Genomic DNA, 144,179 nt, shown 5'->3' with positions numbered 1-144,179 from the left:
ACCTATGCAAACGGTCTCTAATTACTTTCGCTCATGACAGCGGCGGCAGCGATGTGGAGGTTCAGGCAGGCTCTGAAGCATTGCCAATGTTGTGCTGTTTGTTGACACAGAGCTTCCCCCACTGCAGCAGTGGGTCGCAGGGAGAGTTATGTGATGGCTAACCGTAGCTTGGGACACAGCCTTGCAAGGCTGAAATCACTCTGTAAACATCCAAAGGAATAAATAATCTGGGTAAGAATCAGCTTTCAAGACACTTGCCCCAACCATGAGAGTCACTTTAGAGGCATCATTGATCTATTATAGTGCTTGGGTTTGTAGTGGTCCATTCCAGCCATGCACATGCACCTCCATGGAGTCAGAGTTGCTTTGAAAATAACTTGGCTTGGATGCAGTCTGGATGTGATGAGACATCTCCCTCCCCTTCAAGGCCAGAGCTCAGGAGAATTAAAAAGCAATACTCTTTAAATCACTATACCACTTTAAGTTATAGAATTTACATTATATCCTCCCTAAACATGCGACTGGGAAGGATCTATATGGGCTTTGTGCCCCAGACCTCTTTGGCTTTAAAAAGCAATGAATACAGTTGCTCTGACGAGCAGGCACAAAGTCTGTAGATTGAGTATTATTTCTGGTTTACTGAAGAATAAATTTTGCTTCAGATCAAACAGTTTAATTAGTACCTTGGAAAGCTATGTAAATTTGATAAAAATTATGAGGATGTTGCCCTCTCTGATTTACTTTGTTTGAAAACCTTGAGGGCCTCCAGCCTGCCTGGACTTAAAAATACTTGCATTTGTTTCCATTAAAGCCATATTTTTAAAGCCTGGACAGGGTGTAGGAGTGCTGATTTCCCTTGATTAGCCACAGATACCCCAGAAGGAAAATAAAGTTCCTGAAACTGTTTTTTTCACAGGTTTTATTGAAAAAAAAACCAACACTTCATTCCTTTCTTCCTGCTCCATCCCTGATGCCCTCAATAACAAGACCACATTGTGCATTGTGGATCTGAAAGTTTGTGAAGGGATGCATGTCTCAAAGGCTGGCCAAAGGACCAAGGGTTTGGATAGCTGGTAGCTAACTTTTAGACACTGAGATCTAGAAGCTAGGTACCCAGCTCCCCACGTGAAATCCTTTCCTTACAAACAGTATTTGACACATTGGTCTATGAGACTGATTGCACCAGACATTGGATTTGTATTTACTTGCTAACATGCTTGAGACTGGAAAAGCAAACTAGGGATGGTTCACAGAAGTGTTTCCAAAATATGAAAATAAAACCAACATTTAATAACAACAAACAAAAAATATAGCCAGAAAGTTGGTAATTCCAGCAAAGCCTAAGCATTTTCATGCTATTTCTATAAGCCCTGCGAGAAACACCGTACATGGCCTGCTTTCTGTGCCAGATGCTGATACACATGTATCAGGGAAATAACAAGTCTATTAGTCTGGGATAGCCGGCAGTATAGCCCATGCTTGGGGAGGAGGGTCAGGAGATCAGCCCAGACTACTTACTATCCCAGACCCTGAGCCAAGTTGTCTATCCCTTCACACGTTGTTCTTAGCATTAGATAATGTGTGCAGTGTGTTTTAAAGAAAGTACTGTACGTAAGCTCTTTATTAAGCAAATCTTACACAGAGCCTGGCCAGTAAGCTCACTGCTACTGAAGTACAGACATGCACAGATGCTGCAGGTCTGGTAGCATCCCTGCCATTGTGGCAGTGCAAGTGAAGAAGGATGGTGCGCTTAACTAGCATACTGGAGATGCCAGCTCAGGTGCTGCCTTAGCAGTGGCAAGGACACTTGCAGAAAGGAGAATGTGCTTGGTCTTCGGACCCCACACAGGACCAGCACGTCTGACAGCTAGAAAAGTGGGATTTTATGGTCTGGATTTGTTCTTCTGCTTCTGAGCTCATCTCTGGAGAGGAACTGAGACGCAGGCGCGAGCACCCCACACTGATGTGCTCACAGCCGGCCCATGGTGAAGCTCCGTGCTGCGCCAAGAGGATGCCTCTCACCTCCCGGGAGCGTGCGCCGGCACACCTCGGCCTGCCGAACAGCTGCCTTTGGCCAGCTCAAATCCCTCATCCTGTCATTTCTTCTCCCTGGTTCTGACCCACCTCCCCTCCCCAGAGCACAGGCTGCCCGCAGCAGCCAGCTGACCTCTCCCACCATGGGAAGGCGTTATCAACCCATGAGGAGTGGGCTCGCCAGGATATGGGGCTCATCCCACTGATCCAAGGAGGCAGATCTATCTTAACACTTATCTCCCTGTTACAGCCTCCTCCCTCTCTGACAGTTATTTCTAGGCCTGTATTTCATACTCATCACCAGCGCCAGGAGTGAACCGTTCCACAGACAGATAAGTGGCACCAAATTAAAGAGCATTAAACGAATGTCTTTCCATATTTAAAGAGCCAGTAGCAATTTGTACGTCCCAGGAATGCCAGAGATGGTAAAATCTAATCGCTTTCCATGCTTTAAATGCTGTGTAAACATGAGGTAATTGTTCTTATATGTGAAAAATGGTGTGCCTCATGTCAAGAATGTATCAAGACTGAATTTTTAGCTTTGTGAAATATTATTTAGCCCAGCCCCTGCTCAGCAAATCTTTCCAGACTCGAATAAGTCACTAAAGCAAATAAGGCTGTTCTTATTTACGAGACTGAGAGTTTATCTTGATTAGATATAAAGGATGTAAATAATGGCTCTCTTTTAGACAACTTCCAACATAAAAGAAATAAACTATATATCTATCTGTTTTCAGTATATCTAAAATACTCTCATCAGCCACTGCAAAACACTTAATGTTCTTGATAAATGAAATGCATGCAGTTAATCTCAGCAATTTTACCCCTAAAAAGTAAAAATCTGTCTTTGCTGCTTTTTTTTGAAAGGAAATAACAGCAAAATACACCATCAGTCACGAAGTATAATCTGTTAACATCAAAGCTAATGGTTTACTGACTGGTTTTTCAAACCACTGTTTCAAGGTTTTACATGTCTGCAAGCATTTCTTCAGCAATTATTAAGATAAAGTAATAGGGAAACAGAGTTTTAGTATTTCATCAGTGCTAAGGGAATGATTAATAACACCAGCCCCGGACCCCAGACATGATGTGAGCAAGGCTGGTGGGTTTCCCCACCTTAACACTCAGCTTTCAGGGACCAACTGTCTAGCAAAGGACCTCGAATAAAACAACAGTAAGGACAAGGGAGAAGGGCTTGGGAACACGGTTCTTTTAGGGGGGTAACTTTATATCTGACTTATTTCATTATGCAGCTTTCTTGATGAAAATTTCCAGCCATGGATATTGAGATGACATCAATTCTGTGTCACATGGACAAAAATTAGCCCTCAAGATGAACTGTCTTATAATCAGAAACAGGTGAAACCAAACCAACAATCTTCAGTTTACCATCAGCCGTGTGGTTTTTACACCACTTCACCGGTGAAGCGAAAGCTCATGTGCAGCCCAAGCGAATGCAACAAGTCTCTCTTTCCTCTGAACTGCAATCTTGCTTGTTCTTTCTAAGCATTTTTGTCTCCCCACAGCATCAGTGGAGGATTCTCTGACTGATTTACTGCCAGGTATCATCATCTGTGAAAGATTTCATTGTCCTCAGTTTAAGGGACAGATATAAAAAATAAATAAAATATTGCTGGAAATATTCTTGGTAAGGTCACCAGCTTCTATCTGCAGTGCAACAGATCCTTAACTTCAATACCAGACGATCTGCAGCTTCTGGTATGTAATACTCCATTACCTACAATATTATAATCAATTACTATCTTGCACAATGTAGGGCACGGAATTTAATTTGGCAGTTCCTTTGGCAAGGCTTCCTTCAGCAAGTCCGTAACTTCTGGCTGACCAAGGGACAAGAATCTTCCAGGCAGCCATCCAGTGTTTACATCAGGGATACAGCAGACCCCTAAATAAATAGTTCCAGTGGTTAATGAACATCATTGTGAAGCATCATGACATATTACCACAGACCAAGACATCTCTTGTCAGGACTGCCAGCTACTAGAACCTGGTAAGCTATTACCCAGCTAAAAGTCTCCCATGCAGAGGAATAAAACTTGAGCCTTTTCATAGCTTTCTCTCTGTTAAAGCAAAGGCCATGAGTTTGTCTGGACTCTCTCAGGAAGTCTAGTTTTCCAGACTCTCTCCCTTCTCTTCTTTGAACCCTTCGAATTTGTCAAAAACCCCTTAAAAAACTGGAAATTTTGATCTGAGGTCACATATGCCAGTTTACTAACAGCCCAGGTGTCACTTTGAGAACATGAATGCAGGGGAGCACAGCATAGCCTATCTCACATATAAACATGGGAAACATGAGCAAAATTCAGAAAATCAGCCTTGCAGCATAGCCAGGTGTTACAGCCAGTGAATGTAAAGAATTAATTTCCTCTGGTGGCATTTCCAAGCTATCATTTGGCCAGAAGGAATTTTACTCCTCCCATTCCCTCTTTTTCCTTCCTTTTCTGCCCCTGTGCTGAAAGGCTTCAGCCCTCCAACTTCACAGATCTTCGGCGAACAGAGGGAAAATATATTGGGTCTTAAAACATGATCTCAGAGACACAGGCTCCCTGCAGGCATCTCAGAGAGATCTCACAGCCTCTCTGTGGGACTGCGCTAGAGCTTCAGCCTCCCACCGTATGCCACCATCCCATACTGTGCTCTGCGCTGCCAGTGACCCGTCCTGCAACAGGAGCCAGGGGGAACAAGTCACTGGCAGTTCTGAGATGTTAGCACTGGTCCCTCGAGTTGTTTCCCAAACATCCTGCTGGGTAGGAGTGCTTGAAGGTGAGTTCCCTTCTGTTCCAGGTGTTTTCTGCCCAGCACCACTGGGCAAAGCCAAGGAAACCCAGAGCTTACAGGGAGAGCACCGTTCTACTTTGGATCCCTGAACCTATTTACTGCTGAGCAGAGTTTTGCTCTCACTGTCAATTCTAGGAAATAATAACAATCAGAAGCTTTCAGAGTGGCAGGCATTAATTTCAAATTTCATGTGAGCAGCCTGAAATCTTGTTTCCACAGTGTTCTTGGAATCACAGGGTTCTCTCTCTCAGGAGGAAATGCTCCTGAGTTCCATGGAAGTCCTTCTCCTGATTAGGGGTGCAAATTGTAACCGTGTATGAGTACTTGGTTCATTCGGTTAGCTGTTGGTCAGATTTCAGGAAGCATTTAAGTCAAGCAGACATTGATCCTGTGACTTGGAAAATCAAGCTAGCTAGTTACCTGTACCATTATCTATATAAAGTCTGCAATTCTAATATCACGTGCCTAAGCACAGATATTTTGGTTCCCAGCTTTATGAATACAAAATACCCTCAAGTACAGGTTCTGGTCTGCTTTGAGCTTTAGGACTCTCAGATCCATTGTATGTTTACTTTTCATGTTAATAGTAGATATAGAATCAACTGTTTAATGCTGTCTGAATTGTACTTGGCATATAGGAAACAACATGTTACCTTTGGCTTGAACCATTTTTAAGAAGCGTGGAGGGTGAGTAGAGGAGCCACAGGAATTATTTTTGCATGTAGCGTTTAAGATATATAAATGGGGTGGAGCTTAAATCCCTGAGCTTTTAGAGATTATGCTCAGGAAACCATATTTTATGTGGTCATAAATAAAGCAAGAAAAATATCAACTTAACTGTGACATGTACCTTTATGTGGGTATATTATGGAATTCTAATTAAAATGAATGCGGTAATAAACCAATCCACCCTTAACAGCAAAGCAAAGCAAAGCAACACCCCCTGCTCTTTCTACCGCTTTAATGGCATTCTGAATCCCACAAATAAAACTGGTGAGAATACACATCCTGTTCTTATGCTATTAAAAACTCTAGTTGTGGATTATTGCAGTTTCTTATTGTTTCAGGACTCCTTCCAAGTTACACTTTATCACACTAAATACCAGGCAGTACAGGACTGTTAGGATACCAAAGAGCATTGCAACAAATGATCAGCATAGGTGAAGAAAAGGCATCAACTGGCAGTGCGCAGCAATGCCAGGCCAGCTCTGGCTCTTCCCTGCACTCCTACACTGCGAGATCAAGCACACAGGCAACTTGTACCATGAGTTCTCACTTCACAGCTTGCAGTCACAGGGGAAGTCACAGCTGTATGCAGGTACCATGCGTGCCATCTAGCTCTGTACCCAAACGCAGAATCAGTGCTCTATGCCAGCAGCCACGCAGAAAATTAGGATGTTTGTCGTCTGGTAGAGATGGTAGGACACACTAGTGAAACTGCTGAATCCTTTCTTTACAAAAGTGGAAAAAATAACCAAGCAGGTAACAGCACAATCAAAATACACAATAATTAGAGTAGAAACATGACTAGAATTGCCTGTCCGGCAAGCGCTAAGGTGGGATCATTTCTGTTGGTGGATACACCAGTGGTAACTTTAAAAACCTGAAAGCTCAAAGCTCTTTATGCAAGTGTCTTGCCAGAACTCATTTTCTTCAGACTGCATGCAAACTGCTTCAAACTCGTGTCCTCAGGGAATGTCTAACATGTGAGCATTTATTGAGGCTCTGCTCTTTGGGAGGAGCAGTAAGAGCCCAGGGCTTACCACCAGCAAAAGAACGGTGTCTTCCACCACTTGCCCTTTGCCCAGCAGTGGGTTATAGAATAGCTATCTATACATCCAGTTCAATAATCATCTACAATATTTAAAGCAAAGCTTTTTCTCACACTTCTTAAGTATTCATGAGGTGTATTTCTTCTTAAATACCATACTATTGAGCACTAATTTATTTTCCAGCTGGATGTAAGCTTTCTAAAACTTGAAAGATTAATTAAATTCAAAGGAGAATCATAAAACTATAAAAGGCATGCTCAATGGTACTGATACCACTTCTGATGGATCTTTGTCTAATAGGTTCTTAAAGGCACGAAGAATGCAGCCTTCTCAGGGAACCTATTTCAGTGCTTTTTGGCATCACCTTTGAAGAAGTTTTTTTAATGTCTAGTCTGATTCTTTCTTCCTGCAATGCAAGCCCATTACTTCTTATTTCTTGCAAGCATGGACATGGAGAACAGATTGTTCCCTTCTTGATTGTAACAGCCCTTTCTATACTTGACAGATAATTTGGTGTGATTTTATGGGACTGTATGTTCACCAGGGACTTACAGTTAAAATGGTACTCATTCGAAGTCACAAGTCAAAAACAAATGAAGAACAAATGCAGGTTTGTTTGCAAACAAAGATAATGAAGATAAAACTGAGCATCTACCATATGCTTTCACCAGCTGGAATTCATTCAACATCTTGTTAGTTCTGCTCTTAAATGTGTTGTGAAGCTTACTTTTGAGATCCTGCTCACAGGCTATGTCACTGGCAAGAAGTCCCCGATCTATGGATGGCATGCTGCAAAAAGTTCTCCAACAACTCTTTTAGAGGGGAAAGTCACTAATGTGTTTCCCATTCCTGATGGGGAAACCTCCAACACAGTGTTTTTCTTCCACACTTAAAAATATTCTCCTGTGATGGACTGAGAGAGTCACAGTGAGAGAACAGGATTCTTGCAGCAGTTTTTGGAAGTGCTTCTTTCCAAGCGTCAGGCTTCTTCAAGCATTGTGGAAAATCCAGAATTGTCTGGTAGGGGACTAATTAAGAGTAGTCAAACAGGATGTGGAGAATAGCATGAAAGGGCTTGAGAGGCTCTGGTCTAAGACTGTGCCTGCACTGTGTTATTCTGTGCAGTACAGATTTATTCCTGTAATTCTTTTCATCACTGGAAAAGACACAGGACAAAGAAAGAAGCAGCCAAAATGGAGCCAGAGCTTTTCTTTGAGCAACTTGAGCAAAAATTGTCTTTGTATGCATAGAATTAATATCAAACCCAAATTGTTTACATGAAATTCATGCTTTGGTGTCTAAACTAGGGTTCTGTGAAAGAGTGAGTTCCTGCTGTGAATCAGTCTAAATTCAGTGGGGATTTTGGCTTAGGACTGCAAAGGTTAAATTATAGCATATAACACAATACGACTGCCAGGTTACTGCTGCTCAGAAACAGCAGTGTAACATGTACAGACACTGTATATGTGAGAGAAAGAGAATCCCTGCCTTGCTCAGGACAGATTAAAATATTCAGTGATGTTATAGAAAAGTAACTCAATATTCAATATTAAATGGTGGTGTTTTGAGTTTGCTGCCAAGTAGTTTGTGCAGAGGGACAGTTTTTGTTGCCTGTGCGCTGCTCTGAATTAGATGTGTCACATAACACTTATCTTAGATAGTGTGGGGGCAGTCAGTGAATGGTAACTGTGTTCTCCTGAAACAACAAGGATGTCATGTAGCACTTTTGGAGAGATAAGTGAACGTTTGGACTGGGAAGGGTATGCAAAGGATACCAAAGTTCAGCAGCTAATTAGAGTGTTATCACTTGAAATGTAACATAACTGAATGAATGAAGTCATGGCATCTAGGGAAAAAGCTTGTCATTTCTTAAATTATATTGCAGTGTACATGAACCATACAACGATGACATTCTCAGGACTGCAATGTAGCAGAATTGGGAGAAATAGAAGTTTTGTTTAGCTCCTGAATTTAGGGCAACTGTAAATGTGCACAACCTTATTAACTGGCCACATGCACATCATCATGCTATCAGTAGGAAATCAAAGATCCAACTAAATTTCCAGTAGATGGAGCTTATAATTTGGCAACATGAAGTCATCCTGGCACACTATTCATCCAACAATTATTTGAACCCTTACTAAGTAATTTATTTAGTGAAATTACCATTTCTTCTTTAGAAGGAAACAAAAGATGGATTTACAGTTTGACACAGAATTTTCCATTCAAAGCTAGGTCGTATCTTAGCCCATCCCAGGCTGGACCTTGTGAGCTACCAGTCTGGGAGCTCACAAGATATGCAGGTGAGCTTGGTGGGCAGAAGATTTATTTTTCAGTGTGGTGAGTCCGCTTGAGTTAGCTTGTTGCAACTGAAAAGCCCCGCACAGAGGAAGGCAAGCTCATCTGAAGTCATGCTGGCTGTGCGTGGGAGGGAGGCCCATTGCAGCAGGATCTGGCAACTCTCTGTAAAAGGCTAGGAGAGCAGAGACACTTAATTTCTCAAAAAATGTAGGATTACCCAGTAAATCACATAACCTTGAACTGTCCAAAGATGTAACATGAACGTGGTGATAGAATAATCGCTGCAGCTCATTGACGTAAACAGGACGACGTGCAGGGACATACCAATGCGCTGGAGCACAAGATGCAGAAAAACGACTCCACGCAAGGGGAAAATGAATGGCTGGAGCCTTATCTAGTATGATAAGAAGCATTTACTTCTGAAGAAACTATTAAAGGACCAATTCTCTAGCATGCACTTAGTTTAGGGAGTACTAATTTGGCAATTATTTGCAGTGAAGGATGTGGCCATTAACGGGCCAGTCTTGGTGCCACTGGAGAAATCAAACAATGGTTGGAAGGGAGACATGAAGGAAGACATGGAAAGATGCAGCAGGTCATGTGAGCTTAGGGGAGAGATTTGCAAATCACACAGGAAGAATATGTAACACTCCAGCGATCCTCCTGCTGCTGTTATGAAAGAGGTATTTTTCAAATATGCCTGAGAAACCCTAAACAACTTCCCTCAGCCCTAAGTGTTTCCCTCACCCTCCATGCATATGGACACATATTCTTTAGGACAGCTTTCTATTCAAGTGCAGAGTCTTTCTCTGGGATACTTGTCCAATGCAATGGTCATTCCCTTTCTTGCTGCTTTACAGTTTCAGTCTCCAGGCGGAAAAATGCTATGTTGCATCCACAGAGAGTTGTGAAGCAGGTATTACACCAGCTCACAGAAAACGCAAACAAGAAGCGCACTTTTCAATCTAATAGGCAAAAACACCCTCACCTGCTGCCCATTGAAGTTAAAGGAAGATGTCTGCTGCTGTCAGTGGTGGCTGCCTCAGATGATGACAAATTGCTTGTGCAAATCACAGAGACTGATCAGACAGGGTACGGGACAGACGGTATTCTTCTAATAAGTTGTTTGTGACAAATGGCTGGGCCACCGTTAAGTCATGCCATGGTGAGGTCGATATTTGCTGGGAGCAGTGGAGAAACAACAGTAAAGACAAACGGTGAAATTCTTTAGAAAAAGAAATAAAAAGAAGGGGTGTGATCTGTACCCACTTTTCTGGACTTAGTTATCTATTCCTACTCACTTATATGAAAAAATAGGAAATGACCAACACAAGAGCTGCAGATTTCTGTGGGCAGACTTTTATATATAATATGCAATTGTTGGATCTCAACTGTAGTCCAAAAACTATTCTGATAATAAGAACATGGAATGCAAACTAAGGCAATAAACACATAAAGACACAGTTTGTGGCTAAAATCTTTCCACATTATTAAAAATCCAACTCATCCAACGGTACATTTTCAAACTCTTTTGCTCTGTGATTTATTACAGAGGCCATCATAATCAATTACTTTTAATTATTAGAAGATGGAAGCATTAATTGGTCCTATTTAACTTTGATTGTATTAAATGATTCTACCAGCGATCAGAAATGTATTTCAAAAGGGAGTTTAAGCTAATATATCAGCAAATGAGGCGCTATAAACATGATTAATATGCACATTAGACTTTCCTTATCACTTTTTGTTGGCAGTTTTTATCCGGTCACAGCTGAAATTCCATTGAGTTTTTTCTCCTTTTGTATAAAATACAGATTATGTGGAGACAGCCGTCTGAGCAACTGGAGTTTCATCTTGTATGGCCATTAATTATTATTGCTCCTTTAGTATTTCTTATCTATCACAGAGATGTAGGACTGTATTTTTATAGACATTTGCCGGTAGGAAAAAACAGGCTTTTGTGTGATGGCGCCTCAGCATTGTTTTATTGGAGAAAGGATCAACACCACATTTTGCACATCTATGAAAGGGTGGAATAAGATGTTTACAGCTGTCATCATTGTGGAGGTATGTATATTTGGTAATATAGCAGGGAAGTTGTTGGAAGGTATAGCCAGCCTTTGTTGCAATGTCTTGTTTGTTGGGGTATTTTTTTAATATATTCACAATTATTTTGTGTTTATTTCAAAGGAATCATATGCAATATGGAATTTTTCACTGTATTGTTCTTGCAGTTGAGAAAACTTAAGAACGAATACATTGCTTTCCAGGCAGATAGCTAATGTGCAAGTGTTGCTCTGCACTGTGCTCAGCTTTATTTTCTTATTTAGGTTACTCCTCTTTATTCACAGGGGGAAAACTTGCATTCACTTCTGATTCAAGAACAGAAGCGTTGGGCCAGCCAGGCCAGAGATCTGTTGCTGTTGCAACCATCTCAAACACTCCACCACCATCACTGCCATGAAAGAATGAGCTGCAGAACAGAGAAGGTGACTTCAGACGCTGAATTTTTGCTGCACTGCTCCCAGTGAGAATCCATCTGCAGACTTCATTGCTCTGACAGACCCAAACTTTCTTGCTTCCACCCCAAAGTCAACCACCATCAGTGTACAGTCTACTTGTCCTAGGGCCAACATTTAACAAAAAAGGGCAAAACCCTGCTTGATCTCTTTTGCTGAGGGGTGTTCAGTGCAGTGCAGGCATCTTTAACCCATCCTGGGCTGCAAGCAATGTACAACACAAAGAAGTAGACCTGAACTCCTGTGTGTGCTTGTTTCTGCCTGAACTCACAGTTGTCATGTGTTGGTAGCTATCTGAACTGTTTACGCAGCTCAAATTTTTGGCAGAACCATCTCATGCTGGTGACTCATACTCATCTGGTATCCTTCTAACACCCAGGCATCTCCCCTCCTCAGTTGTCCCTTGCTGAGGAATTCCCTGTTTATATTATTATTAGTCTGCACATAGCTTCTTTACTATTTCATTTCTCCCTGCTCTAAAGGCCACCCCATTTGCCTGGTGTGATATTTTGATTCCTCTCTGTACTAGTGGTTCCTCCTGTGTGCTTTACTGATTTCATTGGCATACATTGATTTTTGTGCCACGTTCACTATTGAACACTTCAAGCAAGAATAGCTCCAAAAGTGACACAAGCTTACCAGCAGCCTCCCCAGGCTTGCTACACCTCCCTCCCCTGCCAGCTCCTCACACACCCCACAGTTTTTACTCAGTTCTGCCTTCGCAGGGTTAACTGAGTATTTCTGGTGTTGCTCTGAAACAAATGTGAAACGAAGTCTGGATAGTTATGGAGGGATCGCTCCAGATTTAAATCAGCATAGATGGCTAGTCTTTGCTCTATAGAGACAGCAGGTTCATTCATTTTTGTTAACTATTGCTCCTTTGGAAAAGGACAGCCTTTTTTCTGGAATCTGGCAAAAAGAATGCATTTTTCCAATCTTTTCTGTAGTGCAGATTTACAGTGAATATCAGTTCTTTTCTGCAGTGAAGCAGTAACTGGGATGTCATTTCCAGCTGTTCTGAGGACAACTTTGGGTGAGACTGGAGAGGGTGCAAAAGCTGGGAGACTGGTAGCATCATTCACAAGGGATGGTCTGTATGCACCTGATGGACTTAAGGGTCCATGACCAAACATGCAGGGGCCTCCAGGACCCACAGCTGGATGCTGTGTGGAGAAGGGGACCACACACCCAAAAAGAGACCTGGCAGTCTCTCTGGGATCACTGGGGGGCTCTGTCCCAGCCCCGGCACGTGGACCTCCACCCCAATGCTCAGCAGTCTGCTTAAATCCACCTATTCCTGCATGGACACCAATGGTTACTTAGTCATAAAACTATTTTGGAATAGTTATTCTGCCATAAATCTATCCTCTGTCTTTCTCAGGGAAAAAAAGCATTTGTAGACAAGCTGTAATGAGATATAGTTGGTTTGCTGTGTGTCCAGGGACCTGATTTTCAGCAATGTAAAACAGACACCCCAAATTAGTAGATCCTTTTTATTTCTGTCTTGGTGTGCCTCTATTTCTTATCTGTGGCATAGAAGTGGGGATTTTTTCTGGTGTGTATTTATTGCTCTCTTTTGGGGCCAGGGTGAAAATCAGATTATATTTGTAACGGGTTCAAGTTTTCTAGAAAAATGTTTGAATTTGAACATTGAGGAGGAAAAAATGGCCTAAGACTTCACACAGAAAAAAATGAAAAATCCCCAAAGTGTTGATTAATGAAGTGAGCAGTGTACAGTCATGTGGGCGTTTAGGGGGAATAAATGTCTCTTGATCTTGATGTCTTTTTAACATCATCTGTTGGATGCCTTTCAATGCGCATTGCCTCACTCTGTTCTAGGAGACCTGCAGTGAACTGCCGAGGGAATTTCAGTCAGAAGTTTAGGCCAAATATTTAATATTCTAATTTTTGCCTCAAAAGTTACAGGTGATAATAATTGGAGGATGTAATATTTGCCAACATCTTTTTTATGGTTTTGGTTGAGCACTGTGCCAAGGGACACTACATGTATAAATAAAGTCCAAGCAAATTTGGTCCAAAATGCTTTAAAAAATCTCTGAGCAGTCCAAACTCAGCTTTAAACATATTCATTACAACATGCATTACAACAGAGTTACCCTTAATTACTGAGTTACTAATATTAATTCCTAGCTTATTTTTTTCCTGAAGTAAACTGCAGCAAGAATTCAGGCACAGGCTCAGAAACTCACGTGCAGGCTACATCCACACTAGTAAATTAAATCATGTCAGGGCATGAGCCCAAGCTTTAGCACATAGTCACTATGACATGTGTAACGTTTCTCCTCAGATGGTTTTTGACTTGGACCAGCCACTGCTCTCCCAAATAGTCCCTGGGCTTTGCTCAGGAATAAGCATGATCCAGACATTATTCCCAACAAGCAGTTTCCAAACAGCTGCCCTGTTTTGAAGGCAAAAGGTGAATAGTACGGACATGACCAAATTATGCCAGTTGGCCTCAGGACAGCCCTGGCACTGGTTAGTTTACTAGGACAGGTGAGTTATGGTGTACTTTGTTTGCAGACTTCACGCAATATAAATAGTGCGCTTTTGCCAGCGGTGCAAGCCTCAGAGTGGTTCTGTTAATGAAATCACCTAACATCCAACTGCCAACAGTCTTCTGGAGCAATTAATAACTGCAACAAATGTTCTGGAAAAAGTTTTCCTTTCCTTAATTGTGTTGGACCAGAGTCTGTCTCCATACTCCATGTGCAAAGGTATGAGAGCAGTCGCTGAAGTTTGTGACTGAAGGTTTTGCTGTTCTCTAAACGGTTGTCACAGAGATTTGGCTCAGGAAAAGCACAGGGCAGGAAACAAAAAAATAGCTCTAGACAAAGATTGCTGAAAGAATTACACTAATACTAAATGATGAGGAAGAATGTAAACAGATTATAGATACAGAGAGCCTGAGATCAGCTAATGGCTGAAAAAATAGATGACAGAGATAAAAAATGATAAGACTTGTCAGAAAGAACAAAGCCTGTGTGTGCATCATTCAGATTAAGGAATTAGAGTCAAAAGGTTAAGTGTGAGCAACAATGAATATGAAAAATGGGGGAAAAAAGAAGTAAAAGGCAAGTTTGTTTCATAAATCAGTTCTAGTCTAACATTGCTGTAGGAAAAAAGTGTGTTGAAGACTGTTAAACCAGCAGATAGCTCAAGCTGGACATCAGCATAATGTTGGGAAAGGTATTGATATTTTCAGCAGCAGATAAAAGTGTCCTGTCCTAAGTGCTGTAAACACTGGCCTCAGGTTACCTATCATCACATGTTTTGTCTCATGGTGGGAGCCAAATTGATCTTCTGTCTTACATCCCCTGAGTCTGGAGGATTTTTTAACATGATCTCATACACACCCAGGTTTGTGAATCTAAAGAGTTTGGTTACTTTATAGAGCAGAGACGAAGAAAAGAGGTTCTACTGAGCCTGTAGTAGGTGGACGCTGGCCATGAGATACACGTTCACAACACATAATTATGCAGGGTGCGCCTGTAACATCTGTTCTCTTTACTGCAGGAAATTCTTCTGAGAGAAGCTCAAAGTGGGTAGCAGATATCTGAAAGCACTTCCAGTTTATTGGATAAATATGGAATGTTTCTAAATCTGCCATTTTTAGAATGAGCGAAAATATATTCTGGACAATTACCAGCAACAATAGCTAAATTTACAGTGCTTTCCTGTTCTAAGTTTAGAGATATTGTTGAAATCTGCTCCTGCTAGTGAAGACAAATCCAATTGGTTACAGTATACATTATGGAGCAGGAGCTCTACATCTGCAATGTCTCCACTTCAGGAGCAAGAGTAGGGCAGTCTGTGCAGCAAGCGGTTGGGTCCTGTCTTTTCAAATGAAACAGTTTCCATCCCATCTGAAAGGACTAGCTATTCACATCCCCTTCATCATGTCAGTAGGGCATAATGTAAAAAAGGCCTATTTATTCTAAAATGGGACTGAGCTCTGCTCATAAAATTCCCCTCAAGAACTACATGATGACTTGTGCACAGAGGCCATAAAGATGCCTTTTCTGTGACTAATGCAGAAAAGAAAATGCTATTCCCTTTCCAAACATCCATAACCCACTGAGATGCACTTGTAACACTATAAATAGCACCTAAGAACTTCTGGGTCACCACAACCCCACGCAGCTCTACAGGCATGGGCAAGAGTGGCTGGAAAGCTGCCTGGTGAAAAAGGACCTGGGGGTGCTGGTTGACAGATGGATAAATGTGAGCCATCAGTGTGCCCAGGTGGCCAAGGAGGCCAACATCATCCTGGCTTGTATCAGAAATAGTGTGACCAACAGGACAAGGGAGGTAGTTGTCCCTGTTTAGTCATCACTGATGAGGCCGCCCCTCGAACCCTGGGTTCAGGTTTGGGCCCCTCACTGCCAGACAGACACTGAGGTGCTGGAGCGTGTCCAGAGAAGGGCAACGGGGCTGGGGAAGGGTCTGGAGCACAAGTCTGATGAGCAGCAGCTGAGGGAACTGGGGGTGTTTAGCCTGGAGGGAAGGAGGCTGAGGGGAGACCTTATCGCTCTCTACAACTACCTGAAAGGAGGCTGTAGGCAGGCGGGGGTCGGTCTCTTCTCCCCGGTAACAAGTCATAGAGGAAATGGCCTCAAGTTGCACCAGGGGAGGTTTAGATCGGATATTAGGAAAAATTTCTTCAATGAAAAGGGTTGTCAAGCATTGGAGCAGGCTGCCCAGGGAAGTGATGCAGTGACCATTCCTAGAGGTACTTAGAAGATGTGTAGATGTGGTGCTTAGGGACGTGGTTTAGTGGTAGATCTGGAAGTGCTAAATTAACAATTGGACTTGATGATCTTAAAGGTCTTTTCCAACCTAAATGATGCTATGATTCCATGATTCTAAGAATGGTCATAGCAACATTTAGACAGACCTCCTCCTGTCTCAGCTTCTTGTCTTTGGTGGTGGTCACGGGTCACCCAAAGCAGGATGTACCAACAGGATGACTGTACACTGATGCTTTCACCGATATACCCTCCCAGCTTCCAACTCTGTGACTTTGATGTTCCGTGGGGATCCTTTTATCATTAATAGATCTAATTTCGAACCCAGGAAAACTTTGGTATCTTCAGTATGCTGTGATAATGAGTTGTTTAGGGTAATGACGCTATATAAAGGGCCACTTCGCCTGGTTGGGTGTGTGGCATTTAACTCCAGCTCCTCTGTGGTGGAAGCTCAGGAAGGACAGAGGTACTACTGCATGTTCTTCCGTGTCCCGAGTCCCTTTTTCCTCTCTGCTTCAGTCTTGTCCTCTCTCTCTCTGCACTATGGTGGGTGCCACACAGTCCCTTTCCACTCTAGCAGTTAAAATAATTATATTAATTATGTCTGTATTATGCATGTAGCTACACAATATGATGTGCAGTTTACTGAAAATTAATATTCTATGCTCGGCTTGGGATGCATCATTATTCATTTCTTCGTGGGCATTTTTGTGGCATTGCCTTCCTTCACATCCTCATTAACACAAAATAGTTTGTCTTTACAGTGCATCTCTGAAATTAATATTCATGGGCTATAATTAGCTGCCTTTTACAGCAGAGAAGCTGAGGCACAGAGCATAACACTCACATTTGCAAAATGCCTAGCTTGGGGTGGCCAGTTCAAGTCATGCAACGCTTGATTTTTCCAAAATGCTGTCTTGGCTTGACTAAAGACCGTGCTTGAGTAGAAACAACAGTGCTACACAGCATGGCTGCACAACTGCTACTGGCAGCTACCAATGAATTACAACTGGGTTTAGACACCAACACATAATGGATGTGCTTTCACTCCTGGGGACAGGAATCAAAGGTGAAGCAGGAGCACTAACCAAGTAAGTACGGCGCTTAGCTTTTTAGTGCCTGCTCGAGGTAACTCACTTAAGCACTTGGTACTTTTGTAAACCAGGCTTGTTGCCCCAAATGCAGCCAATGTGCAGTGCGCGGCTGGTTCTCATCTGTGAGCGGGGAGACTCAGGTGAACCTCAGCCTTTCCACAGGAACACTACAGGAAGGACTGGTGTGGACTCCAATGAACTGCCTTTCCCTGAAGCTCCCCTTTCTCTTCTTGCCTGCTCACATTTTCTGAGCTCGATGACCCTGAAAACCTGTGATTCTAATGAGAATGGAGCAAAGTAATGTTTTGAGAAAAGAAAACACATTGTATGCCTAAGCATTTTACCATGCAAAGGGGAGGGATCGTGGGGTTGCTTGGGCAACATTAATTCTGGCATTGCCTAGCTTCTGAAACTTGATTTTGCAGTTCTTTGTGGTCTTTAAATATCTGTTCTTGCTCTCTCTCCTCACTACTGAACAGGTTAGTTACACAGCCGAATGGGTGTGGATGAGGTGAAGCACACCCACTAGAGGCCAGGTGTCTGTAAAGATCCCACAACAGATCTAAAAATAGGTGCTTTCAGAAATGTGCTGTCCGGCGATGTGTGGATGGACCTTCATAGGAATAATGCAGGACATGTCTTTAGCAACATGAGAAAGTCCCAGTCAAATTATGTATCCCATCTTGAGGTATGGCAGAGTGAAGTTTTCTAAACCAACTTGTTATAAAACTTTCTTTTTTGAGACCTATGTTTCTTCCTATCTTTGTTTATAAAAATAATGGAACTCTGCTGAATTTCTCCCATAGAGATCAGCCCAAGTCAACAACATCCAGCACAGAAAGTTTCAGCCCAGAAAATAAAAGTTCAGAAGCATATAAGCAAATTAAAATAGTGTCTTGTGAAGGAGAGGTTTGGGCAACCAGACACCAGTTCTATCTATAAAGGGAAACAGCTGAAACTGAAGTATCAGCTACAAGTCATAACAAACAAAACAAAACAAACAAACAAAAAAAAGTTATTTCTGGCTTAGAAAAAAAGAAGAAAACCATCCAGCCTGCATTCGAGAAAAACAGGTTAGTTTCGAATGCTAAATGATAGAAACTGATGGTATTTCTGCAATACATGCACATTTGGATACAATATTTCAAACAAGAAAGGAAGTGGGTGGAGTTGTTTATCTAATTCTAGAAGAAGGGGGAAGAAGCACCATGGGTATGCACACCACAGGGGTCTTTGCTAGTTTTGGAAGCTGGTTTTGAATGTTCCCAAAGCACAGGGAAGCCTTGCAGGACTGGAGGTTGGCAGGGGATTGGAAGGGGACTGAACCAGTGGCTATTCACATATTGTCAGTATCAAGCTGTATGAATTGTCAACAAGTTACTGGGCTGCAAACCAGAATTGAGATTCATCAAGGGACTAATCAGTCGTTATAATTAAAAAATATTGTAAGAGTTGGCATCAATTTGACAGAGGCCTCAGTCATAAAAGGAGGCAGAATCCCGCTCTTTGCTGCAGCACCATTGAAATCTGGCCAGGTTTTGGAGGAGTGGCCCACCCTTTGCCAGCTGCTATGGACAGGACAAACATGCTCAAAAAATGGCAGAGGAAGTGGCTTTCCTTTGCTCTGCTTTGGGCAGTTTTATTGTGACTGGTGGGTGTAAGTTTAAGTGATCCTTACAGAGCCCAGAACTGATGTACAATGCAAGTAATGCACATTCAGAGACATCCCCTATGGTGCACATCACTCACCTGGGGATCAAGGGGGAACACTGTCAGGGATAGCATTAATACTTGTGATCAACTAATAAGAAACTATAAGTTATATTTTCATGTAGGTTTTAATACTGTTTTACTATCTACCAATTCAGGTACTTGAAATTAACTGCTTCTCTATTTTGTTTTCCTCCAGTCTGCAGGTATTAGGTTACTCTTATTATGTGGAATGGAACTGAAAGTCTATGCAACTGATTCTTTCCGCTGTACATGCTTTGGATGTTTCATCACTTTCTTCCCACATAAATTGGGGAGAATTTGTGGTAAGCGAACTACCACAGCAGAACTAACAGAAAGAAAAAAACCTGGTCCATGTGACTGAAACAGGCAGATTAGAGTTCGTTTTTAAGCACTGCAGCTGTACTGTACACACAGAAGCATATGTGCATGCACACATACAGGTATGCATTTATATCACATTCTTAATTATCTGACATTTTTCATCAAAGACTGATTTTACTAACAAATTATTACTAGGTAGTGTCCAATTCTTGCTTTCAGCTGGAAGTATGAGCAGTAAAAGCTGAATAGATTAATATTAAAAAAAAATAAAAAGTTCTTCCATAAGCATCTTGAAGAGGATTTGTTGACAGAATCCTCACTAAGTGACTTTTTTGGCTCACTATTTGATACTAGCTGGGCAACTGTTGGGTCAAACCCTCAGTATCTTTGGGTGGGGTGGGATCTCCAGTCTTTGACACTGCTGGCAGGCTGAAAGATCATAGTTGCATGTCATGGGAGTTGGGAAGAAAGCAAAGGGAGTGACCAGAGGTCTAGAAAAAACATGACCCCTAAAGAAAGATGAATGAATGGAGCTGTTCAGTCTTGAGAAGAAAGGACATGCTAATGGTTTTTAAATATGTAAAGCACTGCTGCAAAGAAGAAAGGATCTGATTTTCATGTCCATGATAGATAGGGCATAGAATAAAAGAATTAACCACTTGCAGGGAAGGTTGAGATTAAATATTTAAAAAATCCTTGCTACCTGTAAGGACAGTGAAGAACAATTACGTGCTGATGACCTAGATATGGACTGGAGAATGATTTAGATGATCTCTTAAATTCCTTTCCTTATTTACTGGCCTATGAAACTTCCATTCCTATTATTTTTGCCTTAGGTGACACACACATGAACTGGTTATCCCAGCCAAATGTTTCAGAAAACAGGGGGGGAAATGGACAGCTACCCCTTCTAACAGCAATGAATCTGGCCAAACCCAGGACCTCTCCTCCCTCCTGTGCCAATCTGCAGTCATTAGGGAAAGCCATTTTCTCTGAGCAGGTTTTGCTTGTGTAGGTACAGGCTGCATCTCTCCTGCCCCAGCCTCCCGGGCTCTGCTGGTGGGGCCAAGGCTGCCTACAGCTTCCTTGCGGGAGCTGGATTGCATCTTGTCCACTGCAACAGGTACTGACATACTGGCACTGCTTTCATCTTCGTTAACACAGCAACTGAGTTTATGTGAAAGGATGAAATGTGCCCTTAAAACTCTGTGTGTGTGTGTGGGGGGGGGGGGGGTGGGGGGTGGAGAAGTAGGGGGAGGGACCCCCAAACAAGGGAAAAGGCAGAGCACTAAGGAAATGTGGTGAAATACATGTAGTGTTTCAGAGCAAGACAGCTACTGCACCCATCTGAAACTCCCACCTTTTTGCACAACATTTCTTGCATTTTTTCTGGAAGCCTTGATTTTTCTGGAGCAGCTTTCCCGTCAGCAGCAATCCACAATTTAGCGCTCAAGAAATGCTAAACAAAGACCTCAGCAAACTCAGCAGCGCTACCCCCTCTTTTATTTATGTGACACATAAGGAAATAAATTTCCTTCAAACCAGTACAGCGTACGAGTACTATGACCAGAAGAGGTTGTGCAGGCCACGAGAGCTGTTTCAGGCCTCCAAGCAAACAAGACATGCACCAGCCTCATGCAGCTCCCTCCCCACAAAATCCTCTGCTCCAGGCTTGTGTTTCCCCGGGTATTTGGGCTCAGTAGAGCCAGGCAGCTCAGGTGGCCAGGGAGGGCACGCTACAGAGGGTGCACTGGGGAGAAAGTAGGGCAGAAGGTTCCAGATGCATCCACCCAACTACTCTCCAGCACATGGGGCAGAGACCTCATGCCCTTGCAGGATGGGCATTATGTGTGTGGACTGCTTTCATCCCCGTGCCAGGCACCACAGGACGATGTCCAGGACTGTGGTGGTTGTGGTTGGAGGCTACAGAGATGTTGCATTACAGGAGAGGAGGCATCTTTCAGAGTTACCGGAAAGTATAGAGGTGAGCAGCCTGTGGCGTTGGTAAAAAAGATGCCTATAATCTTGGAATGCTGGATTTGTCAGAACCTGTTTGTAAAACCTCTGATGATCCTATCTAAAATTTGGGCTGTTGGTAGGTGTGGATGAAACCATCTAAACCTACTTCCTAAATCCCACTGCTTATTTTCAAGCTGATAAATCCATTTGTAGGAAACAATTCAATCCTTCAGCAGCCAGCCTTGGGCCTCCTGAAGCAATGTACACAGTCAGGTGCCCTCAGCACCACCGCCCCATTGCAGTGGGAAAGAGAGTTTAGCACAGTGCTCTTCATTTCTTGAAGGCCTCCAGACCTGCCAAGGAAAGAAGAAAGGTTAGAAGGAAGGAGGAAAAGAAGGAAGGAAGGAATGAGAAAAGGAGAGAGGGAAGGGAAGAGAAACACAGGAAGAAGATGGGAGAAAGAGGGAGAAAAAGAGCCAAAGGAGGAGGAGAGAGAAAGAAAGCAAGAAAGAGAAAGAAACAAGAAACAGGAAACAGGAAAGAAGAAAGAGAGAAAGAAAGAAAAAAAGAGAAAGAAAGAAAGAGAGAATGAAAGAAAAGAAAAGAAAAGAAAGAAATAAAGAAAAGAAAATAAAGAATGAAAGACAAAGAAAGAGAAAGAAAGAAGAAAAAAGAAAGAAGGAAAGAAGAAAAGAGAAAGAAAGAAAGAAAGCAAGAAAGCAAGAAAGCAAGAAAGAAAGAAAGAAAGAAAAAGAAGGAAAGAAAGAAAGAAAAGGGGAAGAAAAGAAGGGAATAAAAAGAAGGAAGGCAGGCATGGAAAGAAATAAGGAAGAGAGGGAAGAAAAGAAAGCATGCTGTTGCATGCAAAAAACAGATCCAGCAGTGGCAAGAGCTGGGCAGAGTGGAGCCTTTCCTGATAATATCAGTTTACTTTCTAATTAGATGCTGAGCTTTTAAAGACAATGGAGTAGACATGATAAAGAGCAGGCTATTAAGTGTCCCAATTACAGAGCACCAAGAATCCAATAATTTATGTGCTGATAATCTCCTGGTAATCCTCTGGGTGCTGCCGGAGCGTAAGTGTCCTGATTACTCCTCTGCTCTTACATGGATTTGTTCTCCTACCATTGCCGAGTTTTCCCGTTATGTTTGGCACAGCTCATTTAAAACAACCACAGTTACCTCACAGCCAAACCGCTGGCCTAAGTTTAGCTAAGATGAATAGGCAGCCGTTCATCTGCGACAGAGCCTTTGGTGTAAGTGTGGCCAATTAGTCACACGTTTGGTGTTCTAATTAGGCAACGCTGGGCCTTTCAGAAAATGTGCTGTTGATTTAGGTACTTCCTCAAACAATGCTAAATTGTGTTATGTGAAATTCAATTAGTTCTTTTCTAAATGTTTCCACATCTGTTATTCTTTAAGCATAAAGTGATGAGGAGAGAAGGAGAAGTGAAAAGCCAGAGTCTCCACTGGTGAAATATGTTAGGCCTCTGGGACCAGCCCTTTTTCCAGCTTTTGACCCTGAACAGTGATATACAGGAAGGAACAAAGTTGGAGAGCTATCATGGTGAAGCCCTTTAAAATAAATCATTATAGAAGAAATACTGCAACTGTAAGGGAATGTAATCTCTTATGATAGCCATAAACTAAGCTTTGTTTGGAAACGGATGGCATGGGGAAAGCACCATTAAGCAAAAGATTATAAATTCCATTTGAAGAACTGCAATTTTTTTTACAATAATAGTGATACACTTAAATCCCAAGATTAACCAAAAATACATATAGAGCCAGTGTACTCTTTTGTGGAACAGCTTCGGGTAGTTTTATTTTTGTTTCAGATTTTCCCTCTGAGGACTCGAAAGATGGCAAGATCTCCTCTAGGAGGCTTTGAGGGGGAAGGGATGGGGTGCATTTATTACTTCTGCTGCGGCATTTTTCAATTTTTCTCCAGGTTTGGAACTACAAAGCACCACAGTCCTTTTGATCCCTCGAACAAAGCATCAGGCTTTCACTGGAGCTTTTTGGCACTCCTAGTGACCTACGAGGTTTACGTTTGCACAAGGCTTCTCCCAAAACATGGGTTACCTATATCCCTTGCTGTAGCCATGCTTTAGCTCCAACCTGTTGCACACGGTGTGTCGGTGTATCGGCGAAGGCAGAGCAACGATTTCTCCAACGTCGCGGCTCAGCTGAAAACCACAGCTGTCTAAAGGTGAAGTTGTACATGCATTTGATCCTTGTTACTGTTATCACCTTTTCACTGACCAACTTTTCAAGCCTTATCTGTGGCTGGCAAGCCATGTTTCAGGTTTGTCAGAGTCCGGATATAGCCCATGCGGTTTTCTGATGATATATCTTGATAGGATTTGTGGAATGCGAGAGATGAAGTTGTCAGCACCGCTTTATGGCACCTCCGTACATGTCAGAAAATGAAAATATTTTCAGAAGCAATGGAGTTATTTTGACTGGTGACACAAACTTTTAAGACAATGCATGTCCTTGAAAAGTAAAAAAGAATGCCCAATTTTTATAATAAAAGACAAAAAAGGGTCTGTCCTGGAAAGACATCAGGCTTGACAGGGGAACCAAATGAGAAAGAGAGTAAAAGGATTATGAAATGAAGCCTTTCTGGAGCTAAACTGATAAATTATGTTTTCCAGCTGTAATTCCTGCCATTGCATAGACATGTCAGCCTTGTAAATCAGAATCTTTAGGTCTTCCTTTTTATAAAAAAGCTTAATATAAAACAAAACCAAACAAATGCACAGAACCTTCTTTTCAGTGTCTAAGTTTGCCTGCAGATTCAATCACCATGTTATCTATAAGCCAACCTGATCACATGCCACAGGTTTCTAAAAAGAACATTTTTTCCCCCCCAGATGATGGTGTAATTAAAGAAGTGTAAACAGAAGCAGAAATCAAGAAAACCTCAGTTACATGAAGTTACGCTTCACATGCCCATCGGCCGGGCGGGTTGAGGTGCTCGGTTTGAGTTAGAGCATGCTGCCAATTTTAGCGATGGCACTAATCCGTACCTGCTGTAATTTGAGCATTATGATCTTACAAATAACACAATATTCACATATTATTGCTTAAAAACAAACAGCAGGAGGAGGGCAGCTGTGAACTCATTCTGCATTCAGTAAATTTTGAAAGCTTTTTGTTCAAGAGATGAAGGAGAATTGGAAGCAAATAAATATTCTTAATAGTTGTTGGAATATTTCAGATATTTTTATTGAAAAATGCTGTTGCACCAAAGCCAAACTATTAGTAGCAATGCATATGTTTTTGGAAAAAATATCTGGCCTCTTCCAGAGAAATAATAAAAAAGCTATCGAAGTCAAACCTTGAGCCTGTTGATGCGAAAAAATGGAAGTTTTGGCAGGATCCTTTTCCTTTAAAATAGAAAAATTTAGCTTCTCTTTCGAACTGCAGAAGTTCTTAGAAAACAGGATTGTTCTCCTGAGAGATGAACGGAAGTTTTCTTTTCAAATTCAAGCTAAAGGTATTAGACCTGAAGAACATTTTCAAAGTTTGATAGAAAGCATTAAAATAACAGTTTTTCTAAAAAGAAAAACAGTATTGAACACCTCTAAAAGTTATGAATTGTTACCAGAGAAATGGTCCACCTACCTCTCATGAAGTCTTTAAATTTTGTTTCTAAATCAGATTGAGTGCATTAAAAGTCTCTCAATCTATCTTCTTCCAGAAATATTATGCAACCAAAAATAACAAATCAACTATTTCCCTAAACAATAGGGCTTTTAAAGTCCACCCGGACAAAGATTAGGTTTAAATGGCTCTCTAAAACAAACAAGTGACCTAGGTTTGAAAGAGATCTTCTGTTATCTGAAGTCTATGAGACTGTTTATAACAACAGTGGTTTTGTTGCATGAAGCCTTGCTCCAGCTTCCCACAGTTGACAACCATCTTCAGAGGTCCCCCGTGGCATGCAAATCCCAAACATCTTAAAGCCATACAATGCTAGGTCAGGTCCTCTATTTCATTTATTAGGTGATGGCCATAGCAGAGGCGGATGCAATCCAGGGAGATCACTTGAGTGAAGAGTAGGGGGAGCTGCTAAAATGACTAGTTGTTCAATGACCATAGATCTTGCCTACAAATGTATCTGTGTTTCTATTCATCATGCATGAAATTATTACCCCAGCATTATTTGCAGACCAGCATCCCAGCATCCTGTACCTGTACCTTCACTGGCTCAATTTAAGAAACTGAAGCCCTGTATCATCATTCAAACACTTAACAGTTTTCCAGGCCAGGAAAATACATGTTTTCAAGCACGCATTTGCATGCATCAAGCACGTAGAAGGAAACAACTAACAGAAATAGAAATTATTAGCTAAGAAAGACTGCATGAAGCCAGCAAATTGGCAGGGACCACTGTGAAGGAGAAACTCCATTTGCAATGCTCCCGCGGTGTAAAAGCACAGTAAAGCCAGAGCTGTTCCTGGGATTCCTTCTCACCCAGTGTTGACCAAGTGTCTGTCTTGGCCACAGAAAATGCCCTCATATTAAACCCTGCATCTAGGACCAGAAGGACATCAATCTTCATCTCTTGAGCTGATAGCCACGTTCCTAATCCAGGCATGTTGAGCCTGAGCCCTCCCAGCGTGGGGGAGTACTTGGGTTTCCTGGAACTGGCTTTTAATAGGGAATAGGTTGGCCAGAGGAGATTCTGGTTTTCATCTCTTATGTTAATACAGGCCTCCACATCCGAAAAAGCTTGGGTTTGGCTTTGAGCTGCTTTTATCACACTTTGTGGCTGTATTTTAAGCCACGTTCTTGCCTATGGTGTATTTTTCAGGCAGAGGAAAGGAGCTCCTTTCTTCTTTTACCCCCTACAGTTGTGTGGGTGCAAGTTGCTTTCACTTCCAAGAACCACAGGCTTTAGGCTGCAAGGCTGCTCAGGCATGCTCCTTTGTTAAATCCTTTTAACTGGAAACACTGGAGCACAGCAGCTCACTCCTGCATCAGGCCACTCCTGCCTCTTCTTGCAGGGCACCTTTCCATGCTTGGGCTCCCTGCTCTTCCTTCTGCTGCCCCACCATGTCCGTACACCTACCACTTTCTCTTTCAGGCAGTCCTGGGGTGAGCGGTGGCATCTCTCTGCTCTCCTCAGACTCTCAGTTCTCACCAGCATAATCAAAAACACTACTCACCCCACTCCGGGTGGCCAAAGCACCTTCTGCCTCACTTCATTTTCTTGTCTCCTCTCAGGGCCCTGTGTCATATCTCTAACTTCAGCCTAGGGTCTGCAGCTGCAGGTATGGCAGGCAAGGTCTGAGGAACAACTGTCGTTAGAGATATTCCTTGGCTGCTGCGCCAGTGGCCATCCCAAGATGGGTGGGCATGGCAGTGACATGAGGCCATCTCTGCCCCATTGAGCCAGTGCCTTGGAACGGGGCACTGGGCACCTGCTCTCCAGGTGAGTTGCCCATCTGTAACTGTGCAGTTTAAAAAATCACATGCTTTTTCTTGATAGCCCCTGTGAACTGTTCTCACACATATGGGTTGTACCATGTATGAAGAAAAGCTGCTATAGTTTCTTCTTGGGTTTGTTTTTGGCTTTTTTTTTTTTTTTTTTTTTTTTGAAGTTGAAGCTATATGAAAAATGAAAGGTTATCCAAGCAATGAGGAGCATTGCAGGAATTCTTTGAAACAGGTGCTTAGTTATCCTGCTCTGTTAAATTAATGAAGGTGTAGTCTGAACCCACAGACTGACAAATCCTTTCGTGCAAGCCTTCTACCAACTGAAACAGGGACTTCCCCTTACATTATGCGGTTTTGTAAGACTTTTGCCAGGTGCTGTCAGCAGCAATAAACCTGGCGTCCTTTTAAAGAGGAATAAACCTCTTCGCCCGGCATTTCTAGGCTCACTAAATATCTGTCCTTAGATTTTTTTGCCTAAATACCTTTACCACTAAATACCTTAATAAGTGATATTCCCTGCTCGCACTCGCAGTAGTAGAAAAAAAACCAAAATCTCTCCATCGTCTTGCTGGCAGGCAGGAGCTTGCCCTCCCTGTGCTCTGCCTGAAAGCCGTGTCACCTGGTTAGCCTGGACCAGAGCCCAAGCTAACAGGAGCAGCTCCTAGCTGGGCTTGGGAACCAGAGTATACTGCTGTGCTCACTGTGTCTACGCCATGGCTGAGTAGAAGCACGTTTCTTCTACAAAAAAGGTGCATTTGCCCCTGCCTGCAGCAGACCATGCAGACCAGCCTCCTGTCTGCGAGGGGAGTGACAAAGATTCTACTCAAGGTAAAAGGGAACCCAGTGTCAACTTCAGAAAACAGACCAAGAAACTTATCTACAGGCTATTAACCAGATACTGCAGCACTGTATAGTCTTCTGAGGATCACGTTATAAAAAAGGATATTGAAAAACTGGAGAAGGTGCAGAAGAGAGCTGTAAAAATGATTCAGAGACTGGAGAAAGCACCCTACACTGAAGCACTCAAAGAATTCAATCTGTTTAAGTTATCAAGATGACTGAGAAGCCACTTGATTACACCAGGTAATACCTTCACCAGGAGGAACTGGTGGGTTACTCAGGCTCCATTTACTAACAGCAAAGAAAGACGTGGACAGAAAAAAACTGGAAGCTTGAAAGACAGGCAAATTCAGACTGAACAAAGCAATTGTTTTTTTCTGATTATTCTTCAGAAAGGACTCTACTGAGTAAGGTGGGTGACGGCCCAACTATTGATATTTTTAAATCAAGATTGAATGCGCTCCTGGAAATTGTACCAGTTACTGGGCTCAGGAGAGAAGTAACTCAAGAAATGGTAAAATGTGCCTCCAAATCACTGCCCCCTCCTTACCCAGCAAGATGCACCGTGGCTGCTCTCAGTGGCTAGTGAAGGCCAAAATCCCGATGTGGGCTCTGACAGACATAATCCCCATGCCCAAGGAACGCTTCCTAGGTTTGCCTGAGAATAACCCAGGCATACTGATTTTACTTCTGTTTGGTGGCTAAATAGGAGAAAGATATCGAGCAGATGCATATTTTGGAAGCACAATATTTATTGGGAAATAGTGGAAATACAGGGACGTTATGGACACTAGAATATCCAAAGACTATTGAATTGACTATCCCACTGTAATGAATAGCCCTGTGGCTAGCTAGAGCTTGAGTTCCCATCCAAAAGTCAAGTTCCCCACAGAATTTAAAGTTCCTGGAGTGAGAGGAGGATGGGAGAGGGAAAGAAGAAGGCAAATCCTGTGTCCGCCATCCCTTCAAGAAGGAAGTGAGAACAACACTCACACCTCTGGGCAGCTGTGGGCTACAAGAATGCAGATGAAAACCTGAGCCAAAACAGGCAATTCCCAAGCTCTGGTTTTAGGAGAACCATGAGAAAGGCAGGGAGGCATGTTGAATAGGAGGAACATCATGGCAGGAGGAGACTGTGTTCGTATCGGGACACTGGGAAGTCGTGCTGGGTGCATGGTGTCCCTTGGGGTGGCAAGGCAGAAGCACGGCAACTCTCTGGAGCTTTTCCTTAAATTATTTTCTTTAAAATAAGGCTCTTTTCACACTCCTTTCACCAACAGGCTGAGACACTGTTTGTACGGGGGTGTGACAAACCTCCTAAATGCATAGGAGGGGTTCTGGATAGGTATGCATGCGGTTGCAGGTCTCTGAGTTGCCACATCATCCTTGTGATACTACAGCTGGAAGGAGAAAACTTTTTACTCTGGGAACATGTGTGCAGCTGGGGTCTGGGCAGCTCTCTGCAGATGAGGGCTTCCAATGTACTTTCTTTCCCCCATTCGCCAACAGATGGTGGCAGAGAGAGCCCCTTTCCTGTCCAAAGCCTTCAGGCCACAGCGGTTGGATTTCCCTTTAATTACCTCTATATGAAAGACTACTGTATTCTGCAGCTTTTGTCCTTCCTGAGGCAGTTTGCAAAAGCGGCACTGCAGAGCTCTGGGAAACCATTGTGTGCAGCTACGGCACGACAGCACGACTTGGGGTAAAGATTTCACTGTACTCATTTTCCACATTGCGCAGGAGTTATGTTCAGTGAAAATTATATAAATGTAGTATACCAGCTCGTATGTCATTTCCACAGAATGTTACAACCATTCTGTTATGTAATAGTGAGCTAATAAAGTCAACCCAAAACTCACTATATCGCCTTCTACATGAAGTCACCTCATTCATTCTTTTTCCCTTTAATTTAAATCTCATCTCTATTTCTACATTTGCCTTCCGAAGTATTTCTAGCACAGCATATTCCTAACACCCTTCTTATTTTACTGTGTGATCTAAACAATACAGAATAACAGGGCCTGAAAATTTGGACTAGAAGTATCATGAGAACAGACTCTGTCAAGAGCTTTCCAGTATTTCCTGCTTCTGGTTGAGCTGGAAATACTCAAAGGGTGAAATCCTGGCCCAGCTGAAGTCAATGGGAATTTTGCCATTAACTTCAATGGGGCTAGAATTTCACTCTTGGTATTTACTCCGTGTATCCAGTCTCAACTAGATCTGGTGTGGTGCGAAAAGGAGAACTTTTCTTCTTTCCTTTCCTTCCTCTTGTAAGATTTAATGCTTAAAAAACCTTCACATATTCAGGTTAGATGTAATTGTTGAGTAATGCCAAATAAGTTCCTGTGTTACCCAAATGATCCATTGCTTCTCTCTAAGCAGTTGCACATCAGAAATGTGGTATTACAAATATAAAATGATACAAAGATTAAGAAATGAAAGCTGCCTGCATAACATAATTAAAAAGATATACTGTCTCTCTTTTGACAAAACTTATGTGGTAGATATGTGCCTCTGTTTCAGGACCTTGATGCCAAAAACTTTTGCAGCCAGTGCAATGGTGGTTGTCCGTGCACAATGTTTGAATTTTTGCTTTCATACAGAATTTTCCTGGCAGAGGTCTTCATCATCAGTGAAGCAGGATTTTCCTTGCTGTAAATCTGATTCGTTGTGATCTCTGCTTAAGGTGGCCTAAAACTTTAAATCGGACTTTGGGGAGCAGGTGGACTTTACCCTGTTTTACTTACGTCTGCCACTGTCTTCCAGGAGCTGCTTTGTAATTCCTTGCTCATCAGAGACAATCCATTACATCAAATCTTTCCCCTTCAAAAGATGAAGTCAATTCTACTTCTGCTAAAAAAATCCAGCTCATTGCTGTGTCCATGTTTTACGTTAAAGAAACGTTTTTAATTGTGTGCTATTCAATAACAACAGTCCCCAAAAGCAAACTGACCAGTGTGAGATTTGGTGTTGTACTGGTGAGGATTCATTGGTGAAGGACATTTCTGGAAATCTCCATACCTTTTTTTACAGACCTGGATGACCTAGTGAATGTCTGACCAATAAAAATGTGTGCTTGAGCAAAGAGAACATCCCTGGTTCTTTCCTAGAAACAAAAAGTTTTCTTCTAGAAAAACAATAGTAGAATCACTCAATTAATCCACAGTTATTATTTTGTCTTCACTGACAATTAACAGGCCTCCTAACGCACTGCTGCCTCACTTCTGCAGTCGAAGCAGCCCTGCCAAGTGGACTTGGGCTGACACACTCATTCTTCAGCCTGTATTTCCTGGTGCAAATAGTTTCTAGCTCCTTTCCAACAGCCAAATCCAAAGAAAAAAAAAAAAAAAAGAAATAAAAAGGGCTTTGTTCTCCATGAAAAAAGCCACGGCTGCGGTCAGGAGCCCTGCGCACAAAGCCAGGCCATGAGGAAGGAAGGGAAATGCAGTCCGCCGCGTCCTGCCAGGCAGGCTCACAGCCCCAGTGCTCCCAGTGCTGCTGGAACGCCCCGACTCAGACCTTCGACCACCCACCTCCTCCATCCTCGCCAGCCCGCTGCAAAAACCTGTCCCTTCTCCAGGCCATGCAGAAGTCAAATCCTATTTTCTTCAAGGCAAACCACGAGGAAGTCTGCAACAAGAGAAAGAGAGGGGGAGCAGATCTGAAGCACAGCTTTGGTCTCCCTCACGCCCCACCAGCTGAGCTCCGCAGGGCTGACACACCATGTGGTCAGACCCTCTGAGCTTTGGCAAGGCTCTTCCACGGTTGCTCTGTCTGAAATATAGTTGCAGTGGCTTTTCAAGCTGCAGGACGGTAAAATGGCTTTCATCATCTCTTCTGTCCCTGCTTTCCTGTATTACCAAAAGAGAACTGCTGGAGATAAGCAGGCCAGTGCCACAATCCCTGGTGGGTTTTTTTTGTTTGACCTGTTGCCCTCCCAAGTATTGCTCGGTTCCTTAGGCAAAGTATCTCCTAAGGCAAGTGGCAATACCACCCTCAGAGCAACGCCTTTCCTGGCAGTCTCCTGTATTACTACTTGATGGTTGCTTTGATGATTTGAGCTGTAAATATCTCCCTGCATTTGCTCTTTTCAGCTTGTTATATTTGAAGCCAAAAGCCCGTGTCACCTGCCCCTCCGCACTGTCTTCCTAGGAGTCTGCTCGCCGACCCTGTTCGGTGTGTGGCGGTATCAGGTTAGGTCTCTGGGGTCTGCTGACTGGTATAAATTAAATTTTACCCAGCAGACTGCAACAGGGCCTTTGTTACCCCCTACAGTTTAAAATACAGGTTTCTGCACAACTGCTAGCAGGCTATTGACACACCTAATTTTTTAATTGGCCTTCAAGAAACTTCCCACATGTGCTGCAACAAGTGGTTTTCCGTGTGGTAGAGTCAGAAAGGATTTTTTCCCCCTCCCTCCCTGCAATAGTTCAAGTCCTGAGCTCCTGATTCCCTTCCCACCCGGCTGCCCCTGAATTATCCCCTTCACTGATGGACATGTGGACCCCTCACCGCTGTTGATGTGCCTTGCCCGCAAGCCCGTGGATGGATGTTCAGCTTTGGGATGAGGAAGGGTTTCCCCTTCTAGGCCAGACTTACTGGGTCTTGGGGGTTTTCTACCTACCCCTGTGGCCTGGAGCATGATTTTTGTCTGGAGGGACTGCCTGAGCTTGTTAAACCTGCCTCGTGTCCCACCAGTATGTGGGACTCTCATCCAGCAGGGACCAGACCCGAGATATCTTATGCTGCTGACACTGAGCTCAGCTTTTTCAGGTTGAAATGTTTGCCTTAACTGACAGCTTTGGACACGGTATAAGGTATTTGCATGAATCCTAGCAGCCTGCAGTATTTAGGAGGACAGGGTATATGATCCGCTAGCCCCTTCTGTCTTTAATTTCTAGGAAGCTATTATAGCGCCTTCCAAAAAGGCTCACGTCTGCCTGCCAGCACCACATTAGCATGACTACTGCTTTGAAACACAATAGCTGTGGCAGCTCAGTATCTGTAATGCATCCCCCGCTGTACTGTGTAGCTTTGCACACGCCTATGTGCCATTAATGAATCATCACGTGGGAAGTGTTTTCATTATTCCTTGCTTTTCCAGCCCTGGTGTTTCTTGGCGAACATGCAGCCCAGGCCACTGCAGCTGTCTGTCTCGCTCTCCTTCCTTTAGATTAAAACCATTTCTTGTTGTTGTTTTTTTGAAGTGCCCATTGAAGTGACAGGACAGAGAAGGATGGCTAAACCCAAGTCCCAATATCTTTATTTCAAGACTACACTAATAGCCTCTAAGAATTTTCCTCTGCTGTACTTCAGATAAGAGCGGTGAGCCTATAAATTCATTATCGAGTAATGGAGCAACCTCACTTTATCTATGTCTTTTCACAGGACTAGGGTTTCATTCTGTGCCAGGAGTCATACATCACACTCAACATGTATGTCTCCAGAGCCAACTGAGAGAAAGTGCAGAAAAACTACTGTTAACAAGGGAGTAATTACGTTCAGCATAAATTAATTATTGGTCACTCAGGACTGGTGGGAAAGGACCACACAGACTGTATCCAACTGAGTTCCCACCTCTGAGGGAAGAAATATTTAAATATGAATCATAAGACAATACAAGGTAGGCCCTTTCTGGTCTACTGGTCTTTAACTGCACATATTTGCTAATATGACATGTGGCTTATTTGCTTTAACACTATAGGTACATTGTATTTTTTTAGGGCAAACATGAGTGATAGTCATTCGGGACAAGGGTCATTTCATAGCAGCCAGCATCAGACCTGACCGAGGGAAGCCAGGAGGGACTTTAAAATGTAATTCAGCCAAAAGAACAGGACACGGATCAGCAAGCGAGTGATGGAAGGTGTTCATGAGGAATTTAGATTACCGCACACTGCAAATAAACCCTGAGAAGCTGGAGCAGCCAGAGGCCAGGGAAGCCCGGCCGGCAGGCAGAGAGGAGCCCTCCCACCGGGAGAAGAAGATGCACGGTGCTCCCCAATCTCGTTGCCAAAAGTGTTAGCGCTAGCTCAGGAAAGTCTAATTGTGCTTGAACCCTGAAATGACTAATGTGGAAAGGTGTAGGGGTATGTAAAATACTGTTGGGCTACTCTCCAACAACCAACCAAGAGATTAAAATGGCTCATTACATGTATAACATTAAAACTGTTCCACGTCCTAACAAAAATCAGGAAATTCAAAGTTAAAACAAATCCTCATAAATGGAAATTCTTGCCATCATGGGAAATAAAAAGCATATCAAGATACAAGTGACGAATGTACTGTCAACTGGGAACCTTGGCTTGGAATTTCCTGGCTTTTTCTTCTCCTTCAATTCACTGCTCCTAAAACAATGTATGGTTAGGCCAGGATTCATTCCTCCTCTTCTCTCCCGTATTAACAGATATTCATACACATAAATAAGCAGTTGCACACACACCATATGCAAATTAGGCTTTTTTCCTTTTTTAAATGAATGCTTTTCAAGCTGTTCATTAAATAACCGACTAGGAAAGTTTTCCCATTTGTGAAGCCCCAGGTTTATTGAATCGTAATGAGTGCAACACTCAGACCCACCAGCTATGTTTTCCCATAAAAAAGAAGCCAACATCTGTCTTACAACAGCCTGGTGCTTGGAAATTCACCTGTAATATGAAGAATACAGTTTCCAGGCTCTGTTCCATCCAGTTCAGGTTGGAGTGCCCTGCGCAGCAAGTTATTTTGGGATGTGCTCTCTTGGATTGCCCAGAATTTTCATGTCAGACCTCAGAAACCTTTCTTTTTTTAAAAGTACTGGGGCCAATGAATTGACATTCTATAATGAAGGTGTGCTTTGTTGAAAAATGCCTAACCAGTGCTAATCACCCACACTGGAGAAGGCAGTGGAAAGCTTCAGGCAGGCTGTGGAGGCAGTCCGTGGGACCCTGCCAGCTACACTTGATAGGGAATTTCAAAAAGCATGGTTCTGATCTCTGAGGCTTGTTTTTGTTTACAAGCATACCTGGAAAAAAGTCCAGTTCCTCCAGTGACCGCACTATACTGCACTCTCAACTTTTTACTCCTCACACTTCTGACACTCCCTGCAAATCCCTTCACTGCCAGTGCAAAAACCCAAAGTGGGATTTCGCAGGTCCAGTCAGAAACAAACCCCAGCAGAGGAGCAATCCTGCCAAACCCTGGCAAGCGACAAGGGATGAGTGGCCATCGTGCCCCTCTCCTCCCCTGGCACTGGCAGGCTGTGCCAGCAGCCTTGCACCTCGCGTGGGGCTGGGGACGCTGCTGTGCTCTGGACATGCGGCAGCAGATTGAAATCAGATGGCGGGAGCTGCAGGGCACAGCCCTCCATCCCGCTCCTCGTCGGGCCGCTGCCACCTCTGGGTGCAGCACCAGGGCATGTGCCCTGCCCCGCCATCAGGGCTGAAATCCATGTCTTCTGCCTCGAAGGGGGGGGGAGGGTCTGCCAGGGTGAGGGGGGGGGGGGGGGGGGCGTGAAAGGCAGTGGACAGTAACAGCTTCAGCAATCTGATTTCAATCCACAGCTTGCATGTCTCCCTGACTTTCAGATGCCGAATTTCTTTTTCCAGGTATTCCTCCCACAGCAGCCATCGTTATTTCCAGCAGAACACCAGCACAGTGACTGACCCACAGCTCCTCTGGGAGAGCGAGCGCGGCTGCCCAAAGCTCAGCCCTCTTTACTCACGAAGAAGCTTGGCTGTATCACAAAATCATCGTGCGACATTAACCGTGGCAGAGTCACTCACACCTTTTTGTGAGGCAAAGCCAAGCCTTTTGCTTCTCAGAAGAGGCCTTTTCTGTGTGAAATGAGGCTCCTTTAGCATGAAGTTAGATTTAAAACAAGTTTAAAATGAGCATCATGCAGCTCAAATAAAGCAAGCCTGCTGGCTTTCCCCAATGACTGGCACTAGAGCAGATTATTCTGGAAGAAAGACATTCTCACAACCTCATGGCTTCAATTTCTCGAGCCAAAAAGCGGAGAGAGATCCCACAGTTATTAAAGCCAATAAATCAAGGCTTGAGAGATCTTGTGCTCGGAATTGGACAGCGTTTGCATTTTTCTGCCCTCAGAGCTTTAAAGAAGTGTGGTTTTTTTTCTCCTTTACCTCATCCACCTTGGGTATCTTAAAAGCAGAAAAGGTGCCCCTGGGACCCAGAGGGTTCTATGAGATGTAATTACGGTACCTTACTTTTAAAGGTTTAAAAGTGCATCTTTATGGGCTTATGCGATCCCAGTAACAGTAACAGTGGTTTATGTGTTTGATTGACATAAAACATGCCTCGACATTAAACATTTCCTTGACATCCAGGAACACTGGACCCTGTTCGTGGTCTCTGCCTTGCCTTTGCAGCCCCGGCTGATGGCCGCCCCGCAGCCCTTCCATGCCCCCGGCGCTGGTGCAGAGGCTGGGACAGACCCCTCTGCAGGCAGGCGCTGCCTCCCACTCCCAGCAAAGTGGAAAACAGCCGTTCCCAGACCCTCTGCTCTCACCTTCAGCATCTCGGTGAAGTATGTGAACGTCCAGCGAAGCCACAGTGGTTCACAGGCCATCTTTGTAGGAGATGCTGAGACTCTGATAAAGCAAACTGAATCTTTCTGCAGCTTCTCTGCTGACTTCTGTCCCAACAAGCTGCAATTTAATCACAGCAAATGTCAGCATCTATTTTTTTTAGCAGACCTTGGGTCCACTCACTCTTTTAAAGGAAGGAGGAGTGCTTTGCTCTCATGAGCCGTTAAAGATAAGAAAACAGGAGATAATTTTTCATTGGGCAATTTGTGACAATTTAGAAAAAATCTGTATCTGTAGCAAAGCACAAACTCCTTTTTTAACCTGAGCGCAGGTTTTGATTAGGCCTGTGTGGCACTTTTTGTCTTTTCTTAGATGAAAGCACACTTTATGGAATATAGAAAGATGATTCCTAACTTATATTGAGGGTATGCCCACCAGAAATACAAAACTTGAGAATTTCAGTCATCTGATCAGGTCACAAAAAACTAACAAAACATCCAGCTGAAAGGTCACATTTCAACTTTTTTTTAATCAGAATTTCATAACAAAAAGATGGGGAGGCAGTGCAGATCAAAAATTATCAGTGGAAATTGGAAACAAACTACGAATAATAAATCAAATTAGGAAAAAAAAAGAAGTCAGTCTGTCTGCGGATAATTCACAAGTGAAAAAAGTTCATTACAAATGACTTGCCCTGCTGCAAATTTTTAGTAGCACGTGTGTACAGTACATCATAAAACTTCTACCCTTGACATATTTTAAGAGACTGCCATTACTGACTGGAACTTCAGTTGGCAGCTGGAAAATTGCCAGAGAACAGACTCCAAGTCTATATCAGATGGGTGCATTTTAGAAATTTCAGGAGGCGGGGAGGATTTGGAACTCCTCTTGCCCAGAACAAAGGATTTTTAGCAAAAAAAGACCCCAAAAGTTCACAAAAGGACCCAAAGTTAGTGTCTAGATTGGACAAAACTAATTTTTTTTTAAAAAACCCAAACCATGACTCCAAAGCACACAGATTTACAAACCTTAGTAATTAGAAATGGGAAAAATATGAAAACTTTTATTTCAGTAATAACTGTTTTCCTCCATACTGCAAAATAAACATTTTCAGGAAAACATCCATGCTGGCTATTATTTCCCATGTTTTTTTATTTGAAAGAACTTACATTATTTTTTTCAGCTTTGCCTCAATACCTTTCTTCAGAAAGATGTACTTCTTTATTTCATGGGTGGAGGGGGGATACTGGGAAATTTCAGACCAAAGTGTTAAAATTGCACATAATCTTCAAAAATCAAAGCAGGGAATTGCAACAAAAATGGAGTCCTCATATCAGCAAACTGTCTGATGCTTCAGCTATCTAAGAAAAAGCAGGGGAGAAATTAGTCTGGTCTTGTAGTACTTTGATTTCCCTTATTTCTTTTCTGTTTGTGTTCATTCTGGATTTTTTGGGGGTGGGGTGGGGTTTTTTTTTACAGTATCGTCTAAATATATGGGTCTATGTATTAGCATAAAGCAATGTCTTCCTGAAAGATTTATCAGCAGTCTCTTCCCGTGTTTCTTTGCATATAGCACAAAAAAATTACATTGTTACACATCCAAAAAAATTTCTCTATTCCTCCTTCTGCCTCATTTCATTTTTTCCTTCCAGGTAGCTAGATTAACTAACACTTATTCCAGGACTGGTTTTGCACTCTCCTCCCTATGCCAATATGAAGGCCTCTGGGCAAACTTTTCCTCTCCGGACTTTCTTGGCCTCTTGCTTGTGCTTTTCCCCGCCACTGAGGCAGGCCTACAAGAAGGGATGAAAGCTGTCTGGGTAGTATCTTTTAAGCAGCCGAGAAACGTCTATCACAACTGCTCTCCATTTACCGCAACCATGTGTGCATGTGCACAGTTTACAGTTGTGGTTTTTCCGAGGGGATTGTGGTATGGTTTTATAGGCTGCTCAAGATGTCCGTTTGCGTGTAAGTGTATCTATCTATACAAAAGTGTATATACATGCATCCTAGAAAATGCTTGTGTATTTTTATTTACTGTAACATCCTGGAATTAAGCTTCCTTAAAAAAAAAAAAAAAAAAAAAAAAAGAACACATGAATTTACAGCTCACTCATTCCATTTTTTTTCTCTTTTCTGCTTTTTTTCTCTCAAATGATTCTGTTATTCTGCTCTTCCTTTTGCCTTCCAGCTTTGAACCTCAGGCTTTTTCCTTCTTCCCTTTCCACTCTCACCTTACATTCTCTTTTATTCCTTTCCCATACCATTACTTCCTCTCCTTTCCCTTTGCCTATTCTCCTCTTTCATCTCTGCCTTTCTTCCTACATTATAATTTTTCCTTTGCCCCCTTTAATGCTCAGCTTTCTTACTTTCAGTTCGCTATGCATCCATCTCTCCCCTGCTGTTCCTGCACCTACTCCTTTCCATCTAATAGCTGGCTGCTGAGGTATATCCTCTTCTCGTGGAGACACTATTTCCTCCTTCCTTGAGATTTTATGTTTACCCTGTATTAAGGTGCTTAGTGAAAACACACGTTTTTGTAATGTTTTAGGAGAACAGTAACAATGTGGTTTGGGATTTGGGTGTCTATTTTGCTGTTTTGCAGTCTGTGTGATGCAAAATGCTTAGGTTCAAACCATTCACTACCTCTGTGAAAATGCTTTTGTCTGGGATACTGTAATAGTATTAGCTACAAAAGACATCATCAAATTATTAGGACAAAATGATTATCGTATGTTTCTGTAATGGTGATTTGCTTGTTGTTTTCTTCTTTAGCAGCTGATGCCTTGTGGGCTTCACTATTTGGAAATGATCATACAAGGAAAGTCATGGAACTATTTCTTTTTTGAAATGTTGCTTTTCACTGATGTGAAGACATTCCACAGATGCATACTGGTTTTGATAAAGCTATTGTTTTTCCATTATCCAGGGATGGACCTTATGGTCATGCCCAGGCAAGGACACTTAAACAATTGTTTCCAAAATCTGAGTTTTTCAAGCTGAAAACTAGCATTTTGACACATTTCATTATTATAAAAGCGAAAGAAGGTTTCATTTATATTCCAGAATAGGTGTGGATTTTTTTGTAAATATTAACTGCAAAAAAAATGTCTCAGTCCAGTAACAACTGAGCATGCATGCTGATTATATGGCTCCTTGGCTATACCAAGCCATAGGCACTAGCTCTTCAGGAAACATTCAGGGCACCATTCCTGGGAACATGCATTAAGGTCCAAGTAAATCATCTACATTCTCCATTGAAAAGTTTGTCAAGAACTTGCAAACACATGATCAGACGGTTTCTTAATGTAGTTTCTGGGTACTAGGTTATCTTTGATTTCAGTACATTTACGGTAATATCAGCTCAATGAATCCCTTGGAAACAGTTACTCACCAGGAAAGCCAGTCTAGTGCAGGCAGATTTGTTCTGATCCTCGTGGCAGGGCAGAGCAGCAAGCAGCACAGAATCCACTTACTGCAGAACAAGCAGCCACAGCTCTTCTGCCCCAGAGGAAACCTGAATGTCCCCAAGGGGCTAGTGGCTGCGGGAAGAGCAGTGCAACTATTCAAAACGAGATTTAGCTCCAAGGAGCTGATTCTGCAAACACTTTAGCACATGTACAGCTTTCCTTTACGAGAAACCTCAAAGAGCCGGCAAGTGTTGCTTCATGCAAGTCAAGTCAGTCATATGGCAAAGTGTTTACAGGATTTGGATCTAGATTTTGAAATAATTTCAGGACCCTTAAAAGCAGGCACTAGATAATCGTAAATCTCCTTTGTTTTCCAGCAGGAAAAAAATGTACATAATGATGTTGCACTGCAGTTGAATCCACTGCCCAGACACCCAGAGGACTCTGGTTTCTCCTCCCACGTTTGAGGCCAGGGCATGCCCCATGGTCCTGGGGTACAGGGGCTCACACATGGCACAGAAGTCCCTGTCCCCTCCCCTGGGCAGCCTATGTTCATCCCCAGAAGTTCACAAAGATGAAGTCAAGCTGGATCAGGCTTTTCTAAGACACGCTGGGAAATGGGAGAGCTTGGCTCACGAAGAGGGATGGGAAGAGCTTGAGCTGTTTGGGCCAGCAAAAAAAAAAAAACGGAGGCTGTGGGAGGATCTGTTGATCGGCAAAGGGAAGGGGTTACAATCATCAGGATTGTAAGGACAGTTACGCTGAGCTGGGCTGCTACACCGGCCAGGCAAAATGGCACAGAGGGAGCAGGAAGGCTGCCAGCAACTGGTTTATTTCATTTACAGTAATTGCAAAGGGACTAATAAGGCTGCTTACATGCATATAGCCCGTGTAAGGCGGCTCTCCCTAGATAATTGTAAAGGTGAAAGCAAACTTCAGGGCAATTAGCTTTACTCTATTTTGTTTTGTTTTGTATCTAACTTAGCAAGCATTTTGATGCTTTTGTTGTTTTGGGTGCTTGATGGCATTCAGCTGGGAGAGGCAGGTGAGCTTTCAGGTGGCTCACCCCAGAAGGTGTACTTTGCTCTCCTTGCTTTAGGACACAGAGACTTTTTAAAGCTCTCCTGGGACAATTTACTTCTCCCTTGACTTTATGTGCATGTCGTTTCATCATCTGAGGCCTCGTTTCATACATACGTTTATAATATGGGTTTCATTTCAATAAGCTGGGAAAGTAATAAATTTAAAGCTGACTAACAGTTGTTTTATGTGGCTGCCAACCTGCCAAGTAGCATTCTTAATTATTGCCAGGAAACTAAGTGTTTTGCAGCCATGTGTTTTACATTTGAGTGTAGTATGTCTTGTCAGCCCTCTCCGCTGGACTGACGGATAGGCCAGTAATTTTTGTATGCGGAGAGGTCTGCGATGGTGGGTGGTTTCTTTGTCATCAGGTAGGGATATCAACAACAGTATGATGGACAGGAATATCCCAAGCAGTCCTTCTCTCCCAAAACAGACTGTCACAGAAAAGCTGGAGGGAAGGGGTTAAACTGAGCCCAGACCTGTAGTATTTTTTGTATTTAAGACTGTAGGGCAACTACTTATTAAAGTTGTCAGCAAAGAGAAAGCATAAACATATTATAAATTATATATGTTAGAAGGAGATGGATGACTGTTTTGTTCCTTCTGTGCAGGATAGAATGAGATACTGCTACAAGCAGACTCTCCTCTTTTCCCCAGACAAAATTCATTATTATTGCACCAAAATCAAGCAAGGGCTGCATGGCTTGTTTTCTGCAGTCTGTGTTTAGGCTCCAAGATGTTGTCCCACACTTTGGAAAATAGCCAGTAAAAGGAGGACAGAAAACGAATACTAAAAAAAGAAGCACTGACCCAAACAGTTTTGTTGCATGTATTCTGCTCTCCAGAATGCTTTGAAGTCTGAAAAGAAACTTGACTAAGTTAAGAATGCCTCCAGGCCCTTAATTTGCACAACCGACACTCATTTTGCTGATCGTCATCATTGACCCTAGAAGAATTATAAAGGTCATTATTTTCTTGCTGATAATGTAAGTCTTGGGCAATTTTTTAAAAAATGGGAAAAACATAAACACATTATTAAAAAGCAGATTTTTGTGTTCAGTTCATTTTTTTCTTTAATACATTACATGCGTGAGACAAATCCCAATTAAAGAAAGTCTCATCTCATGAGTATCTCAGGCAATGCTGCAGGATGTTGTTCCCCCTACACACGCGTACCTAATTTTAGAATGGTTCCCATTTTTCTCTACTGTTGCAGAAAAGTCTAATAGTGTTTACTGTTGTTTTTTTCTTCAAGTAATTTTGTTGTTTTGTTAAGGAGGGATTAATTAGTGAATCATTATTCCCACTTTGGCATGTGAAAATCTGGAGTGTGCTTTTATCCATCTCCCAAGAGTGTGCATTGGCACCGCAGCAGAGGATGTGGAAGAAGTGTTTTTCAAAGAAGCAGATGTAGCAGTTTCGGGAGCATCTGTACTGGTGCGTTTTGCTGAGGGATTCTTACTAACCATTTCCCGTTTAACCAGACAGTCCCTGTGTGCTTCTCACAGGTGAGGTCTGCCTTTTTGAAACAAAACTCTCTAAGGAAAATTATCGTTAAAGGTCATGTGGATTTCCATTAATTATTGCAGCTTCTAACTCCTTCTCTGTTTCTTCCCAAATAAAACAATTCCTCCTGTTTCACGTGCTACTTCCTATCTCAGGGCAACATTTTTCCAAGGAAGTTGTGGGTATGGGCAGACGCTGAACATTAATGGCATAAAATTCTTCTCCCACTAAAGTCAATAGCAAATTCCCACTAACTTCAGTGAGGTCAAATCCGTTCACAGGACTTTAAAGTTTACCTTGGCATTCCTTAAAAAATCTGAGATCCAAATTTTTGAGGATCATCATCTCTCCAGGCATGGAACTTAGCCTACTCATCCCAGATTTCTTTGGGGGACTTTGCAGAAAGTTTCTCTGCAGAAGTGCAGGCCCCAGAGGACACAGGAAGGCAATGAAGGGGGACTAGAGGCTGGAAGTCACTAATGAGACTATCAGTGGCCAGAGGCAGCTGCACACAGGACTCAGCATCACATGTGGAAAGGGAAAAATCCCCTCTCTTTTCTGATCAGGATGGTGAAGTCTGAGTTTGGTTTTCACCCTGTGCTGGCCTAACTCTGATGCTATTTATATCACTTTTCAAACTGGCACCCAGGTTTATTGCCCTCTACTTACAAGGAAGCGCTGGCTGTGACCACTACAGAGCTGGCCACCACAGGTGAGCTGCTGCCAGGGTGTGAGGTTGCTTCACTCACAAAGGGGCAAAAAAAAAGCAGGTACAGTTTGTCATTAAACAAGAGGATGCTGATCATGCTCTGAAGGCATGGCCTAATGCTGAGTCTGGAAACTGCAACGAGTCAGCTCTGTGTTACCCAGAGCCATTCAAATGTGCTCTGAATGACCAGGCTGCTGGAGACTCTGCTGGCACGGGGGTTCTCCCCTCTTCTGTTGGGGGAGAATATTCGATGATCTCGTGGTGCATCAAGGCATCTCAAGGAGGAAGACTGAAGATGGACCCTATGCTGCTGTCTGCTGTCTAAAGGACAAACCAGTTGCCCCAGTGGCCACCATGGAGCACAGACTCCCTGCTTGCAGGGAGCAGAGGGATCCACTTCTTCCTTGAGCACCAGTTATCTCAGTATCTCAGAGTTAAACCAGCTTACAACAAAGCAAACAGAAAACCCATATCCACTTGTATAAAAAAAGCATATCTAAAATTATTCCCATGTGTGAAGTGCTGCTGCATGACACTAAGTGCAGCAGCCAAACCAGTAACAGTTAAATCCTCCGGATCCCCATAAAAATGCACAGTACACAGATACACAGTAAATGAAATGACTGAATTAGAAGCAGAGATAAGTGAAGGACAACACTGTGCTGCTCTGTGTTCAATATCATTGCCAAAGTGCTGAGGCTTTTTGCCACTTTCAGATAAAGGGGATTTTTACACATTTTCCCCAGTAAAAATTTTGGCAACTGCTGACTACCTTCTTATGTCTTGCTGCGTCACAGCCCAGGCCCTTCACTTCAGTTGCATGTCCCCTGGCTAACTTCCCAATGAAATGTAGACATTCATTTGTTTTTAAAGTTTAATATTTACTACTACTGCTCATAGAGAAATCCCACTGGCCTCGGCAGTGCGTAGGTGAAATTCACTGGCAGTGAAATCTCTTGACGACATGCTCGTTGACCGAGGCTTTATAACCGCAGAGGGCAGAACGGTCTGTCAGGAGCCCACCCAAGCACCCTGAGCTCAGCTCCACTGCTCTGTCCCACCAAGGACTGCAGAAAAGGTAGAACAGAATGTAATAAAATGTCTGATTATTCCAGACTGGGTTGTCAAAAATGTCATCAAAAAGTCATCAAAAATGCTAACTGATTTATTGTCACTTTTATTTTTTTACCCTGGGCAAATATAATGTTAATGTTTAAAACAAAGTTTCAATTATTTTTCTGCCCAAAACTCTTATTTCCGTATCTAAGCCTATGTTCTTCTCTGAGATGGATAACTATCTGACAGAGGCATCCAGAGTAGATGACACTGCCAGAGAGAGCACAAGCCAGTGACGATACTGACACTGCAAACCGGGGCTGGCCCTGAGCATCACTGGGCCACTTCCCCCTATGGAGGACATAATGTAGTAATATTATATTTTATACACACACACACACACACTCCACAGTAAAAGCAAGTGTAACTGTACCTCACAAGTGCACCTGTGAGGAGGAATCAGGGTGCCCCTTTGAGACAGTTACTTCTTTCTCATGCTTCTCCCCAAACATTTCTTTAACAATCGTTGTTTGATTCAGTTATGGGTGTGAATTCTCACCAGTGCAAGTAGATTAATTCCAAAACCATGTCTCCACCTGGCCCTGGCTTCTCCTTTCCCTTTCCTTGCCTTGCTTTTCCATGTCCCATTGCACATTCACCAGGGACGGACCATAACCATGCCCACTCTGCCTTGTAACCTTATCTTCCCTCCCACCCTTTGAAAATAGCAACAGAAGAGGTGAAAGCCTTCAAAAAACACAGAAAGAAGCAGGAGAGGATATTTGAAGGAAGAACCCGCTCCCCTGTGGAGAGGGGGAACTGACGTGCCTGTGATGTGGCTTTCAACATGTCAGTGCCACAAGAGCACTAGACAGATCTCTGCCGTGTTGCAGTCCTCATGTAGCGAAGGCAAGATTGTTTTTAATAGACAACATATTGGGAATATATCCCTGATTAAATCTCTCTGTTCTCTTTCTTTTTCCCTTCCCCTGTGGCTACCTTGCAATCAGTTTGGCAAATCTTAAGGATTACAGATGTAGCACTAGCATAAACAAAAATATGGCACGTTAGCTGTGCAGGCGGCTTTGAAGATAAAGACCGACTTTAAATTCCACAATCCTGAGGGCTCTTGTCACCTTGAAATCTGATTTAAAAGCTCAACACCACTGAAATGTCTTGTTGAGAGTGATGACAGCAGGCAGTGAAGTGTACACTGTATTGTCACCACCTGTGATTGGTGGCAAAGTGCATACTTCGGCTACCACATACTGACTCCCTAGCTGTGGGCTGCCTGTAATAACGCAAACAATAACTGCTGGCTAATTTCAGTCCTGTAAATGTGGTGATGAAGTACTACATAAACTCAGAAACCATGAGAGTTAAGTGGATGGAGTCCGTTTGCACCGTTTTTAAGGGGCACAGGGAATCTTTACTGTGTCAAAGTCTGTGGGAGAGAGAAAGAGGTGAACACTCCCTCCAAAAATGAAAAGCCACCAATTAAGGAAAGACTAAGAGGCCAAAAGGCTGGAAGCAGTTTGCTTAAGGAGGAGCCGTAGCTGTGAGACCGTCTCCAGGATGCTTCTCCTGGGCTGCACAGTACCCTGCAGGACGCTGAACGTGGATAGAAGCCACAGAGTAAAAGAGCACTCGTGGCACCCCAGCCCTGTTGCCTGGCCACCCACGTGGGAGGTATGTCCCTCACCTTGCAAAGCACCTTCGCTGCTTTAGATGGAAACAGGTGATGGGGAGGCAGGTGGACCCAGAGATGCTCAAGGCCTGTTTTGATCCTGCACCTCCACTGCTCAGTTCCCAGGGAGCAGTAGAGGTGGCCATCAGGAGGCAGGGACTGCTCGGCAGTGCTGGCTTTGTGAGGAGGCCCCTGAGTTTAGGCTGGCACTGCCTCTGCACCGTGATCCCCACCATGGCCTGGGGACCAGGGCTGTCCGGGGAGCTGGGGCGTTCACAGTTAGTAACGGTGAATTGACTGCCTCCTCTCTGGCAGGTGATGTGAAACTGTGGACTGTTTCCACTGATTTCAATAGAAACAGGATTTTGCCCATTCATTTACCTCTCTGTAAATTAATATTAATTACACAGAAGTTTCAGTGCTCTTTAGCAGACTAATTCCTTGGAGGTTTCCTGAAGGAATACTCCCAGGAAGACAGGACAAGTATCCTCTGACTCTTTTAGGAGAAAATCTGAGGGCAATGCAGAAAAGCGAAAATCTGCAGTTGGAAAAGCAGGCAGATAACCAGTCCAGACATATCACTATGGACAAGGCTGGGACAGCAAGGAGTTGAGAGTGACACAAGCAGGATGACGGATATCAGCCCATGGGATAGCGATCGCTGACCTCTTGCTGATGAAATGAACTTGAACTCATACCTGTCATCAAGAGGATGCAAGATATCTGGACATAAATGAGACAACACCCACACGATTAACATTATAACTAAATATTTTTCTTCCAAGACTAAGAGAGTTACTGCTTCCAAGGACTTGATAGCTCTGACATAAGGTGCCACTGGAAATGCCATGCCTATTTCATGCTTATCCTTCCCCTACATAAGAAAGCCACAAAACCAAAACACCTATTCCATAACTTCAGTGAAGCCCATAGGGTGTTGGAAAGCATGTATTTCTGCTTTATCGAAATCTCCAGAAAGTTATTAAGTAGTCCTTTTGATTAGAAATGCAATGGTTTTCTTTATTCCCTACTAATATGATGAATGCGTTAGGTGATTTACAGTAGACAAAATTAGAGAGCCGCAGTCTGCAATCTGAACGGGTAAGGAGAAGGTAAAGGAAGAAATGCTAAATATTACAAAGGGGATTGATTGTTTTTCAAGAAGGGGCTGATGGAGTCCTCGTGTGACTGGAGGCCCTATGACCTGAGGAAGAGGAGGGCTGTGGGCAAGGAGGAGCATACACCTGGTATACCACCATCTCTAGTATTAAACTACTGCCTAGGGTCAAGGAATTGGGGCAAACAGAGCAGGAGCAGGCAGTTTGGGGGACAGAGTTAAAATCCTCTAAATCTGCTCTCCAGTATAAATCCATTACTGGCAGCCAAAAGCCTTATGAGATGTATATAGTGAGGTAAAATAATCCTGAAGGTTAAAGCATGAGAGAACTGATCAAACAAACAATTCAAGCTGGGAGCCGTGTGGAAGAAAAGATATTTCAAGTCAGTTAAAAGGTCAGCAGAAAGATCTTGCCATTTTGGGAATGGCTATCCAAGCAAACACTAACCAATCCTTAGAGCATGACTCAGGGGAGCGTGTCTCATCCAATGTGAGTGAAAGCAGCCAGGTGCTCCGTTTTCTGGTGGTGTGTTATTCAGTGGCCAACAGTAAATACTGATGATACTAGATACTTTCCTTTTTAATGAGCAAAGCCAAACAGCAACAGGTTCTGTTTATTACCAGCTTCAAGGAAAAAACACTTGACACTGAAAGTGCAATGCTGTTTTCGTAATTTGTGAGGCATGTTGTGAAGGTCTGCCGACAGGAATCTTGCACTTCTGCAGTACTTTCACTCTGCTACAAGGAATTTTGACAAATGGTGCTGCTAGAGCATCGGTCTTTGCAAACACACATGCTTGTTTAACTTGTCTCACACAAAAGGACTCCTATTGACTTCGGTGGTACTTGTACATGCACGTGTCTCCCTTGCCTTACAGCCTGAATCTGTGTTAATTAAGATAATGGAAAAAATAAGCAGCAAGCAGAAGTCATTATCCTTTCTCAAAGGTAATAATTGAAAAGGTAAAATTGTTAATTTTTAATATATTTTTATTTGTGAATTTTATATATTTAATAATAATAATGAAAGTGGCTTGAAACTCAACAAGCTAAAAGCAGTTGAGAGCAGTTTTGCAGTTAATGAACTACTTTATTGTTTAAAATAATTTATTACATCCTCCAATAATCAGCTAAACTGAAAAACTTTGGTTTTTAATAAAATGCCAAAGGTTGTGACAGCGGCCAACTGCATGCACCGAACTTCTCCAGGGTCAATCATAAAGTCTCTGCCAGAACAGGAAATGTTACACCAGTTTCCCTAGTGCTCAGGTTGTATTTTATATCCCAAACTATTTTTCCTGTGAGAAAAAGCTGACATCTTCTCTAAAGAATCTGTTCATTTTTATTCTTCCTTGCAACCTGAGATTTCGTTATGTTTACTTTGCTTTATATTTTCTTATCTTCCTCTAATAACTAGTACAAATCTAGGAGGGAAAACAATTTTCTAGTCTCAGGGGTTGGGAACTGCAGGGTAGTTTTCTTAAATCCTAATCTATGACTGGTAATTATGGCCATTTCAAGGTTCCCTAGGAGAATTATTGTCTTCTGAAATATTTTAAATAGCTGGCTGTCCACAGCATTTCCTTGCCTCAAAAAATGGATATATTATCATTTCAATGTCTACTGTTGCTGCTACTGGGAGCAATAAACCTCAGTCATGTTCTCCCACGCATATGAATCAATAAGAAATAAATAATACTAAAATGTGCCCTGGAATTCTTTTACATGACAATCTGAGAATAAAGGTGATGAACCAATATTGAAAACCCCAGACTAACTCAGCAGCAAAGGTGGGGTTTATCTCACCTCACCTTAGTCATTTCAGTCAGGCAAATGGTCTGGGGCAGTCACCCAGACATGCTGTGGAGAGAGTGGGGGAGAGGGAAATACATCTCAGGAGGGCACATTATCTCTTTATCTTAAGGTAGGGTCAAAACAGCTTCAGAAATACTCATATCTCTGTAGAGGGACTTCTACACAAGCATCTCCTCTTTACTATGTTAGCTTGCTTCACACAGCATTGCTTTGGCATTAATTTCTTTTTAAGGAGAGAGAGGTCTCAGAAGCACACGGGTGCTGTCACTTTGCCACATCACGGCTCAGTTACATATCTTGGTACCTTGCCTGCCGCGAGTCAGAACACCTCCGTCCTCCTTCACCACTGCAGCCAGGTAGCTACAGGGTGGGTGAGGACAGGCCTGTCCCCCCACACTTCCTTTTGCTGCCTGGTATTCCTCTGACTGGAGATGTGCAAAGCAGCATTTGAAGCTGGGCGTGTGGTTCACTTCACACAGAACAGGGTCAAGCCACAGTTTGCTCTTCCAAAGCAGAGATTGTTTTCACTGAGTCACTGCTTGAGACTTAATAAGAGCACTAGAGAGGCTGGCAGATGTGCCTGGCTCTTTCCAGCAATGCTCTTACCTTTCTAGCAATACTTTCCTGCCCATTGTGTTTGACATGTTCTAACTCTTTGAATAGCTGGAGAATCTAACATTCAGTAGCTTTACCTTAGGAATATTCTGAATCAAAAATGCACAGCCAAAGCACTTGTTGACTTCAGGGCTGTCACAGCAAAGGCAGTGGAGTTGTCCTACTGCTGTGAGCATTTGCAGCATCAGACTTGTGCATGCAAAAGTAATGACAGCCTGGACAGTGGCCTTTCTGTAAGGAGTAACCTGGGAGAAATTTAGTCCTCCTGCTTGACTCGTGTATTGAACTGCTTTTAGTGCTGGAGAGGTCTGAAAGGGAGAGAAGTTATGTCAGTTGTACTTAACAGAAGGACTAAGCTGTGAGCGTTTCAAAAAATGTTGTTCTTCAGACGGCCTTTGGCTTCGCTGGTGTTGGAAGTCATGACTCGGAAAGGCATTTGTGTCTGCTCAGTTAACAGATCTTAATGCTGTATCCCTAAATAAAGGTCTCTGAATTGAAAGGAAAGCATTCTGGAATTCCCTCAAAGTAATAGAAGTTACCTTCCACACCACACGTACCCTTTTACCAGGTAACAGACTAACACTAAGCTAATTTTGACTATATGACCACTGTGGAAAGGGTATGAAGAAAAGTGCCCCACTTAGGTCAACTCACATCATCAACAATTCAGCTGTCTAATTTATCATTGCATCACTTTAAAAATACAGTATGCACGGCTACTTGCATCCTTGATGAGCCTTCTGGGCTGCAAGAGAGAAACTGTGGGAGAGAGGGACCGCAATCAGCGGTGTTAAAAGTAACAGGCAGTTTTGGTACTATCTTTTCAAAGGTGGCAGGTGGAAAAAAGCAAGGGGAATTAACAATGATTTGGGATATGGCTGTGGTGCAAAAGTGATTCATTTTTGTCCTTTTGAAATGCTCTTTGGCCTGGGAAATGTTTAAAATTGCTGTGGTATATTCAGTCACTATCAAACAATGGAGATTAAATATTTCTTTTTATGTAGAGGAGAGTCATTTCAGAAGAATCATGGCACTTTATGTTTTAGAAGTAGGATTTACTACAGCGACCTGATTTGATCACCTCTTTACTTACAAATTTAAAGTAATACAACTGTTTGACTGGCGTGGATAGGAAATGTTACGTTTAGAAGGGGAAAAGATCAATCTCTCACAGGTTTGTCCTCAGATGTGTTAAATACCGGATATATTCCACCAGGAAGAAAAGCCTAATTTTGGTCAAAGGCTCTGAGATTCAAATACTTGTATTTTGGTTCTACTATAAATATTGTTTCCTGAAAGAATAGTTACTTTCATACAGATTTTTCTTTTAAGTCAACACTTTTATTATCTGTAGCTCTGTTTGTAGTTTAATAAATAATAAAGCGCTTGTCATATAGCCAAATTGCAAAGTGAACATGTTAGTAAATTTGCTTATGAATATAAACATATCGATGGTTTTTTTTAGAAATACAACCTCTGCGATCTTACTTTAGAAATGCAGCTTCAAATAGAAAAAGTCAAAGAGACCTCAGCGTATTAAATTTATCACAGCCCATATTGTCATAGATTGCAGTTATTTCCACCTACAGATCAGTTAAGAGGAGGAGGCTCAGACAAAATTGCAAGTGCTTTAAGGTTGTGCTTTTTGTCAGAAAACATGGTTGAGTCTGCCAGCGGATAAGCTTTGCATTACCCAGAAAGTGATAAATGTTCGCCAATGAATGCACAGATATTTTTTGAAGGTGCTCTTCTGTCATTAAGGTTTTTATAACTTTGATAAACTCATATTTTTTAGGCATTTGAAGAAAGTTTCATAATCTGAAGAAATATTATCTCTGGCTGCTAAAAATTCCATTGGTCATACATTTGTCTGGCTTTGTGAACCTTTCCAGCTGTAACAACAAAAAATAAGTGTCTGCATAGATGTATATATGGGTGTATGTATATATTTTATATATGTACACATACACTACTATATGTATAACTCTATCTAGATGTACGTATGTGTGTTTGTTTGCATACCACAATAATATTTCTTCTTTTTCAAAATCATTTTCACACTCAAATAATTCCACTTAAGCTAAAGACATACTGTAGTATGAAGTTAGCATGGAAAAGGATTTTTACATTAGATAAAATTGACTTGATTCTGGATATATTCAGCCAAAAGAAATATTTTTTCCTTCATGATGGTGCAACTGTCATTGCCCAGAATAGTATTTAGTAAAAAAGATTAGTTTATACAGGTTTCATTTTTGTTTTGTTCAAAAAACGATTGTTTTATTACTAGAGGGATCATTAAGTAAAAAGTTAGGGGGGAACTGCATCCTTTGCTTGCTAAAGCTGAAGTGAATGAATGTGCTTCATTTTATCATTTTGATTTTAAAATTAAAAATTATTTGATTAGTCACATCCCCCAGAAAGGCTACAACTACCAATCTTAAATATAGATGAATGGGAAGGCTTTCTGGAGGCTTTCAAAGATATCTAGTTAATTCCATTGCTCATTTGCTGTAGGAAGTGTTAAAACACATAAAATTAAGCCACAAATTGGAAGAGTTAGAATGGATCCCATCCCAGGGAAGGATATTTAAAAGACTGACAAAATACAGTATCTTCTAGTCACTGCTCAATAAAGTCAGATACTAGCCTGTTCTGCAATAAAATAATATGCTGTATATGTGATTTTACAGTTAACTAAACAAATACAGTTAACTAAACAAAATAAAAATATTTCTTTTATGGTAATTCTACTTCTACTGTGGAAGTGCTTTCATTTGATTTGCCAAGGTATGGGCAGGGACAGCATTAGATGATTAAAAGCTGAAACACCTACCAACATCAAACATTTCAAGCAAACATACACTTACTACATGTTTTGGTATGACACGTATTGCTATAAAAGCAACCTGGACCATTTCAGAATAAATAAATGGTGTCAAAAGTGAGCATGCAACTTCTTATGTACCCAACCCAAGCATTTTCAGATGATCTATACTATATTTGCCATTACCATCATCCTCTACATTTATTTCCATTAAAACATCAAGACACAGAACCGCTGGGTCTAGCGTTATATGTATCCTTGATACAGATATATTTTACAATGCCTACAGATATTTTGTGTTGTCAGTGATGACAGTTTTTCCAGCTAGAACAAGGTGCATTTATAAGAACTCAGTTTGGCAAAGTGGGCTAGATGGCCTGTTTGTACCCACATGCATGAAAAAGGTGCTGTAAGCACTAGACCACAGAATATGCCTCCTCAGCTAGAAGGTGGGTGGTCAAGACTGATCGTCTGAGATAGAGCAAATGGTTTTCAATATGCCTGAGAGGTAGAGACACAAGCTGAGTACCCAGGGAAATGGGGGGTAGTAGGCTGGGAGGGAGATGATGGCAGCTTCCCAGAGTCCTTTTGTTTCACTGTGCACGTGAGGAGTTGAATTTGCAGCTCAAAGCCAGATCAGTCCAATGACTTTAGCTTCAGCAGACCTTCAGGGCTTGGGATCCCACAGCCTTAAAGCTGGCCTGGCAACAAAGCATCCTTATTAGATCTTCTCTCCAGCTGTTCATGGTCTGCACCTAACACCAAAGGTTAGGTGTAGGTTAACATGCCTAGGGTAAAACATGTATAAACTTGTTTACTGGTGGAACAAACTGCATTTTGTCAGACGAGAAAATGGAAAAAAGCTAAAGATTACTTACCTACTTGCACGTGATAGGATAGGAGGTATGAATAATTTTGAATAGTTATTTGTGTTTAATTTTCATAATTTAAAGTAACTACTGGCTTTTGTATATTTCTCCTAAGATAATATGGGCATGGGGCGTGGAGACAGGATAACACACTGAATGGCTAATAATCACTGAATAGAAACTTCAGTTCCCACCAGTAAAATCCTCTTATTTATATGCAGTATGTATGCAAGAGAAGGAGCAGTAAAGATACTTAAAAATGCATCTACATATAGCAAAGAAAACTATTTATTTTGCTACTTGGGGTCTGTTTCTAACTATGACAAGGGCTTAAGTATGATTGTCATAAACATTCCATAAACACAACTGTGCAAAATTATATATGCAATAACTCATTTTATGGCTTCAGTAAGTTTGTAGCAAGTTTTTACAATACATTTCCTCCCATCCTTTGCCTTGCTAACCTCTAGCTTCACACATATCAAAGTAAATTAAATTTGCTCATCCTGCAATGGATGTTTAGATCTGCACAGGATTCATTGTCCTGCTTCATAAACTGACGTATTATTTGGCTCCCATATAGGTTGCTACTTATGGGGCAGTGGGGAAGAAACTGAGTTGTTCTGCTGTTTATTTTTGTGGAATGTCTTTTCTAACTTGGCACCACCAGAAAGATTGCTGTTATCAGTGTTCAAATACCAGTCACTCCCTTATGAAGCAAGAAAAGATACACCGAGCAGTCCCAGGGACTAAGGAAACTTTGGCATTTCATCAGTTTCAGGGCTAGAATTTCACTGTCAAGCTTACTATCTGCCGGGCCCTCATAGATAAACAGTAGATAGGAGCTCACAACACATTCCTTTCATGTTCACTAATTTCAGAAAGAGACTCTGCAGTCTAACACCAGCACATCCCTTGAAGTCCTATCTCTCTGCTTGTATCTTTGGCAGCCATGTAGTAATTAGTAAAACAGAGCAAAGATATTTTACACCACTCTGTCCACTCAGCTCTGCCGTTATGAACAAATGCTGCAAGTTTTGGCTAAGAATGGCATCTCACACTCTGTGCTTGGATTATAAATCCCTATTTACATCTGAAATTCTTTTAAATTAGTTAAGAAGTAAACTATAACTTCAAACGATAAAGGGCTCTTGCTATGGTAATTTATAGCTTTAGGAACTAAGCAAGTTTATCTCCTCTGGATTTAATGGAAGTTTAAGACAACGTATTAAAGATGAAATTAAGATAAATAGAATCATGTTATCACTGCCTCCTCTTACTGCAATTAAATAAGATACTATGAGAAAGCAGTTTCTTTATAGCTAACATAGGAGGTTTTGTCTTTACATAATATTTAGCCCTTTTTTCTTGGTAATCTTTGTAAAGCACTCTACCCTTCTGGACTACATTCTGCCATTCTCACACAAAATAATAGACATCACAAATGGTCTCGCTGTTTGCAGTTGGCCCGTGTCTAAAATAAAGTGCCGCTCAATAAGAGCAGAATGGCAGTGAAGGACCCACATCTTCATTGTCAGTAAAGCATTGTGGGTATTATATATACATGTATTACATAGGTATGGTACTACAGCTCTTATATTGTACGTAAGAGATGCTTAGACCTAGGCCTTTAAAGATATTGCTTGGCTTCGTTGGCTGAGCACTTGCATATTATGAAGCTGAAAAACTTCCTGCTTTGTGAATCTGTCAGACAAATACTGTTGCAACTTTGTCTTTCCTGAGCATCTTCCACAAGATCTAAGATACTAAGGATCCAACCTAGGCTTTAAATAAGGAGTTTCCATTTTCCCTGATGATTTTGACCTGAATTATGAATGAGTCAATGGTAGTGCTTGAGATATATTAAAGTCATAAAAAGGTTATAGTTGGAAAAACAGGGTAACTTCCACCAAATCGTTAATTTGCAAATGTGCTGAATGTATCATCCTGAAATGTCACAGCAAATCTACCCATTCTGCAGAGATGGGAAGAAGGAACTAGAAAAGGAATGAAAAAATCTCAAAAATTATTATTTCGGGAATATAAGGGAGCATAAAGTAATATAAGGGAACCTGGAGAAGGGCACTAAAGGAGGCCTAACGCTGCTTAAAACTTACTTTTATGCAACCGGTGGGTCCAAATTCAGTACAGGTAGAAGCAGATTTCTTCTGCTGGAGGAAAGCTGAATTTTGCCTAGACTACATTGACTTCCATTAGTATAAAATATTAGAAAAGGTAAGTATCCCATAGCCACTGAAAACCAAGCCAGTACGCGCTACTTGCTACTGCCACTTACACCACCCTACAAGTTGCGGGGCTACTTTGTCACCCTTTAATTTGGCCCTTTTATTTTTGAAGTGAGAGAGATAAGGGTACTGTGGAGCCATTCCTTCTAGGTCATCGGGAAGAGCATTCCCCTGGCGAGACGCCAGTTCCAAGGTCTTGTCACACCTCTGACTGCTCTGTGTAAATAGCACTGGAATCTGCATGCTTCCCTTTTATTCTGTGAGACAGGAGGGCAGCAGTATTTGCTGGTGTAAATGAGGAGATGGATGAAGAACAGTGGCAGCCTGAGTCACTCAGATTCCACTGTCCAGTGCTCATCTAAAAATGCTTAACAATCTTGTACTAAACACTCTGCATTAAAAAAGAAAAAAAAAAAAAAAAGAAAAGAAAAAAAGGAAACCCTCAACCAGCAGATAATTCTTTCAGCTCCTTCTGATGACTCTAGTCTATAATGGATTGCTCTTTTTAAAGTATTACAAATCAAGTCACAAGTCTGGCAGTGGCAATTAGTTTTTCTTTTCTGATCTAGTCAGTCTGAGCAGGGGACTAGATTCAGATCTGCAGGAAAACCTTCTAAATTGAAAACAGAAAATAAGAGTCAGTGACTACTTCATATATCACCTTGCCCCTCACTACCATTAAGTAGAATGTAGGGATACATCATCTACAGTGAAGGAGCCTGCCATGATCTTGCTGACTTTTATTTATTGTCCATTTTAAAGTATGGATCAAGTCTAGATTATAAAATCCCAAAAAGTTGAAATTTAGAAACACTGTTCCCAATATGATTTGAGTCATTAGAAGTCTTTAACTGTCCTGCTTCCACAGGGAAGAAGGAGATGTTGCTCGGGAAGGCATCATGCATTTTCTTCTGTCTGTTCTAAACATAACACTGCTGGTGGTCTGGTAGAATGAATGCAGAACATTTTTCATATTAAGTCACAGACTGTGAGGGTCTGATCAAGCTGCTCATGACATGTAAAGGAACCCCTCTTGAGTCAGATGATGAATTACAGCCTCTCCAAAAACTTGCTCATCTGAGGAAAAATAATCAAAGCCTTTTACAGTAGATAGTAAATAAATGTTCTTTTCATGCTGTTACTACAAGCAGGTCAACTTCATTATCCAGATCAGGAGATGAATGAGGAGTGGTTTCCAAAAGAAAACCTCTCAGCTAAACCAATTATATATTTCACAGCTGGCAAAAATAGAATTATGTCTGATGGGTCCCACGAGAACTTAATTAAACCATCACACTCTACTATCCATCAGTCAGTATCCTTCACCACCAAAAATGTTACTTAACCCTTCCAGTTAAAGGAATGTACCTGCCCGTGGAGCCTCTTGCTTATGGCTTTACAGATTTTGGTCTCTCAGCTTTCCTTCATACCACCTACCACGAGGAAAGGCACGTGGTAGGCATGCAAACTAAAAGTAAGTGTGTTGTAGACAGTGTTAGTCACTTAAAACAAACAAAAAGAATTAGTTACCAGGGAAGTGGTCATTTATTTACCAGTAATATATATTGTGGGCAAACTATTGATACACATTGTATATTTATAAAATACCTGTGAATATATGATGTATACTCATCTAATATTTGCTGTTCTTTTATTCTGAGAGGTTTCTCTTTCAAACCAGGATGTAGATTGTGTTGGATTCACAGTTTTTCACACCACCGTTCTTCACCACCTAAGGTGGTAGGTCTGCCTGAAAACCTTACACAAAAATGGTAGGTAAATGAATATTTCTAGTATACCGTCATCTGTGAAGCAAGTTACCTCACTGCTTGAAGGCTTTTTCTGTGGGAATTTGGAGAATGGAGTGCATCCAGGTAATGCAGTTGCTCTAAATCAGTTGCAGCACTAACACATGATATGAGTGTGTGATGAGGTACATTTAAAATTGTGAGTGGGAATAAATTACGGGCAGACATAGACTCTATCCTTTAAGTGGAGAGCCATATATGTTTCATAAAGACATAGACGAATTACTTTTGTTCTCAAATTCACTTGTTCGGTGGACAACCAAAATGTAGATCTATAAAGACAAGCCATTATAGTCAGCTACAACCTCCCTCTTTAACACTATAAAGCAAAGAGAATCAAGGTGAGCCTTTAATGTGAAGGGAGGGACATTTCTGTTACATTTGACTTCATATTAATCAACCCATTTAAGACTAAGCCCCAACAGGCAGAAGGGGAAGTCGTTTACAGCATCAAGCGTGATATGTGAGGTGGCATAAGAGAAGGAACCTTTTCTTTCCTGTTTGTAAGGAGAAAATAATCTGATGGCAACTGCTTTAAGAGGGAAGCAGGACATATGGACACTGCACTATGCTCTTTTATTTCCAGTGCATTGAGTAAGAATCATTCCACTTTGGAAAGTTTATCACTTAAAATGCATTAGCACTATTCAAGTAAATCTTTGTGAATTCACAACTTCCATTCTGCTTCAGTAATGAGGGGACAAGCCTGGGAAGCCCGGGGCTGAGTTCTGCACTCTGTCAGTATCTGGCACTCGTCTTTTAATGAGGAACCTCACAGACTCTGCTATTACGGCAGAAGGAAGGAAGTGCTAAAATTGCCAGCAATAATAAGGCATCTCAAACTCTCTGGCTTATGGAAAAGGTCTAAACAGCTACAGCTTGGTAAGATTAAAATATTTTTATTAGGAAGAGAAATTTATGGGAGATGGGTTGAGCTGAGCTGTAGCCTACTAGTAGAGCTTTTTCTGTTTCACTAGCTGAAAAATCCTCCATCTTGCAATATTTAACTATCATGCACATTTCTTTCTGGCCTTCAGGGAAATATAACTGGCTTTAAAGCAACACAGAAGTATAATTTTGCCTGCAAAGGTGACTTTATAAAAGTGGCACCTTCTTGTTCATTTTTCCCCCCCAGAGGGCACATATTTACTGCTTTTTCTTTCTTTCAGTGCTGTACTGCTGGCAAAATGAAGAGAGCAATATCATGCATCAAACTGATGCAATTCAAGTAAAATGGTTCTGCAAATATCACTGACAACATCATTTGGTCAACAGAGTGTTTGCTACTGGAAGAAACAACCTTTCTGTCTTACAGAGGAGAATTTTCAGTGTTTGGCTGCTTGTGTGTTTGTGTTAAGGGAGGGGAGAAAATAGTACAAGGAGTGCGAAAGACAAGTGTTTTTCTATCCTATGGCCCAGCTTTAAGAAAGCACAGCCATCAAACTGCTGCTCTGCCACCTTTAATGGAGTGTATTTTCATCTCCCTTTTGGCTAGAGAAATCAAGTTCTCAGACATTAAGAACTACCAAAAATTAAAGCTTAACATTCAATCCATGAAAACATGAATGGTATTTATTTGAGACATTGTCCAAAACATCCAAGGAAAAGCTTCCAGCCCTTACTTTTTCCTGCTTTGGTGTCAGATGTCTGCCTTAAATGCTTATACTACTGTTTCTCCTGAGAGAGAAAAACATGGAGTCTGAAGCTACCCAAATCCAGATGAACATTTCTTGTAAGGAGGGATGCTAGCTAAAGCATTGCTACATCTAGCTACCCCCCACTCAGCAACACCACCTCTCCTATCATTCCTGTGCAGGACAACAATTTGATGTCTGAGCAAATCTTAGTTTGAATCTGAGTACCCTGTAATTTTCCTAAGCCTACGAACTACCAAGCACATTGGAGAACAGACAATTTTATCCTGAGAGGGGCAGAGAGAAACCACAGGTTCATTCACTATGGGATCTGGTACAAGGTGTAGAAGTCACAGGGAGGACCTGGGCACTTACACACAATTTTTACTGAATGCAGGAGAGTTAGGTCCCTGAATGAAACACATTACCTTTGGAAACCAAAGAGCCAGGACATTTAAAACTTTGTTTTTCCTGTAAGCAGGTTGGGCGGGGGGGGGCTGAAGTGTTTTTGCTTGAACTGAAATGCCTTCCCTAAGTTCCTGTCCAGTTGGCACTTAAATCTTTCCATGAATCTGGCCTGAAGTGCTTATTAAAAATGTTACAATACAGCCTGGCATAAATCTACTGTAAGACAATGAAAGGCTCTGAGAAGGCAGATTGGTTTTGCTGACGGCTGTCGTCAGCTGCGTTGGGTGGGTTTTCCCAGCACCAGCCAGGTTACAGAAAGCTTTGGTCCCGATAGGAAGGGCAGGTTGGTCCTAAAAGTCTCTCCGCTCATGAGAAAGTTCACAGTTTGTGGCCCCTAACTGAGAAAGCCCTTTCACCAGTTGTAGAGTGTTTAACCTCAAGAACTGACAGTGAGCGCTACGTAGCTGATCTTGGCTAATGTGACAGGGTAGAGGTTGAGAGGCAGCCTTTGAGATAACACCTCGCTATCATTAGCGCATTAAAGTACAGAGAGCATTCCCCTTCTAGCACTGTTTCTAGTGGTCAGCAAATAGGGCACAAGATAAAAGAGTAGCATCTGCTTTTTTACTTCATTGCATGGCAAAGACATTTATTAATTTTCTCAAGCAGAAATGGGGGAGAACCAATTTTTTTATTAGTCTCAGAGCAGTCTTTAAGTAGTCTCAGAATAGGCTTTAAGCAATATCTGAAAAGGTACAGAATATTTTTTAATACTTTGGCTAATGCTTTAGTTTAAATATATGAACACTGGTTTAGCTGTACAATAAGAGCTGCATGATATATAATATTTTGCATCTTTTTTTAATGGGACATTAATGGCAATGGAATATTCATCTAGAATTGGGTTTATGAAATATCAGAATACTCTGGAGTTCAGATATCTTTATATTTTAAGCCCTTACTTTTGCTCTTTTTTACTGCTGATAAATGTAAGAAAAGTTAAAACTATTTTTAGGGAAAAAAATACTCCCTGTATTTAAAAAGAAACAAACTTCTTTTCCCCTCTTCTGTTGGATGCCTTTCCCAAACACATTTATATTAAAATAAATTTTAAAAAGGAAACTAAAATACTAAATGTAAATAAAAATGTAAATTAACAAAAGTGAGATGCAAAAGAAAGGAAGAATTTCCTCTAAAAATTAAACCCCATCATAAATGTGGAAAAAGAGGAAAATTAAGTAGAAACAAAGACAAGACTTTCAGACAATTAAGCATGTTTCAAAACCAAAATTAAAGATTCATTTAAAAGCAAGCATTCTTAAATTTTTTTTGTTTCCAAAGCCAAGGAAAGACATTTTTAATGAAACAGATGGGATTAGTTTTCTTACAAAAAATTTACATAGGAAAAACATTAGACCGACTTGACATGCTTCACGAACCTAAGAATCTCTATTTTCTGTGTGCTACACCTTACTCTTCTCAGGACTTCTGCCCATTTGCAGAAACAACTTGGCTTTGCTTCAAAATGACCATAGATTGCTGCAGAGATACACAAGTTGCTCTGTGTAACTCTCAGACTGCCAGAGCTCCAAGGTGTAGCTGAAACAGGTTCTGCCCCATAAACAAGTGCTGCTTCAGTTGTCTTACTTGCTGTGGCAAGAAGATTACTTGTGCCTTGGTTTATCCACAAGAAGTTCCCTTCTGTTGTAGTTTTGTTTTGGTTGAAGGCAGAAATACATATTGCTTGGGGGAACCAAGATGCTGAGAGAAAAAGCCTTTGTTACTTTTTAGGTTCGATTTTCCACAGCACCAAGAAAATCTACCTTTGAACTCTACAGAAGCGGATAAAGTTTTGGCAATATGAGTGGAACTGTAAAACAAACAACATACTCAGCATAAGTTAGTATGTGTCCTAGTTAAAGAAAATGGAAAATGGGAATGATAAATGGACAGTTAGACAAATAATCTCTACTGCAATTGTGTAAGAGAGGACAAAACAATTCAAAATGTAATGCTCAGAGACATGATTAATATCCATGGTAGTAACATTTTTTTCATGATAATGAACAGAAAAGTATTTTTGGCTGTCACTACTGAGAAAGTGAACGCAATGTGCAATACCTGCACCATACAAACTAAAATGGAGCACAATTATTCAGTGCAGGTGTTTTTAAAATGAAACTCTGCAAGAGAATATCAGGATGGATTTTGTTTTGCTTTTCATGGTCCAGACTGCTGCTCTATGGGAACTTAATGGGATGGTGAGTTTGGGATACAGTTTCACCCATGTTCACAAGGAGTATACTTAGAAAGGGCGTTGTGTCTTACTCTGTACTGTTCTTGTAAGCTAAATGAAGAAACATTTTTTTATCTTCTTACTGCTTATTTTGTACAAATTGCTCTTATGCTTGTGTTTTCTGCATAGTGCTGAGTTTTGCCAAGAAAACTTAAGAAATAATTTGCCTGTTCTAATGTTATTTCTCAGCCTTATCTACTAAACATGCCACAACCTGTTTGGGTGGGAACAGCTGTTCTGCCAGTACCCATGTTCAGATGCATTTTATAACTGGCCTATACTGAGCTGAAACAATGGAACCTAGGACTCACATATAAGTAATTAATGGAAAGATGATACAGGCCAAATTAAATAGCCCTTAAAAAATATCTGGAAATGTTTGCCAAAGAAATGCCATTTCTAGTAACAGGGACAAGAGAATGACTGGAGATCCCAGGTCTCTATGATACACGCAGAAGCTACCTGAATAAAACAAACGTACAAGACATAACAATCAACCCCTTGAAAGCAAGAAGTAAATTCTTCACTGTTGTCTTTCCTGGTAGCAACGCTGCCCTGTTACAATATGAAAGCCGGAATAGTTTGCGAGTTGGAGATGCCAGTCCTGCGGGAATAAATGCCTGAGAATGGATCTGATAATTTCATTCGGTGTGAAGCAAACTAGCTGACTGGTAAGACCAGATGACCTCGTAATTACAAAAGAAAACAAAAAACAAACAAACAAAAAAAAACCCAAAAAGTGGGAAAGTATTAGTTCATTGTTTTCCATTCTGTGCTGTCAGAGACACCAGTGCCTAAGCCAGCCTCCTTACAAATAGAGGTAGCATATTAAAAACACTGAAAACTGACAGAGAAAGCAAACCCTGCCATTTGCCAGCTTTGGATCTGGATTCTACCCAATGATTTTGTTCTGAATCGGAAGCAAACTCCCACATCTGGTGCACTAGCAAGCTTATAACATCTTCTGCCTCATAAAAATGTGTGACCCCAAGAAACCCAGGAAAAAAAAATCTCCCTATATTTCAGTCCAGGATATTTTTTTCTTTAATTTGAAGATGCAGGAGTTTTATTTCACTGTGTATTCCTGAAAGTGAGAAAGGAGAAGGGAAATGTATTGCAGAAACATTATCACTTCTAAGCCATGTACTATGTCTGCTATTAACAGAATTTTTCAAAGGTTACCTGGCACGAAGCAATACACATTACTAAAGTTTTCACAAAGCTTTTGAAACAGTCCAGAAATCTCCTTGTCCTTGCTTACAGTCACTAATACACGTATATGCATGCACTGCATTCAGAAAGAAATTTTTTTGACCATGGTTGTCATGTAGTCACCTAACAGCAGTCCTCCAAGAAGCTGTGACAGTCATTGCATGTGTCATACAAATACTTGACCTTGCCTCCTTCATTTGCTTGCACCAGATCTGACTGATAGAGAACTTTGCCTTTACTGAATCTTCTCTTCATTATTACAGCCTTCATAAGTTGTCATGAAGGACTAGCAAACTGTATTAGAGCAATGGATTATTATTTTTTTAAAGCCTCTGAATCATTTTCACTCTCATTAAATAAGCTTTTGAAAGGCACTGGTCTTTTTACTCTGGACACCTCTTGTAGTTCAGAAAATCCCAGTCCCTTTCACTGAGTTTGGGTTGCAGACCGTCTCCAGGTCCTGTGAGGATACCAGCCTTCTTTCATGAAAGGCTTTGCAAAGCTCCAAAAGCCTATGATAAGTTTATTTGTGTACTTGACTACTTCTCCAGTAGTTGCCTTGGGTCCAGATCTCGAGCTTTCTGTCCGGCTGACAACTGGTGTTTGCCCTTGCAAGCCTCATCCATACAGAATGGTGGACTCCAACCCAGCTGATTCATATGCTCAGAAGATTTTCTCTTCCATTTCTTCCTTTCCTTATCTCCAACCATGCTTCCCATATAGGTTATATTTGCTTTTTCCTTTCCCTTCCAAGTTTTAGTTATAATTTCCATTGATCCTTGGGTTCCTGTTTTTTCCTTTTTCAGGAAAGTTCTGTAGTGTCCAAAAAGTACAATGCTCTTTGGAACACTTCCAGGTATCGTGAGCTTGGAAGAGGGGCTTTATTTGACTCTTTGGTTTGCTTGCTTTTTTATTAATTTCTGCTTTATTCAGGAGCTCAAGGATTGGAGTTGGATTTCAGGTTTCTGACAGCATGTTTTGAAATGTCAAAAAGCCACTTTCTTAAATATACTAGATTGACTGCCACAACATTGTTTATTGTGTCTTCCAAATATCATAAATTTTGACTCTAGTCAAACTGGTACCTTGCTGTCTACCTGAAATTAGCCCACAGATGGGAGTAAGTTATCACCACAAAAAATTATTGCACTGCACTGAAAAAACCCCACCTGTTCACAATCCAGCATCTAGTTTGCTGCAGTTTTCATCCAGATAGTATGAATAAGAACAGTGAAGAAATGGGTTTCAACATTTTGTATTGAGAATGTCTTGTAAACTTGTATTAGCACTGCTGGCACAATCTGAAGAGTCTCTCTGGCATATTTTAATGGGTGTTAATTAATTGAAAGGAAACTTGATGCAATCAGCAGCAGTTAGAAGGCAAGACCTCCCCTAAGAAATGAGATTGAAAACAAGGAACCTGGAGGAGGGAAGTGGCTTACTAGACAAGTTTGTGCTTTCTAAATTATGGTTTCCTCTGAAACCTCAGCATCCTATAGACAGCTATGGAAAGCTAAGACAAAGCAGAGCACTGAAGCTGTCTTGTGAGCTAGGGGCTACTCCAAATAGCACACAGTATCTCCATCCCAACTCCACTTCACCCATAATTATCATCTTCTAATACCATTCTTTGTGAAGGGATCTTTAGACAGTTGGCTTCTGGTGATGTTTAGGGCTTCTCCCTCTCACTTCTTGGAAAGAGAGCTTTTAAGGCATGTAATGTATATAAGGGACCAGAAGAGTGGCAACTGTCTTACCTCTTGCTTTTAAGCTGCTGACAAGGGGACCCAAGACTCAATGACTCTGAATGACTTATATATGTACTCTTCAAAATTCATGCTGCTGAATTTGCAAATTGACTTATGAACAAATAGGTAGCCCATCCCATTTATCAATGTAAATGCGAAGTGATAATGCTGTAGTAATAAACATATATACCCAGACCATATATTTATATTCAGTTCTATAGATAAATAGCTTAGACTCACATAGCCAGATTTTGTGATATTTAGTAGCTCTCTCAGCTGAAGAACGTGGTCCCTCCACACAGCTCAAATAAACAGCTGAAATCAGGGATGCTCCACGGGATTGGCTGGTGAGTGAATTGGCAAAACTTCTGGCCTGTCCCAGATCAACCCACCCCTTATATATTGCTTCATTTTGTTGTAAATAAAACCCATGATGCCAACTACTCCAAACAGATTTTGTGTATTCTGATCAGTCTGGGTAGCAGATCTGCTTCAGTTCTCACTCAGCAAGAGATGCTAGAAACCTGCGTTCCCTCTGCATCAAATAGTTCACTTCACGTGGAAAATAGACACTGCCCCATGCCCCGCAACAACCTAAAGCCTCAAACAAACCACTGATGGTGAGAAGCGAAGCCTTAGCTAAGGTACACTGCCAGTGTATTTTGTTTGCTGCACAGACTGTAGGCACTCAAAACATGAACAAAAACCCAGCTGTGGAAAACTTGCCAGGTTCATTTCTCATCGCAAATTTCCAGTCCAGACCAAGTCTGTCAGAAGATCTAGTTATGTTTGAAACTTTGCAGGCAAAGTCATTCAGTATAGTTACAGATAACTGAAGAAACAAGTGGGTTTGAGTAATTTTAACATAAGGCAATATCAAACTCTGTTACCCCAAAGAAACCTTACTTTTCAGCTAAAAGAAAAGCCTGGAGCAAACTGGTTTTAATTAAACCAAATTAAATGCTTAAACACATCTACATACTAAAAACACTAAGTTCTACACATACCTAGACTGTATCAACATGCATGTTCACTTTGGTAAGGACAACACAAACTGTCTTGATTAAAACAAGTTGATTTCACTGGCTTAGATTTGTTTGCTGTTAAAACTATGTTTGTCTGATTTTCTGATTTATTACCACAAAATAAGGTGATTCTGTATTTGGGAGAGGTCCTTACATAGTTCAGAGTTTTTTGGAAGTGTCATATAAGTGACGTAAACTTGTACATCAGGGTTTATCAAAAGTCACAAAACAAATGTATTGAAACAAAGCAATACAAAATAAAACCCTACAAAAGGGGGACTTGAAGCACACTTCACTGAAACTTTGCAAGTGCGGGGAAATAGTTTAAAGTAGTTAAGAAAAAAAGAAAACAGTGAAGTTATCTTTTAGGACTGCAACGAACTCTGGTCATTTTCCTTTGGCATTTTTAAGATCATGAATCTATCTATAGCATGGAGGACATCTGGGTTTGAAATATGTCTTGTTTTTCTGTGTCTAGTCCATGCTTTTTGCATGAAAAGTATGCATGGTCTTTGTAAGTGTGGGGTACCAATGGAAAGACAAATCAGAGGGAGGTAAAATGGCAAATGAGAGTTATGGGAGGTTTTGTTGGTGGGTTTTTTTTTAAACTTACTGCTTGTTTTTCTACCAAGTCTCACTGACTTGTTAACTGCTTAGGTTGCCTCAAGGGTGTCATCAATTAATTGAACTCTGGCCTTCAGGAATTTGATTGATAGGCAGGTGATTGAAACTCAGACTGTCTCACCATTAATGACCCTTCCTAGAATGCTGGCTATTACTCAGCACCCCAGAAAAACTGCAGTGGTGATAGAAGGGTGGGTTTGATGTCTGGAGGTGTTGGTGTCAAGCTTGCACTATGTTCTGAAAGCTTTATATTTGAGAACATAGGAAAGAGCAGTAAGGCACACAGAAGGTTCTCAGAAGAAAGCCTGTCTCTCCCTTCACAGACATCAGCTGCATAGCTTATAAGACCCTGGACTGCTTATGGTTCCTATCAGGACTTTAATATCACCAGCTAATTTTTGCCAAGACTTAAGGCTCCCTTAAAAGGCTTGGCTCAGTAATAATAAATCAGGCACTGAACAATCCCAGTAGGTGGGATTATCATCTTCTCCTTGTCACCACTTCACAGCAAAGATGTTTATCTTGACCAACTGTTAGGAAGAAAGTCTGTGGTCAGACAGGTATATTATTGTTCATATTGCAACAACCCTAATGAGGCCACAGTGTTACTGAATGAAACTGAAAAGTATGGATTCTTCAGAACCTACTTTTATATTCTGTAGCCAAACTACCTGAAATTATATAGTCAATTATTGTGCCACCTCTGGAGACAGACCAATATATCTTAAGTCATATAGAAAAGTTTTATGAGTAACAGTTGCACACAAAATTATTTCTTTATCATCTCAGATATGTCTTAACAGCTTTACGAGTCATAAATAAAAAGGCTGACGAGCCAAGCAGAAAGAGTGGAAGGATGTTCTTTCTTTGGTTAGTCATGTTTTCTTTGGAAATTTAATATCCACAGCTTTAAGAAAACTGTCTCCAGTAAATATTTGTAAGTTTAATTACTTCACATTACCTACAAATGCCAAGTGGCCATCAGTGGAAGGTCATACTATACACAGCTCTGTAAGCCCTGTGGGTTCTAAGCAAGAAAACTCTGTTCCACCCACTTTCAGCTGTGACTGTTCCAGTTACTCTCCATTAACCACTCACTTGACTTACCTGTCCTACACCTCTAAAAGATTATGGAGATGCGTACAAAAGAGATGTCATTTTTCTTCTGTGTGCTCAACACAATCTCTGTATCGACATTCATAAATTAAATATCAGTTTATCAACTGTTAAACTAAATGCAATAGATTCAATAGTCTGTATTTCAAATGCTTAGAATGGCCCCAGGCATGGTGACAGACTGTGCTCTGTAGCAGTGGGGGTCAGCATAAGCCAGAGATCATTTGCAGCAAGATGTTAGTAATTTGGTTGTGGGTGCTCTGTGCCAGCTGGCCTCACAGCCAGGGAATGGTCCCAGGTGTATTTAAGTAGCTAGTGTAGATAGATAGTCAGTGAGGGCAGTCTTGACACAAGGCCCACCATGACCAGAGATGGGTGGGGCAGCATATATTACTCTAAAAAACAAGTATTTTTCTAACCAAGAAACTCAGGAAGATGCCTATGTATAACCCCATCTACATAAAACCTTTACTTCCCTATATGCTGCTGTGTGTTAGCGAGTTCTGCCACTCCTGTGCTTCCAGTTCTAATCCCAGACAACCAGCAAGTATGCAAAATTCTTTGAAATTGGGAATATCATGACACAGCATATTTCTTTTAAAAGCAAATACTTTCATTGCTTCATATACAATTTCAAGCATTTGTGTGGTTTACTAAGAAGACTGTAAGGTAGCAGTGCTTCTTAACCCCCCTCCACCTTATTAATATTATTCTTCAAATCCAGTCAAGAATCTGCCATCCTGATTCGTGCTGACACAGTGGGACTATTATCATGTTGCTGTTCTTAAACCAGGACTGGATAATGGTGAAGAAACTGCAAAAGTGCTTTTCTATTTTTGTGTTCTGTGCTTAAGGAAGTAAAGCATCATCTACTCTAAAAGAGCAACAGCAAAAAAATGTTACTTGTAATCATTAGAGCAGTGGTTTTAATGATTTAAGTAACTAGTCATGAGCCACAAGCAACAGAAGGAATGTTTTTTCCCCTACAAGAAAGCATTTTTATAACAGATAAACACTGCCTTGAGCTCAAATTTTCACACACTGAGTAGTAAATTGAATTATATAGTGCTGGAGAGCTGACTGGATTTCTTAATTATTTCCAGACTTGTTAACTTTGGGAAAAATGGGAGAAAGAGAAGAGTGTATGGGGAAGGAGTGGGGCAGGTCATTCCTGCGGAGTAGTAGAAGGGGGCCCACACATACACATAACCTTTTTGAATTTACCAGAGAAAGATAACATACTTTTTTTTGCCACTGCTACTGAAACGATGGAGTAAATGTGTAAGGAGCAAAGGACTTTGACTTCTCTCTATTCCTGGGCTACAGCAAGTCCCACGACCTGCGTCTTTGAAAGGCAGGGAAGAAATTGCCTACTTCTTACCTGTATGGGACAATTTGGGAAGAAACTCTATTTTCTTCTTCCCTTTCTCCTTCCCTAGTCTTCACAGAAAAAAGTATTTATAATAGCATCAAATCCTAAATACCCACATTTGACATGGATTTTAACAGTCAAACTCCTTATCTCCAAGACAGGAACAATGCATTTCTCATCAGAGATTCACCACACAGGGAAACTTTTGACTTACAAAAATTAGTGACACCAACCTTTGATTTTATGGTTGAGTGTTCTTGATGTGAATAAGAGGTCAGCAGTCTTCTCCCCCTCATTGTTTTTTCTGTATACAAGAACTTTCTGAAGGTTTATGATGTCACCTTTAACCCAAGTTATAAATACACAACACTGAGATCATAGGACACATTAATTTCCTGCTCTGACACTACACATTTTTAAAAATCTGGGTGAAACATAAACATATAAACCAAAATTCATCCCCAGTTTAAATCCATTTGCTTCTGAGTTTGTCCTAATATGTTGACAAACACATAACATTTATTATCAATTAACACAGTAAAACCAGAAGGCAATGTTCATGTAAAATTCTCTTAATATTCATATGATTGCTCACAACAAAATGGACTCTAAAATCTCAATATAGGTTGTAACATGTACGTAAAGGCTGCATACTGCAAATAGTTGACATTTTTTTAGGTAGGAATAGCCCTACTGCATTCAAGTAAACTGTATATGCAAAGTTAGGCACAAGAACTGGGGGAAAAAAACCTTCAGGGAACCCCAGAACATGTGGTTTTGGTCATCCCAAGTCTATTTGCAAATTTGGGTGGGGATTGTTGAATAGTTTTGTCTCTGAAAATATTTTTCCTGGCTTGATTTTATAGAAAAGAAAGAGATAGTAATTATTCTGACTTTTACCCAATTTGTTTCCTATAGTTTGCTTGCTTCCTATAGCTTAATTGTATGTACCTGAGATTTTGTTTGGTTTAGACTAAATGTTTTATTCAGCATGCATTTTTTCAGCTTCCTTTTGAGGAAAAAATATTAAATAATATCAAAGCTATAATTTTCCATTTGTTTACACAGCCCTAATCATTACATCCTAAGTGCTTGCCACACTGGAGCCCACCTAAGTGAATGAAATGATCCAAGTGTCATTAGGTCTTGAGTTCTCACTTCCCACTGAGGGTGCCCAGCAGGTCTGAGAGTCTCTTGATTGTTCATATGCTCTGAAACTGAGGGAGAGTAGTGTTGGTCCAAATTTTACACTAATGATGGTTTCCTGAGTACAGTTAAGAAGCTTTGTACTTTCTGAAAACCAGCACTAGAAATTATTTGCTGTAAGGATACCCATATCTGCTCCAGATGCAAAGTTTAAGACATTCTGTTTTCTTTTCCCGCTCTCAGATTCTTTCGTGTTACAAGATAACTCTGCAAAATATGAAAGATATAGAGTCACTGCTAAATTCTCGGTTTGTTTTTTAACTTCCAATTTTTTTACAGTTTCCCTGTCTCTGTTGTGAGGTATTCATTCACTCCTTGCCTGCTTTGCTAGTCTGTGCACGTTTTTCTCATCTTGGGAGATTTTTGAAGCTGATTTAAAGCACAAAATAGAAATGGACTTTGATTTTTGTTAAGTGTTTGCTCCTTAGCCTGTCAGCAGACTCCTCTGACAAAATAGCTTTACTTTGCATCAGTAACCATTTCATGCTGGTGATGAACACCTTGTAGTGGCCACAGAGAACTTGTAAGATACCGGGGGAGCAGATTGTCAAATATATTTAAAGGTAAGAAGTCATGTTAAGCAGTCCTAAGTTTAGTCTTCTGTTTTGGAGATAATGTCTTACGTTAGATTGATTACATACAGCCTGAAAAGTGTGGCTTATGCATCCACTCTTGCTGTGTGCTGAAAGATAAAAATCCCATTTGCTGTATTTTATATTGGTGGTCTTTGACACTGGTAATGCAGATCTGTATGTTCCTTGTAAATCACAGATATAATGACTGCCAGATAACAACTCACTTAACTGCCGAATGAAGTGTTTCCTAGCTGGAAACTGAGCTATGCCGTGTTCATGATCTGGGGACTTAAAATATAGAACACTGGGTGAATTGCTCATTTGTATCCCCACTAAAGCACACACATGCAGAATTCTGCGGTATGATGCTGTAGTCATGATCCAACATGACTTGTTATACAAGCCTCTGTCCTGTACTTTAGCTGAATTTGCTTGTTCATGTTCCTTTATCGCCATCCTTGGATACCAGAATGGTATCCAAGTACTGCATGTACATCCAAGACAAGTTATAGCACCTGCCTGTAATCATAGAATCATAGAATGGTTTGGGTTGGAAGGGACCTCAAAGATCATCCAGTTCCAACCCCCCTGCCATAGGCAGGGACACCTTCCACCAGACCAGGTTGCCCAAAGCCCCATCCAGCCTGGCCCTGAACACTTCCAGGGATGGGGCATCCACAACTCAGAGAACAGCTCTAGATCACCTTCCCTCTCGGAGTTTCTGATTCAGTAGGGAGCTCTGCCATCAAACCAAGAGTGTAGTCATTTCTGAGACCACAGCTGTTACTTCTGAGGAGTAGTCATCCTACTGCAGTAACAGGGCTGCCAGGGCTTCTCTGAAAAGTCTTCTCCTGCCAGCTTCACTCTGCCCTCCTTCCATAAACTATTCTGCTATCTAAAGACTGTAAGACCTAGGTGTTACTGTTGCGTATGCTGCAGCACTAACATACACCTACACATATAGTCTAAACTAAAATTTTTCTTTCTGAGATCTGACTTATTAATTATTTTAATCAAGAGATATTCAGCCCTGCCACATCTGCAGCACTTATGCCAAGGCTGCTGTCTTTGCTGAAGCCCTCACACAACTCCTGCTGGTCAGGGAGCTGGTAGTCCCCTGCAGATAGATAGCTCCCATTATGCAAGCTGCTGTGATGGGTTTTCCAGGTAAACAAGGGATCAGGCAACATCTGGAGCCATACTCATGTTCTGTCCTTTCCTAGAAAGCTGCGTGTCCCCTTCTGAGCAGACAAGGAGTGTCCCTCATACAAATCCCCACCCCTGCACTGCCACCCTCTCCTCCCTCCGCTTGCCCCGAGGGGCCATTCCCTCACCAAGAGGTCTCTCAGCCATGCGTGGCTTCTCCTCCACTTCTCCACAAACCAGCCAGTTCTGGGAAAAGGCTTAAACACAGCCACCTCCTCAATGAGCCCACCCGTGGGCATTTCCTCAGAGAGGCTTGCGTGCAGCCGTATCTCTGGAGAGGCCCAGACACGCCTGTCTCCCCAGCAAGGCCCACATGCGGCCATCTCCCCAGGAGGCCGGACACGGCCATGCCCGCTGCGAGGCCCAGCGTGCCTCGGCAGCCATGCTGGGCACAGCTCGGTGCCGTGGGCAGCGGCACTGCTCAGGGTAGGACACAGCCATCATCTGGCAAAATTTACAGCCAGACCCAAATCTGCAAGCGTGCACATTTCATGGGCTTATTTGAAACTTCGCTTGAAGCGTCACACATGGAACTGCGCAGGACTTGGCAGCGGCGGGTTATGTAATATATAGTCATCCATCTGCCGCCTCCGCGAAAAGCGCTTACTCAGATGTCTGCCGGGTGGCAGGCGGAGGCTGCGCTACCCAGAGGCTGGCTATTAAAAACAGAGCTATTACTTATTGACAGTGACAACAAACCAGTAAAATCTCTCTGAACCTCCTTTTTTTCTGGCTGCCAAGCCTATGGCAATCATGGGGAGGAGGGTACGCCAGACAACCAGAGTAACAAAGCCTGTCTAAATGCATTTCTTTGTATGTATTCATCTGCCAACAGTATTGATTGAAATTAAAGCAGTGGCCTGAGCACACCAGGCCTGTCCGTGAGCTCTCACAAAGCGGATCCCAGGCAGGGGCTGTCACCTGAGGTGCTGGGGAGCTGCTCTCCCGAACCTCATAGCCACATCGAGAGAGGCCGCAGCAGGCCAGGGCGCCTGGCCCTACCTTCCACCCCCCCACCCCCCTCTGCTCCACACCTCCCCCAGCCCCCAACACACAATGGACAAACATTTATTTGCTCAGATCCTATGGCGGGAGTGTTTAGGCCCAGAAGGTGACAGACGTGCAAGTTTGTTTTTTAAAACACCGAGACATTTACAGAACAAACACAGCTCCTCATCTTAAGCTGAATATTTTTAAACAAGGTTGTCATAATGTCACATTTGCTAGCGCTTTACTGCAGAAGTAGCACTGGGGAAAAATGCCTATAATGCTGTCCCAGTGATGGGAACAGCTTAAAATAAACAGAGTTTTTCATCAGTGCTACACCAAGAACTGGAACAATAAATAGAGATAGGAGGTAGCCCCACACTTCAAATAATTTGTGGAAACCTACTTCCACAAGCTCAGCCCATTTCATATTTGTGCAGTTGCTGACCATAAGGACGGCCATAACCCTTGCTGTGTCTTGGACAAGTGCCGTGCTAATCACTCCTCACATCATCTCCAGACTCAGGAACTGAGATCACTTGACACTGCACAAGTATCCAAATTGTAATGAATTTCCTCAGCTTTCAGAGCAGCCCATTGAGTCTGACTGGCAGGTCAGTACAGCAACTGTCTGCCTGGGTGGCAGAGAGCAGCTTATTTCCATACCTTCTGGAAGTACCAGCACCCAGAGAAAACAAGGTGGTTTAAGATTTTTGTGTAAAGATAAAATGCAAGAACATACATGAAACTTCAATTCTGTTCAGCAGCACTTTAAAGCTTTATAGTTGAACATACAGAGCTTAAAACCAGAAATTCAACAGTCCTTCAAAAATCAGGCTCTTGCTGCTAAAATTACTAATACTTACTGTGAAGATGTCCGATTATTCATTTATTTTTTGATCTTGAGAATAGTAGTCATCATTCACTCTGAAATCATTAGTATGACCATGATATTTGAAAACAAAAACTCCACAAGTAATAGTGCTTACTGTAGAAAGACTCAGCATTTTCTCTAACTTTATTTCTTTATGATTTCCACCCTGGGTATTGTTTCACAAGGATGTATGTTAGTTCCCTCTCCACATAACTGCCATTCCCCAAAATACCATAAACCAAATTAATTCCTGGTGAAATTTGGATTGTTTTGATGGCAGCCAGGAAAAGCTGCTTCAGTACCTTTGGAATCAGTCACTAGTAATGAGAAGTTGTGTTGCGAAATCCACAGGAAGGATTTTTCCAAGTCTTCACTCCACAAGGATTTCCTTGTTAGATTTCTCATCTTTGACAGGGGTAATGCATTTATTTCCTTCTTTTGCTACCCAGAAAAAGTATTCACAAGCAAGGCAGATTTCAAGGATTTCTTGTAAGGTCATGTGCATACATGTGGAGGTCACGCATGGCTTTTCAAGAACCCACATACCCGTATTCACTCCTGGTTCCTGGCAGTGAACATCCATGTTCCCAAAAATACCAACTCTCAGAGTTTCCTGTTTCACAGCGAATCTGGGCAGCAAAGCCCAGACATGCTTACAATGAAACTATATAACTTTTAGTTGTATTTACAAGACAAAAAAAAACCAACATGATGGATGTTCTCCAAGGTGTGTATTTATTCCTGACCCCACATCTAGCCCGCCTTTTCCTCCTACTGTACTTCTGTTATGTGCTAATGACCTAGTTGAGCAGTGGCAATAAGCAGCAATATCTAATAGAAACAGTAGCAAATAACAAACTTCTGGCCCATCCCAGAGACAGCTCTCAAAGGTCTAGAGAATGCAGACCCGTTTGAGCCCCAGCCCAGGCACAGAAAATTTTGGAAGGTAATATTATCTTGCCATGTGTCACTTAGGAACTAAAAATGAATATCCCAAAGAGTTTGATTCCTGGCACTTAGGGGATGGTAAATATTATTATTATTTTTAAACCAATGTTATTATTGGAAAGACATTAATAATTTGAAAATAAGATTAGTGTTGAAAAGACTTCTTTGGTTTTGGCTTTTTGTAACCTTTAAATCTGGGTAGACTATTCCTGGACAAGTATTTCAGCTGGAATTTTATTTTCATTTTTCTTCTATTTACACTGTGATCTATTCCAGTATACACAGTGCAACACTGACTTTGCCTTGGGATATCATCTACTTTTTTTTTTATTTTATTTAAAAGGTTTCAAAGAAAGAAAGTTAAAAATCTCCTACCACAGAAATAGACTAGGTTCATACAGCATTCCTTGAGAAGCTTTTACATATTCTAGTAGCTGTGGCCATCATACCCAACAGAAGTGTGGAGCAGGTGTAATAAATACGTGCATAATTCTATGGACTACTCTGTATTTCTCGGAAGTAAATGTTTTTAAAATCTCATTCCCCTTTTTTTCAAAAGTGAATTTAAGGTACTGTTTCAACACTTTATAGCAATATACTTATGCAGCTTTATAATCAGTTCCTTGTCTTTTACTTAAGAAGTGGCAATTATTGATGGACTACACAAATAACAACAGAGAAATTAAAACTAATTTGAGTGCCTTTCACTGGTTTTTCTCTTCACACAATAGTCTTAAAGATGTAATGTATTCCAGATCTACATGGTAAAACTGGATCGGACACCTGCAATTGCCAGAGAAAACTTAATAGAACAAAACCAAGCAGAACAGAATGTGATATATACATACAGGCTTACATATTTTAGAATACTAGTGTAAAGGATATTAAATGAGATAGAAATAAAAATGAACACAGTCCTGAGACCAATGCATTTAAATCACCAACCCTAGTTACTCATTCAAATGAAGCTTTGCATATCTTCTTCTGAAGTATGAAAAGAAACACAGCAAATAAAGACATAGGGGTAAATATCACAAATGAAATTTCAGAAAAGAAGTGCCTATGTCAGAGGTTTATAGATATAAATGATTATTACTTGCTGGATTTTTTTTCTCCTTTGATTTCTAAATGGGACTTGGAATAGGAAGGAAAATTGGAAGTACATTATTGTATCTTACAGACTTCAGAGTCTGATGTCCTTGAGAGGTGTAAATGGTAATTCTGATTTTTTTCTCCTCTTTTAGATAGATAGTCCCTGCTGGCTGGAAAGCCTCCAGCTCTGTATATCTCTTCTGGCATAAACATGTAGACCAGAAATTAAGTGTTCTTGTTAGAAGTTCTTGCTTCTTTTCCAAAGTGTCACAGGTATGCTTTCTGCAATTTATCTAAGCACATAATAGAAAACATTGTATGGTAAGATTGCAAGGGAGACCTGGAAAACATCATTAATAGTCTTCTGTATCACAAACACTCAGAGCTGTGTCTCAGCAGCTTTTTGATACGTAGAAAATCAATACATATTGATAGACAGAATTGATAGAATCTTAGTGAAAAGGTCTTGTTTAAATAAATAAATAAATAAATTGATTTACCTAGTTGAGAGAAGGTTTGCATTAGTCTAAAATAAGTTTGTTGGAGAAAGGAAAGCTTTTGGGTCATTGTTAAGGAAATTCAGAAGGAACTGAATTCATGAAGCAATTTTCAAAGCAACTTCCCTCAACAAGCATCATTAACCAGAGGCTGGGACTGCATAAAGGGCACACCGAAAATTAATCTCTAGTTGCCGGGATGGTGAGAAGGAAGAAATACCAAGAAGCCGGTGATTCCTTTTATTCCAGCCTTAAGGAGATGGGAATAGGTAAACACTCCGATGAAGTTTCTCAAGCATGAAGTCATGCAGCAAGTATCTTCACTGGAGTGGCCACTTTCCTGGCTTCTGAAACATGGAAGGAGGCATTTGGACAGGAGGAGGTATATCCACTGTGTGCCACCCGGCAGTCCACACAGCCTGCTTGGCAGGCTCAGAACTGCGTTGCTCTTAACAACAACCTTTTTCCAATACTGGCTTACAGTAATATATTTGGCTTGTATCAGGCCCATAGTGTGCTGGGTACATTCTAAAAATAAGACCATATGGGCCCTGCCCCAAGCGGCTCAGTATCTAAGATGTCAGCTGCTAGATTAAGGGAGGGAAGAGGGATAAAACCCTTCAAAAAATAGTATCAGCTACTTCGGTGTGTTATCTAACCACTATTATCTGGGAATTTCTTGCTCAGAGGCATGTTCAACGTGAGAGAGCGCCAAGCTCCAAGCACCCAGAGGGCAGCACAATCATAGTTCGAACAGCTGCACAATCTACTGCGAGCGGCAATTCAGTCTGACATCTCACAGGGACAGAAGTAATTTTGTGGAATGACCCTGAAGAGCTGCATTGTGTCTCCTTCCTGCTCCAGTCTGTCCCCAGATACTCAAGCAGCACTCAGACACAGCCAGCGATGTGCATATGTCCTTGCTGGATGGTGGACTTTGGGTTGATTTCTCCCCTTCTCCTTCAACAATCTATGAATTGTGTCTGGAGTCAAGCAGATTAAGGTCCAAAATCTCCACTCCTCTCACCCAGAAGCTGTTCACGTTTATACAGCACCTCCCTATTTTTGATTAGGATGCTTTTCCTGGGAGAGGGAAATTTGTACTCATGTAGACTGAGCAGGGCACTGAACCTCCCATTCAATTTTGTACTTCGTGGACAAGGGCTGTAACACTCGAATACTACCAAAATACAGGCAGAGCTGGCAGATGCTGCCTGTTTTTTCAGATACTGGCTTTGGGGAACTGTCTGTGTGAGAGCATGCCAGGTATGCGGGTAGCCATAGGTGACTCCTTGCAGGCCCCAGCCAGGCACCTACTTTCTGAAGGGATGGACTTCTAACCACTGAGCATTGCACACCTCTCTCTCCCACTGAACTAAGCTGGAAATGACTACAGGGACTGGATTATTCTCTAGTCTGGCATTTAATTTATAAGCACCTAGATATTTTACCGTATCTAGCTCTTAAATAGAAGCCTTTCAGGTCTGACTGAAGTAATTGGAAATTGCATGCACATGTAAGAAAAAATTTCTTTCTGTTTATCCCTCAAATATACTGAGAACTTCCTTTCCTTCTCCTGTCCTACTTTCTGTCTTCTTTTAACAAACTATACCTTCTAGACTACGTCTCTCAGATGTTGTTCCTAACAATGCTTTGGAGTTGAAGACAATAGTGTGCCTGTAAGAAATGCCCAGTGCTGACTCTCGCTGTGTAACACTCACACAGATTGGGTACCTGGAAGTGCGAAATAAAGCACCCTCCTGGCAGTGCGCCTAAGTATCAACCATATGATCACAAGCTTCATAGGCATGGGCGATGTTCAAAAGCAGAAAAGTTCTGAGGCACTTGCAAGAAGTACCCGATTTCATACCTTAATTCTGAATATATCTACCTAACTATTCTTCAGATCTGTCTTGAAGGCCAGATCTTCTTCTGTACAAAGTAAATGTTGCTCTATCATTTTCAAGGCTAGCCATTTCCAGCATTTCAGTCTGAAGAACATGGGAAACAATCTGAGGGTTTTAAATGCTACTTTTTTAAGGAGCACAATCAAAAAATCTCTTTTGGCCAAGACTAAATGGAAATGACCTGTGATGAGCTAGGAGTGTTTTTGTTGTTCCTATTATTATTACTGAAAATCTGAGCAAAGAAGAAAGAAAATTGAAATCTTGCAGTGGACTCTGGAGAAAGCTATAATATAGATCTAAACCTTGGGTTTTCAAATTTCTGGAATCCTCTTCTCTTCAGAAACAGCAAATGAACTCCAAGTATAAAACTCCAGAGTTTTAAGGAGAAGGATTAATAAAACTAAAAAATGATGCCTCATAAACATGCCATTAGGTGAATTCTGTTAGTCTCTGAGTATGTTTTGTCTTTTGCTTGGCCAGTAGCATGAATGACAATGAAATGTATTGTGAATTCATATCTATAGATCTAGTTGATTGACATGCCCGAGTCATTTTCTCTTACCCTTTCCTAGTTTCTATTCTCATGGGCATGCGTGTTAAATGTTTCAGATGTTAAGAAATTTTACACAGGCTGATGGTTAATGAGTTTTAGAAGTTGTGAAGCTCAACAGTGTTGTATTCCTAGGTTCTCTTAAAAGCCTCATCTACCTCCTATAGTCAGTGGTATTGTGGTAGGGACTCAAAGGAAAACAATATGAGTTCTGATGTGTGCTACTTAAAAAGAGCGTATCCACACTAGCATATTAACATGCAAATTGTATATGTGGGCCTGCCAAAAAATATAAGTGTTCCATCCAAGATATATAAATACAGTCTACTGCTCTGAAGAGGCATCATTTTAATCAAATGTACATTTGGAGCACTGCTCACTAAGAACTTATACTCTTCTTCCCAGTGTTTATACTAATATGAAACAGATTGCCAAATTTTAATAAAAAAGACAGTTATCTTCTTCTGCTAATAGATTAAACACAGGACATTTGAATTTCAGTACTGCATCCAAGAGCATAGGTGGCCCAAGTACTTTCATCCTTTTTCAATGTCTAGTTATTACATCTTATAGACAGAATAGTATATTTCTATCTGTACATAAAACAGCTGGTGCTCACAGAGGCGATCAGGGGACATAAGGAGTTTGTCAGCTTCTGTCTACATTGCAATGTGGCACCTCTTCAGAGTATCTCTGAAGGAATAGATCTACATCTCAGAGAGGATAGAGCTCATGACTTCAAGTTCTCAGGGTTTCAAAGGAAGGCAAAATATAACTTGATGCTTGTGTTTATCAAATTCATATTTTGGTTCATACAAAACCAAAAAAATTTGTATTTGAATGTCCCTATTTTGCCAACTGTAATTCACGGAAGAGGTAATGTGATTAAATTATTTTGTGCTTTTAGCACCCATGCAGTTTTCTTTGCTGACTAAAGCAACCACATGGCCCTGTGTGAGGTGGAAGACTGACATGTGGAAAAAACCTGGGATGAATACGATGAGTGGGGCTTACTATTGTCTTCACGTTAGGATTTGTGTAAATTTAAGAGTCTTCCCAAAATCTGCTGTAAGAGTTTCAAGAGAGGGTTTCTTTTGTGCTGTTGGTACTCACATCTTTTTATTTAGCATTGGAAAACTGGTGAAACTTCCTTAGATGCAGAAAAGTTAAAAAGCCTAGGACTCAGAGAACAATCTGGGCTTCTGGCTGCTCTGTGGACTTGCTAATTGCACATAAGCCCCTGCATCTCTTACCTTGTCTTTTGTTGGTGCTCTTCCTGAGTTTAGGTGATGGTGCACTGCCCTGCTATATCAGGATCTGCCCAATTAAAGGACAAAAACCAAAGTCTTCCTTCATATGATCTGAAAAGCTTGTTTTCTCCCTCCCAACTTCTCCAAGCCTAGTATGAGCTGTTACATACTGGCAAAGATGCATGACCCCCACTTAAAGGTGCTGGACCTGCCAGCTGAGCTGACATGGATGCACCACCATCCATCACAAAGCATTGCTGGGCAGAGCTTAGCTCCCTGCTGATGCAAAAGAAAGCTCATACTGTTTAATGGTTTAAATAGCTGTTTAATACATTCAAGCTTGGTTTTGCTGTTGTTGTTGTGATTTGTTTCTTCTTTCCAAGAAAGCTAGGGCTAAATTCAGACCTGGTGTAAATGGATACAACTTTATTTACTTGTGAAGAGCTGCAGTCAAGCCCAGCAGGACTGTGTTCAGTCCGTGTTTGGAAGCATGTTCAGGCACTTTTCTTTGTCTGTGGGACCATGCTGTACTCTGAAAACAGTTCACATGCATGTGGAAGCATATTTATGTGTATCAAAGGGTTTTATGACATAGGGCAAACTGAATCACTAGAAATGGGAACCTGATGGCAATTCCTGTCTATATTTCTTCTTGAAAAGCTGAAAAATTGGCAAATGAACTAAAACCACGCTTAGACAGTAATGAGGGAGCTACAGCAAATAACTACATGTGAAAATGATCCCCTGGTCATGCACTGTGTACACACAATGAAAGCTGGGATTTATGTATATACATAGCCATTATATGACAACACTAAGTGCTGTGAAATCACAATGCTGGTTGTTAAATTATTTGAATTTCTGATAGAAAAAGGCAAAGTAGTGCTACTGTATTGTATAACATTCTGGGATGAGAGTTGATGACCTAAAGAGAATAAAAACTGAATGGTGCACAGGACAAAACGTTATATTCGCCTGCCTAGCTGTAAATAGGAGATTTTTATGGTCTGACCTTTGAGTTTAATTCTTATGAAGTGAAACTGATTTTCAGATTAGATCCCTATCCAGAAGCACTTTTAGCAACTGAGGCCACAAAAAAAACATGAAAACAAGTTTGGGCTGGTTTAGTTGTTTCCCATTGTTCACAAGCAGATGCTCACAAAGGGCTTCCTGCCCTATCCTTCCTCTGATACGTGGTGCTCTCAGGCCAGTCTGAGCTGCTTTTCTCCCTCTTCATCAATAGATGTCAATAGCAAGCTTCCTACTCCCAGAGACTTCAGCCATTTCAGGGCTCGCACCAGAAGAGTAAGGAGGAAACGGTGACTCCCTTCCCAGCAAGGGTTCAGCTTGTTGTGTACTTTCAGTTTGTCCTTAGAAGTTTGTTCCTACTATGACTAGGCATACTTCTATATTTCATGCTCTGAGACTCTGAAACTGAGCCAATTCAGTCATCTCATGACACGTAGAATCCCAAAATTTGACCCAGATTCAGTGAATTCAACAGCATGTTGCAGATTTGCAGGAACATGACTCAAAGTCTCTTCATCTTGATGAGTGCTGAAGAAAACACAAGCGATGAAGCTGGGCAGGGCACATGTTCACACCTTTTTCTGTTTCTCCTGCCTTTCTTTGGGTTTTCTTTTTAATTTCCACGCATGGGAAGTTCTGGCCAAGGATGGCAACCACATGCAAAATAACCTGGTTGAAAACAAATGACTACATTCTCCAGTTTCATACACCGACTGTGAATGAATTGTAAATGCATTTTGCGCGTACATTAGTGTAACAGTGCAGAGAATCAGAACCTGAATCTGAAAAGTTGTATGTGGTGGTGTTACTTCTAATACCCTTTGCCTTTCCTTCATTCCTCCCTTCCTTTTGTATGTTGCAAGATAGCAATCGCAGGTGATAATGAGCATGACAAACTCCAAGAAGCAATCTGGTAGCAAACTATATGTGAATCTGCTGGGTAACTTGCTTTGCCACTTCCTTCTTAGTCCCAGCTAAAAATAAATAACTAAGAAGGTGGTGGTAGCAGCAGCCAAGAGAGCAGAAATGGCAATACACTGGCTCTCTCATATCAGCCAGGGGTTTGGATTGTGAGGACAGTCACCCACCAGCTAAGTGCACTGCCCGCATTTGCCTGCCATTCACCTGGCCAAAAAGCAGATCATAAATCATGCCAGTTGTTCACAGAGGCATCAGCAAATGTCAGCATGCTTTAAGTGCCACAGGCAGCAGCCCTGCTGAAGCTAGCACATAGCTGTGATGGTAGGAAGCCTGTGTCATAATCTTCGTCTGAACAGTTTCTCTTTTTTTAATTATTTTTTGGATGGGAAGTGGAAAAGTGAACTCCTAAGAGTTATGGAGGATTCAATTACTGATAAATGCTGAAGTAAAAAGAGCTAATATCTGGGGATCCAAAGAACTCACATGAGAAGAGCTCTGCCGCATCTCCCAGTGCCCTTTTCAGATAAATTTGCTTTAAATGTTTTGTTTTTCAAGGCAAGAATTTTGCAATATATTCTCATTTTCCTTGTCTTCAAGATTTCTTTACAGAGAGGAAAGGAGAAGAGATACCTAAAACCAGTTGTGGCAGTTTATTCTAATCAGGTATTCTTCCAGTAGCAGAACAGACCATACCTCAGCAAGTTCACCTTGCATAGATCACCAAACCAAAGAGACACAATTTAGGACCATATATAAGTCACTATTGTCCCCCATTTGGTCTTGCAATGCAAAATTCAGAATTATTGTTGCAAACCTATTACATATTATTCCCTGATGTTGCTATGTGGCAAAACAGAGCTCTTCCAGAAGCCGAAGTACGTTCTTGGAAGTAGTAAACCAGAGGCTGTTGGGGGTGAGGGGGGGATAAAATAAAATAAAAATACCTGCTATCTAGCCAGATCCATCCTTTCAGACAAGACATTGTCATTTCTCTGCTAAGTGAGGAACTGGCTAAAAACTCCAATAGTTGGGATGTAAGAATGCACTTCAGGACATGCTATTGGTAGAATAAGAAGCCCCCAGGGAGGACAAGCTCAGACTTGGTACAAATCCCATCTCACCTTGTTGATTGTCCATAAGGAGACCCTGTCTTCTGCAAGAAGGAGGATCAGAGCTCCAATTTCCTATGACTTCAGGAAGTTCGTTTTAGTTTGATCGAGCTGATGTCTGGGTGTGCACAGAAGGTGCCCTTCTGGTGTCTGAAAAAGGGGAGATCAGGTACTGTCAGAGTGAGCTGTTCCCTGAAACAGAAGTGAATTGGCACCAAGCTGGAGCTCCTTATTTGGAACCAGACCTCTGGCCTGAGGAGTACTCAAACTACCACCATGGGCTTTTGAAAGTGTGGGTTTCATATGGCTGTTTGCACTGCCTGAGACCTATGAGCACTGGCTCAAAGTGGCCCTTTCCCAAAAAGCCCATTTAACAGCTGATTCTGCCAGGCTGGGTGCCAATTCTCAATCATAAGTGTGACTCACATTCGGGGTCCTACGTTTCTCTACCTACAAAAGGAACACATTGCTTTTCAGTCCTTCAAGGATACAGGACTTTCATGACTGAATTCTTGCCTGAAGCTCAAGAGCTTGCATTGAATCAAATGCATGCTCTAGCTAAGCGCCCCAGCCTTGGCTTAAAATTTCCTGGAAGAAAACTTTTAGCACATCAGTTATTTCAATGGTCAGTTAGATTTACCTTTAGCACATCAGTTATTTCAATGGTCTGTTAGGTTTCTGTCTTTCAGATCATTTTTCTTGAGCTTCCAGTCATTGAAGGATGCTGTATATTTGTATCTTTCTCTTAACAGAATTATTTCCCACAAATTGCGATTAAGTGACCCTGTACTTACTTTCTGATAAACTAAAGAGACAGAGCTCTAGGAAAATCTCACAGTCAACACATTTTCTAGATCTTAAATGATTGTTGTTAGAACTGAGAAGGAAGTAGTTCCTGGTGGTAGTCCTGGTAGTAGTCTTTCTTTTCGTTCTCTCTTTCTTTCTTATATTGAAAGATATTAAGATCTTCAAATTACTTTATCATTTTAAGACAGAAAGAAAAAGCAAAACATCCTATTTTTTTCTCCAAGCAACAACCCAAGTAAAATGATATTGGGTTTTGTTTAGCTTCAATAAAGGGCATTTGCAGATGAAAAAATAGTAAGTGCAAATGTCTCCCATTGATGACAGTGAAATTAGAACTGGTGGAATGGACCTTCAGAACCCAGAATTTCCTAACAATTTTTGAGATTTTCTGTGATTGACAGCACAGTTAGCATAAACACAGAACATCAGAAATGTTGGGAACAGATTCTGCTGCAGCAGACAATTTCGGCTAAGAAAAGTTCAAGTACAGACTTCACAGTGGCACAAGGCTGTGTTACTTTTTAAAATTTCCATCCATGATGATGTTTTCTGCCACACGAGTTCTATCTTTTGCTCTTGTTTTGCATCACACTATTCCTTTGCATACACTTTAACTAACAGGCATCCCCTGACTCAAAGATGTTCTGCAGGGATGCGTTCTGTCTGCCTGCCAGCTGAGAACTCCTTATCATCACAGCCTGTCAAAAATCCCCTTGTGTTTAGCAACAGTTGCTCTTGCTGCTCTTCTTTCTGGTTGGTAGCGTTGTTATCTCTTCTGCAAGAACAGTGTTCATGTCTGTCATTTCAACAACCCTGAATTTCTTATTTTTTGTCAGGATTGATGGCAGTGCTGCTATTCCTGTTTGTTGTACACTCTCCAGGACTGAGTCATTCCTGTGTGCTCTGTGATTGCCAGGTCAAGTTCTTTTCATACAGGGGAGAGGTTTTTAGAAAAATTGGATAAGGGATATTGCCCAACTAATGCCTTCGTGTAGCTTTCTATGATGTGACTAAACAGTGTGTCTCAAATCAGTTTGACATATGATTTTATTTTAGTAAAAAACAGAAAACATAAAGAAACAAAAGTTATTACAGTGACCCACAGAAGTATCCCTGTGTTGTTTACAAGAGCAGGATTAAAAACACTGGACTGATTTGATTCAGAAGAGAAATGCTAAGGTGGGATTATTAAGCATGGCGGGAAGGATTCACACTAGTTGTCTTTGTTTTTTCATGTGAAATTCAAATGCTTAAGGAAACATTTGTGACCATCAAACTATTTTCTGACCGTAAATCATTACTCAGCTAAACTTACACAAGAATGATACCAGAAACACTTGCTGAGTTTTTGTTGGTTTGGGGTAGGGATGCATTTTTACCTTTCGTTGTTAAAGGTTCGCTTGTCCACTGAGATGTAACCAAGCTAACATAGCTCATGAGTTGCAAATACAAGACTGTAAGTGTGGTTTGACAGAGCCAGAGCTAGTCAAGTCTAGCTGAGTGTCCTGTCTCCAAGAGTGTCAGTAGCAGATGTCTAGGGAAGGCAGCAAGAACAGGGCACGTCTGCGGTAATATTACCCCAAAATACAACCTTGTCCCTGGTTATTTGTAGTTTAGGGAGTATTCTAGTCGCAACTGTTGGTTTTGTGTTTACATACATTCAACAGGGTTTTATTTCAATTCTTTTTCCACTAAGTTTTTCAACCTAGGTAACTGTTAGCATCCAAATCATCCAGTCGCAAGGTATTCCACAGTTTACCATTGATTTATGTAGGAAATATCTCCTTTGTTTCTTTCACACTTGCCACCATTAGCTTCATATAAGGTCTCATTGTTCTGCTTTGACTGGCTTTGCGTTGGAAGAGACAGTGGCTGCCTATTTATTTGCCTTCTGTAGGAGAAGCATGACTTTAGAGAACAGTACTATATCTCATGGGGTGTCTCCTGCTTTCCTCAATCACTGCTCACAGAAGCTGTGCCCTACTTTGATAGCTCTTCTTTGCCAGACATTTTTCCTGCCCTGTTACATCCTTGCAGAGGCAGAGTGGCCAGAGCTGCACACACGTTTCCAGACACCACCACAGGCTGTATGGTGGCATAATCATATGTATGTTTTGTCCCCTGTTTCCTACCAGTGCATAACATCTGGTTTATTTTCTTCACTGCTTCTGCACATTGAGATGGTGTCTCCATGGGGGAGTGTATTGTAATGCAAAGATCTCATTCATGAAAGACAGCGGCAACAGAGCTTGGGGCCCACCACTGAATAGATAAAGCTATATATATAAAACTATAAAATTCTATGCATTATTTTACATTTACCTACATCAAATATCTTCCGTTTACTCAGTTACTTAATCTTGTCAGGTCCTTCTTCGACCATGAAGAGGCCCTTGTCCTTACTGCCCTAAATAACTTACTATCATCGCTGTACCTTGTCACCTCATTATTCACTCCTTTTTCCATATCACTTATGAACATGTTGAACAGCACAGGCCAGAACACAGATCCTGCAGGATTTCACTCATGACTTCTCTCCACCTTTCATTCCTAACCTTTTCTTTCCTATCCTTTAATCAGTTGCTTAGTCGTGTCAGAGTTTTGGTTCTCATCCCGTGGCAGCTTAGTTTCTCTAGCAGGCATTGGTGAGGAAACCTTGCTGAAAGCTTTCTGGATTTTCAAGGACGACAAAACAGCTGAACCTTTCAAATCTGTGTGCTTCGAAGAACTACTGTGAGGGCTTGTGTCTGCAGTCACTGAATATATTGAACAAAATACAGAGATACTTTTTAAAAATTGAGATAACTTCACACGTAATTCTTCCAGCAATCAGCTCTGCTGTGTCTGCTGTGTCTGCTTAGCTGACAGAAGACATTGATACTTAAGTCAGCCTCAGCAATATCCTTTCTGCTAATCCAAATGGTATCACAAGCTTGACTGTTGTTTTAAGCTGTGACTTTTTTTTGCTCCAGAGTTTGATTTTGTATAAGGCAATTGATAGCATGATTGACCCAAGGCCAAGAAGTGTGTGGTTTGGTTGTTTGAATGATACCTCCTGGCAAATAATCATCTTTTCTGCTTGCTATTTTGGCCATAAAACACACCCTGCATAAAAATCCTCATTGAAATCGGCTTTGAAAATACACATACCACATTATAAACATGTACTAGGCTAAAATATTTTTGACATGTATACCCACTCGGTTTTTAAGAAATATTCAGCTTGATATTATTTGAAATGAGGGAAACACTGAAGTATGAATATCAGGAGTTTTAATCAAAATTCCATTGGGACTTCAATTTGGGATTGAAGCTATACAAAATATTTGCATCTGAAGCAAAATCCACAAATATTTGGATTTTCATCAGTTCTGCTTGGATGCAAAACTGTCAGACACTGCAGTTTTGGCAGTCAAAAATTGCTTTTCCTAAATGTTAACTGCGTTTCCCACCCATTGGAAAAATTGCAGAAGACCCAGGGGGGCTTCTAACTCATATAAAGCCAAGTGCCAAAGAAAAGAACTTCTCCAGGGGTTCCTTGTTTCTCCTCAGGGGTAGTCTGTCACCTCCAAACCTATGCTTCATTTTCGCAGAGGAATAATTCCTTATGGCAACTTTCCATGATTCTGCCTTGGAACAGGGCAATTCCCAACAGCCGCAGATGCTGCAGTCTTACAACTTTGTTTAAACATCTGCTTAGATCAAGAAAATATTAGCACAATACTGGGCACAATGGTCTTTCCATAAAAGGACTTTAAAATGTCTCTGCTCATGAAGTATTGTTTTCCCCAGCACGCAAGGGAGGGAACCAATGGCAGGTGTAAAATTTCAATGTGTGTATATATTTTTCCAAAATCCTTATGAGGAAAATATCACAGACTTGTGTAATAGCTTCAGAGGTACAAAGACCTTATTCCTGATGATGAATGTTTTGAAACCTTATTGCATGACAGAGATACTGACTCATTCTCCCCTCTCAAGTGTTCTCACATATAAGATCTATCAGCAAAGTCATCAAAGTTTATGGAGTTTTAGCTTGAGATATCTTTTTCTAAAATAAATTATTTAGTGAAGAGCGTTAAGCAATTAACAGGGGAAAAACCCACCTGCATTTCCTCTTTCTGTTTTTTGTCTTTCTAATATCTGTCTTGTTTATACCCACTCTATGTTTGTAGATATCTAGAAAGTACATCACACTTACAAATAAAGTTTAGAAATTAATTTGCTTCTCGGAGTTGATCCCTTCAGCAAATGATGGTGTAAGACTACACTGGTTGTGAGATTTGCTGCACATTGTGAATGCTATTGCAAGAACTTTTTTCTCCACATTCACACCTCAGGTTCTGCAGCTGACTGAAATAGGAAGCATTCCTGCATCCTGACTGAGGAGATGACTCCTGATACTTCAAGGTTGTTTCCAAGATGATTACTCAGGAACTGTGTGTGCATTAACATCCCTTCTCTGAAAACCCCATTGGCAGGAATGCACTCACATGAGAAAGGAGAGAAGATGCAGAATCTAAAGAAATAGTTCTGGACAGTGCATGGATATCTCACACCCACCTCTCCCTTGTGATGTCAATAGAAGAATAAAGCAGCGACATGCAGTGGAAGAAACAACATGAGAAAGCAAACATATAGATCCTTCCCTTATACACAGCAGATCAAGGCAAATCCAAAGCTGTTGCACTGAATTTAGCAAGGTTTCGCTCTTGCCAATAAACAAACCTTATTCCCTTTTTTTTTTTTTTTTTTTTTTTTGAGGAGCTACTCAACAATGTTAAGTTTTTGTGTTGAAAATCAAACCTTACTCTCATTTGTATTTTAACTACAAGAGCATCCCTCCTGCTAAAAATAAGTTGACCCTGGCCTCAGCAAAGTATTGGACTGAGTTTTGTGTTAGCAATGAAATCTTATAGCCAGTAAAGTTTTAAGTTTCATTGTGAACCTTTCACTCTGTTCTAACTTCATAATTCTTTGAAAGCCAAATGCTGAAATACGTTTCCTTATCAGTTTATGTGTTTGTGTATGTATGTGTAAATATGTGTATGTACTCATATAAAATAAGAACAAGTTATATATGTAAACATTATATATAATATGAAGGAAAGATTGTGTGGATATTGGTATGAAATAGAAATGACTACATAACTCATGACTGATAAAACCATGAATGCATTTCTTAAATGAGTGCAAATACAATGTTTCAGCCAAAGTTGGTACAAGATTAAGTACATTATAATTAGATATAGAAGTGGAGCTGTAATGGAAGTCTCACTTCAGTCTTAACTGTAAACAGTCACAACAACTGTACAACTATCTACTTCATAGCTAAGTAAATATACAGGCCTGTTTTACTGGTAATGAGTTACACCAAATGAAAGAACAACTATCCACTCCGTTAACTACCATGACACTGATAACAACACAACTTTGTGTCAGTATGGAAGGGGGCATAGCTTAATTTTAAAAAAAAAGAAATAGAAAGAGAAGGAGAGACTGGCTCACACCTAATTCTTTGTTATATTAAGGTCCATTGAGGTCTTTGACAAAGGAAAGGGATTTTAACTTTGCTGAAATTATGGATCTCCTTTGCTCTCAGATCTGTAAAAAGTCATGGAGTCAAGGACTGTTTTAAGAAGAAAGGCAGTTAAGTTGTGTTCCCAGCATTATTTTACAGTGCTGGAAGAATTAGCCCTCAGCTGATGTTCAGAATGCTAAGGGTTTAGATTTCTGAACAGACAGTTGTGTACCTCCAGCACAGAGAGAAAAACATTCCCAAGTTTCACTTCAGGAAGAGAAACAGAAAGGGCTCATGTTCAGTCCAGCCAAGTTTAGAGGGTGTTGCTCCAGACACAGGTATAAATGTCACTCTGCCTAATGGATAGCACCTTCCAAAGCATTGATAGAAAAGCATTTCCTTTCCCAAAGAAACCACAGGGCTGGAAGGACCAAATCTTGGACAAATGACAAGCAGTTACAGAGCGCAAGGGCTGCCATGCCCAACACCATGCTGGCGCATATGCAAGGAGATACAGGGGAAGTCAGAATCATTAGCACAGTGATTTTAGATAAGATTCATCCCACCTAATTACATACATCTTGCTAAGTCTGAGCTCAGCTACCTAGGTGACCTTTGTAATTCTGGGATAGCTACCAGTGCTTGTAGAAAGTAATTTATCTGACCTGATTTACATGTCTTCTTTGGGGAAAAAAGAGGAATGGAAACCTACAAGTTCCAATTTTCTGCCATGGGTTATAAAGTAGTAACTAGACAACCAGTTCATGTGTTGTAGATATCTATGAAGAATACGTGTAAAGCCTGTGTATGGGCACAGACTCCAGCCTTTGATAAATGGTGGCTGCTCAGTTCATGGTTCCCAGGCTGCCTTCTTGGTAGATTTTCCATCATATAAAATTACATGACCCAGGCATTATATACTCATGCATGCATGATATATTCACCTTTCACTCTATTTCTACAATCTTCCATCCTCATTCCTGCCCTACCCCCCTACCCCGCCCCCCCACCCCTGAATTTTGCCCCTGGAGGTATCCTAGAAAGTGCAGGAAAGATAATGACAGTGGTGCAGCTGAGCCTTAACCTTGGCTGTTCACAGAACCACTTTTGTATGTCACTTTGATCTCCAGATTAGGCGTCTGGTTAACTAAAAAGGGCAGGAGCAGGAGCAAAGGTGGGTTTTGCTCAAGAATTTTACATGAGAAAAATGTTCCCTTCTACCTCAAACTACTTTTCCATTCATGCTTGCCTCTTATATTGGTTCATAGTTAAACATGGGATCCTGGATAAATGCTTTTGAATTTTAAATCCGAACTTTTGCTGGCATCATGATAGACAATCACATCCTTATGAAAAATGCAGCATGGTTCTAATTAATTTTTCCAACATTAATATCTCAGGGCTCCAAAATATTTTTCTTTAACAATGTTAATCACCAAAATAAAAAAAATCTCTGTGTTCACTGAAGCTTAATTGTTTGCAAAGATTGTAAATCACCAGCAGTTAGAAATCTGTCTTTTAGTATTTTTTTTTTAAAAGTCCTTTGTTTCCTTTTTTTTGCAACTTTTATTTGTGGGAGAAGGTATATGGAAGTAATGAACAGCATGTTGAAGAAAAAAAAGCAACAAGGCTGACAGTTTTTTGGGCAAGTTTCAGCTCAATAGGATTTCAAGTGGCAAAGATTTAGAAACCCTTCCAAATCATGGCTGACAGGGGAAAGACAAAGCAGTATCTGCTGAAATGCATTCACTTTCCCAAGACCTAGATGCTTCACATTGCAAAAGATCGCAAAGTGCAGTGCTATGCAAAAATTTTCCGTTTTACCTTGCTAGGATAAGACAGCACCACTGCCAGCTAATAATATACCACATCAAATACAGTTTTTTAATATGAAACCCCTTTAACATAACTTGGTCTTAACACCTGGTGCATAGAAACAGCAAACCCGAGAACAACAAGATCTTAAGAACATGTGGACAAAATCTGCTCATGTGCTGGCATTTTAATTATGTTTGCCCTGACCCTTTTCCCATGTTCTATAAAACAGACCAACAGTATAGAGGGGGTGGGGGGAACCCACCTTAGTAGCACCACCTCAGCTAAACCAGATGAGTGCCGTGCTCAGGATATTATTACCAAATAAAAACAAAACAAAACAAAAATATACTGGAAATGAATAAGGAAGCTGAAGCTGATACTTAAAATAATAGTGTAAAGAGCTGTCACATAGTTCCTCTTAATAGCTTCAAGGACACCTTCCTCTGGCTTTTAAGCAGGGTCACAGGCAGTGTTACGTGCTTTTATGGAGTCAGACCATTTCTCTTCCCATACTCCATGCAAAAGGCGAGCGGGGTGAAATGGATTACAGGGATTACAGATGCTTCTGATCGAACACACCACTGAATCGGGGGAAGCAGCCTCTGAGGTGATGAATTCCAGTCCCCAGATTCAAACCTGAAAACAACCCGGGTGGAATTATTCCATATGGAGCCTGAATGAAAGAGCCAACGTTCAGCATAGCCAAGGCTCTGCAGACAGCCGGGGCACCTCCCTGGGCATGAGCACTATGCGAGGAACCCTGCTAGTAACATGCCAAGGAGGGGTGGCGTCACTTTTTTAATGGGGAAATTGTACTGCACACAAAATGATACTGCATAGCAAATCCTCCGGGGAGCCGGCTGACGTTGCCAAAGCGAAGGTGCTTTTTCTTAGTGTTCAAGTACTTTAACAGTCAAAGCTTAATCTTATCACTGATGGCACCGCTTTCTCTTGCTGGCAATATTTATTTTCAAAAACTAAATTAAAACAAGCTGGTAGCAAGTCCACCTGGGACACACTTTTCTCTCTGAGTTCTGTCATTTAACAGCTGAATGGAGTTATGCAGATTGCATCTAGGAATATGAAAATCAATAACCACAGGAACAGCACAGGGAAGGCTTATTTCCTCCGATGGTAACACTTGAACTAGTCACGATGGGGGAAAGAGCAGAGCATGGATTCAGTGCCCTGAGCCTCCCAACAGCAAGAAAAGGAGATTAGCTGCACCCCGGTGACCCAAGCCACAGCTGTCCATGACACCCCGTTCAGAGCAGTAGAGAAGAAGGAGTAAATGCCTGAGTGGTGCTGGGAGGCGGTTTGGGGTACCTATAGGCTTCTCAGGGATGGTCTGAGCCTCTTCCGCAAAGACAGGCTATTGCAGACCATTGTAATGACGATTTGTTCCCAGGCAGGTATTACTGCAATATCCATTCTCACTCTGCTCCCTACCCTATGTGAGCAGGAGCAAGGCAACACCTCCTGGCCTGATCCTCAGAGAAAGTGGTTACCTGCCCTTACCACTCTGCTGCACCTCACTCGGAGCGTGAATCCACAGCTGCTCCAGTATTAACATAAAACACATAAGCCTGAGCAAAGGAAGGAAGCTGAAGTGGCAGGGACTATGACAGATGTTGCGAAATGTCGACTTATTCATAACAGAAAGTCAGGCAAATCTTTTGAAAGCTTTTTTTTTTTCTCTTCCCCCCTGCCCCCCGCCTTTTTTTAATGTGCAGACTTCAAAGCAATGAATTGTGGCATCTGTAACAGCTACCAAACCGTGCCAGTTGAAGCCAGTGGAGCACAGTCTACAGTGATAGAATGCAAGTCATGCAATTATTCGAGTTTGCAGTCCTGGTTTTTGAAACAACATATGGTCTGCAGCAAGGAAGCCAGGATATTTTAAAAGAGCTCCTACAGGGTTTCAAACTTTGATTTTACAGAGGTGTGGGGAAAGAAGCAGACTCCATTCAGGCTCTGATATTTAAATACATGTGTTGTCGTTTTGCTTATTGAAGAGAGCTGTGCTACGCTTTTACATATGCAGAGTATATTTCGGGTTTCTAAAGAGCAGGCAATAAGATAAAGGTATTTCACACAGTTCCTCCTTTTTGTTGACATTTAGGGAAACAGGGTGCAGTACTGGACTCCTAGGAACAGCAAGTGGTCTGAACAGCTTTAAACAAAAGTCTAACATATCAATGTGAGAAAATTCTCATCAACTGTTGCAACGAAACTGTCCATCAAAGTATTCGCAGTCACTGATTATTTTACACTGAAACGCTGTTGTCAACACAAAGTGAGGATCTATGAGGTCCTACCGGGAAGTACGGGCATAAAACCCTATGACAAAATGTCATGAAATGCTCTGGTTGAAACATCTGCCTATCAGGTCAAAATGGGTGACAAGGATCTACGCTATGTCCTTGCCTGTTCACTCCGCACTGAGGGCTGCCAGAATTGACAGTTGTGATACCGTGAGCTCCAATTTGAGCATATCAATGACTTATACGTACACACATCCCTTCAGTCTACTCATTCCCTCCCAGGCATGAAGGCTTCTTAATCCAAACTCCACCTTTTAAAAGATGTAGATTTCCAAATCAGGTTACTGTGCCAGTGCCTGTGTCCAGGACATTCTTTCTCGAGTTTGGTAGCTATGTTTGCTTTAATGAGAAGAACTCCAGTAGCTGCTCCGTACCTTTATCTTATGACTAGCTACCTACATCCCTTCAAAAGCCCTTATCACTCCTGGATGTTGAAAAGCTAATCCTGGACATAAAGCAAGCCTTACAAAAAGCATAAAAAAATCAACACTAGGAATGACCACAACCATGGTATAGGATGTTTCTGTTTATTAGATGAATTATAACTCAGTTTCCAATGTCACTTTTTTATTGTCTGCTTTTAAAATCTGTTTTCTTTGGTATGTATTGCCCAAGGCTAAGCTCCCAGGAAGTGTGGGACACCTTCCCTAGCTTTCAGCACCAGAAAGTATCCCTGTCACATCTGGTTTGAACCTACACCTGACACAAATCAGAGCTCTGACTAGTAACTCCTGCAACAAATCCAGATTATTTTGCTGAGCTGCAGCTGCAGCAAAGCCCTTTGACCTCAAATACAACGAAATATATTAAACCTGTTCTGAAAAGCTGACTGGGTTAGCTTCAGAGTGTGAGATCTGAAGTACATATTTTTCATGAAGAGGAAAGAAACATCAGTCAGCTCAGAAAAAATGGATTTGTTCTCATCAGCAACCAGGTGCTGATGCTTTATGGGACTACCCAAATTCTTTACCCCGAAGTTGTGTGGGCTTTCACCAAGCTTTGCTGCTCTCCATCTCCACACAGTCAGTCTCCTCCTACACACATCACATTGGTCCCTGAACTGTCTCTAATTTAGCAGGAATCATCTTCTGTGAAGCTTCGGCAATCTTCTGCTCCATGCTGGTGGTTTGACTAATCCAGAAAAAGTCATGCAGGAGGGGAGGAGCAAGCAGAGCCGTTTTCTTTTGAGAGGCCGAGAGGGCCCAGCCACTCTGCTTTCTGTTACATCCTTACTTAGAGATGCAGATACTGTCTCAACCTTTCTTCTGGTCTTCCTGGGATCTTCTCAGAAGGGAAGGTTTAAGGAATTAAATACATATGGCTTGACTACAGGATCACTGAGGAGGAAGGCTATGATAATGCTTTCTAATGTCTGAAGGATATAAAAATCTATGAAATAGTAGCATTATTTAGACTCAAAGAGAATGTATAGCTATCAAGAATGGGATGGTAATTATTGAAGCACACAATGCAGGAGTGCTTCCTAACATTAATATCCACAGCTTATGAAATCATCCCTAAAAGAAAGCTATCAGCAACAAGGTCTCCATCAACTGTAAAGCAGAGTATGTTATTACTGACATAGAAATTAGTTCAATCTGATGTTGCTTAAGCCCCCAGAAACCTCTAGTGCACACAAGGTTGGTACAGAACTACTGGGCATTTCCAAGGTCACTCCCCTATTCATACTGAATTGCTGCTTTGTAAATTTTCCCCCTATTCTAACAACTTCATGCATGTTTCTGAACCGTTGAAGTTTTAACTCATACTCCTATGTAAGAAGCCCTCTTGTCTAACGTGGTGTAGTTGCATGTAGTTGACATATCTCATCCTCTGCAAATCACTGCAGGGGAGGAATGGAAGTATATGCACTCAGAAGGGGTTTAAGTTAAAATAAGTTACAAACCATTTTGACAACTGTTTGGATTCTTGAATCTGGTCTTAAGGCTGCTCTATGCCTGTTTATAGAATAGAAGTTGAAGCTTTCCATTTGCAGCCTGGGAAAAAAACTGCAAAGGATTCATTTATATGTGATTTGGTTTTATGCAGTTGACAGTTATAAGTGCAGAACCTGCTTCACCAGTCATTATGTGCTTAGGGGAGATTTTGATCTCCCAGGAGAATGATGCCACTCGGATGAGGTAGTTGAGTGCATCCTTTTTTCATTGCAGTATGCAATGTGTAGTGTATGGATAGTTTTGCACAACAGAAATAGGCTATTCACTCATGTGTATAGTCAATCTGCATGTAGCAGATCTTGATCTTATACAAACTCTCGAGTAGCAAAACCCCCAAATACAGCAACAAAAACCAACTAAAACACAGCTCTTCCAGATGCAAATTTGGTGTGCAGAAGCACACATGTAGTAGTAGAAATCAACCCCTCATGGCTCCTTTCAACTTCCTTTGAAGTCAGTAGCAAAATTCCCATTGAGTTCAATAAGAACAAGAGGCAGCCCTTGATCTAGTAAAAAGTCCTTATGAGGTTTTATAAGCTCTTTATACAAAACTTTATTCCAGTTGTATACGACATACATTTTGACCCTGTATCCACACACAAGACTTTGTGGCTGGTTGAGAATATGTGACATCTCCACTCTGCCCAGCCAGCCACTGTCACTCAAAGGCCTGGTCGTGCAGATGTAGGAGTGATTCCAGGTTACCCAAACAAGTTTTGCTTTTCAGAGAAGAGCCACTAAGGAGAGGATGACAGCTCAAGTAACTTGCGTCCAGCTATTCAGGAGCAGGATAGGTCAAGGCTGTTTCTGGCCACTGATCCAGCCCCCCTCATGACAACAGACACATGACAAATGTTGCTGCTAATTCTGCTCAGTCTTGCGGTAGCCTTGGACACAGCTCATCACAGGGGATTAATACCAAGACTGGAGAACCTGGCATGAGGAGATGGAATTGCATTAGAGCAGTTCTGTTTCACCCCTTTCTGATCAGGTCCAGAGAGTGGTGATGGGCAGCTATTCCCTCTGCTTGAGGTTGCTCAGTGAATTCCCTAAGGGATCACTCATGTTGCTTCAGCTGTTCTACATTTATATGAATTCTCTGGAAACTTGTGAGACAATTTGGGAAAATTATTATACTTGGTACTTTGTCTGCTTTCCAACTGACTCAGAAACCATGGTCACTGGGCTTAACAATTATTGACTGGAGTCATGTTTTAGGCAAAAACCAGCTGGGTGAAAGTCTACCCAGAAATATGGAAAAGATGGTGACTAGCAAATACAAACGCCAGTGGACCTGACAGCAGCAGGAACCTCAAGATGGTGACTTACATCTCTGTTATCTCTCAGTTTTGTGGCACCCAGACCAAACTTTGGGCCAATTAGGAGAAACTCCAGAGATTCCAGGTAGATCCATAAAACTGCTGCCCACAACCTGGGTAGTCGGGTCTAGAGGAAGGAACCCTCTTCTGCCCAAATGCTGGGGTCATGAGGGTGCAATACACAAGCGAGTCAATTCAGTCAAGACTATGCAACCCTGCACCCCAGCCCTGGAAAAAATGCTGTTCAGATTCTGACCCATGGTTCATATTCTAGTCTTGAAGCATGAGCTTTATCTACCTGATGGGCATTTCACTACACAGTGTACAACAGGATAGTGACCAGCAAGAAATGCCTGGTTGATTCAGCTACAAAAAGATAGATGCTTCATGCTTTAAAATATTTATACAAAAATAAATTTTCTTGGATCTTGGAAAACTTCCCCATTAAACTGTACCCAAATACTGAAGAGCCCTCTACGGGAAGACAGATACTATCATGTTAGACATTTAAATCCTTTGACCATCTGGAACAAAGGCAAACTTTTTGTGGAAAAGTACACATTGGTAGGCTGGATTCATTAAATGCTAGTAATTTTAGCTCAGGTTAAAACATCTGAGCCCTTAACAGGTTCAAGGGCAAGTATTAACCAACAAAGTAAGTTTCTAATCGAACTTGGCCTTGAGAAATTTTCTTATATATTCTTTCTGGGTGATGTTATTGTTTTGGGGGAGCTTATCTACTATCTTGCTGGGAACAGCTATCCACTTTAATAAAGTGCCTAAAATACTGTAATAAACACACAGCTTATATCAATAGCATCATATTTCCCCACATAGTATTTGTGTGTGGTTTAATTAGATGGAAGGATTACAGGAAAAGTTTGTGTCATAATGATTCTTTAAAGCAAAACCATAGATCAAAGTTCATAGCTGCCAAATATACAACTTTCAAAACAAGCTCAAGTGCTGCTATTAATCATGGCTGCTGGGGGATTTGATGACAAAGATTAAACTGCTGTAAAGGATACTGCTGTGCATCAGATTCTTGCAACTGTCATCAAATAGTCTGCCAACTATTAACAGGTCAGAAGAGTTGTCCAGCACTTACCATGGGTGGCTCTGTCGCTGCAGTTGGTGAGGCCGTCTATGCCATGGTGACAACCAGTGACACCCTCCCAGACAGAAATTTGTGGGTTGTTATATTTTACAGTGTGGCTGAAGGCTTAAGGTCTGCCTGTAGAGAAAACAAGAGAGGGAAACTGCAGAACCTCAGCCTCACAGCACTGTATCCTCAAGGGAACATTGCTTGTGTGGAGTACTTTCTCTATTATTATCCACGTGGAGTACCTTCCCCTTGCTTATTTCATGTTAAGAGTGCCCACCTGTGGAGCTGAGGTGTTGTAAATTCACCTCCTAGTTTATTTCTCAGCGACCACTCTGTATAGATAAGCCCTCAGAGAGTGCCTCGAGGACCAGCTTTCACCCCATTTGCAATTACGACAACCCTCTCCCTCCACACCGGATCATGTAATATCCCTGTGGGAAGCTACAGCATTCGCTTACACAGAAACATAATATGAAGGAGGTATGTAAAGCATACTTCGCAGGGCGGGAGCCAACAACCTGTGACCCACCAGCCAGTGCTCTGTGGTGGGTCACCAATGGCCATTAGATGACATATAGAGAGTATTTAACCTACAGACCTGCAATATGCTGCTGTCGCTGCTCATATGTAACAGTGTGCTTGAGAAGTGGCCTTTCAGAGGTTCAGCTTTGCAGAGTCTGAAGCTGGTATCAGTGTTCTGCACTGAGCTGTCGGTGTAACAGATGTGAATGACAGTCTGAGGCAACAAGCAACTGGAGATTCAAATGCAAAACCACAGATTTGACTACAGTCTTCAAAGTTTAGGGGAGTTACAGATCTGAATCCAAACTTCACAGCTGCGGCCAGCTATAAAACAAACTTATCTATATAACGCATTGAATCCAAACTACATTTAAATATCCTTCATCTCTGGGAAACTTTGGAGACACATCTGGCTGGAAATTTTTAAGCATCATCTCATCTTTGCTAACAGTATCTTTCAAAAAATAAAATAAAATAAAATAAATAAAAAAAAGAACAGACTGTTAAAGACTTAAAATGGCAGACATTCAACCTTGGATTATTTTAAGTAGTTCAGCCTTTAACTTACCAAACAAAGGCCTTCATTCTACCCCACACTTCATGAGTTAAAGGTATCATGGATCGCTTCACTCCTTAATGTAACAGTTCTGTCCTCTGCTGAATGCAAGAATGTGACACCAGACAGACCATTTTTAGACATTTGCAATGGTATATTTTGATGTCTAAAGGTTCCTTGCCCATAGACCAGCCTTCACTTGCCTTCTCTTGATTTAAATTGTTTTCCAAGGCTCCCCTTCCCACAAAAAACAAATCCTACGTGGCTGAAACATTCAATACTACAGCCCCTAAATATTCAGTCCCCTCCCAAAATGCTTGGGAAATTAATAAATCCTTTTCAGTTATAACAAAGTGAAATAAATGCCTGCTTAGATTAATCACTTTTATATTCATTGTAAGATGCTATTTAACTACCACCACAAGGATGGTAATTAAATAGCTTGCATGGGCTTGGCACATAACTAGTCCTCCCTGAGAACTGGTCTTTTAACATAGCTTTGGGGTCTGTTTAACACTTGTGAAGCTACACTTCTGTGTCGGATCACTAGAACCACATAAATGGCATTTGCTCGCCCGTCTGTGTGTGGCACTGACAATGCCTTGCCTGGGTATGGGGCAGGTAATCTGTAGTGCACGCTGTGTCAGCACGGCATTTATGGTACACAGACAGTGATATACTTGGTGATATATCAAAGGGTCTTTGCGGATGTCAATGGAAATGTTAGTGTCCATATTGCACTTCAAAGAATACAAAGACTATCTGGGAACATTTCCCTGAATTGGGACCCGTTTTTCTGGTTTTCTGGTTTCTGCCATCTTACATTTAAATATGGCATCTGGTTTTCTTCTTACTGAGAACCATATACTGAGTATAGTAACCAGGAAAGGGTGGGGAGGTGTTTTCCTTTGGGTTAGTGAAAAATATTGCCTGAGGAATGGAAACACTGCTTTGATTGTGATACAGCCTCTATTTTTATTACTTTTCTCTGTAAAATACAATAAAAACATTGTGGGAAATATATAGTCAATTATCTGCAGTGGAAGGGAATACACCATCCATCGGCAAGTCTTCTGGGGGAGGGAGCACCAAGCTCCAGCCTCATCTTTCAGTGTGAGACAGACCGTGGCTCAAAAACTGCAGAAGCACAAATTTAAAAACAGCGTATGATCATGTGAAACGCAAAAGGCCAGTTATCCATCTGAAAAAGCACCACAAAGGGCCAGAAGAACGTCCCTGAAAGCAGTATGGCTACAGCTGCTGCGTGGGTAAAGCACTCAGCAACAGAAAGAGGGAAGGCTTAGGGTCTGAAAATGTGGTATCCATAAAACTCGAGTCAGCGGCAACATTACCACCGGCCACAGTGGAGTACAGGTTTCCTCCGAAACTCTAAATTTACCCTTGGCTCTATATTATAGCATCCAAACAAAACCCAGCGGTGTGCAAATCAGCATAAGGGTGTAGTATTGTCAAAGTGGCTGCAGAGCTGAGGTAGGTTAAGTCTGTGCCAGGGCTACACCAAACGTTCACTGCAATAGCCCAGACTTTCGGGTAACGCAAGTATTTTCACATCACACTTTTATCCTTCTTGACTAGCCTTTGATGTAAGTTCTTATTTTAGGCCACAGACTCCTGAGAGAGGTGCGCTGAGCTACACTGGGATAGAGCTATACTTTGTGGGTGCCGTCACAGCACCTGTGACATTTCCTAAGTGTATGGTGGGATTGCAGGGTCTGTTTGTGCCGTCTCCACTTTTCCTGCCATTCCCTGCCACAGAACTGGAGCCAAGCGCTTGTCTTGAAACCTAGGCACTACCTCCGATGTTTAGAAAGGCCACAAAGGAAAAATTTGGTAATGTATCCAGCTCCTGGAGGTTTAACGTTCATTCTGGTAGAATGGAAGATGTGAGATATTAACTATTTAAGGGTTATAAACCTCTGAACAGAAGGTGAAAGGTAACTAAATTTCAGGAGAGAGTTTCTATTTGCCCACAGCATCTCTGTCTTCCTGGTAGTACTGATGTCCTGATTTACTGATGCTTCTTAAGTTTACTTTATAGGCTTTGACTTCTAAAACGGAGGCAAACATCATAGCTGATATTTAGTAGGATTACATACTTCACTGTGGGTAATGAGCCTGTGCTGTAGAAACCTACTGTAGGGTAATAACTAACAGTAGAGCAAGCACTGACCTCTTCCCCTGCAAACCTGACCAGCGCCTTTGCAAACAGAAAGGCTCAAGGAGGGGAGCAACGGGAACAGTGATGATACATCAAGAAGGGACAGGCTTTCAGCCAGCCTGCAGCAGGTTATGTTTGGCTAGGTGAGACCTAGAAAACTCCTGTACAAGGATTTGGTTTTAGCCTTTTCAGGTGAAGAGGATTCAGACCGAATATAAACAAGATAAAACTATCACTAATTCAGGCCGTATCTTTCTCCAAGTACGTCCAGAAGATTCAGATTCTCATTTGCTGACACTGCTATCTGGGCTCCGGGCACCAAACTCTCTGAGATAGTTTTATGGCCAATGCAACACTGCTTTGCAAGAGTAAGCTGTGGCTACATAGGTCTTCTGGTTTTTTGGGTAGCAAACATTTTTTCAGAGCATAAACATAGCAGCACTGACAAAAGGCATCTAAAGCAAGTTGAAATCTCCAGAAAAGTTGTTTTGTAACAAAGCAAGTCATCATCTCTTAAAAATGTGTGTTGTCTTGGCACGTCAGTGCTTTGGATTAACTGGGTAACTGAGGAATATAGTGGAACATAATGCAGTACATGAAATTCCCTGTAGTTTTGCATACATTAAATTGACATACCAAAAACTTGGTGTTAAATACAAGGCAAAATATTGAATGTGAGGATCACATTCATGCAAAGCTCAACTGACATGTCAAGATACTTTGTCAGCTGAAGTGCACAGTCAGCCCACAGACCATTACCTCATTATGATAAATTGCAGTCGTTGATATTAAAACTTGGACTTCGAAGTAAACTTAAACATGGTCATTAAAGTTTGACAGCTTATTCTGAAAAGTGCAACAGAACAGCAGCTTCATATATGAAGCTGGTACATAAACCTCTAAAAGTAGCTACTCTTCAGCCTTTTTAAACACTTCGATAGACTAATTTGATATATTATCTTTACAGAAAAAATATACCCACAGAACCTGTGAACCACTTCTTCTGATAAGTTTCTTCTGTTGAACTGCTCAGGGTATAGACCGGCTAGCATTATATGCCAAACACTGTCCGTGATTTTAAAGTTTCTCCTGTTGTCCTCTGTTGAAGCAGAAATGAGCCCTCTTATGGGTCTGATCAATCTATTCCAAAAAAAGGCTCTTTATTAAAAACAGAAGCTTTCATTCTCTCTTGAGGCCTGATACTTATGATCAAGCATTTCATGCCTACTTCTCTTGCCCTAATTCTGGTCATTTGCAACAATGCTGGTGTTAAGTGACTATGAAACTCTAGTCTCTAAAGTAATCAGAATTCCAGGCCCTGTGCCCTATGTCACATGGAATCATTTATTGCAACACAATAGGAAATAAGGCCACTACGCATAACAGTATTTCAGGCGGGGAGAAATTTTGCTCATTGCTGGGTAACAGTATGCCCAGCTGATTAAAGGTTGTAAATTGTGCCTTAGGAATCAATGGATTTTTGCATTTAGAATAAGCAGAACAAAGATGGAATATCCAAAGTAAAAGCACAAAGAGAAAATATGCAGGGAACCGAGCTCCTGATCACACGAAAGGGCTAACTTCCCAGATCCAGCTGATATGGGGCAGCTGATCTTGGCAGCTGGGATGAGCTGGGCTATGAGGAACCAGCAAAGCTCCATCACTAGCTAATGAGCCCAGCAAGCTGCTTAGTCCCTTCTTCCCACATAAAAACCTCACAGCTCTGCACTCAGTCCCAGCATCTTCTTGTACCCAACATCTGTTGTGACCTTTACATACAAATGACCGGAGAGGTTCAACAGCAGATGGTTAAACTGAACCATGCAAGAATTGTGGACTAGCTGGATCACTGCAGCTCGACGTATTAAGTCTTTGAATTTCAGAGCTTACCTTAGAGTCAGTTCCTTTGGTCTCGCTGAAGTTGTAGAGAGAAAAAAAGAAGGCCCAAGTTCCTCAGATTTTCCAAATGTAGAAAAAAGTGTTTGAATACACACTTTAATATATTTTCTGTGGCATTTTTGTAAAATACAGATATATAATTATAGATATAATGCATATATAGCATTTACTATATTGATAAAAAGCTAGTCTTTTCACAATGACACACCAGTAAGTATTTACAGTATGATTCAAATTTTAAGGAACAAATGTTCCAAACAATATTGTGTGGTTATATGATAAGAATAATTTGAGGAAAAATAAGAAACCAGTTCTAAAAGACTCCCAGACGATAAAGTACATACTCTTGCCAGGAGCACCTCCATGAACATCCACGCACAACCCTTTTTTCTTCCCCTTGAAGTAACGTGCATGATTTAGCTCTTCCACATTTCTACCTAGTCACAGCCCTTAAGATGACATGGATAACGATCTTTATCCTTTTTCAAGTACACATTAATTGTACCATCCTTTCCATTTAAAGATTTGTCCAACTGCAACATTTCAAAGTTTTGACTAGAGCAGGAATTACTATACACAAGTTTCTTGTTAATTTATACCAATAGACCTAGGACAATTTACATAACTGAAAATTTCTCCATCTTCTATACATCTTAGAACCATTTCACAAATCGTTAGTGTTAGGTTTTTGAATAGTGTTTTCAGCATTGCAGGTCTTTGCTAGGTCTGCCTCAAGGGACACTGCAATGCCAAAACTAGCCACAGACCTGAAGTACATGAATGCTCTTTGTTCTCCTCATATATGAACACTACCTAGCCATTCACCTGTAATGTACTGTCCACAGTACAGCAGATGTAAAGATGACCTTAATCTTCAATGTACTGTCACCCTTTCCTGTGAGGCAGAGAAATGCCACTATCACATTTTACAGAAGAAAAAAAAAAAATGATAGAAAGGCTGAGCAAATTGCCCAAGGTCACTTGGGAAGTTTGAGACAGCGAAGAAGCAAACGCACATCTCTTCAACTGCATCCTCTTGTCCTTCCAGCTTTCAATAAAAACTTTCTACGTGTCTTCTTTAACATAAAAAAAATATGTAACTATTAGAAATAAAGTCTTCTCCAGGCACAGACTTGAAGACTGCTGTGGCTTCTCTTCTATTCCCAAACAGTAAGAGGAGATAGCAAAAGGGCTGTTTCTGCATGTATTATCTACATCCCACTGCAGAAATATTAGCTGCAATGAGTCTTCCTTAAAGTGGGAGGTTTGCCAGAAAAGACACAGGAACTCTTAAGAAACACAACAATTCACCTTCAACAAAAAAAAAAAAATCTAACAGAGAAAAACGTAAAATCTGAAAGGCCTTATTCTCCTTCAATGCTGATGGAGGAAGCATTTTCAACTACATTTGTACCCACTTTATAATGCCTTTACATCATCAGCACAATATAAAGGAGGCTTAGCATACTGCTGAAGACAACCCGTTCTCTCAAGCATTAAAATCTGTTCTACAGCCTCCATGGTTCAGCTCTGACAGGCGGGCAGCTGAGAGGCAGCTTTCACAGCAGGACTCATGTGCACCCAGGCTGTGCAGGTGCAGACGAGGGCACAAATTTTGCCACGTCAAGTGTCTCCCCATGTTCTTGTCACTCTGGAGAAGCCTGGTCAGGAACACGTTGTGATCTGCATTCTTACAAGTGCCATTTAAAACCAGAACTGGGAAGGAAGGGAACCTCTCCAATTCCAGGGCAAAAACTGACTGAGAAACAGAGCAGCAGGGAGGCAGCTACAAAAAAGTTCTGCTTCCAGAAACACTTGTGGGCAAACTGGGTCATCTGCCTAATTGATACAGGCAATATATTTACGAGATACTGAGGATGGAGGACTTTTTGCCCTTATAAAAAAACCAAACAAACAAACAAACTCACACCCAAAACACACACACAAATGGATAAAACCAACAATGGAATTTCTCATCCTGCTCACTTTTTTTTCCTACATCAAACCTGCATTTTCCTTTAGAAAAGTAAAAATACAAAAACAAAGATACATTAGAATATCCTACTGTCCAGTAAATGTCTTATAGGCAATATTTATGGAGGAAAAAAATGCATCAAGCCCTTCCTTTGATAAAAATGAAGCACCCCGAAGTTCATTCTGTACCAAGGAATGCCGCTCCTTCTGCCGTTTGTTTAAATTACTCCTATCACCACAAATTGAATATGCATTATTTGTCTCCAAATACCTAATCATAAATCTAGACTCATGCTGAAAAAGAAGAAAATCCTAGTGAGAATGCTGTGCTGTTGATAGACTAAAAACAGCATATCCTGAGAAGGCAAACTAATCTTTCCGTTTACTTTGTAAATAATCCATTAGCTAAACTTCTATTTTAGGCTGGATGCTTGATGCTTAACACTTAAAAGTCCAAATACCCTTCATATCCCTTGTAACAGAGAAGAAACTTGTAAAATGCCTTTGGTGCATCAGCTTATCATTCTACGAATGTTTTAAAGAAACTCACTAGTACTATAGGAAATGTAAGCGGGCTTGTTTGTGTTGTTTAATACTCCAAGTGTCATTTCATTCTTTAAAGGGGTTAGAACAGAGGAGGGGGAAAGGGGAGGAAGTCTTACTTAATTTGTTGCATATGTCTCAACGTGTTATGCAACTAAGTGTATTATACCAGAAAACTAAAGCAGTCTGTGCCGCAGCAAACTCTGTGTAACTCAAAATACAAGAATAATCTGGCCACAAGCAAGTCAAAAATTCAGTGAAACTTCCTCTCATATTATATATACACACACTTTACAAGCTACATCGAGTGTCCTTTCATATTCCAAAAGAAATACATTGTAGACACCAAACATACTGTACTTTTACTTAAAGGCTTCATCAAACCATATGTGCAGACACTTGAGAAGACGAGAGTGTTAAGCTTCCTAGGGTCCTAGAGTCAAAGAAATTCTGCTGCCCCCCACTGCTAAGTAAGTGCACTCCTTCCACGGGGGGCAACATCTGCCGATCCGTCATGGTTCCACTTGGCGAGGACCCCAAGAAACTTCCTTGGGAAGAAACAATTTTCTCAGGACTGGCAGCCAGTTTAGGGGATGTGGAAAAGTTATATCCATAGAGCGCACAGGGACTGTGCAGTCTAAACGTGTTGTAGGAGCCTTGGTGGGTTTGATTAGTGGTAAAGGCATTGCTGGATGGGGATGGCATGATGTACTGGAGCTGTGGAGACATCCCTGAAATCTGCATAGATAAGCCAGTCTGCGGGCAGCTGAATGCATCCCCATCATTGCCACCCATAGACATATTCACAGTTGTGCTACTTGACACACCAACATAGGAGGGAGTCCTCGGGGGTGCAAACGTCTCACTGGTTTGGTTTGTGAGCCTGTTGTAGGTTTCAGCCAAAGAAGTGCTGTATCTGTTCAGGGTCAAGCCTGAGCGGGCACAAGCTGTGTAGTCAGCTGGAGCAAGGCTACAGAGCTGGCTAGTGTTGGGACTGAGGTGGAAGGCTGGAGATGAGCAAGGGGAACCCGGTAAAAGGTGAGGATGGGTAGATGGCACTCCACTGCCAGATCCCTGGAGTAAAGTAGAGGAACCTGCATTTCCTGGAAGAGAATATTACAGTGTAAGCAGCACATTGGGAAAGGTTCACCTCCTAAGTGACAGATCAAGGCCTTCGTCTTTCATAATAACCCTTGACATGAAACACAACCCAAATTCATTCAAAAAATACTGTCCACACATGTGCAGGGGTGTGTGTGTATGGCACATGCATATTTTTAATGAAACAACCTGACTGAAAAAGAGAACGTAAGTTAAGCTTTTGCAACCACCACTCAATACTTACAGCTCCTGCCCAAAAGGTTAGCTACTCTTTATTTGATACTGGAAGGAAATTGTGTGGCAGCTAAGAAGCAGACAAGTGAGTACCACATCACAGGAAGCCTTCTTCCAAATGACAGGTTTTGTGTTGTCTATGCTTTTGCTACACACTGGAGTGTCTTACGCACTCTGTGCCTGACTGTCACTGTCAGAGCACCAGCTAAGGAATTGGCTCCTCAGCTCAGATGATAGAGGCTCCACAGTTCAACAGCTTCAGGAAAGTTCACAACTTCAGAACAAAACTCTTCCAACTTCAAACCAAAAAAAAAAAAAAAAAAATTGAGAACAAAACTACAAAACAACTTCAGAAAGAGTACAGGCTGAGTACTGTGCACAGCTGCTTCCTTTCTTGAACAGGTAAGTGGAGGTTTAGATTTGCAACAAACTGACTGCAAACTATCATTTACCAATACCAGGACATTTTACGTGACAAATACCAGTGCTGAATGCTCCTGAAAACGGACTACTTGCTACAGGTGAGGCCTTTCCTCAGGACTGAAAGTTTCCCAGCTGCAAGAAACATTTTCTTTTCTTAAGGGATTGTTATCTCCCAAAAAATGAGTGTAGAAAAACTAATTTGGGCCTTTCACAGTCTCCCAGGTGGAAGGCACTTAACAGGGAAGACTCTCCTGTTTATGAATCACGTTAACAATCAAACAGTTTGATGCTGCAAAGACACACACATTGTCAAACTAACAGGTTTTCATGATAGGTGAGCTAGTACAAGGAAAAATACATTATTAGTGAACTCTGCCTGCTGCTTCTTGCTCTGCTGACAGGACACCACAAGATCAAAGCAGAATGAGACAATGCCACATTCCAGAAATCCTGGTGTAAGGCATACTTATTTTTCTTCCAGTCTGCAGCAGCACCTCTGCTACCTGAAGACAGGAACTTCCAGCATTAACAACCAGGACAAATTTCTAATGGGAACTTTCAGCAAACCTCTAAACCACCTTACTGTCCAAGGTATAGACTAAAGATTTTGCCAGGATCCCAGCTCCCATCCTCTGAACATCAACAGTAACTTCAACAAGCTCCTTAACCTCAGGCAACAGTAGAAAAGGAAACGGAAAGTTCATGGCAGCAGTTCCCCTGCTCTCAGTGCGGCTACATATAAACAGGGCAACACGGCTGGTCTGTCTCCTAGATGGATGAACTTCGCAGTGAGTTGCCCTTGAGTCTTACACAGTCTCACAAGGTATTTCAGGTCTGATGCTGACTTCTCATTACAGGTCATTCTTATGAGGACTGTCCCCCAGGCCCATACTCCACTCAACGCTCTGCCAACCCTCATAAAACATATCTGTGACTTGGCACAAAACCTCCTTTTTAACCATGATTGGGCTAAGAAGTTGACAAAAGTGATTTTTGCGTATTTCCGTATTTTCTGGATTTTTAGTCCAAAGGTAATAAATGAGTTTGCAATACATTATCAAGAAAACAGGTAGGATGTTGTTAAATTTTTGTAGCAGAAAATGTGAATAATCAGAAGCATTATATCAGATTTAGTTGGGAAAAGGCTGAGAGGTTTTCTATATGCATTGGCATACTGTGGAAATAAAGGAACTCAGAAAAGAGTAAAGAGACACCCCTCTCTGCCCAAACAGGCCAGTTCAGTATCTCGCTCCCTCACAGCACTACCTATACAATGGGGGAAGCGGAAACCAAGAGGTTACAGACTGGGGAGCAGGAAAAAGCAAAGTGGAGAGGAAGTCCATTTTTTCAAGCTCTAGGATGCAGATAAAGTTTGTTGGGACTTTTACTGAAAATCTTTAGGTCTTTAAGAATTAAGAAGGCTTTCCAAGGAAGATACCCAATTAAGATTGCTACTACTTATTCATTACTGAAGAGGACATTTCTTCTCTCATTCTCTTTTTTTCTCTCAAACACACAAGTAACTCCTATACTGGAGTTTGGATGCGTGCAAAGGAAGTAATCTATAAATGATCTCTACCTTGTGTATCCAGTCAGAACATAATGCTAAGGAATAGGTTGTTCCATCCTTAAATAACTGACATTCTTCTCCACATGTGATCTGATTTATCTTTACAGCCTACCAGTTTTATTGACACAGTGGTTAAGTTAGCATTAGTTTTCTAACAGAATAACTCTGATGAGAGGTGATGGCCTACACTGGGGCTGGCTGGTTGCTTTTTCTCCGCAAGTGACACACTTACCTAGGCTTTTGTAAAGCATGATGGGTGAAGCTTTATCTTCATGCATTTTTGTTTTGAAAGAACACAAAGACGACCATTACCTTGTTTGGGTATCCCAGGTATATCTTCAAATGTAAGTGTCCTCAGTGAAGGTCTCCAGAAGGCATAAGACTCTACCAGAGCTTCCAGTCCCATTCTACTTAGAACCAAAACATCACCATGTCATGAAAGAAGGCTGTACCTTGTCACATGTCTCTGGGTACTTTACCTCAGAAACGTATAAAAATTAATAACATTTCAGGATTACTCTGAAGTTCATTTTGCTTTTTAGAAGAGTCTTACATCCCTATCCATAAGATCACTGTGATATGCAGCCACTGGGCTGGAAGCACACAAAGAGTTTCTGAATTCCAGAAGGCTGGCTCTCTGTTTCAATGGTTTTGGCCTTTTGGGGAAGGTTGTTTGAGGGGAGAGACCTGGCTAAAATGACACCGAATGTTTTCCTAGTATGATATTTCTTTAAGAGCAACAGCTCTAACGGCCAGAGGGATGATCTCCTATTTCTGCCTAGAACAAAGGTGATCCACTAACAGTTTCTGTTAAAATAGGATTACCAGTCATTATTGACGAGTTGGAAAATCACATGATGATCACATGATTATAGCATGAGCAAAGCATGGGTGTACTTCTCTGTTGCTACTAAAATGTATAAAGCAATGTTGTGCCTTGGTTATTAAGTGCTGAGCAAAATGCCTTTAGAAACTAAAAATTTTGTCATTTTCTTTCAACACTATTGTGACAAAATAAAAATAATTGGATAGACAATTGTGGCAGACAGTATTTGGAAGAATCTCTGTTTCCTGAAGGTATAGGCTTGTTTGCTTTCTGATATAATTTTATGAATAATGTACCTCAGAGGTACAATTTTGCTGTTATTTTTGGCTGCTGGGCCCCAAAGGCCTGTTAAGTGTCAGCATCAGGCACACACTAAATACGAGTGCTTGCCTTTGAGCAGCAGCACTCCGTGAACTCAAATTATGCAAACAGCCCAATTTGAAGCTACCAGCGTGTTCTGCTGATACTGTTCTTCCCCACTGCATTTCCAACACGGTCACAAATGCGTGTGAGGAAACATTTAGAAAGCATTTTATTAGCTGAACCTGGCCTAAAAAGATAGGCTTCATTTTCTGCTGTTATGGTGAATTTTCATTTCTAGTTAAAGCAGAGATAAAAGCCACCTCCTGGAGGAGTGTAGCCAAGGCGATAATTTATACAAGATGCCTTTGAACAATTTCCACATTTTATCACCACCCTAATTTATGCTATCAAATGGCCAAGTTTATTTAACAAAACAGTTATGTTTTTCCTGAAGTATTTAAAGGGAGAAATTCTGGTCCTTTCCTGAGTAAAAGTTTTTATAGGGTCAAACTTAAGGCCTAACTGAAGAACGAAACTATTCTCAGCACATAAATTCCGTTGCACTTTGCAAATGCACAGGGAATGCTTTTAAAAGGTGAAGCTACTGATTTCTGTAAAAGAGCCTGTGGGACTGAAGGAGAATGACCTGAAAGGAAATATTTTTAATTAAACAGAATTTTTGCATGCAGCACAGCAGAACGAGATAGCTGCAATAATTAAAACAATATTGAAAAGTTGGATATAATGGTATCACAGTATTTTTATTTTACACTTTTCTTGCAGACTAAAATGCCTTGGTGATAAATACACCAGCTAGAACAACGATGATAACAGAAACTTAACATTTCATTTCAATATTCAGCAACAGAGCAAATTAATAATCAACTGCGTAAACCAGTAATTTAAATTAAAAAAGAAATTTTCCTTGACAATTAAAAAGCTGAGCTGCATTCCCAAACACACTTATTCAGTACCACACAGTCTATCAAAGAAAACAGCAATACTGACTTCAGTAACCCAACATCAATTTGCAATGGACAAGAGTTGGCAGTCACATCTGCAACAGGTGTGTTTGTCACAGTAAAAGCATTTAGACTTCATCCCAAGCCAGTTCCAAAGCTTCTCACAGAGGCTGGCACTTCCTACAGGACTGACCTCCTAATCGATTTCCATAAACTGTAACTTTCTTTCCATTAAAATACCCTGCTTTTTTTCTAATGCCTGAATCAAACATTCCTAGAGCCGAACGAAAATACCCCTCTGGATACCCCCAGTCCTGCGAGTGGGTTTGCATGGCTGCAGATGCAGTACTCTTACCGCACACCATCCTCAGGTAATACCAGGGCTGCCCCACCATGTTAAACGCAGTTCAGAACTGGTTTCTGTATGATTCTTTCCTCTCTGTTTTCAAGGGCATCTTCTCTTGTTTCATATAACGCTATGGAAGAAATTCTAACTCCGCTTAAACTCAGAAATTTCAGAGGAGTCAGGGTTTCACCCTTCTTAGGAGGCTCCTTAGTACTTATTTTATAGCTCTCCAAAAAGCATGCATAGCAGAGACACTGCCTACGGAGAGCTGTCACACTTCTCTGCCAAGTACACACAGCATGTTTTGCTTTTTCAGTCACTGCATGTATCTGGAAGTTACTGCTCACTTACTTTCAAACTAGAAGGCTACAAAGGAGGACAAAACTTTATTTATGCCAGTGCCTGGATCTTCTCTTCCAGGCCCCAGGACAGAGCATGGCCAATTGTTTCTTGCTAGAAGACAAAAATCTTAGAGAGCAGCAAAGGCACAGTGCAAACTGAAGATACTTACAGTGAATTCCTGTACATTTTTACAAGTACCCTACCCCTTCTATAACTGTTCATCTTCTAAAAACTACTCTCATCTACTGCCCAGTCTCAGCATTTAAATAACTCAGGTGGAAGCACAAAACAGGCTTTAATGTTGTAGCCTCCACTAAAAGAGAAGCTCAATAAAGCAGCTACCAGAAAATACTCTCTGAGCATTCCTACCAGCACACAGTCTGCTCCCCTCTCTGCAAGGGTAGATCATAAATATAGCAGCTGTAGACACCAAACACAATGTGGTCACTGGAACTGGTGTATAATATGCACCACAATGAAATGCTGCTTTTTTTAGCTGAAACGGTTTAACATACAATTCGTAACAGGCTTAAGTATTTTGCATTAAACAGTCTTTGGATAAAATACCTCATCATTACTGGCAGCAGGGACTAGACTCAAGTCTCCACTTTGCACTACTCAGATTCCCCATTGCTATTTTGAAAGATTCATGGATCAAGAGGGAACAAGCAATTAATCAATCCGACCGCAATGGAAGAGGTGGAAACCAGGCTCATTTCAAGGTCACCTATAGCCTAGTAGGAAAGGCATTCACCTAGGAAGTGGATTTAAAACTCCTTAGGCTAAAGAGCCACTTGAAGACAGGTCTCCCACCTCCTAGGTGAGAGTACTAAACACTAGGTTACTGCACGAAACAACTTAGTTTCTCCCCCTTTAAGAGAAAACAACAACCCAATCATCCATACTAAATGCCACTTACGTGCAAGAGAACCTGGACTTACAGTTTGACACTGCTATCTGCAATTTGTGTCTCCAGACAGAAGAAAGAGGAGATTTCAGGAGCAACCTGAAATCACAGACCTGAGTATGCACTAATTCCATTTGCACCCTTCATGGTATGCTGCTGCTTCCACCAAAAGAAAGCTTGAGTACATGAGTCAGGCCAAGTGCTAACCTGTTCTTGACCTAGATGGTCAGAAGAGTAGGAATGGGAGCCCACGGCAGAGAACATTACTGGGAAACCTAAGTGGTCCCTCAAGGCGTCCGAGTCCTCAGGCTAACCTGTCTGTATTTACAGGTATTCCCCTCAATCAGCCTTCACAAACCACCTCTGTTAGCAGTAACAAACCCCCCTCCTTCCCCAACACCTACCTGTTCCGTCCTGAATCTCTAAACCCTTTGGCGAATGGATTCCTATCAATCTTCAGACGAGTAATCTGTGAGTATGATTACAGAAATGATTACCTGCAAATTCAGTGTCAGTAACACACAAAATGACCCTCCTGACAGAATTAAGCCTACAGTGGAGTAGAAACATCTTCACATTTGCATGGTTTAAAAATGGCTGTCCTGAAACACAGCAAAATCAGGGCCAGCCTTCTGATCGGTACTTTTGCAAATCCCCAGAGAAGCTAGCAGGTATTTAATGCTACCAAATGGCAGGTCAGAATTCTTGAGAAAAATCTTCTGGCAAATGTCATTCTTCACCTCAGTGAGTATACTGCTTAATTGCAATAAAATGTATATTAAATTTTATTTCTGTACGGGTTAAGAAGTAAATGTGAAAAAAAGAGATTATCTCTAGGTTATTATCCTCCTGAAAAAAAACTCCAACCATTCCCACCTCCACCCCCCAATACTTGTAGTTTATTTAAATAAATGGGATAAGCACCAAATAATTATGTTTCAGTATTTACACGGCTCTCCTACTCTTCTGTAAAGACAGCAAGACACACATAATTTCCCCAGATGTAGCTCAAATAACTTACGTGGAAATGAGAAAAATTGTCACAACACTAACTACAGTGTCACTATGTATGTTAATACTTTAACCAATGGTAGTAAGAGCCAAACACTGGAGTCATGCTGTTTACTTTTGACTTCGAATCTGTGTGGATCCAGATAAATTGCAGTTACTAATACGTGCTGAATGTAGTTGATGAAATGACTGCAACTTTCTTCAGACCTCAGCCTCTCTGTTAAGGTCCTGACAGTTTTGAAATCACTGGAGTCAGGAATAAAAGTGCTGTAAAAATTCTATCCAGACATGTATCTACACCTAAAGGTACAAAAACACCTTTAGAAATTAGATTGCTCTTTGCCTTATGCTTCACTGCTGTATTTATAATTAAGACACTATTAACTATGCTAATTAGAGTGTGTGATCTCCATAATAAGAATGACTTTTTACATGCAGCATCTAGCCCACATAGCCTGATGTCTCAGCTTTAGCCTCCAGGCACTGCTGCAATACTACTACTGAAAGCTACTTGAAATATAAACAAAGTTTACACAGTGCTTTTTAACAAGTGATATAATAAAAGCATGCACCCTCTTTTCTTCTGTCTCGTACTTCCCTGGTCTACTCTGAAAAGCCTGTAAAGTGCTAAGCAGAAAGCCGAAGTTACCTGTTGATTTTGGTATGCTGTGACAGTAGTGAAAACTGTCTCTGGAAAGGAGAAGGCTTTCACCCCTTCTCCTGAAGGGATAGGCTTGACAGGGGACAGATCATCTCCACAATCTTTTCGGATGACATGGACACGAGGCTGATATTTATGCATAGAGTGAAGAATAATCTATACAGTCACGAAAGGAAAAAGATAACATTAGAAAGGGCACCCTGCTGTTTCAGGACTAATAGCTTTTTGGAACAGATTATGGTATGTGTTTACCATGCCACTTACTGGAAATCAAATGTTTTCTTTAACCTCTGAAGGTTCTTATTACAGTAGCCTAATCCCTGTGCATTTATGTTATTGCCAACCCTAAACATTTAAAAATTACAACTCAAGAGCACCAAATTCAGAGACTAGCTCAAACAAAAACAAAAAACAAACAAAGAAAAAGACAGGAGTGAAGTCCTGGTCCCACTGCCCACTGGAATTCGGCAAGTTTTGTCACTTTTTTCCTCTGGACCCTCGATTTGATCTAACAGGATTAACAGCAGCAGCAGTTGCCTTTTGTTTTTGGAACCTTTGGGATATGCTCAAAGCAATATTATTCCTGATATCCCGAAGGCTGGAAACATATCTTGTTTTGAACATGCGCTGAGACTCTCACACTCTGAAGAAGCAGAAATACAGAGTAATATAATACCAAAACCCAAATTTTATGAAGTGTTAATAACCCTAGATCTATTAATACAGACAATGAGTAATAAATACATAAACCCCTCCCAGCATACAAGAGCTCAATTAAGGATAAATGATAAAATGAGAAGTATATGAACTCAGTGCATAAAATCAAATACAAATACCTCTTGCTATTGCTCCCAAATTTGAGAGGAGATTTAAAACACAGAATTTTTCCTCTATTTTACTCCATTTCAGCTAACCACTACTAAAATAGAAGATTTCAAGAAAAAAAATAATTGGAAGCTCGACTATTATTGTTGGAAGGCCGAAGACGTTAGTAACCCGATAAATAAATAGTCCTATGGCTACTGGCCTGTGGAACCACTAATCAGCATTCAGGGGAAGCTTTTTAATTTCCTGCTCCTTGAGTAGCCTCAGAACGTACATGTGCTCAGGCACTCAACAAAGCCCCTATGCCAGACATCGTGGAAGTTCATTCATCCAAATGACATAGAGGACATTACATTCGTTTGGATAAACTAGAGTTTGGCTAGTTTAATACACTTGGTCCTGGCCAGACTACATGACCCGGGCTTGGATAAGCCAAGTTTCTGGATAATCAAGGGGTTTATTAGCCTGTAAGTAAGGTTTTGACAATGACATCACGGGCTCCAAGTAATTTGCTCAAGGAGTGCCCTATGGATGTTCTCATATGAAGCCTTTTCCCAGTTTCTGAAATCTTGAACAGAGCGAGATTTTTATCATGCAAATGTATATCCTCTTTTATAACACTTCTTTCGGTTCTCCGGGGGCAAAGACCTACACAATGAAAATGCAGGGAGGATCGCACATTCCTGACCCTGTTTTTCTGCAAACACCCAGCAATACCAGGGGAGATACTGGTGCAACAGAAAAAAAAAAAATCCTCAAGGAAAGCTCTGTTCCACTGTTCAAACCCACCATTATTCTGTGCCTTGCCATTTGCCTGGGTGCCACTGAGCGTGCCACGTTCGGCTCCCACCTGGATTACTTTACCCCACCAACTCTGCAGTGCAAACTACCGCTGCAGATACGGCGGGTTTGACCATACACAACAATAAGCTGGGCAGCTACCAACAGCTCTGCCCATGTATCAGAACAAGTAAAGTCACACCAGCGTGGAGATGAACACCTCCTACTCCTTATCTAGGTGGCTATTACAGCTAAACTGATCCTTCTTGTCTCTTAAGAGCAACATGGCTTGGCTCTGTGCTATACTGAAATTTTCTGTGCTGGCACACTGTTAGACAATTAGCAAATCCACAGCAAGAAATATTTTTTTCCTTGATTTCATAAGATGCCTTGTACAATGGGATCTTTGTTAATGATCAGGATGCTGAATTCTAAATAAATAATACATAACTGCAGAGCCCTGGTGAATTAAAGAGCAACACTATGAAGACAGGATATAAAAGGAGGGGCAGATGCAACACCCACTCCAAAAACCACTTAGCTCTATTACTCTAAGCATCACCTAAAGCTACTGTGAAAAAAAAAGCTGAGGAAAAGGAGATTCCAGCTTTTCGTTTGCAGTGCTTGCACATTTAACAGCACGGATGGGATCTAACAGTTTAAGTGTAGAAGCAGCAACTTTCCCTTCGTACCCTTAAAAGCCAACAATAAAAAAACCCAACCAGAACAAGTCCCACCAAATGCCAAACGTGAACTGGCACTACTTTCAACTCACGGTTGAAGAGTCTGCCTCTCTCTACAAACCCCTCACAGGGGAAGACCAAAACACTTCATGGGGGAATAAATGTTTCCCGCCAAAAGCAAAATTACACTTTGACCACAGCAGCTGTCAAGACATCGCTATCAGTTGGAAGCGCCACAGTAGGGAGACCACAGGTAGGCAGCAGAGCAAGGCAACAGCCCGGCAAAGCAAAGGCGACCAAAGCACCTGTGCAGACACACAAAGCTGGGTTTACCTTTGCAATGTGGCTTTTGAGAAATGCTGCTGTGATGAGGCCTCAGAGCTGACCATGAGCTTGGGCACCAACATGGCACAACCATCACAGCCAGAACAAGCGAGAGGCCAATACCTTTTCGCAGGGGAGATACCAATCCTCCAGTAGCTCAGCAGTGCACAGACTGCACAGTCACCTCCCCACCACTGGCATGGTCCTCATCTTGCTGCTGTGTTTGCCAAAAATCCTCCTTTCATCCTCCTCGCAAAGCCCATGCGTTCAGGCTTTCTGCAGTCAGGGAAGTATGTGGGGCCGAGGAGCATGGACTCCCTCTTCACAAAGACAAAAACTGCAAGTGCAAACGCTGATGTTTCCCAGCTTTTCGTTGTGACAAGAACATATAACTACCCATTGACTGTAAGCAGAGCTCACTACTTAGAGCCAAGTCTGGGCAGAGTAACAGTGCGCCTCTGCTTCCAGCCTCACCCCACTTTCAAATAGGAAAAAAAAAAAAAAAAAAAATCAGCCACCAAGGAACAATTAGCACGCTAACAGCCTCATTTTCACTAGAAGTTAAAAGATGTTCCTCTGCATCAAAAAATACTCAGCTGAAAAGCATGGAAAATAGCATCAAAAATACTCTCCCCTCCCCCCCCCACAAATTCAGATTAATAACTGCATCAAAATAGAAAAATCAGCCAGCTCTAACCAGCTAGAGGGAGAGACTGCTTTTACAATGCAGCACTCACTACACAGATGAGAGATGCATGAGAGCCGTTAAAAAAGAGCACCGAGACCACGCACTTCTGTCAACTGCAAAATGCAGGTTTACTTTTTCTTAGCATCGAAACTCTGATGAAAGACACAAATGCCGCAGTATGTGTCTTCACGATGCCATCAGACCTTAACACCTCTGTAAGCACACCATCTTTCCAAAGCAAATTCACCGTGGGACTCCCTTTTGAGATTAAAAACGCACGAGGGAAACATTTCCTTACAAATTTTGCTTGATCTCCTCAGCCTGCAAGTGGAACTCATGTATCAGAGAGTGTCCTACGTGCAGATGTACTTCAAAATCTCTCTACGGAACAGCGCTATAAAATTACGTTGTCACAAACTCCCACTCAAAATACTGATGAAAATAGCAGCAGGCAGCAAGGCGCCCGGAAAGCGTTCGAGCAGCAAAGCAAGTCGTCTTAGAGATGGCTGATCTCCTTTCACAAGAAGCTAATTCCAGCCCAACGCAACGCAAGGGGAGCTGGCTGCCATGAACTATTACCGCAATATAAATACTGCACAGGAATACTACCTTAGCATCTGTTTACAAATACCACCCCCATTTCCACCGACATGGGCCACTTCTCTCACTGATTCTGAGAGTTAATACCCTGGAATAGGATAATGGGCTCTGGGCTGATCTCATGAAAACTCCCTACCTCAAAGCCTGCAAGATCAAAACCTAGCCCTGGGATTTTAATACAAAAACTCTGCAAATGCTTACACCTCTGAGGAGCACGGCCAGAATAAAGGAACAATTTCAACAACTATTAAAGCCCCGCAATTAGACAGCATGAAAAGCACACCCAAAGTACAACAGCAAAGCCCAACACTGCTTGAACTTCTTGGGGGAACAACGGCAGAGTGTAGAGACCCCACTAAGGCTCCTCTGAGCCGCTCTGCCTAAGCAGGAGGAGAAAAAAAACAACTTTCTAATAATCTAAAATACACCTCATCTCCCATACAGGGGTGGGAGAGTCAGAACACCTGATGTAAAAACAAGTATTTGAGGGACAGTGCAGCCTTGACCCCTAGATCTCCTAATCCCCCATCCCTCACCCGGTACCCTCTTGAGAAAAATGGTTCCTTCCTGCTTATGAGAAACAATTGGTTTTTATATTCATCAAAAATATGATTATTCGTTTTCCATTATTGCTGGAGGCATTCAGAGGCTACATAGCTTTTTCAATACAGCATTCCACACTACCATAGCTTTAAAAGAAAAAATGTACCCATTGGAAGAGACACTTTTCTGCTTTCTGCTTTTGCCTTTTCTGGTAATTATGAATGACATGTTTGCAATTTCCCAGATTTGAGAAATATGAAATTATTTTACAGTCATCCTTCTTTTGTCCTTTTATTTTAATACTTAAATTTCCATTTTGGGGAGGAGGGGTGCTGCCGTAGCTCTGAATCGGTTCAATGTGTCTCAGATCACTGTACTAGGGCTTTGCTTCACTAGTTTCCAAATCCAAACACTTAACTAAAGACCAGAAAATTTATATCCCCCCACATTATGAATAATGGTGTGCAGTGTACACTACACAGGTTTCAGTGCAGAATAGAAACAAAGCTAAGATCTGGGATGGAAAAGTACAGTAATATAATTCTCTGCATAGCCGAGATTTTATCACAGGGCAGTTTTCGACTGCAAGTGCTTGGGTGGACCACAGTACCCACGTATCGCCCCTCTGAAACGAGGGAGTAGAAAAACCAGCTGGCCTGCTCTCTGTTGAAAAAGCGACGTTTTACCCATTTGCATCCACTTCACTTTTTAAAGCCCTTACGATAGACTCAGGACTCAGAGAAAGCAACTCCCACTCAAGAAGAGTCACAAATACACAAATGCTGGGGAAACTAAGGGAACTACTTGTGTTAACCTTCACTCAAATGGACGCTGCTGAATGAGACCCCATAACTAATTCTGGAAAGAAGTGATAAAAAATGTCCTCCTTACAAGCCTAAAGAAAAGCACTGCTAACTTAAGAGATGTGAATACCCTCACGTTCTTTTTAAGGACGAGTGCAATTAAATTATGAACAGTATTATATGAAAGCGAGGCTTTTTACCCTTGTTATCACATTCGGTAGCTCAGTCTAGCCAGTTTCCCGTATTCCTGCCTCCGTAACATAAACAGTTGTAGCTCCTGCACACGTTAATCTCCCTTGCAAACACAAATGGGGGGGAAAAAAAATCTTATACCTAAACTTGGAGTATGTATTGACAAAATATATGACTTAATGTCACAGAGTTACAACCACACTGAAAGATGCATGTAGTATCTTTGTACTCTGTGCCAGGTACGTTTCCTTTCACTCCCTTCCATGAAGGAGAAAGTATCCTGGTTAATACATCGGGCTACACTAAGGACAATGGAATCCACATCCTGTCTCAAAACTCGCCTCCAACATCTTAAAACTCTGCCACTTGGAACTCGATGCTCCTTCTGAAAGGAAGCCAACATTTGCCATTTATTACAGGATTTTTCAAAATTAAAGACTTCACCCTGACTAAAAACAATTCTCATTTTTAATTATTTCCTAAGGTGTCAAGCAAAACTATTTTAGGCGTTGGTGGAGAGATACTGGCTTACATCTGTCATGTTTCAACAGTTTTGAAGAGAAAAGGAAATATTAACATAACACATTTTGTCACATTAGATAATGTCATAACTAAACAATTTAGAACTTGCAAACAGAACACTCATACTGCATACGTCTTCGCCAGTTTTTTCAGAAGTAATGAGCCTCAGCTGTGAAAGGGTCTTGCTTCATAAGGTATGTAATAAATCATTATCGGAGCGAACCCAGCTCCCATGTTGTTCGTTTTTGACTGCAATTCTTAACACCTCATGGGATTTCACACAAATGTTTAGGTTAAGAAAATAGTTAAGTGTATTTTTATTCACATGAAGTTATTACACACTATTAATGTTTCTTCTAGCCACTTGTGAATTTCAGCGTCCTTTTTGATCGGAGCAGAAGTTGCAAGCAACACACTCAGTGGGAAAACACGAGAGCAATTCTGCCCCTTCGTATTAGGCAATTTAGCCTTGTAAATTCTTACTTTGCAGAAGGAGTTCTGTTTTTGAGGGGGGAGTAAAACAGCAGGCTCTAATAAGCAGTTAATTATTGGAGTAGAAAGTAAGCAGATTTTAGATCTGGACACTTAAAGTTCCAAAACAGCTTTGAAAAGTCAAGCCTATTTCTGGCACCCTGAAGCTGTACGTCAGTCCCTCAAGGCTGAGCAATGTGCCTACATATAATACTGCAGAAGAGCAAGTACTCACATGCCCTTGATCATCCAGCTCATTATTGGTAAGCTTCAGTTTGTCAAAGCTGATCACTTGTCTCATCCACGTCTCCCCAGAGGCGGGTGAATCAGGGTGAATGTAAACACGAGGTGGTACCGGGGAGTCAGCATTACCAGCCACCATCCACTTGGAGCTATGATAAACATACCTATAAAAAGAAAACAAATACCATAACCACAAAACCTGAAATAATTTATCAGACCCATTCAGTATTCATAAATTCAGGCCCATACATACAGCAAGAACCCACCAATTAACAAAACATGAAAGGGCAATAAACGTGGGGGGGGTTTAGTTTGAAAACATAGCTGTGGTATCTGCAAAATTAAGGTTTAAAACCATGCTCTGGTCTGACCTTAGTCATCTTAAAATCAGGAACAGTCTTAACACTACGCTTCCACACTGAGCTTTAAGCTGGTGTCAGTTCATTGATTGCTACAGCTCTGCTCTGAATAAGCATCAGCAAACAGGGAAGAATCTGGTCCTTCATTTATCAAGTTGAGTAGTGATTCCATATTTGGAAGATTTAACATGTTGAGTCTAATACAAGAGTCTATAAATAAAGCTATTGAAGGGAAAGAACATTATGATTGGGAAAAATAATGAAACTATGTCAAACTATGCTCTTGCTATTTCTGCAAGACCATATTAATTGTCTTGGATAGTATTGCAGAAAGGCTTAAAAATGAAAAAACACAGCCCATATTTCTTTTGATAGGCCAACGCTGACAATGTAATTTTCTAATAAAAATAGTGCCTGCTTTGGTAGAAAACTTATTTTGAAAGCAGACACTTCACAGGGCAATTTAAAGCACACTAATTAACACCTTCAAGGTACTTTTTTCAAGTACAGTAAAATTCAAGTAATCCAGCTGTATTTTTTACTAAAAACAAGGCAGACTTTATCAAATCGTATGTTTGCACAATTCAGTTCCTTATTAGAAAAAGCCAAAAGACAAAATGGGACATTAAAACAAAATGATCCAATACATGCATCACTCTGTACAATTCATATCAAGCTGTACAACTAAGATCTAGCATAGTGGTGAAGCTCTCTCCTGGAAACAAATTATCAACCCCAGATCCCACAGTCAACTGTTGTACCATTTTTCATTTATGTTATATTTCTTGGTTTATACTAAATACATGCTTTCCCTACAAAAGTAAATAAACTCACAAATACACATAACAATATATTGAGCAACAGCTTAAGCTTCCAAGTATTTACAACAAGGTCCAATTTTGTTAGAAACCTAGACCTAGACATAGTTTTCTTCATTTCCATCTAGTTTTGCTATCTGCTAGGACAGCTAAAGACTAGGCTCCATGTGGCTGCTATTGTATCTTTCAAATGTAAAGATCTCAAGACAGTCTGTGAAGCCACATGAGCAACTAAAGTTAAAATAACAGCCAGCAATAAAAAAAAAATAATGGATTGCACAGTGAAGAATGAAAAGCGGCATCAAGTAAAACATGCAAAACATTAATATGGGAAAGGAAGAGGCGTGGTACTACTACCACGAATTACAGAAATTTAAATTTGCCAACGAAGAAAATACTGCCCTTCGCACAACTTCTGCAAGTGACTTCAGTTATCTGGGCATCACGTATCGCACTGGGCAGACAGTGCAGCTCAGTATGACCGTATTTTTTTTTTAATGAAATTATGTTTAATGAACTCATATCCAATAGAAATGTTTTTTACTGTGAGTATTAACGTTTTTATTCAATTTGGAATAATTACCTCACTTTATAAGAGTTAAGGAATTGCTCAGACCTTCTAGGAACTGTATGTTTAGACTGCGAAGTAAATGCACACATGCAACAGAAAGCAAGAAAAAAGGGCTTTCATTTGAGCTGCACTGTACTGGTCCAAAGAAAAAAACATTTCTTCCCTATGGTACAGTCAGAAAAGCCTCTCATAACTGCACGTACTGGACATCCTCAGCACTGGTACCTGCACCTGGTTGAAACCCACAAAATCTAAAATGGTCCTAAGAAATGTCTTCTACACCACACGAGAAAAGGACAAAATTGCAGTCAATGAGGTAAGGACATGCAAAAGCCACAGGGCAGTTTTTGCTTAGGAAACCAGGCAGCATTCCTGCAGAACCAACCTTTTAGTCTTAGCCTGAAATATTCCTGGTTCTACAGTTAAATCTGCAGTGGTTTTCCCTACATTATACTAAGTATAGGGTTGAAACAATCAAACCAGCAATTGGTAAGGACCTGATCCTGCCTCCACTATACTACTTGGCCAGGCTCCTCCTGGCTACTACGGAGCATGGGATCGCATCTGTAAAGTAAGACCTACAAAACGCCTACAACTGACAATAACTGCTGCGGGCCCAATCCTGCAAACATTTCTACAAAACCAGTGGTCTCAGCGGAGTTCAACTAGCTCCCTCAAAACACAACTGCCCTCAAAACACTAAGTGTCAGCACATAATCCTTACTTTGAAGTGTTAGAAGAGCAACTACTTTTGTTCCTCACATTATTCTTCAGACAATAATGACATTAATTCTTTAGAAAACAGTAATTAGAAACATTACCCTTTTGTGAATCTAAGTGAACAAATATCTAAGTGATAAACAGCTTTTAAATTACTTTATATGATCAGTTTGAAGTTTGATCAAGAAAGCTTACATGCCATTGAATCAGACATCCATACTATTAATGTTATTAGTTAATGTTAATGTCGTTTATCACTAGGAAAATCTGCATTTTCATATTTATTTGTTGATCTGAAATAATCGCCAATGACATGATAAGGAATAAAATATGGTAATATTTCCTGACCACACTTAGAACTGAGAGCCAAAACCTGAGCATCTGCCCACAGTGCATATGCAATATAAAGCAAATGCAAAAAGAGCCTGAACAGAAATTGTAGTTGGTTTTGCATACCTAGCACAATTTTATTTTTTTTAAATACACTGGGACGAAAATAGGAATCTTCAGGAGAGTTAAACAGGAACTTCTGATAATTTATATAGTGTTAATGGGTTTTTTCCAACTGCCAAGCTTGCATCGTATATTTATTGCCTTAAAGTCACCATACCTGTATCTTTTGTTATCCACTGGCACAATATCCATAGCAATATAATACTGCTGATGTGGGTCTAAACCTGAGATCTTCACTCTCATTGCAGGAAACATCCGCCTGAACATGGAAAGAGAGAGGTCATTTTTAATATGAAACAGACTCGGGGACGGTTGTTTAGGAAAGGCAACCAGTTCGTGGGATTTTTCTCGTTCTTCCTTTTAGCCTACAGAGTCCTTTCGGACGATTATAGTTACATAGCCATGAAATGGCCCATTCGATATGTCAAAACAGATTTCTAAAGTGCATTTACTCGAACAATGCTTCGTATGTTTTGGGATACGCTTTGGGAGTACAGCTATTACCACATCATTTCAACTTTATTGTTAGACAGTAAATCATTCGGGTTTGAGACCCGACTTTCGCAGTACACGCATTTAAAGCCCGTTTGAGATATTAGCTAGAAATCTATTTCTGGAGATGTGCAAACACCCCCTCCACCCAGGAAGCCAAATACTTACAGAAACGCAAACTGCCACTGAACTTTCAACCTGACAGCAGCCAACGGTGCTATCATTTGTGTAGCAGCAAACTTGGAAAGCTAAATCCACGGTGATACAATTGTAACACCGCAAAGAAGCAGTTATACAAGCCAACGTGCCACGCTGTAACCCAACAATATGGTCTTTATTGAGACGGGACTTCCTGTCTGCAACTTACTAAAGGTGAAGTGCAAGAGCTACTCTGTCTTTGAAAGGTATAGTAAAACTTCTTTATTGAAAGCAGAAACGAATCTACGAGGTAATTTAAAAAAAAAAAAAAAAAAGCAACAAAAACACACACGCACACACAAAAAAAAAACAAAACCAAAACCGTCAAAACATTCAAGATTTAGATCTTTCTGAGGAGAAATCGGAGTAACTAAGCGATGCGCTGGTTTTAGCATAAAAATGCACTTTTTAGCTCACGTTCGGCATGCCTTTGATCAAGAAACTTCATTGTTGAAGGAAAAAAAAGGGGGGGGGGGGGGGGGGGGGGAAGAAACGTCCTAGGGACAAGCTAACTGCAAGCTACTGAAAGGTCCTTTTCTGTATTTTATAAACCTGAAAGCCATTCCAGTTTATTCAGCATTTTCTGCCGTTCTAGAATACATGTATGTGTGCGTATATACGTATAAATCAATTAAAAGTCGCTACTGTAAAGAAAATCCCCATCCCCGTTATTCCTGCACAAGCAGGAGGGCAAGCCTGGCCGCGGTTAACTAGTTTTCGCTGTAATTTCAGTGCACCTGTGAGATAAAGCAGAAATTCCCCGGCCGGACCCTCTCCAGACAAACGTTGCTTTGTGCCGTCTGGGGCTGCATTTCAATCATTAATAAAGCCCCTCTGAAAACGCGGACGGTAGCATATGGATCGAATAAAATATGTTTTTGTGATTTCTAATAAATTCAGATACTTTGGTGCTACCCCAGGTTGTTACCACCCGCATTCCCCTGGAAAGGGGGACGCGCTTCCCCTCGGAGGACGCGGCGCGCCCCAAGGAGCAGGACGCCCGCCCCGCCGCGCGCCCCCGTGCCCGCCCGCCGCCGCCACCTGCCTCGTAACCCCGGCGTCCCCGCGCCGCCCGCTTTGATGTGCCCGCCCGCCCCGCAGCTCCCGGGCGGCGGCCCCGCGGGCGCCCGTTACCTGCCCGCCTTGGTGATGATCATCTCGGTGCCGATTTCGTGGAAGCGCTTCCAGAGCTCGGCGCCCTGCAGGTCCACCCGCGGCGCCTGCGGCGTGGCCAGCGGCGAGCCGGGCCTCGAGCCCTTGGCGGAGCCGCCGGGGGAGGCGGGCGGGGAGGCCGCCAGGAAGCCCTCCTCGCAGCCGCCTGCGGAGAGAGCGGAGAGCGGGGGAAGCGAGTGGGGCCGGGGAGCGCGGACCTGCCGAGCGGAGGGGCTCCCTCAGCCCCAGCCGGGCCCCGCCACCGCGCCGGGCCCGGGCCTGGGCCGCGGCCTTGCGCACCGGGACGGGGGACGACCCGAGCGGCGAGAGCGGCTCCCCGACGCCGAGCTCGGGGCGAGCCGTGCTGCGCCGCGCCGGGCCGGGTCGAAGCGGCGGGCGGCGGGTCCGCGGTGCGAGGCCGGCGCCGCGTTTCGTTTGGGCGCGTTTAGCGTGACCGCCGCCGGCCGCGGCCTCCTGCCCCCGCGGCGTGAAAACGCGGTCCCGTCCGTGTGCGGTCCGCTACGGGCACGGATACACGTCTGCTGCGTGTGTCTCTACGCGCACACAGCTGCCCACACACTCGTAGCAGTTACACTCATACATGCACTGTACAAGCGCTGCTCCCCCTCCTCGCAGCCCCCGGCTGTTGCTCCACCGCGCTGCGGCACCGCCAGCCCCGCTACAGGCGCCCCGCTCCCTGCCGGGCCGCCGGCCGTGCCCCGGGGCGCGCCGCGGATTCCAACCGGCAGCGCCGGCAGGAGCAGGCACCGGGGTGCCCGGGCCGTGCCGAAAGGCAGAAGGAACAACGTGCAGAGAGAGTGCCGGCTGCGGCTGGGGGAGCGGGGCGCCAGGGCCCGGCCGGCGGAGCGGGCCTCCCGGCCGGCAGTCGTGGCGAGAGGCGGCCGCGGGCAGCGGCGGGGCGCGGAGCGGAGCGGCACTCACCGGCGGGGGCGCGGGCGGCGCAGCCCAGCTCCATGTCGCCGCAGGTCCTGCCGGCGGCGGCGGCCACCGGGGAGCTCTTGGCGCAGCAGCCGCTGCCCCCCTCGTCCTCCGCCGCCTCGTCCTCGCCGCCCAGCTTCCGTCGCTTGAGCTGCCGCGGCGGCGGCTGCTGCTGCTGCTGCTTCTCGGCCCCGATGAGCGCCTCCACGGAGAAGGCGTGAGCCTTGAGACTCATGGTCGTGCCGGGCGAGGACCGCCGCTTGTCGGCCATGCCCGCCCCACTACAGCCCGCGCATCCAGGCGCGCCGCGGCCGCCGGCACCGGCACCCGCGCCCGGCCCGCCGCGCCGGCCGCCCTCCCGTCCTCCCGACCGCGCAGGCAAGGGGCTGGGGCTTTTCCTCCCCTTTCTTTTTAAATCCGAGTTATCAGCCAAGTTTTTTTGGTTTTTTTTTTTTTTTTTTTGGGGGGGGGGTTGGTTTTGTTGTTTTTTTTTTTAAGAGAAAAAAAAATCTATTCCTTTCTGCAGATGCGCTCCTTCTCTCCCCCTCCTCCTCCTCCTCCTCCTCCTCCTCCTCCTCCACGTTCTGCCCCGTCTGATGGGCCAGGCAGGACTGACATGGGTAACAAACGCTCTGCGGACACAAATTAGGGCTTGTAATTGAAATTTGTTGCCTTGATCTGTCAGCACTTCCAGGCAGGAGACCGGTGGGAAGAACTCGCTCATTAGTGTCACTGCGGCGGCGGGGGCAGGGCGGAGCCGCGGGGCGGGGGCTGCCACGGCCCGGCCGCCCGCAGCCCAATCAGCGCCGTTCCGGCCCCGCCGCCCCGGCCCCGGCCCCGCCGTCCCGGCCCGCCGCCTACCAGGGGGCCCCCGCCGCGGCGGCCGGGCGGGGGTGGGGGGCGTCCCGCCGTCCCGCGCCCGCCCCCGCCGCCCCGTGCTCCCCAGCCCGCGGCAGATGCACCCCGCAACAAACGTTAACGAGACTCCCCCCCGGGGTTCGGGGGACCGGGCTGGCCGGAGGCCCCAGCTCCCTCCGAAATGCAGAGGGAAGGGGGGCCCTCCCGGGGCGCTGCGTTTCGCTCGGGAAAAACCGTTCGGACTTAAAAAAAATGACGTTGGGCCCTTTCTTGCTGTTAGAGATCAGTAATTATTGGTATTGTTCAGCTGCCGCGCCCGGAGATTAATCGCGTTGTTACTCAGACGCTGGCCGCAGAAGGGCTTCAGCGCAGCATCCATAGCCCCCTCTGAACCCAGCCCATTAGGCGCTGAAGCTGCAATAAAAAGAGAATTAAACCGAACCTTGTATGAACATCCATGCAGCCAGCCGCAGCAACTTTAATAATAATCATATTCAGGTGCATAGAATAGTTAGGGGGAAAATCCTTTTGTATCTTTCCAGTGAGTAAAACTATAAAAGATTTGGAGCCAGATATTATTTTCTTTGCATGCCCAGGGAAATGAAAAAGCTATTGAGGTTTTTGTTGTATTTTTTTCCCCCTCTCTTTTTGGGAGATAATTTTGTTCCCTTCCACCCCACCCCACCCCCCCCACCCCACCCCCCACACACAGATCTGAATGGGGTGACATGCTCCGTTGAAGGAAACAGAGTAGAAATCCTCCTTCTGTAAAAAATCATGAGGCAAATTTCACGGTTTCGGATCTCGGCTTCGGTTCGCTGTTTTGAGCAGCAGAGACAAATTCGCGGTGCGCTTCGTCTGTGTCACAGCCTCGGAGGTCCCGTTCGGGCCGTCGAGTGGCACAGCTGAGATTTTTGATCATAATCTAAAAAGGAAAGAGTTACCGTTTAGGAGACGTAACCGTTCCCACTATCGCATTTTACCTAGCCCTAAAATGCAAATTCTTCCCTAATTTCAACAGCTGCTTCGTCAGAGAGTCTGAGGAAGGGGCTGATTAATAAACGTACTCTAGAGATAAATTATCACCTCAAATAAGGTTATCAGCGTTAAGATTGTAGAAGTGCTTTCCAGACGCGAAAATATAGGTATGTGACAGATAAATACTTGATTAAAGAAGGGGGGGGGGGAACCCCAATCAAAAAAAAAACAAAAACAAACACTACCAAAAAAACAAACCTCACCACGAAACCGCTGCAGGAGCACTAACCCTCTCCACATTGGGAGAGATGGCAATTTGTCTGAGAAAAACTCGTCACCACGAAAAAAATTCCCCTGCAGTGGCTGTCGCTGTGAATCGATAGGAGAGCAGAAAATGCCTAATGCCTGTCACCGACGAACAGTGCTGCGGAGTCAGTTTATCTTTACATTAAATCTGGGACATATTAACTGTTCCGTGGTCTAAAGTCTGTCTGCTCTGCCTGTTCCAGCCGTGATTGAATCTGAAGGAAATCAGATGTGCGGGAGTGATCGAAACGTGCTAAGCTAGAGGATCTTGCAAGAGTTTAAACGCCACCGCGGTGGGGATGAGATCGATAGGGAGAGGAAGGAAGGAAATGGATGTTATCTGTCCGAGGGCTCTCCGGCAGCCTCCCCGCCCGCCCATCTCCGACGGCACCTTCCGCGGCCCCGCTCCGCGCTCCCGCCCGCGGCCGCCGGGCCCCACCCGCGCCACCGCCACCGGTGCGACGGCCCCGGCGGGGCCCGCGGGAGCAGGTACCGACCCCCGCCGCCGCAGCGGCTCGGGGGGGGGGGGCGCGGAGGAGCGCGGGAGGAGGGGGTGCTCCGCGGCCGCGGGGCCCGGCGTGCGAGCGGCGGGGGGCGCGGGGGCTTTAGGCCGAGGCTGTGCCGCTGGCGGAGCGCGGCGCGGGCGGCGAGAGCGGGGTCGGCCCCGAGCGGCCGCCGGGACCTGCCGCGGGGGCGGCTGTCCCCCGCCTCCGCCGGGCTCACCGCGGCGCAGCGCCGGCGGGGACGGAGCGGCGGGGGTCCCGGAGAAGCCTCTGGGCACGGGGTTGCTGGCACTGCTCGTTTTATTCTTTTCCCTCCCCCCAGAGCCGACCGCCGCGCTTTCCGGCGGCGGAGACCCTGACCCCTTGCTCCGCACCGCGCCGCTGCGCGCAGCCTGCCCGTCCTACGGCGGATGGACAAATCGCCCGGATTATTTTTTTCCGGGAGGGTGGTCGCTTGTTGTTGTTGATTTTTTTTTATTTGCCAGATTTCTGTAGGTAGATATGTAGCATGCTGTTTTCATTTCTCGACCTTTTAAAATAACTGGGTGGATTTAAATTTATCGAACAACCTGTGATCCATATGTCTGTCCGATTAATTTTTTTATAGGATGATGAAAGAGAGAAGAATCTATATATATAGTGATCTGCTAATGGAATAATATATATATATCCAAAACACCTTTCTGGGGTTACTTTTATTTCCGGGCTTTAAAATGCAGTCCGGGTTTTTAGGCAGTTGGGTGAGGCGCTATTTATTTGATGCAGGAGAATCGCATATTTAGATTTCCTGGGGGGGAAAAGGGAAAAAAGAAAAAAAAAAAAAAAAAAGAAAAAAAAGATGTTTAAACTCTTTTCCATTAGAAAGATATTTTCCTGCGCTCCCTTCGAAAATCTCGAGTGACATTTAGGGGGTCGTTATGGCCATGTTTTGCCACTCACAGTGTGATTTCTGCAAATCTTTTCGAACATTAAAGCCGGGTGCCATCAGAGAGTAGAATATCCACAGCGTCCTTTTCTCTTCAAAGACAGGATTTTCTGTAACTTCCCAGCAGGGGATCATAGGGGCGGTAGCCAAGGAAAACATTTATATCATTACCCGCTTTTTCCCCCCAGTGAGCCTAATCGCTTCACCTTAAGGAGACGTGGCGCTCAAAACTGACAGCAGGTAGCGGACGGAGGCAGTCAGTCAAACATTATCAACTGGAGAAAAATTATAGACGCCGGCGAGGAAACGGCATGTAACTCCCCCGTCCTGTGCATCCCACGCACACCTTCGCCCCGTGCCTGTCCCTTGCGCTCCTCGGGTGCTGCTGCGAGGGAGGACCGGGGGTGCTGGGGGCGAATTAGCACTTCCAGCCTTCCTGTAACTGGGTGGGAGCACGGCAACGACTCTCCCCGCGATACACATCACCTTCAAAACAGGCTTGAGAGGAGGCTGAGCGTGGCTTAAATTTAGAAGAGGCAGGAAAGCCCCCCTCAGCCCCCCTGGCCGCGGCCGGGTATTACAGCCTGCCCGTCCCGCTCTGCCGGGGACCCTGCGGCTGGGCTGCTCTCGCGGCTTCCAGGCGGGCTGCAGCCCGGCGGGGGAGGTGGCACCCGGGAGGCGGCAGGGCCGGCCGGGGAGGCGGCGGGGCTCCCCTCCGCTCTCCGACGAGGGCGGCCCGGACCCTGCCTCGGCTCGTCTGCGTCGCCTTCCGCGGGCGCGTAATGAGCGCGGTTCACAGCGAGGGGCGCGGGCGGCCACCGCTCACCCCGCGCCGGGCCCGGGCCCGCGGAGCCCCGGCGACCCTGGCTCAGCCCCCGGTACTCGTCCCGGGGCCTGCTCCGGGCGCACTGACCTAAGAGCCCGCCCGACGGGCTGAGCTCCGCGGCCGGGCAGGGGCGGGAGGAAGCGGGGCCGGTTTCCCCGACAACCGCGACACCCTGGGCTCGACCTCCACCGGCGGCTCCCGAAGCACGGGGACGGCGAAACCGAGCCGGCCCCAGCCTCCAGGAGCAGGGCGCCTGCAGCATCCCGCTCGGTGCTCCTCGGTGCTCCTCGGTGCTCAGGAGCTGAGGAAAGGGAGCCGGGCCGGGCAGGCGAGGGGGACCGGCGCGCCCTCCCTGCTCACGCGGCCATTTGTCGCCTGCGGTGACCCAGAGTTAACCTGGACCGCAGGGAGCCTCGCCGCGGCTGTAGCCGGTCGCCCCGAAGCCAAGCCCAACCTGCCGACAGCGCGGCCGCCGTGTGAGTGAGAGCAGGGCTTTCGGCGCGGCGGGCACGTTTTGCTCCGGCGGAGCGCGCTGCGCCGGGCGGCCGCGCACCGAGGAGGCGAACGGGTCGGGGTCGGCCCGCCGTGCTCGCCGACGGGGCGCCCGGGACGCCAGCCAGGCGCGGCCGTCCCCCGCGCGGCGGATACCGGCCTTTCCCGGCGCATTGCACCGAGCCCCTCGGCCCTGCCGTCTTTACCGGCCGGTGTCCCCGCAGCCTCAGGTCTCGTTGTAAAACTGCGGAAAAAAATGTTCGCTCCCCTGCTGCGGAGTATAAGTAAGATCAGCGTACAGAAAGAAATGCGCAGCCAACCGACCGGCTTTCCAGACGGGTGAAAATGATGAGGAATCGCATTAAAGAACTGAAAACACAGTTTAAAGGCACCCGTGTTAAAATTGTAAATATTCTGGTGATTGCGTTTTATAGCGCTTAAATTACTACTTTAATTTGGAATTACGCAGCCTCTGTTATGAACAATTTTTAAGGAAATCTCCAATCTTTAATACTACGCTCCCACTTACGTTTATTGTTCGTTTCAGACAAACGATTTTTAAATACAGCCTTTTCATTACTCCGGTCACAAAATAAACGTTTGCAAACGCTAGATGAGGGTTGAAGAAACCTCCGGCTTTACCTTTTTATTACTTTCCTATAAATTTAACTTATGTTTTCACTATTGTCTCAGGAAAAATATGAAAACATGTATGGAATTAAGTTAAATTAGGGAGCCTTAAATCACTATAGTTTAGGGTAGAGTAACTAATTGGAAATATTTATGTTTGCGAGGCTGGGATTTCAGCAGTAAAAAGATACGGTATATCCCCGTTTTATCATAACGTGGGTCTACGGGAACGTTTATATCATAGCAGTGTAAGAAATGATGTGTAGTTAAACAACATTTTTTAAGCAAGGCTTGTGTCTTTTTATGGTAACTTTCGGTCTTTAGTCAGGGCTAGTTCTCATATTACATGAAATGTACTTTAAGGAGTACTACCTGCTCCAGCTGTCCAGGAAAAACTGAATTATGGAACTAGGAAACATATGGCCGTTGCATATTGCACGAGCTAGGTACATATGAAAGTTATAAATTTCTTTTTTAAGTAACCATTGTAAACGCATTTTTATAGGTTTCACAGTATGTATTACATCTGTAATTTTAATTTTTGCAATATACCTTTTTAAAGATACCTATGTTTTCTGTACTCCAGGGAAGGAAATGCGAAAAGACGTTTATGCGTAAAAAAAATAAATAAATAAAAATTGCTGCGACCAAAACAAACAAGCAAGGTAAATAAACGGGGAAGCGGAGCTTCCTCACAACGGAAAGGACACTATGCCATCTATTGGCAAAGCAGTTATTTACAAAGCCAAGGGCACCCAAGCGAGTGTTCGCCGTTCTTTGAATACCGCGCAGCAAAGTGGCGAAGTCATAGTTTTGGTATAGTACAAACAAATGAATAAAGACACCTCCATAGAAGTCGGGGGGTGGCGGGTGGGGGAGAAAAAATAAAAGAAGAAAGCAAAGACAGTTAGTGAATGTATACCTCAAAAATCAGGTCATTAACTCACAGGGGGATTTTGCAGCTAATTGCAAACTCCCTTCGCGGAGCGCCCGAGTGGGAGAGGTTTAGCTTTTTCGGTTGTTTTAATACAGAACCGTGTCAAAGAAGGTTTCTTCTCCCCTCCCCCCCTTCTTTCTTTCCTTTTTTTTCTTTTTTTTTTTCTTTCTTTCTTTTTTTTTTTTTTTTTAATGCAAGGTTACTTAAGGACTTTATGGCCACGAAACATCCCAGTCGGCTGCTTTCGAAGCTGACCTTGCGGTCTCTGCTCAGTTAGGATTTCCCTCGGAAAAGCTGCGAGACTCTGGCCGCGGGATCGGGCCTCGCAGAGCTGCCCGAAGCACGGCCCTGACCTGCCGGCGGCACCGGGCTTCGCTGGAGGGCAGCGGCGGGGCGGCGGGGCGGCGGGTTCCCCGGGGCAGGAGGTGCGCGGCGCCGCCCCCGCACCCACCGGCCGCCGCCGGGTCTCGCAAGCGGCGCTTGTTCGCAGCGGCAGAACAGCTTATCCCGTAGGAGAGAGAGCCACTAGCGCTTTCCCCGTTTCCAGGGAGGGGAAGGAAAAGATGATATTTCCCCATCAGCTATAAATAAACCGAAATAATCGGACAGATGTGAAGGGAAGAGTCAATATTTCCTGTTCCAAGCACAGATCAATTTGTGAACGAAAGTCCCTGCCTCTACGCCTTGAACTGGCTTTCGTCCTGCTTCTCTCACTTGCTAAGGACTTGGCTTTTCCCCTGCCATAACTAGCCCGGTATTGCTCGGTGGGAAACACGAGAGCCCTTTGTTTTAGCTTTCAGCTTTGTAATCTCCCGTTCGCTGTCCCGCACAACGCGGCTCTGAGGTCCTCGCCTAGATGGGGGAGGGGAGAGAAATTCCTGGGAGCACCTGTATTTCTCGGCTCGAAAGGTTAATCCTTCCCCACACAGAAAAAGGGGGGGGCAAAAAAAAAAATATCCCTAAAATAAAACCCAATTCCCTCCGTCTAAAGCCAGACCCCAGAGGACAGGAAAATATAAAATCCAGACCCTACACTCATACCCTTTTACTGCTCTTCTCGGTGTGAACGTGTGAGTAGATGGTGTTTTACAAAGTTGTCTGAATTTCTTGAAAGGCCGTTCCTGTGTTTATATGCGAGGGGAATTGAAACGTCTCGCTGGCTGAAGCGCACCTTGGCCGGCTGGTTTCACCTCCGCAGCCGGACGCGGGGCCGGGAGCCGCAGGCTTCGCCCCGGAGCCTCCCGCCCGGACTCTGGGAGCAGCCCCGCGCGTCCCCGGTGGCGGGGGAGCGCAGACCCTGCACCGGGGGCGCAGGCCCTCGGCCTCTGCTTTTCCCCCCTTTCGTTTCCCCTGCAGGCATCCCCGAAGCACGGGCGAGCGGCGGGCTGGCGGCGGCCCACGCCGGGGGACGGTGATGGGGCACCGCGCACCCCGGGACGTCGCCGGGGCTCTCCGCAGTCCCTCGGCTCCGCTGCCCGCTTGTGGGGGGGCTCCGCCTGGGAACGGGGCCGTCGTGCCCTGACGCCCGGCAGGGACGCCCCGGCGGCGGCGGGCCAGCGCGTTTGCGGGGAACCGTCGGAGAAGGAGGCAGGCGGAGAGGCTTTACGGCTAGAAAGGCATTTATCGAAGGGAAAGCTGAGCTCCATCTGGGCAGCGATTTTTGAAGGAGCCATCAAACAGGCTTCTCTGCCGCGCAGCACACGCACGCCGGCTCCCCACGCTCGCCCGCTGCAGCGAGGGTGCCGGCCGGGCGCCTGAGCGCGGTCCCATTCCCCCCATCACCTGAAAGAAGGGATTTGGCTCGTCGAAATTAAATTCCTCTGCAATCAGCCAGACCAAAATACTTTCAGGGTAACATCCAGGAGATCATTTCCCCCGAGCTCCCTATCAAGTGTTGCATTCAAAATATATCTTTTAAATATATTGCTTTTTCGATGTGCTGAAAGGGAGACAGTTATTAAAAACTGTGCGAGCACTCTGCTTGTAATTACCCGGGGAGCGGGGCGAGGGCGAGGCGCCTGTGGAGACTCCAGCTACGTGTTGCAAAGCGGGGCTTTAAAGCTACTCTCCTGTAAGGCTTGCGTGTGTATAGCCCCTCGGCGCCTTTTTAAAAATAAACAAATGCGTGTGTGCATATGCATACACATATACATAATAATATAAATCTATATGTATGTATAAACAAACACACGCACATGTAACATCGATTAAGGTCTTCGCATTAAATACAGGCACTCCTTGCCGTCGGGATTCTTTCAGTCATTGATTTCTGTAGATAAATGCAAGTCTTTCCTTTGGTGTTTTGGGTGTTGTCGCCCCCCCCCCCCCCCCTCTTTCTCTCTCTTCTCAGTGGAAAGTGCACAGTAAGTGTGAAGTATACATCATCGCCCGAGGAATTTGTCTTGAAAAGTCCTCTCAGCCCCCTGGTGTTCAAAGACTGAAGGATGGTTATTGATTATTGCACTAGATCAGACCCCGCATTAAACGCCAGGGAAACGAAACTGACCGTGAGGGAGGGCCCGGCTCCCCCCGCAGCTCCCCGCGGCTCGCCGCTCCGGGGCTCCGCAGGGCCACGCCGCAGCGCTGCGCTCCCGCGGATGGCGGGACAAACCGCCCGCAGCGGCTCCGCCAAACGGCTTCTAGCCCGGGGCTGGGGCCGTGCCGCCTGCGCGCCCGCGGAGCCCCGCAGCCACAGCGCGGAGCCCCGCCGCTCCCCCAGCCCCTCTCCCCCGGTTTTCCTTCGTCCTGGTCCGGCGGCAAAGCGCCCGGCACGTCCTGCAGCAGTGCCTGCGCTGTACGGTCAGTGCCCAAGCCGGGAACACCTGGATGGGATGGGCTGCAGAAACAGACCTCAGATATTTGTGTCTATATGTGTAGATATATGTGTATGTATATGTGTGTATGTAGAAGCTGTGGGTTCTCCTCTGCAGACGTTCAAAACCTGCCTGGACGCGACTCTTTGCAACCTGCTCCAGGTGAAGCTGCTTTAGCAGGGGTTTGGACTAGATGATCTCCAGAGGTCCCTTCCCACCCTCACCATGCTGTGTGACTCCGTAAGTGTGTGTGTACAAATGTGCACACATGCATATACAGGACTTCAGCTGGGCAGAAGGGACCATGCATTAGACTGATGAACTCTTGGGCAGGCTTGTCAGCTCTCACCGTGCTCAGACACCCCTAAATTCAGCACGTGATCCATGAAAAGCCTCACTAAATGGGCAGCAGGGGATGCTGAGGGGTGGGACAGGGGCTCAGACACCCCTTGGCAGCAGGGCAAAGGAGGAACTTAGGTGCCAGAGTGTGGTGCAAGACAGGGTGAAGGCCTCAGCATCTCCCCCAAGCACCCCACTTCAGGGGATGTGAGAGGGCACGCATCATCCCTGCCCTGCTGCTTGACCGTGACTGCCTGGGTGGCTGTGGTTCTTCTGGGGGTGCATGTGCCCCTGGACTACACCACCAGTGATGTCACATAGGCACAAACTTCCCCACATGCCTTAGGAAGTGTGGAGTGTTAATGGGCAAGTGCTAGCTTTCCAGATCTATTGCTCCTTTGACCAATGCAAAACACAGAGAGCATCTTTTGCTCTTAACAACTCGATTAGCAGTGAGAGAAGAAAATGCTGAACTTGCTCCCTTCAGCTGGGGAATGATAGTGCTGTTTGGGAAGGGGGTGGGGGTGGGGGGAAGCGGGGCAGGGGCAGGGGGAGAGCAAATAAAAGAGAGGCCTTGGAAGACTCTGTGACCTCAGACTTGAATTTACGCAATTTGACTTGTATATAAATAGAAGATAAAGTAAATTGTGGAAAACTTCAAAATGCATTCTAAATTTTATTCGGTTTTGCTTCCTTTGAGCTGCAGACACTTGAATTCAAGACAACCAAAATGATTTGCTTTATGAATAAGAACATCAACTACCCTATTGTGTCCTGTCACAGTACCCTGGTATTTCTACATCCTCTCCAAGGTCCACTTTCAGACTTGGAGGAATGTGATCTGGGAATTAGGTTTTGGACCATTTTGTTTCCATTTTGCAAATGCAAAAATGCTACAGTGAAACACAGAGTGGTTTCTATTTCTTCCTCTCCATAGGCATATTTAACTCCCATTGACACTGATGTGAGTTATGCACATGTCTAAAGAGGAGAAGGGAGTCTTAGATCTTTTTCTCATCGTTTACATGAGATCAAAGGAAATCAAATAGAGTTAATGAAGGGCCAGATGGTGCTTTATTTGCGCTCTGGAAAACAGTACAAGAGAATGAGAAGGAATATCTGTCGTTTAACCTGGCAAAGAGGAGAAAAACTTACTATCTCATTTAATGGGCACTGAAGCAAGCCGTATCTTCAGAAGTGGGAAAGATTTTCTTGTTTTCTCTCCCTCAGTAGATTTTGGATGCAGGGCTAGGGTTGCTTTTGGAAGGCATTGACTGAAGGGATTCCAGACTCTGAAATCATTCACATTTTGTCCTGTTTGGAAACACAGATTGCTTTGGACCCAGGCAATTTTTCAGTTTTTGCTTTTAAGCTGTAGGATATGGGTGCTCCTCTAGTCCGTGGAAAATGTGTAATCTAAGCTGCTATGGGGAGGCAGGGCTGTAGAGGCAGGAGAGCCTTTGATTTGGATTCTCACTGTGAGCGAGAGTTTGGCAGGAGAGGCACAGGATGCAGTAAACTTCACCAACTGTGCATACAGAGCAACTTATATCCCAGAGGATGCAGACAGGGTCGGGACCATCCTGTGCTCTGCCTCTGTGCCAGCTCTGAGCCCTTTCCTCTGGCTGCCTGGCTCTGTCAGCTCCAGCTGCCCACAGCATCTTCAGAGAGGAGACAGTAGCCTTGGGCACAGGTAATGTCAAGTCACTTTTACCCTCGCTGTTGGTAGGATTACCCAAAAAGAGGTCAAAACTGTGTGTCCTCTGTAGACCTTACACTGACCCTGCCAGGCTCTTTCTGATACAGCATACCCAAAATCGTCCTAACTGGGGATGGTTAGGGGAAAACCAATATGGTTTTGCAGAGGATTATGCCTGCCCCTGCTGATCTTGCAGGGACGGGTCTGTGGGGGCAGTAGAGGCCATCGTATTACTTGTCCTGTGTGCATCCCGTCATTGTTTTAATGCATGACACACTTATTCGAGGATAACTTAGCACCAGGCCACAGATTTCCCAATAGCTTGATGTCATGTGTTGGCCTTGCGTGATATTGTAATGCCAGTTGACAAAACAGTCACTTTAGTGATGTTCCCCAAGGCTCCTTTTGTTGACAAAGTAGCTTTTTGGATTTGGAAGGCTTTGCAGTTGAGCTGAAGGCCTGGAGGCTTTCCTGTTTTAAAAGCAATGGGAAGAGATGCAACTAACATCTGTACATTTGTTTAAGGATGCCAGAAATTGTTTGTGTTTATGATTTATTTTCAGAAAGTTGTATCAAGAGTACTTTAATAGCAGTATAGCCCCATCTACTCTTTGCCCCCTGGTACAAACCTAACGTTACAGCTCCAGCTGACATTATTTCCACCTGCTTTAAATGTGTTCATGTGCCTCTAATCCTGTGTGCAGCTTCACATTTGTACCCATTTCCTGTATTTTATAGGCACATGTGGTATGTCGAGGTTTGGAAATGTAAGCCCTCATTTTGTGCTGCTTGTTTTTTAACATTCATTTTCCCTGGCTGTACTCCTTGTTTAAAAAAAAAAAAAAAAAAGAACAAACAATTCTTTTTTTCCTAGTGAGGTTTAAGCAAAACCTTGAGAACTTCCTTGCTCTTTTATATATCTAGCACTTTTATTGAGTGAGTGTGCAGTAATTTGGTGGGTTTACTAAGTAACTTGACAGTTAATGGGATACATCTGCAATAGATTCCAAAATAACTGGCTGCTTAGAAATGTGGAAAAGACTAGCATTCTTACTCCTTTCTCTTCTTTTGAAAAATTCCTATCTGCTTCAGCTCCACGGAAGCTGAGATCCCATTAAAGATCCATATATGCTGAGGACGACTACTAACTATAATAAAATTCATTAGAGTTGGCCCTTCCAAAACTGCTATTATATTAGAAAAATATTACAGATTTTAATCCAAAGAATCTAAGAAGCTACATTAAAAGCACACAAAACCATACATACACCTGAAGCTACACAGTGGTTTTATGAGGCTTGAGAGCATAAAAGAAATCTCATCCACGGAAGAAAGAGTCCAGACTACATTTTCTGCAGACAAATAGGCTGCTTCGCATCAGTGACCCATACTTGTGTGCTTACTCACTCCTGTGAAAAGAAGAATAGCTATATCAACAATCCTTCAGCTAGTGCAGCATGACCCAGAAGGGCTGGGAACCCTCTGGTGTTAGGGGATGGAGACTCAGTCAAGTGGGGCTGGAAATCTCAAAGAGTTAAACCCAAACCAGCAATCCCATATCCCTGAGAAAACGCCTGCATTTCCTAAACTGACTTCTTCACAGCACAACAGCAAAGAGCTGCTCCACCCTTTATATTAAGGTTGATCTTTAGGGCTATCCCTCACTACAGGGAAGCCCATGGTAGTGTGAATCCATAGGGATGTGCAGGATGGGGGAGGAAGAACAACATTCATGCTGGAGATGCAGAGTGGATGTATCTAGTGTCCTATGGTTCCTGAAGAAAAAAGGAACAAGATAAAGGAAACTGAGCAGAGCTTTCCTGTGCCTGAGTAACTTCCCACATGAGGGGGTCAGTTGATCTCATATCTTTACTGCAGCTCAATTAACTTTCACCTGGCAAATTTTAGATGGCTTCAGATAGATACTTCACGGTAATGAAGACAAATGCTTTTGGTAAACAGCTGATACGTCACTATGCCCTCTGTGGCACCAACGTGTCTAGCCTTGCTATGTGTGGGTCACTTTTCACTTGTTGGGGTCAAAAAGTTGGCAGTGGGAAGACCTTCACCAGATTCCTTCTGCAATTTGCGAACAAATTCCTTATGCTGCCTTGCCAAATGTCGTTTAAAGCCCCGACGTGTCTGTTTATTCATTACAATGAATGGAAGGATACAAACATATTGCTAATGTTTATGTTCCAATTAAGGAATTCATTTATGTTGCCTCCCCTAAAAATATTCCTCTCTGAGAAAATATGATCCCAAAGCTGATTTATCAGGTTTAAATTTAAGAAAACTATATTGTCAGGATAACCACACATTCCTTTTCGCACCACTTTTGAAATCTGTTTCCTATTACCATCTCTGCATCAGACAAATACAACCAAGTTATTTACAGGCTGTGAAAGATACTAAATCTTTTCAGAGTAATATTACATTGGATCACAAATTCTCACTTTTAATAATAATTGACAACAAACTAAAGCAAAGGATATTCACAATTAGTAACAACAGCACATAATGCTCTCCCAGTGCCTTGTATCTTCAAGACCCTATGCAGACGTAAACTGCTGAAGTCTTATTAACATTTACTTTGGAAGGATGTTAAGTATTGTTATCTCCCTTTTACAGATGGTGAAAGAGGCTCAGTAGGATTGTGACTTGCCTAAAAGCCTCAGAACAGTTTAATTGCAGAAGCAAGACCAGAACTTGCAAGCTCTTGGCTCCTGCTTGTGTGAGAGAGTGAAACACATTTTTGAAAGCATCCTGTGACTTAGGAATCCCAGTTCCAGCACACACCAGGGCTTGAGCAGCGTTGGGGCAGTGCAGCTCCTCAGGGGCACTTTGGGCTCCTGGCTCCTATTAACTTTGAGTGATTTTGGAGCTCTTGAAAACTCCTTTCAGTCTGTTGAGGGAAATGCACAACACCTGTGACTCACAGAAGCGGCACATGGAGGGGTAGAGCAAAGGCTGGGAGCAACAGCCAGCTCCCCGTGCAGCTCAGCCGTGATTCAGAAGCCAGAGGGCTGGGCGCTGAGCCTGTCTTCCAGGGCTGAGGACCCGGGGGGGTAGGGTGGGGGTGGGGGGCAATGGTGCTGCCAGCTCTCCTTACTGACACGATTTTCTTGGGAGCAGAGTCAGGAAACATATAAAGGCAGAACTCGAGGCCTCTTAGAAATTTCAGCTCTGCCTTCAAAAGGAAACCCTCCTTGCCTGACCCTTTGTGCCTTGCCCTCCACCTCCAGGAGAAGGTGGATACACATCCCCAGGCTCTCTGCACCCTTCTTCCCAGCCAGGCTGAGAACGGAGAAAGTGGGCGCGGGAGGGTGGGCAGAGAGCTGTGGAAATCCCTGCAGAAGCAGATGTGTTTGTGTGTGTGTGATGAGGGTGCAGGAGTGACGAACCAGTGCGCAGCCAAAGAAGCAGCCTCCCAGGGCTGCAAATGCAAAAGCAAGATGGGGCTGAGCAGCAGGGGCAGGCAGGGGACAGATCTGGGGTGGCGGAAAGGGTCAGGCAGCAGCATCCATTGCTGTTAGATGGAAGAGTGCGCTGGTGCGAGGCATGCGGGTCTTCACATGAAGCAAAGGTCAGGAGGAGCCATCAACACCCTAATGCCCAAGGACCTGTGAGAGCCCTCAGCATGGGGCTGGGGCTGGAGCAGGCTGTGCAGCTGCCCCCCACCCGCACGCAGCCTTGCACCACCATGCCCACTGCAGCCTTCAGAGGTGAGAAGGTGAAGGGCGTTCAAGCTCAAAGGAGGGATCAAAGACATCCCACATATATTTAGGTGTCTGGCTGTGTTTGAGTCTCACTGTTGCCCAAATTGTTACCGTTTAACTTTGGTAACACAGGTGTGTAACTAACTGGGAGCCTGGAAAAAGAGTGGTTAGAGCTGAGGAGGCAAGTTGCTTCATCAGCAGGGGAGAGACTGGATATTGCACAGAGTAGGGCTGGCTTCCCCAAAACACCGGTGAGAAAGGAAAGAAAACCTTGGATGGGAGAGAGGGTGCTGAGACATGTGCAGAGAGCTGGGTGAGAGGCAGCTCTGGAGCAGGCAAGGCATCCCGGCAGCCTGAGCAGAGGTGCAGCCCTCCTTTAAGGACCAGATACCAAGTCCTGATTTTCACTTCAAAGTTTTAAATTTGATTCCTTGGCGCTGAGTTTCGGCCTTGGATAATGCTCAAAGGGATGCAGAAACCATTTAGAGTACAGCCATAAATACTTGTTCCCGTATTTAGAAATGCTCAGTGGCTTCATCACATTAAAACATTTTGGGGGGGTATATAGCTAAGTGAGTGCTTACTGCTGGGAAGATGTCGAGGTGATTCTGAACAACAAAGAAAGAGAAAGGCTTCCCTTATGTGGGAAAAACTACCAGGCCAGAGGACCAGTTTTTCTAGGCCAAAGCCTATTAAGTTCAAGGGAAAAACAACTTTTAGATGGCCTTGTGCCTACACTTCAAAATTTAATTGAATTTGGAGTAGGCTTTATAGACTGAGGGACTCACAGCATGAGATTAATTATTCTTTGCAGTGATGGCAAACACAAGCAGCGAACGGGCCACTTGGTCCTATCTGAAGTATAAAGAAAATCTACTGGGGGCAGTCAGGATAAGTCAGGTAAAATGTCTGGATGGTGGAATGTCACTCCAGGGGCCAGGATGGGGGAAGGTTAAGGGTCTTTGGGAAAAAAAGTTGCTTTTTAATGTTCTTTTTGCATGAACATGTTAATGTCCCAAAGGCCTGTTCTTTACATAATTCTGTTTGCACAGGATGAAGGGGGTACCAGAGCTTTGCCAGCTTCATGTAACTCACTGCAAAATCCTTGAAAATACTGTTTAAAAATATTTATGCAGCAAAAAAAGTTATTTCACACATTTCTAGTCAGCAGCCAGGTTTTAAAATAAACCAATCTGTCCTCAGAAATAAAAAGAAGAAGAAATAAAGATCCAAATTTGCAGTTGGTGTAAATTACCAGACTTCCACTGAAACTGATGCAGGGTTGCCAATCTAAACTAAGAGAGACTCCAGTCCAGAAACCACGAACGTCATTTTAAAAGTCTTTGAAATAGGGTCTGTGAAACATTGTGCACCTATGGAGTACCTCGCAGAATGGCAAAGCATGGAGACAGCCTCCAGGTACCCCAGGACAGATAGCAAACAGAAGCACTAGGACTGAAATTGTGCTTGAGGAATGCCACATCTGTTAAATGTAGCGTTTAGGGAGCATCGATAAATAGCATGTATCAGTCAATAACTGCTTCTCTAGCAAACCAACTGGCACTAGAGTTTTCTCATGCTAACACAGTTAAATATTTAACTGAATATGTCAAAAGCTAATGAAATAAGGTAGTTTTTTTACTTATTCACATAAATGAACAAACGAACAAACTGTAGGCTCTCATGTCTCTCCAGCAGCTCACACATCTGAGCCATGGAAAGCTTCCTTCAGACAGGCTCCGTTTGGTGACGTCTCCCCTGTGACACCCTTGCAGGGCACCGTACAATTTCTAAAGGTATGTCTGAGAGCCAGAAGTTGGGGGTGTGTACCTTCTCTCTCCCTTTTGGATGTGAAAGGGTGATCTCGGCACCCCAGGAGGGAGCATAAGCTAGCTATTCGTTGCCATAAGCCATTAAAAGTCTCTCTGGAAGGGCCAGCTCATGGCTGGAATACTTGTCTTGAAAAACAGATCGATTAAGGCTGTGGCAGTGCACAGATCAGATATTAACTTATTTCTCCTGTGAGAGTCATGGTGACCTCCCTATCTTACCCTCTGTCTTATGTTGTATCCTGTAAGTTTTCTTCCCGACAGGTTTCTTGAGGTTGTGAAAAGGAGGGTGAAAACCCACCCTCAGGGCATGAAAGGGTGGGTATTTGAAGACAGACATGGCTGGTGTGCACCTACTTGGCAGCCTTGGGGGCCTCCTCCTGCTTGGTACCTTCAGCTTCTCTGCGGGCATGTGGTGGTGATTGCTGCTGTGGCAGAGCTGATGCCTTGGCCAAGACCCATGGCTGTGTTTTTTCAGCGTATAATGTGGTGGGACCTCGTTCCAGGCCTCTGGGTACTACTATAACATTAGTGTTACTGTCCCGTAATAATAACAAGAGTACATGTTTTATGAGAACTCAGCTCTCAGAGCTGGAAAAAGCAGCCTCTATTGGAAGGGGAATGTGAAGCTTTTTGGCTGAAAATCTCCCGGTGAACTTCAAGGGAGGCCCCTGAGACCAGGGGCCAGGTCCTCAATTGATGTATCCTGGCATAGCCTTGCCTGGGTTGACCTGGTTGCCCTGGCTCATCCTGGCTGGAGCCTGGGCTCCTGATGCATAAGGATTAAACAAGAATCGACCATGCAGAATTTGCTTTTTGTTTGATGCAGTGGTGGCCACCAGGCAGCCCAGAGAGGCTTTGCAGGCATCTCAGCAGGCAAAGTCTGAGGGCATGGGAAAAACGGTGTGCTGAGCTCTCCTGCAGCCAGCACTGGGCTTGGCTGGAAGCGGCCCGGGACCCAGAGGTTAGCTCTACAGAAACCTATCCTCTGACTTCTGCCAGAGATGAACTTAAACCCCTGATGGCTTACATGAGTTCAGTGGGGTCAAAGTGGTGGGTTTGAGAGGGAATGGGGTGGGGAAGAAAAAAACAACGAGAAACAGCTACAGAGCTTTGACATGACAAAAATGGAGAAAACAAGACTTATTTGTGGGCAGCAGTTAAGAACATAGCTTGGAGGGGAACCAAAGGCTGTGTGCCCTTGCTCACAGCTGGGAGATATCTGCTTGCCTTTGGTAAGGAGCTTGCACCAGCCACCGCTGGCTGGCTGAGGAGAGAATGCTTTC

The 144,179-nt window shown here is 42.8% G+C and overlaps 1 protein-coding gene across 5 annotated transcripts; it reads right to left on the bottom strand.

The window, feature by feature from the left end:
• Positions 1–77,857: 77,857 nt before the first annotated feature.
• Positions 77,858–130,902, bottom strand: TBX18 (T-box transcription factor 18). 5 transcript variants are annotated; one of them, XR_013928462.1, is made up of 9 exons: positions 126,043–126,814; positions 125,083–125,266; positions 123,416–123,517; positions 120,330–120,501; positions 113,652–113,819; positions 112,396–112,460; positions 108,618–108,715; positions 97,308–106,080; positions 77,858–95,813 (listed from the first exon to the last, which is right to left on the bottom strand). XR_013928462.1 is itself a non-coding variant. In XM_080389372.1 (9 exons), the coding sequence occupies exons 2-9, from the start codon at positions 126,308–126,310 to the stop codon at positions 105,356–105,358; spliced, it is 1,782 nt and encodes a 593-aa protein (XP_080245498.1). In that variant the 5' UTR covers positions 126,311–127,822; positions 128,165–130,902; the 3' UTR covers positions 77,858–105,355. The 5 variants fall into 5 exon arrangements, 4 of the variants coding, with proteins under 4 accessions (XP_080245498.1, XP_080245499.1, XP_080245497.1 ...); XM_080389372.1 differs by adding an exon at positions 128,165–130,902 and having other exon boundaries at positions 77,858–106,080; positions 126,043–127,822; XM_080389373.1 differs by adding an exon at positions 128,345–130,902 and having other exon boundaries at positions 77,858–106,080; positions 126,043–127,822.
• Positions 130,903–144,179: the final 13,277 nt, after the last annotated feature.

The sequence above is a fragment of the Falco punctatus genome, assembly GCF_963210335.1.
Source record: "Falco punctatus genome assembly, chromosome: 5".
Taxonomy (NCBI): Eukaryota; Metazoa; Chordata; class Aves; order Falconiformes; family Falconidae; genus Falco; species Falco punctatus.
Note: the sequence above shows the minus strand (reverse complement) of the source record. Positions and strands in the feature narration are given on the sequence as shown.

Bases quoted from the DNA above. Each gene is read 5' to 3' on its own strand.
- TBX18 (XM_080389372.1), bottom strand. From the start codon at position 126,310: ATGGCCGACAAGCGGCGGTCCTCGCCCGGCACGACCATGAGTCTCAAG. The intron at 108,716-112,395 runs GTAGGTGTTGGG...TTTGGTTCTAAG, and splicing joins AGAGATTCAGGACGGAACAG to TAGAATGGGACTGGAAGCTC. The intron at 106,081-108,617 runs GTAATGGTCGTC...ATTCTCTTCCAG, and splicing joins ACCTGGGATACCCAAACAAG to GAAATGCAGGTTCCTCTACT.